Raw genomic sequence first — 144,104 nt, forward strand, 5'->3', positions numbered from 1 at the left:
ATCCAAATATATCAAAATTGTAAAGAATCACTATCCACCCAATTTTCAAAAATTCCCAAAACTTTGTATTACCTTTAAAAATGTCGTTTAAGCGGGACTGCACAACTACTTGTAGCTACTTGCGCCCTCTATATATATAGCAAACACTGCCTAAGCGGTACCCGTTGGTCTCCAATGATCCCCTTTTCTTATGTTAATCGAGAGCTGATTTGATGAGATAACAACATGTCAGTGACCATGCAGGGAGGTCTAATTCCTCCTGGGATTTAATTGCATCTGAATTTCAGATAACCTAAAACATAATTTTTTATCTATCTCTATTTTCCTTTGTTTTCTCTTTATTCATTTTCATTGTTTTTGTGTGTGTTGTTGAGACCGTAGGCTATACCAAATCGCTTAACGTTCGTGCTTGAGTAAATAGACTAACTATCGCCATTTCTGTTTGGATTATAAAAACGTTAAGCAGGGCTCCCATTTAGCCGAGTTGTATTGGCGAGTTAAGGCGAGTTGTGGTAAGTTGCCTCAAAGAGGCACTCGCAATAGGGACTTTTAGATTTGCGCAACGACAACGTGGATTGCTACGATCGACGTCCTTTTAAAGCTTATCTGCCGTAGTTTACAGGAGGGATTAGACTGCCCTGCAAGGTCACTGGACAGGTGGTTATCTCATCAACTCAGCTCTCAGTTAACATCATGGGGGACCAATGGTCACCGATTAGTCATTGTTTGTTATATAGAGGGCGCCAGTAGCTACAAGTAGTGCAGTGGGCCCATTGGTGGGCCCGGTAGTGAGCACATTTTTTTTTTTTTGATCCTCAAAAAAATTTCAATTTGCACCCCCCCCCCCCCTTGAGCGTCAGGGGGGGGGGGGCCAACTCCCAAAAAAGGTAAAAATCACGTGATTTAACATGATTTTTTTTCTCAAGGGGGGGGGGGCCGGGCCCCCGGGCCCCCCCCCCCCCCCCTGGATCCGCCACTGTATTACGACTACGAGTGTAGGCGAGTTCACCTCGAATTACAACGAATCGGCGAAAATTTTAAACATGTTCAAAATTTTGGAACTGCTCGCGACTTCGAGTAGAGTCGTGGAATGTTGTAAAGAGTTACGCTAAGCCATACCGAATTGTTGCGAGTTATCCCGAGTTACAAGAAGAGCTTTCACGAGTTATCACCACAACTCGCCATAACTCGCTAATTCAACTCGTCTAAGTAGGAGCCCTGCTTTACAGAATACCTGTTATTTATCATTACCATTATTATTGACAGTACAAGGCTGGGAAGCTTACTTCGTTTCAAATTCTGTTTTGCCCGTGATATCATATAGCTCCACTTCAATAGGACATTGGACGATATTCGACTGAAATTCGAGGAAGCTTTCGGAATAGGATCAAGGCTTATGTTGGTAATAATCACAGCTGCATTAAACCTGAAAATAGGACACCTTCGATTCGAAATTGACGAAGAGAAGGTTGTTGAATCAGCTATCTCGAAGGTTAAAGATAAAGATGAAACGTCTCTCTTGCTCCCGTTCGAAGTCTATTTCAAGGATAACGTGTCTTTGGGTGTAAATGCTGGTGGCCCCATGAAGGTAAATATGAACACCCTTTCGCACGATCGCAACTACTTTCGAAACATCAACCGAAGGCAATTTCAATAGCTTTGTGCGTCGTCTATCTAAATGTGTAAACATGATGATGACGTATTACGTAATCTGAAAATTATTGATATTGGAAATACAATTGCGTATTGAAATTGACCTTGAATTGACTTTCGGAAATAGTTGCGATCGTGTAAAAAAATAACTTTATTTTCAAAGAAAACATGCAGAAATGCTTAATTTCAATGACTTAGCCAGAGTTTTGACGTCGTATGAACATTTTTTTTGTTCTTCAATCGCTGTGACTGTATAGGCTTTGGAGAAAGAAACAACGCTGAAAATAACTAGATTATTCACTAAACCCGGAAAATATTATAAAATGTGATGGTCAAAAGAATTACAAGCCGCTCTTTAACCGGTTTCCTCGGATTTAATTACACTTAAAACAACTTCTGCCGAACCTCTCTTTGTACTTTCAAATTAGTTATAATGCCTTTTCTATTTTAGATTCGTGATGAAGAACCTGAATATATACATTCGATATTGCAGTCTATACTGGACCGTAATTTTTAAATTAAAGAAAACCAGTATTAATTATTAGCTGTTTCCGATCTTGGATACTTTTTGTAATTTGGGGTTTGGTTTGGTTTTGTTTTGTTTGAAACATGTATTTTCTTTTACATTTCTCGTAAAGGAATTCTTTTCCCGACTGTTCGAAGAGCTGTTCAATGTTGAGAAGCATTCCATCTTCAAGAAACTCAACGATTCTCCTTCGTGTACGACATTGTGGTTTAACAAGGTCATTATCAAATTCATATTTCCATCTCGGAAGTTAGAGTACCCCTTATTACTAATCTCAATCTATTGTAAATGTAAGTTGATTATAGCTATTAAGTAGAGCGTCCGCCTCACAACCGGGAGGTCGTGGGTTCGAACCCGGCCGCGTCATACCAAAAGACGTTAAAAGACGGGAGTTGCTGCTACCTTGTTTGGCGTTCAACAATAAGGGATAATGCAACGTCGATCTGGCGCTGCTCAGTGGCTGCCGGGCACACGATCAATTGGGCAAAAAGAATTTCCATTTTCGGTTTAATAAAATTTGGAGTGGACCTTAAAAGAGTATTATTATTATTATTAGTATTATTATTATAATGTGTGTTGGCCAAGTAAAAATATGCCTTGTCAATTCTGGACATAGTGTGCACCTTCATTCGGATCAAAACACTGTGCAATAAATGTTTGTATTCTTCTGTATTTAAAACTTATCATAGGATTATAAGGACCTGGACAAATTGCGAGCAGTCGGGAAGCTGTTCGCTCTGATGTTCTACAATAAGGTCATCGTCACAATGCCGTTTCCTCTTCTTTTCTACAAGAAACTGCTTGGAAAAAGGTACACACCTAATCAACAATTTTTTATTTTAATCGAAGGAAGGCAAGAAATGTTGTGCGTCTGTAATATTTGGGGGCCATGGGTATAAAGTCCGTCATTCTTTTACAAATCGTGTTGCCAATTCGTACCATTTTCATTTGTATTCTCGAACTCGTATTATCGTATTATCGAGAGCTCATTGATATATTTTCATTTTGTTTAAAACATTTCAAAATAATTGTAAGTCCTCGCGAACTAACACGAGATCGGGCTTTCCCAACTTGTTTCTCCGATTACCTTACCAGTTGTATATCGAGTTTGTTGGACAGATAGCTCGATGTCAAACTCCACAAGCTCTTGGATAGAACATACCATACGCGCCGGAAGTGGGGGGGGGGGGGGGCAGGGGGGGGAGATTGCCCCCCCCCCAGTCAAAAAAGTGGGGGGGGGGGCAAAACGCATTTTTGCCCCCCCCCCAAAAAAAAAAAAAAAAAAAAAAAAAAACGCCCCCCCCCCCTCTAAATAATTTAAAAAAAACAGTAAGGGAGTAAACATGGTTTGTATTTTTAATCCGAAAGAACGTAAAAACAATAAAAACCTGAATTAAATCACATATACAATACCATTAAAAGAAAAAGGAAAGTTCACAGGAATTAAATTTCATAAACATTGCGCATGCCACCTATACGGTATTTATCAATGGAGGTCTCTATAATAGCGATACGCGCATATCGTGGACATATTGAGCGAGAATGGGAAAGCGTGTCCGTTTTTTTGTTATAGGGGTAAGAAGACATGAGCCCCTGAAGGCTGACGTACTGATGGGGGGGGGGGGAGGGTGATGTATTTCTTATTCGAAACAAGTGATTTACAAATATTGATGTTGTGACATGATTTTCCGGCATTTTTTCTCCATTTTTTTTGTAAGTCATACCTTTTTATGCGTTTGTTGGAAAATAAGAAATTCCCAAATTACAGTCAGGCAAAATACGCTTATTTAGAAGCCTTTATGTCATGGTCTGCAAAGTGGCTGGGCTCGAGCCCCCCCCCCCCCCCCTCCTTTTTAAAAAGTATGTTAAAGATAAAAAGAAAGAAAGACGGAGAAAAAAAATAAGTGACCTGCCAATGTCACAAATAAGATATAACAAATGCTCATCTGACCGTAATTAAATGCTTAAAACCCCAGAGCTTACGGGGGCTCCGCCCCCAGACCCAACCAACTGCCCTAAGGCAGGCCCCTGGATGCTTATCTGACCGTAATTAAATACCTAAAACCCTGGGCTTCCGGGGACTCTGCCCCCTGGACCACACCAAGGGCCCTAAGACGGCCCTTGGATGCTCATCTGACCGTAATTAAATATTAAAACCTCTGAGCTTTTTGGGGCTCTCCCCCCCCCCCCCTTGGAACACGTCAATTGCCTTACAGAGGGCCCCCGGATGCTCATCTAACCGTAATTAATGACCTAAAACCCCTGAGCTTCCGGGGGCTCAGCCCCTAGACCCCACGCCAATTTACGCTCTACCTGATCGATAATATTCCACTTTGAAAAAAGTTCCGCGGGACCTGCATGTAACGTGTAAGACTGGTGGTGATGCAGATTTTTCGTCTCCCCCCCTTCCGAACCTTTTTTCTTATTACGTCACTGCTCCTGGAATGTGAGCCCCCTGGAATGTTTGCCCCCCCCCCCCCCCCCCCAATCCCAAACTGCTTCCCGCGCGCCTGAAACATACCAAAGAATTATTACATGCATATAAATAAATGGCTCTGGAATACATTGAATGTAAGAGATAGCTAATGAATAGAGAAAGGGAGAGAGAGGTGGAATAATAATAAATATTGGATTCTTATATAGCACACGTATCGACCTTGCAAGGCCCTCAAGCCGCTCCAACATTACCTGGCCATGCTAGGCTGCCAATTTCGACGCTCACAGCATTTAAGGAATTCCTTCCTACCGGTACCCATTTAAAACCTGGGTGGAGAGTGGCAAGTGTAGATTAATGTCTTGCCAAAGGACATTAGTGCCGCGGCGGGACTCGAAAGAGAGAGAGAGAGAGAGAGAGAGAGAGAGGGGGTGAGGGAGGTACGTGCGCGCGCGAGAGATAGATAGCGAAAAGAATAGAAAGTCAGAGAGAGAAAAGAGAGTTATCCATCTCATATACATTTCAAATCATATTTGAGGATGCAATGTTCATTATAAAGAGTTAACAACTAAATTATTCATACCTCTTTCAAATTTGATGTCCTGGTTCAATTAGGGCCTTTGTTGAATACTTTTAGATGTAAGCTTTGATATCACATTCCGAAGAAACATAAATTGGGAGAAATGTTTTTTCATTTTTTACTTAAACAATTACAAAACTTGGTTTAATTTAGTTATTAACTCTAGCTGTTTGCAACAGGTGACTAGAGAAATAATACGACTCTATTTTAACAATATTCAGCCCATCCAGTTTCAATGATCTGCAACTACTAGATCCCGTGATGGCGAAGAGCATGCAAACATTGCTAAAGGCGAGTGACGATGACCTTTCCGACTACAGATTTACAGTGAACGAACCGGAGATCGAACTCAAACCAGGAGGCAAAGACGAGGTCGTGACCACTGCAAATGTGTAAGTGTAGTACGACTCAGTCAGAAAGATTTATACCGTTGTGTGTTTTTAAATTTTACATTGGACATGTCGATGTGGTCGTGGAAGTAGAGGAATTGTGGTTCACTTTGTCTTTGAATGTAATTAAAAAAACATACCTATATTGTTTATGACACATTATCTACATTAAATTCCTTTCTGAATACTAGTTCTAGAGTTATCAGATTATAGATTTCATACTAACGCAAAACATCATTTCAAAACAAATGTCACATAACATTTGGAGTTTATAGCTTTACAGTTAAAAAGTGCGTTTCTTGTATTAAATTAAGCACTCGATTTCGAGATTTCCACCCCTATATTGATTATGGTATCCTGAGAAGTAATTTTGAACAATAACAGAGATGCTTATTAATAAAGGCTGTGTTATCTTTACTCTCGTTTCCAACCAAATCCTGAAAATGAAGTGAATCCTGAAGTGTTGTTGGCTTTCAATGGAAATATTTCTTTTATTTTTCGAATTCCAGTCGAGAGTACATTAAGCTTTGCGCCAGGCACTACACAGCATCCTCCCAGTTCAAGGTATTCAGTAAGAGTTTTCGGAGCATGTTCGGTCGTTTCGGTCTTCACCAACGTTTCGCACCACAGGAGCTGATGTCATTATTTCAAGGAGGGGAATATGATTGGAAGGCCTTTCAAGAAGTGAGCTCCTCTTCTTCAAAATTCTTCTTCAAAATTCTTCAACACTCTTTTTTCCTATTTTCTCTCATCAACGTACTACAAAAAAAAAAAAAAATCACAAATGTACAAAAAAAATGGATGTACTTCGGACAGCCTGGTTGCACAAAATAAACAAAATATCGTGATTTTTGTTTACATAATGCAAAGTTGGTAGGTGCTTTTAGATTTAATAGAAGAAAATTTATTTCAAGAAGATAAAACAAAGATAATACACGCTGTATACTTTAAATTTGTTTCTTGGGAAATAAATTTGAAATTGTGTTAAATTTCATGGCACAGATCAATTATCTTTTCTTTGTTTTTGCTGTTGTTCATTTTCACTTTCATAATTTGCTCTTCTCTGCACAGAGCTTTGGTTATGAGAAAGGCTACACAGCAAACCATCGCGTGGTCAAGATGTTTTGGTCAGTGTTCCATGGTGATCTCACTGAGGATGATAAAAGAGACTTTCTGAGTAAGTCAAATCTTCACTGGTGATCGTTGACCGACAAAGGCCTAACTGTATATAAATAGACGTACCTATAGCACAGTGCTGCATGAAAAATAGATAATATAAAGACGATCAGTCACTTCGTCGTGTTTGAACGTATGACATTGATAATCCCTTTTAAAACATACTGTGACAAAACAAAATATTGTGCTGCGTTGGCATCTTTTTTGTCATTTTGACATGCATGGTGTTACTTTTAAGACACTGATAGTGTCACTGTGACAAGATGATAATAATTTAGTCATGTCTTTCGATCTGCATGTTTCAGGGCACATTGCTTTCATGATCCACCAACTACCTTTGATTATGTCGGAAGGCACTCTTTTTTCCAAAAGTAATGAAAGGTTTGAAATTCAGAAGAAGAAACAAATTCCCATATCATATAGGGTTCATTCTCCGAAAGTTCATAATTCTTAACAAATTATACAGGGCTCTATGTCATTTTCGGAATTAGAAACGTTTAAATTCATGGAAATTATGAGCCCTATTTCATTTTCCGAAATACGAACTTCTGAATTGTCAACCTTCAGAGTAACAGACTTTTTGATTTATGAACCTTGATATAAGAAGAAAACAAAAATGGACATTAATTTTAACCGATTATTCATCTTCTATGCGAATTGTTTTCAGGAGTCATGACGGGTGCTGACCATGTCCCCATTGGTGGAATCCAGGAGGTTAGACCTAGGATGTGGCCCATGGGAGGAGACAAAGATTGTAGGGGAAAACCCCCAAAGGACATGTGCCCTGAAGTGAATACATGCAGTGGTTTCATCGTGCTCCATCTCCCGAAGTACAGGAAAAGAGAGCATCTAAAAGAACGGCTCATGATGCTAATAAAGATGAAAGGGCATGGATTTCATAAAATACCAGAATAAACCTTGGACTGTCGTAGACAATTTAACAGTCTCGTATACGGACATTGACATATTATAAATCTAATTTCTTAGTCAAAGAAAAGTATTCAAAACTGGTTGATGAATTGTAACGTTGGGTCAGTTGCAAAATAATTTGTATATGATGAATAATTGAATTGTATAAAATAGTATCTGTTATACACGATGGCACTGAATTCGGTCACAACGACAAACCGACCTATTTTGGGCCATTGGGAATACTATGATTGAACATTTTGATTGGTCTGTAGTTGTTTTGGTTTGGTATTGGTTTCGTTGGTGTGACTGAGCTGAGACAACATACGATATAAAGAAAGAATGGAATATATCAAAATGCCTGTCATCTTCTGCATCATACATAAAGAACATGATCCACCACTTTTATAGTTGTCGTTTTAGGCTTTCTATTATTTTGAACATACTCGATTTTGTTTTCTTCCTCAAAATGGTCTATATTGTGTAGTTTTATTCATTTTTAATCATGACATTCAAATAACTATCCATTCAAGTTGTCTGAGGTGGAGGATATGGTAGTTATTTAAAGATTAAGTTTTGTTGTTAGTTTACTCAATCATTTGAGTGCGCTTCGCTATCACAACGTAAATATGTAACGAAGGCAACAAAAAAGGCGACTATGAGGATGATGAGGATAAGAAAAGGATAAAGACAAAGTTAGACACGTTCTGGTTGCCCTTATATACAAGATGCTCATCTGTGGGAATACTTATATTTCTAGTACTTTGGCACAGCAGAGCACACTGGCATAATACATGTATTGAATACAACCAGCTAGTCAATGAAATTGAGGTAAGCAACAAGCAGATGTTAACCAGAAAACAAACAGACTATATTATTGCATTTTCCCAGTAGATCTGGTTATTAGATGGTAGCCAAGGATTTGATTAAATTTGATGTAATAACAAATTGCTCAGATGGTGTCAAACATGTCTTGTCTAGTGGAAAAATTTATCAACACATGGATATGCAATATGTAAAATATAACTAATTTTGATGATTGCGAATAAAATCATAAAATTTCAGACAGATTGTATTGCAGCAATACGCCGATTTGCACATGTATATAAATGAGAAAATAATGTCTGATGTGCACCGTAAGCTTTAATTTTTCCTCTGCGTCGTACAGAGTACTACACTAAACAATTATACACTGATGGCGTACTAAAAGTGTTGTATATTCTCGCAGTTGTGTATATATATATATACTTCATTAAACTGATAATCCATATGAAAATATCTTTCAACAATAGACCAGTTCACGGTTAGCACATTACTGCAATGACCCCGAATATCCACAGATCTTCGAAACATGAAGAGGTCCCACTTTGTACATTTTGAAATAATCACTCCTACAGCGATGGAGGTGCTATATAAATATCCTTTGTTCAAAGAATCCTTTTCGAAGAATACTTCCACCTGTGTATCATGGAGTGCACTGAATGTGCATGAATGAATACTGTTACTGTACATAACTTTCATGAGCACGTATACAGTATTTCGTCTCCGTGTATTTCAAAATTTGTTCTGCAATGACCTTTATCTGCTCATGCTCAGACTGCAACCGTGAACTGGCTTATTATTTTTTATCATCGTGTATTTTTCTCCACAAGGCGCCATGTAGGCCTATTGTCTTGTGAGACATAGGCGCGGTTTCTTCACGATGATTTTTATAATTCAAATATAATTATAATTATGATTGAATGTAAATATCATTTTGAAGAAATTGGCATTGCTTTTATGTGGTTATGGGGGGAATACAACATTTGAATGCCAAATGGTCCACTGAAATTCGATTTTTTTTTTTTTTTTTTTTTTTTTTTTTTTTTTTTTTTTTTTTTTTAAATATTTTTTATAGAAGCATTTAGGTTTTTAACTTACAGATTTACTATATAAATTGTAAACGTTTTTCATGAACTTTGTTTATTATTTTTTCGTAATCATGACAAAAAGTATTGAATATTAAAACTTTGAATTGAATTGAATTAAATCGAATCGAATTGAATTGAATTAAATCGAATCGAATTGAATTGAATTGAATAGAATTGAATTGTAAGATAAATACGATTTAATTGTTTACATTTTAGGGAATCCAGCCTTCTTTCTCGACCCTTAGTGAGCACTCATTTTTTTTTTGTCCCCGAAAATTTGATTTTTTTTTTTTCTTCTTTCTTTTTTGTGCTCAAGAGGGGGGGGGGGGGAGGGTGGGGGTTGTCCCATTTTAAAAAATTTTTTTATTCTCAACGAGGAGGGAACAGGGTAAGTGCCCAGTATTCGTTTGTAACTCAACACCCCCCCCCCCCCTTGAACACAGACAAGAAACAAAAATTGACGTTAACCCAGACGTATGAATCATATTTGATTGATACGCGTCTGTAAAAACACATTTACACACAATGGCAAAGCTTGATAATGCTTTACCAGTACCTTTATTGGACTTCTTCTAGCGACCAATAACGCAGAAATACAACCAAACAAACAAACATCATCTGTCAATCATTATTGAGCTTTTTCTTATAGTTGTTAATGTGTGTTTTTATGTTACCTATATATTCAATCTTTTTTTCCTTTTTCTTATTAATATAATAATATTGAATTATTGCAAATGCCATGTATATTTTTACCTTAGTATGTATGTTTTGAATTCCTTTTTTTTTTAAATTTATTGTACATGTTCTGGGAGAGCAGGTCCAGAAATTGACTTGAAATGAGACCACCCTTTTGAAATAATACTAAAATAAACAAGTCAACGCACAGCGTAGTATCCCCTCGCAGGGTACAAATGGCCTATATACGTCAAAACACGTTACCTCCATTGGACTGTACTATTATATTACTAGGCAAAGAAGTTAACCACATTTTCACATATATAATTAGGTGTTATTGCATATTTAATGAGCTATGACCTTTCACCTTTCACCTACATACTCAGAAATCGAACTTATTTTGATACCATGTACCTTCATATTAGTTTCATTAAAATTCGTCAAACATTACTGAAGTTATCGAATGAAAACCAGATTCGCATATTTAATGAGCGTGAACCTTTGACCTACATACTCCGAAATCGAACTTCGGCTGTGTTTTGATACCATGAACCTTCATATCAAATTTCATTAAAATCCGTCAAACAATACTAAAGTTATGGATCGAAAACCAGATTCGCATATTTAATGAGCTATGACCTTTGACCTTTGACCTACGTTCTCCAAAATCGAACTTGGCCTGTATTTTTATATCATGTACCTTCATATCAAATTTCATTAAAATTTGTCAAACATTACTAAAGTTATCGATCAGAAACCAGAAACCAGATGTGTATTTTTTCGCATAATTAATGAGCTATGACCTTTGACCTTTGACCTATGTACTCCAAAATCGAACTTAGCCTGTATTTTGATATCATTTTGAAACCAAATTTGTTACGGACGCTCGCACGTACGCACGCACGCACGCACGGAAGGACGGACGACAGTGTTACTATAATAAATAAATAAATAAATACATACGAAAAAAGTTTCTTGCGTTCTAACAGTGGATGTTTAGCATTGAATTACATGTACCTGCACTTATTTGATTCTGAAATAATTGGGGGCAAAACCCCCTCCTGCCAAGGATTTAACGCCCCTGAATATATCAAACCATTTTTGTCATATATCAGTTTGTTAAACAATGTCCTTTCATGAAACATAATTTAGATATTAAGATATATATTTATTTCTTCCACAATGTGGAAATATGCTTCAAACTAGCATTACAATAATACAAGAAACATAGTACAATAATATGAAACACACAAAACAATTTAGCAAACAATTTTAAAATAGAAAAAATCTCTTCCACAGAAATGATTTTTACGACATCCCAAATTGTTAAAGCTCTTTTTCGATTAGATGAATATCTCTCCACTGCTTTTAAAGGGATCCGGTAACTTTGTCTCAGATTCTGAAACAAAATTTTGGATTTAGCTCATGCTGCAACGATAATTATAAACCTTTAGGCCAGTCAGGAACCCCAAGACTTTTACAAGCCGATCGCCTGTCTGATTATCAAGATATTTATGATTGGAATTACAAATTTTGAAAACCGTTTGCCGAACGGTTTTCATAACACTACAGTCTATTGGGAAAAACGAGTATGGTAAAACCGGTCACTCAACGATTTTTACTTTTTTGAGGCATTTCTTGATCATTTTGAAGCGCATTTTTTTAGGGCTTCAATATTACACCATATCACAGACACTGATAACACATAGGGCCGCGTATCTCAGATTTAACATTGTTAAACGATCCCTTTAACGGGCTATTCAATATTATATACTTCTCTTTAGAAATATCGCCATCTGATTGGTCGAAATTGCAGTCGTGATTTTAGCCTTTCCCTTATAGAGATGAACAATGCCAATAGTTCATGAGTGATATTCCCGCAAGATTATTGGTACCAGGAAAATATATGTTTTCCCGGCCAATTTCGTCATAGCAGCAATCAATTTCATTAACGTGCATTCATGTACGAGCAAATTTTCTCTACTTGTTGCTACACTGTTTCATTTTTGATGCGTTCAATTTCGTTTCTAGTCACCGAATTTTCTAAACATGCACATTCAAATTAAAGCTTGGTTCAGTCAATTTGGAAATGCTTAAGGGTCATTCAATTTCGCTAAAGTTGAGCGGGAGGAGAATTCTTTGGCGAATTGCGGTTTCATTTTCGTCTATGGGCAACCTCTTTCGCAATCGGGTCATTCAAATTAAAACTAGACCTCATAATCACAGTTAGTATGATGTTCGATGTTTATTAGGATATTCAGTATTTCATGTTCATTTATTTATTCTTTTTCTCTATGGTCTTTTCTGACGTGATTTCACATTATACCATCTTCTTATTTGTCTGATATATTTATATTGCATTTTATGTTTTCTCTTTCTTTTGACATTCTTTATTTTTGTTGAAACATCTCTTTATTCATATTTTCATATTTTTCATTATACATGTCTTTGAAGTTATTTTTTAAATGGTTTGTTTTGATCAATCTTGATTGAGTAGGTGATCTTTCTATCTTTTCATTTAACATCTTTTTCTTTATTCATCATCGTATCTTGTTTCCATCATGTCCATGTTTATTAAAGCTGAACTCTACCTCTGTCCAGGATCTGTTTATATATAGATTGTGCTTAGAAGAGAAGTCACAAATTGTGCACCTTCTCTGGGGACAGTTATACCTGTGTAATGACAGATATCTACAAACGAATACGCATGTCATTCCTCCAAGTAAACTTTGCATAAATTATTCAAACAGAAGTATATGAAGTGACAAGTTAACATCAAATGAAAAGCAATGCAAAAATGTCACATAGTATGCTTAATCACGAACTTGAATGCACGAATACATACCACCGTCTGCCCGGCGCGAATTTGAATGTTCTTTGCACGCTTTTCTAAATTGAATGCTCGTTTTGCACGTCTCCGTGACAAGAGTATGAAATCGCATGCTACTAAATTAAATTGAATGACGCTATTAGCTTTTTGAATGTTGATCTACATAGTCATTCAATTTCATACGAACTTGAATGAAGGTAACGTTAATTCGGATGCTAAGTTTACGAAGTTGGGCGGGAAAACCTATAGTTGCGATCCCCATTGGTTTACATGTTAAAACTTAGTTTGGGCGGAGCGCGGCTACCATACAGTTTTTGTGCGATAAATTTGATGGCTACATTTGCACACAACGCAGATGACCGCCGATCTCGATTGTGGGCCTAGATCTACATGATGCACCTTTCGAAATATGGAGATAAACATGATCTTTCATACGGCACCTCATTTTTTTAGTATCACCTTCAGGATCACAAGCAACAAAGGTTTGAATCTCGATTAGGAAATAATTTACATTCCAGTCAGGTGTTACTTGACGCTCGAAAACTGTTTGACCAACAATGACGGTCGCATCTTACTGGGTACCCATTTACACATGGGTGGAGGGTAGCAAGTGGAGGTTAATATCTTGCCAAAAGATAGTGGCTCCAAATAAAGATCAAGGTTCGATCTTGATCCCGCTTTTGTTTATAATTTACAAAAAAGGACTCGGGCAATATTTCTAAAATGTTGAATTGCATTTGGTATGCAGATGACACCAGCTTGTTCATGTCTCACCATAATTTCGATACTTTACAAAATGTTTTTAATAATGAACTGAAATATGTATTTAAGTGGCTAATTGTCAATAAATTAACTAGGAAATCAAATTTTATGGTTTTTACGAACAAAAATAAAACGTCTTTCAAAATTGATGTCTATTTAAATGACATGGCTGTCATTGAAGTTGAATTTGCTACCTTTCGATATCACTGTTGATAATAGGTTAACATGAAATGAACATGCTGGTGCCGTCTGTAATAAGATTGCCAACACATTGAAATTATATATAAACTTCATAGAGAATTCTTCTTATATTGTATAATATTTTGATTTTACCGTACTTAAATTATTGTAATATAGCCTGGGGTCATACTTTCCAAATACATATTAATAGAATATTTCGTTTATAAAAAAGGCAATGAGAATTATAACTCGCTCACCTTACCTTTCTCACTATGGACACTTATTTTCCTCCTTGAAAACTGTTCAATATTATGGACTTATTAAAACTGAATATAGCCTTGTTTATGTTTTCTTATAAACAAAATCTGTTGCCAAATTCGTTATTGAGATATTTCCGGTTAAATACATCTGTGCATAATTATTTCACAAGAAATTCTCGATATATCCGCAGCCCAAAGTGCAATACCTCCCTTTTTAAAAATAGCTTATTTTACCAGGGTCCAGTGAATTTGGAATTCAGTTCCCTTTAACATTCAAAATAGCTCCTCAGTATATTTTTTTAGAAGTAAATATAAAGCAGTTTTATTATCTAGATATTAGATTCAGTATTGGGCTCTTGTGTTTGTTCATTAGGTTAGTTACTTCATTTCTTATCTTAGTTTGTGTTCCTTTTTGATGTGTTTTATGTTACATATTGTATATCTTGTTTTCTTAAAGGGTTGGCCTCTTACAAGGTTTGTTTCCTTTTTGGCCACTGCCTTCCTCACTTTTTATAATTCCTCTTATGTATTATCATACATTTGTCTGCTTATATATGTTTTTGTATCTGTTGATCTCTTGAGGAGAAATAAATGAAACTGAAAGTAAATATGTAAAATAGAATATGAAAGAAACATGAAACCATGATAAACATGATGAAAAATAAACATGTTGAAAATAAATTACTGATTTTGATTGTATTAAAATTGTAAGCATTTTGTGACTAAGAACTTTCAACGATTTTTATATAATAATAGCATGTAACTGTGATGTAATTACAATATTCGAATAGAAATGTAGCCATAGAGTACCGAAGCTGTGATGTCATAACAAAACTATTTTTTAGAATTTCTCAATTTTTTCTTCATTTTCCGAAAGAGCATAAAAAATATAGGAACTCAGAGCATATACAGTGCGTCCCAGAAAAAACGAAACCGAGAAGTATCGATGTTCTATCATAACTTAATCACAACTATAATTAATGAATGATACATATTTGGAAAGCTTAGAGTCTCCTCTTTCATGTGATGCTACTCAGATAGTGCATATTTTATGCATGAGTGATTGAAAGCAATTTGAAGGAAGGAAACTAAAAAGACATTTGGCGGGCGGTATCTGAATTTCGAAGAAAAATTAACATTTCTAGAAAGTTGAGTTTCTGCCCTTTCATATGATAACTCAATCAGGAAAAATGAGCGAGGAATGACAAAGTTCTGTTTGTTTAAAGTAGTGCTTGCATTTCCATAATTTTATTAAACGAATTCGTTTTCACTGGCTGCCTGCCGTATCAATAAACGAAATTAACAAAAGACTTAACTCCGTTTCGTTGACAATCAGCCGTAGACGAGAGTCTTCATGCATGGCTGATTGTCAACGAAACGGAGTTAAGTCTTTTGTCAAATCTGCTCATATAAAAGAGCAGAAAATGAACTTTCTAGAAATATGAATTTCTCTTTGAAATTCAGATACCGCCCGCCAAATATCTTTTTTGGTTTCTTTCCTTAAAATTGCTTTTAATCACTCATGCGTAAAATATGCATCACGTGAGTAGCATCAACTGAAAGAAGAGACTCTAAGCTTTCCAAATATGTATCATTCATTAAATATGGTTGTGATTAAGTTATGATAAAACATCGATACTTCTCGGTTTCGTTTTTTCTGGGACGCACTGTATGTAACACTGAGTTCCTATAGGAAATATATTTATTAAGATGGTCATATCTCAGCCAATACTTAACATATTTAATTTGTTTTCGACATTTGGACATTATTTTGGATGCTCTTTCGGAAAATGAAGAAAAGATTGAAAAATTCTAAAAATTGAATTTTGATGACGTCACACTTCACCACTCTATTACGCTTGGAGAAATGCTTTGATATTTTATGGAATTCTTTTCTAAATTGTACTGCTAACTGACAAATTAGACAAGTATGAAATATCAATTATATATCAATATATTTTCGGTAAAATAAATTACTTTAACAATTGAGTGTTTTAGGTTATTCATTATGAGTGCACTGTCCATTTGCATTTTACCCTATACCTCTACTATCATCCTACCTCTACTATCATCCTGCCTCTACTACCACCCCACCTCTACTACCATTCTCCCTCTCTACAACTACCCTGCTTATATATAAGCATTCAAAATCTGCCATCCTACTAGTACCTGTATAGGCATTTTGTCGCTTGTACCATTCTTTTGCTACCACTATATAACAAGACGGGGATTCCCCGCATTGCAGGTATGTGGGAATGAACGTACCATACGGCGCTGTGCTTGGTGTTATGAATTATGGTACGAGCGCAATCACGGCGCAATCCAACCAGTCTGTCTGTTTATACACATTTTTGTGTCGTTCATTATCATAATATTCACGTAGCAGTACACTGACTGAGAAGGGTCATATCACGGTACGTATTACGTTCAAACTATAAATTTGAAAGCTAGGAATTAAGGTACTCAATTATCACCGTCATTATGGCAAGTTAAGTTCAAGAACATACATATTACAAGGATTGTATAATCGCCTTACAAGAATAAAACAACAAACAAACGTCTTACTACCGACAAAAGTGTCACCATGCGATCCATGAAAAGACCCGGGTCTAGGTCTATTTTGATGCTTTTCAAAGAGGAAAAGAAAGATAATAACTGACATATAGTTTGTGATCCGCATTCGCTCCTGGATATATTTCTCAGACGTGTACGGTTAAATTTAGGTTTGCAATTTGTTTTTATTTTGTTAGGTTAAGGATAATGGTTATTGTTAAAGTAAACTAGTGTTGGACCTTGATTGAAGCTGGAAATTTGGTTGTGTAGTGACTTTCCTCGGAGGAAATGCCGCCACTCAATCACCCCGGCCCCCCCACTCAGGTTTCAAAATGACCGCATGCGTGTTGCCAAAATGTCCTTTTCGTAACAAAAGAAAAAGGTCGAGCCGTATTGACTTTACACACCGGACTTTTGCTGAAAAGGGGGGGGGGGATGCTGAAAAAGGCTCGTATACAAAAGAAAAAGGTCGAGCCGTATTGACTTTACACACCGGACTTTTGCTGAAAAGGGGGGGGGGGTCGGTTGGAACACGCATATGCGTACCCTAAATAACACTGAGTGAGGGGGCCGGGTCAATCACACAGTAACCGAGCTAGAACTAAGAAAACACATCAATATACATACACCCTACACACAGTCAAATACATTGTCTTGCGAGGTCAGTCTAGATTGCACATGCCGTTTTCGCAATGCAAACCTTTCTGTAAATGAATGACCGAAGAGATTACGCAACTACTATTATTAGCGAGACGGGGATTCCCCGCATTGCATGTACGGTATGTGGGAATGAACGTACCATACGGCGCTGTGCTTAGTGTTATGAATTATGGTACGAGCGCAATTCAGCCCCGTCTATTTGTAAACACTTTTGCTGTCGTTCATTATTATAACATTCACATGAAGTACACTGACTGAGAAGGTTTTTATCACGGTACGTACAATAATTACGTAATACTCATTTGAAAGCTAGGATTTAAGGTACTCATTTGACACCATTTTAATATATTTGTTTGGTGTTATCAATATATTTTCAGATTGTCAATCTCTAGTCTTATTCCCTCCCCCTGTTGTCTTGTGCCCGTTGTGTGCTGTACCTATTGGCGATGTGTTGTAGTCTTCTATTATTTCTCATATTTTCTCTTTTCTCCCGTCTTGTCTAGTCTCGTCTCTCGTTTTTGTTGTTGTTGTTGTTTGTTGTTGTGTGTGTGAACTTCTTGTTTTTTATACCCCCTTTTCCCTATTGTATTCTTAGGTAGTCACAAATATCTACTCATCTTTGTTTATTTGGCTCAGAAGGGAACCCAAAACTTACAAACTCTGCTTTTATCAGGGTCTCCTCGTCTTTCTTTTAGTTAACTTTGTTTTTATCATTGCCATAATTTGTTATTTTGCATTGTTAATGTATAATGATCTAATGTTATGTTCTATGTGTCATTTGAGAGAAAGACGAATATATATCTTATCTTATCTTACCTAATATCAGTGATTGATTTATTGTTCAAATATTCTGTATGGAAAAATGAATAAGGAATGAATATGTTCTTATTTTCGTCTATCTTTGACTATGTCCAGTCTGCAGGAATTCAATCCATCTCCATTGTAGAGACTGATATAGGGTTATTAGAAAGGTGCAGGCGGAGGCGGAGGGGGGCGTTGCATGTTTAAAAACGATGAAATTCCACAACTGCTGGGTAACCTAGCGTTTGTAGACTTTGTAGAGATCGACTTTTCAGTGGGGGTAGCCCCTTCCCTGATAGATCCGTGTATGCATCATTGAAGACTAGATGAAATATTCTGTATTGGATTCAAAAATTAAATTGAATACCACGGAAAACCTCATTTTCGTTGAAAAGATGGCCAAAATATAAATATTTTGCTTTTAATTTCAATTTTAAAACATCTTCAGCTGGATATATTCAGGAACCAATAACCATGGCAACCAATTCCAAGATAGTACTGGAGAGCATCTTCAGATTAAATTCTGGAGCTGATCTAACTCAGAAGCAACGAACCGACCTGTTTAAAGCAATGAAACCAAGATGTCTGGTAGAAGCATTCCGAGATACTGATTTCATTAGGCTCGGGTAAGGTCCGTAAGGATACTTACTAGCCATGTTTCTTTATATTTGTATTACAAAAATATATAGTTTTATTTCTTTTATATCCAACATTAAACCTTTGATTTACACATGATTATGTATCTTGGAATAATAAATTCAGAAGATTTTGTCTTTTATACTGCATCATATATAAATCAGCTAATTTCCAGCTAAATATTCGAGTGATCTTTTACTTCTATTTTGCATAATGATGAACATTTTGTTTCCAAAGCTTTATACTTGTATGAAAGTTCGATTATTTCGAATGATTAAGTACTTTAAATTCTTATCATTAATGCTTTGTTCATTAAATGTTTTGTTTTGTTTAAATCGATGATCCTATTTTATGACCTTTGTACATTGACTGTAAACATTGCGATATTATTCCCTAGACTACTATTTTTTTAAAATAAAATAAACCACATCGAATTGAATGTATTGATAAACAGTGGTGGATCCAGGTTTTTCTGATGGGTGTGAAGAGGGGTTGGTGGCACATGTGACAAAAGGGGGTTTATCTCACTCTTTAAATCTACAGTAGTGGGAGTGCACTCTTTCAGGATTCATGTTAGTGACAATTTTGTTTTGGAGGAGAAATACACACTATTAAAACCATTCTCAGGAGAATAATGCAAACCACTCCTTGGAGTGGATTCCACTTTAATTTGGAATCGGATCGAATCCAAAACGAACTATTTTAGACTCCTCAGTGGATAATGGAACATTTTCAAATGAGTTATTAGTCCTTCTGCCAAAGAAAAAAAAACAGAAGGAAAATGCATCAGTTTTAGACGGGGAGGGGGTTCCCCATGGTCCCCTGGATCCGCCATCACCTTTCATTCACTTGACACTCAATATAAGAGTTGAGGGTTCGAATCTCAGCCAAGTACTTACATCTTTTGACAAGACATTTATCTACATTTGCCACTCTTCACCCAGGTGTAAGTGGGTACCTGTTAATTGAGGGGTTATAATAATTGCAGGGCCTTCAGGAAGAACATCACTGAAGCTGATGACTCCTCCCTTGGTAATATTATTATTATTAATATGATATTTTGCCACGGCAAACAAAGTATTGTGTATAGCCCAGAGAGGATTCATATCGATGACATAAAGGAGTCTTCCATTTGCCATAATTGTGAAACATTTGAAGAGTTTCACCTTGTATGTATGATTCGATACAAACGACATTGAATACTTGTATTGGTTTACAGTTTATACAGATTTGTTTGAATATTGTCTAATTCATTGGAAATTTATCTTAATAATTATAACCATACACAGTATACGTTTAGCTTATAGCCCCCGCATGACTGTTACAAGTCAACATTATTATACCACATCATTATTTTCTGTAGGTCTATCTATATATATTGATAAAAGTATTGTAATCTACATGTTTATTTCATTTGCAGAGACCAATATGCGGCCTTGAAAATTGACTCACTGAAGGAAACCTTTCTCCTGCTCAAAGACAACACCAAACTCATAGAACAGGTACCACAAAACTACAAAACTATATCCATTAGAAGAATGAAAAGTTATAATGTAGATGATTTCAATTTCAATTTCAATTTAATTTCAATTTAAATTTATCTCTAGCCGATTGGTCTAAAATAACAGAATGTAACGAAGTAAATATGGCATGGGCAAATTTTAAAACTATTTTTTTATCAATAGTTAATATGAGTGCACCTCTTAAACAAGTAAGAATCAAGCAAAGAACAGAAAAATGGATGAACAATGAAATTATTGCGATAATTAAAGAGAGAAATGTAGCTTACAAAAATATGAAAAGGGATGTTAGTAATTTGGATCTCGCAAGAAAATACAAAGCATTAAGGAATCTAGTACAAAGAAAGGTTAAATGAGCTAAAGTCGAATATTTTCAAGATCAAATTGAAGAAAATAAACATGACTCCAGGAAGTTATGGAAAAATTTGAAGGGTTTAGGTCTAAAAGGCAAAGGGAAAAGTGCTCAAGAGACAGTTATTAATGTCCAGGGAGAATTATGTCATGATAAATCAAGAATAGCAAATGAGTTCAATAATTATTTTACAACTGTGGCTGACAAGTTAGCGTGTAAATTACCAGTAAACACGAACAAATTCCATGCCGACAGTGAAAGATTTCAAAAGTTTTATGACGAGAAGACATCTCAAAAGATAGTTTTCACTTTTCTCCAGTTATAGAAAAGTTTGTTTTAGATGAGTTAAACAAGTTGAAAGTATCGAAAAGTACTGGACTAGATATGATACCAGCCAGATTTTTAAAAGATGGGGCGAGAAATTTGTATGAACCTTTGAATTATATAATCAATTTATCTCTTATGTCTTCTACCTTTCCTGACGACATGAAAATTGCAAAAGTAACACCGCTACATAAAAAGAAAGACAAAACTGACGTTGGTAATTATAGGCCTATCAGTGTTTTAAGCGTAGTTTCAAAAAATTTGGAAAAATCGGTTCATGCTCAAATAGAGAAATATTTTCAAGAAAAAAAGTTAATATATGAATTTCAGTCCGGCTTTCGTAACGGATATTCCACTGAAACATATTTAATACATTTATCGGATTTTGTCAGGAATGAAGTTTCTCAAGGGCGCTTTGTTGGAATGGTTCTTCTGGACTTACAAAAAGCCTTTGATACTGTCAATCATAACATACTGTTAAAGAAATTGGAAGTGATGGGTTTGGATTCGGCATGTGTTAAATGGTTTAGATCATATTTAACTAATCGCCATCAAGTGGTAACTATGCAGAAGGTAATATCTGATTCCCAGCCTATTAAATGCGGGGTTCCACAAGGGAGCATTTTAGGCCCCATTCTCTTTATGTGTTATATTATTGATATGTGTACTTGTGTTAATGATTCTAAATTACTTTTATATGCTGACGATAGTGTGTTACTATATTCAGATACAAATCCTAAGTCAATTGAAGAAAAACTAAGTGCAGAATTGGCAAAATGCATCGAATGGATGACAGACAACAAGCTTAGTTTACATGTTGGAAAAACAGAAAGTATTTTATTTTGTTCGAAGGGAAAGTTTAAATATACACGTGACTTCAAGGTTACCTATAATAATCAAGTGATTGAGAGTAAAGATTTAGTAAAATATTTAGGAATAAATTTAACTAGTGATCTGTCATGGACAGGTTTGGTAGATTCAATTGCCAAAAAGGCTAATTCTCGCTTAAAATTTTTGTATAGATACCAAACTTGTATGAACATGAAGTCGAGACGTATTTTGTGTTTTGCTTTGATACAATGTTTATTTGATTATGCTAATGCTGCTTGGTACAGTAGTCTGGGCAAGATGGATAAGAAAAAGTTAAGAATAATTCAGAATAAGATGGTAAGATTTATTAATTGCTTAGGCCCAAGAACACACGTCGGGAAAAATGAACTTGAAGAAGCAGGTATACTCTATGTAGGTCAAAGGTCTAAACAACTCGTGTTACACCATGTCCATAAAATATACTACTCAGATGTAGATCATTATATTACTAATAATTTTACTCGTGTCTCAAATATCCATGGATACGATACAAGAAATAGTCATTTTAATTTTGTTTTACCCAAGCGAAAAGGACAAATTGGAAACTCTTTTTATTTTAATGGTATCCAATTTTGGAATTCTCTCCCAAAACATGTCAAAATAGTTAAGAATTTTTTACACTTTAAAAGTGTATTAAAACAATACCTAAAGCATGAATCCCTTCAAGAACAGTAATATCAGTTATCTTAAATCACAGTTCATTATGTGTAGCGCATGTTTTTAAGTTTAATCTTGCATAATATACCGTAGATCATTGTTTGCTATAAGTTCTAGAAATTTTTGTTGTTGTTTATGTTATATTATTTATTCGTAATATTCGTAGTAGTTATTAGTTGTGATATTTTATTCTCATGCCGTACTGTACACGTACTTTATAGGACCCCGTTGGAAATAAGCCTTTTCCGGCTTTCATGGGTTATCCTGTCAATGTATCTTCTCGTTTCATTTTGCTCTATGTAAGCATTCAATGTACTATACTTGACGAATAAAATCAATCAATCAATCAATCAATCAATCAATCAATCGACAACACTTTTAGTTTGTAACATTCATGTATGCAGAACTCTCTTTTTTATTTTATTTTATTTTATGATTGCAAACGTCATCTTCTGGGAATAACATTAATATTATGCATAAAATGACTGTTCTTTATGGAGTCACTCTCTAATTGATTCATTGTGATCGCAGGACATTGTTAAAGTCAAGCATATAGTAATTTTTGTTTGACTGAGTTTAGTCAACATTTCTGAAATAAAAAATCAAAGTGTCAAATATCATATTACAACTCGGCAATTCGGTCATGATTTGTTATGCTAAATATCTGTTCAGTTCGCTGTTAACAAAATATTATTTAAATTTTTATATTTTTTTCCACTTTAATAACAAAACAAAATTTTTCCTTCAAGCATTATCGGTGACCACTTTCATTATGACATTGAGAAAGGGGGGAATTTTAGTGTTGAGGTACGATGGAGATTTCTCAGTTAAAACATAGATATCTAAAACATTCATTCCTTCTTTATTTTTTTCTTATATTTCTGCTTCTATTCACCATGTCCAAGTACGTTTTCAAAACGGAAAAGGGGTGTATTTTTGTATGTAAAAAGGGGCACTTTAGGGGTATTTTAAAAAGTGAGGGGGCACTGTGCCCCTGACCTCCAGGAGCGCTGCCTCTGAGCACAAAGATTTAATGGGCATGTTTTTATTTCCCTATTTGTTTTGTTTTGCTTTTTTTTTTTTTTCTCCATTCGCTTCTTTATGTGTTTGGCAAAAATAATGTCCCCTTTTGTGTATCCTATCTTTCTCCCCCCCCCCCCCCCCCCTCTCTCTCTCTCTCTCTGTCTGTCTCTCTTCCACGTGAACTAATTGGTACCCCTTCGTAAAAAGTTGGCTTTAGTGGAATCAGACAAATACGGGGTCGGGGAGGAGTATATTTGAGATAGGCTATCAAAGATAGAAGAAAGTCATGAAAATTGACATTTGAGATTGATAACTTTCTTTTTGTCAATAAATTTGTTTCTGATGTGTAACACGAAGGCCCCGACAAGGAGAACTGTAAAATATTTCTACACAAAATATAAGAATTTCATTTTCGAATTCATGATGGGATAGCCATAATTATGTTCTTAAGTTGTTATGGGCGATATGCTTTACTTGTTAATAACTATCTGTTCCATTATTTAAAAATCACGAACAAAATCGACACTTCGAGTAATTTTGTGCACGAATCTAATAGGAGTCATCTTTGTATTTTGTGACATGCGTTACGCGTACATGACATCGCACATTATTGCCAGTTGGAGATCCACCACATCTATTTCGCTCTCTCTCTCTCTCTCTCTCTCTCTCTTATCCTTTCATCTCTCTCTTCCTCCCTCACTCTTTCATCGCTCTCTCTTTCTCTCTCTCTCTGATTATCAGTGTCTCTTTCTCTCTTCTTTCCTCACTCCCCTTTTCCCCTCTAACCGCCAAATATCGATTGTAATATTTTGTTAATCGTCATGTTTTACTGATCATTTTTGTACTCGATGATTCTCGGCTGGTCGCCCTCTTTTCATTTAAAAAGATTTAAATAATTATGTGTCTCCTTTCATTTTGCAGTTTAATTATGCCATTCAATCCATGTCTTCATGTAAGTTACTTTCTGTCGTTATAATGTATTAAATGTAGGTCCTGTTGAAACTTTCCTTTTCTCTCTCATTTTTTCATCGCACTCTCTAATATATATATATATATATATATATATATATATATATACAGTGCGTCCCAGAAAAAACGAAACCGAGAATTATCGATGTTTTATCATAACTTAGTCACATGCATAATTACTAAATGACACATATTTGGAAAGCTTAGATCCTCTTCTTTCATTTAATGCAACTCATAATGATGCATATTTCACGCATGAGTGATTAAAATGAACTTGAAGAGAGGAAACCAAAAAGTCATTTGGCGGACGGTATCCGAATTTCAAAGAGAAAATCACATTACTAGAAAGTTGAGGTTCTGCTCTTTCATAATGACACCTCAATCAGGAAAAATGGGTTAGGAATAACAAAGTTCTGTTTGTTTAAAGTAGTGCTTGCATTTCCATAATTTTATCAAACGAATTCGTTTTCACACTGGGTGCCTGCCGTAGCAACAAACACAGTTGACAAAAGACTTAACTCCATTTCGTTGACAATCAGCCGTAAGCGAAAGACTTCATGCATGCCTTTTTTTTTAAAAAGGAGGAGGAGGATCTAAGCTTTCCAAATATTATGTGTCATTTAGTAATTATAAATGTGATTAAGTTATGATAAAACATTGATAATTCTCGGTTTCGTTTTTTCTAGGACGCACTGTATATCTCTCTCTTTCCCTCTTTCTCTTAATGCGCTCATCGTTCTCTCTCTTTCTCTCCATCCTCTCTCTCTCTCTCTCTCTCTCTCTCTCTCTCTTCTCCTTCATTCAGTGTTGCATAACAACACCCCGAGGATGATTCATCTTATAATGTACTGTCTGGAACTATGTTGCTTTTAAATTGTTAAGATTAAGGTATTCTTTTGTAAGTTCAAATTTTACTGCTATTTTATTGTGAATCGATATGCAATTCAGCTTACGGGCTGCTTTGTATGATTTTTAATAAATCATTTTTAATTTAATTTAATACTCTACCATATAGTATACTGATTGAATCAAGCATTCCTAATGCACAAGAGACTCCTTCCTACTCCACCCCCCCCCCCCCCCAGAGCCATCTATGCAGAGAGTTTGCCCAACTCGAATCGGGTTGGCCAAACTCTGTGGCCCGTATTCTGAAGTCGTGTCTAAACTAAACAGTTGTCTAAGTCCTGTCTAAGTCCCGTCTAACTTTAGACACGAAGTCGTGTCTAACTTTTTTCGTATTCTGAAGTCGTGTCTACACCTCTCTGCATATTGTCCATTCTTTTAAAACTATTCATCCCATTCTTGCTTATCGTTTGGCTCATGTTTGATGCAGGTGGCAGAAGTAATCTTCCGGCACATGAGTGACATGCGTTCAGACTTACGCAAGGATGGAATCGAACCCGATCTTCTCCGAGTAGTTCCGATCCTACTCGAGTGTCCAGCCTTTGACAGGCCGGATACAACGGATACAACGGATACAAAGTGGGGTGATCGAATCATCAGAGAAATGGCAGAAACATTGATCTTGATGTATGAAGCAGCAAAGAGGAACTTCGAAGTGCTAGGTAAAAACAAAATCAAAAGTGACTTGAAGCATATAATGTTCCCTGTTATTATCTCAGGCCAGGGCATCGGACCCACTCCTGTCGTTCAAACATCTCGATTTTATAACATTACATTATTACGGTCAATTCAAAATATTAGGTCGTAGAGGTCTACTATTTGCAAGTATATGGGAGTCATTACGTTACGATCAAATACATTTCTCAGTCGTGAATTAAATAAAAACTTATTTAATTATTGACTACAACTGGTTGATTTTAGACTACTTTAAAGCATAGAATGCGTCTTGATAACGTAGACTATTGGACCATATAAACTATATTTTATTTTCGCCTGACAGTTCGTTGGTGGGGTGATGACTCGGATCTTTTAGCCAGAGTGATTAAGGTCTACGTACAGGCATTCAGGAATGAGCTGAAGTGTTGTCTGGACAAAAAGGTGTCGATACCACATAATAACCCATACTTAGCGGTATTGCTACTCTTGAGACAGGTTCGTATGTTTGGGAAATGGAAATGATTTAGTTTTCAATTTAAAACTGATATTGGTCGTTCTGTATTTCTGACTTTTCATGTGACATATTATAGCAATTTGAATATTCATAACTGTGAAACAGTGATGTAGACACTAGACCTATAGCAACAGAACGTAACAAAGTAGCAAAGTGATAATCTGAGGCATACTTTATGTTGGGGATAGGTTGACAAATTTACCTTGAACTGTTCCGGTCAGCAACCTTTACTTTTACCCTCTTGAGATTTATTGTTGCACATCCAGTGCAAAAAAAATTGATTTGTATGTAAGAATAAAGTTAAGATAAATATAATGGCGAAAATTGATATTAATCGGAACAATAATAAGAAAATTATGAATGTTTGAAATATGAGATCACCAAGTCTATGCGTATCTCAGTCAGTGGATTGTGACGTAGTCACGGATACCTCTTCTGTTGGTCGTGTACACAATATAAATTATTCTCCTAGTGCCTTCTCCCTTGGGAAACTATTCAAAATATATTATGGTTAGCATATTATCATAAGTCCTCTAACAGCGTGTCCACACACAAAACAATTTATCCCGAAACTCTATAACGAAACGTCGTATAAAGAATCATCGTATACATTTCAGGGTGTCCACACACAAGAAATGTCGTATAAATAATCATCGTATAAATTCCAGGATGTCCACACACACACGAAAGTAATCCTGAAACTCTACAGCGAAATGTCGTATAGGTGCGCAGTTTGCTATGCTGCGATCATGAAACGGAAGCGGAAATGAGAGGTCAGGTCTCCTTTCGCTCGAGGTCACGTTAAGCCCCGCCCAGTTATACCGTTCTAGTTCGACTAGTTATACAAGTTACGTCCACACACAACATATTCCGTGATTAGGCGTGATTAGGCGTGATTATATATACGTCGTATAACGAAACGCATGTTTGGGCATCGTTTCGTTATACGAAGTTTTGTTATACGACGTATAGTTAGTAAGCGTCCACACAAACAATTTCATCGTATAACTATCGCGAAACAGTATAACTATCCCGAAACGGTATAACTAATCACGCCTATAATCACGGAACATGTTGGGTGTGGACACGGGGTTTGAGGATAGACCCTCCTGAATCATACATTTTTGAAAAATTGAAATTTTAGTAATTTTGTGTGTTTGAACAAAAGGGAAACTTGTCCCACTCCATCCACGAGACATTACAGATTTAGCCAATTTAAAGAGCACATGTCTGTAGTGATTAGAACTTTCAACAATTCATAACTTTCTTATTTTGGTCAGATTTCATTCAAACTTTCACTAGTCATATACTTCTCTATTTTTCGGCTTTCCTCGAGAGTAGTTTGCTATCAAGGTAGGATTTCCCTTTAAATACGTGTCTGTGGACCTGCTCACTGTAATATTGTCTCACTATAATAATGATGCAATGAGATTGAAATAAGTTCATGGATTATTTCACATACAGGTCAACAAATCGCATGGGTACAAGGTTCCAGTGAATCAGTTTTACATCCTTCAACCAGGAGATGAAGAAACAAATAGGAAGATCGAGAATCATCTTCTTGGGAATCATCAACAGCATTTGCAACCCCCTCTCCTGGTATTTATTCAGTCTTCTTATGCTTCATATTTTCTCGAAAACATTACACTGCACTACAAAAAACAATCATGAAATTATACAGAAGGCTTACGGTTGAACCATGTGAGAGGAGGAGGATTAGAAAAGGACTGTTGGTAATCTTTCTCGTGTACGTGTAGTAGTCCTGAAAATATGGTGGCCCTGAAGGGACATCGCGAATAGACTAAATCGTGAAAAATATGCGATAAAATTCACGATATCGTCAATTTTATCGCATATTTTTCACGAAGAAATTCACGAAATTGACGATATCGTGAACTTTATCGTGAACTTTTCACGATGAAATTGACGATATCGTGAATTTTATCGTGAAAAGTTCACGATATAAAGTTCACGATATCGTCAATTTTATCGTGTACTCTATCGTGTACTCTATCGTGTACTCTCCTGACGGGCGCTTCGTAAACAAACCAGCCCTAGCTGGGGGAGACAGAGAGAAGGAAAAAAGGGAAAGGGAAAGAGAAGATAAAAGGAAAGAAAGAAGAGGAAGAAGGAAAAAGGGAAACAGGGGAAGGGCGAAAGGCTCTTACCCCCTCCCCCCGCCAAAAAAATAAATAAGAGAGAGAAGGGAAAGGGAAAGAAAATATAAAAGGAAAGAAAGAAGAGGAATAAGAAGGAAAGAGGGAAACGGGGGAAGGGCGAAGGGCTCTTGCCTCCTCCCTCCCCATCCCCCGCCAAAAAAATAAATAAGAGATAGAGAGAGAAGGGAAAGGGAAAGGGAAAGAGAAGATAAAAGGAAAGAAAGAAGAGGAAGAAGAAGAAGAAAAGAGGGAAACGGGGGCGAAGGGCTCTTGCATCCCCCCGCCCAAAAAATAAATAAGAGAGAGAGAGAGAGAAGGGAAAGGGAAAGAGAATAAAAAAGGAAAGGAAGAAGAATAAGAAGAAAAGAGGGGCTCTTGCCTCCTCCCCCCCCCTCCCGCGCCAACAAATAAATAGGAGAGAGAGAGAGATAGAGAGAAGGGAAAGGGAAAGGGAAAGAAAATATAAAAGGAAAGAAAGAAGAAGAAGACGGAAAGAGGGAAACGGGGGAAGGGCGAAAGGCTCTTACCTCCCCCTCCCCCCTCCCGCCATAAAGGGAAAGAGAAGGGAGAGGGAAAGAAAATATAAAAGGAAAGAAAGAAGAGGAAAAAGAATAAGAAAAGAGGGAAACAGGGGCGAAGGGCTATTGCCTCCTTTCTTTTCTTTCTTTTCCTTTCTTTCCTATTCTCCCTCTTTTTCGTTTTTCTCTTTCTTTCTTCTCTTTCCCTTTTCTTCTCTCTCTCTCTCTCTCTCTTATTTATTTTTTGGCGGGGGGCGGGGGACGAGGCAAAAGCCCTTTGCCCCCGTTTCCCTCTTTTCTTCTTCTTCCTCTTCTTTCTTTCCTTTTATCTTCTCTTTCCCTTTCCCTTTCCCTTCTCTCTCTCTCTCTCTGATTTATTTTTTGGCGGGGGGGGGGGAAGGGGGGGGGCAAGAGTCCTTCGCCCTTCCCCCGTTTTCCTCTTCTCTTCTTCCTCTTCTTTCTTTCCTTTTATCTTCTCTTTCCCTTTCCCTTTCCCTTCTCTCTCTCTCTCTGATTTATTTTTTGGCGGGGAGTGAGGAGGAGGCAAGAGCCCTTCGCCCCCCCCCCCGTTTCCCTCTTTTCTTCTTATTAGTCTTTCTTTCCTTTTATCTTCTCTTTCCCTTTCCCTTTTTTCCTTCTCTCTGTCTCCCCCAGCTAGGGCTGGTTTTGTTTACGAAGCGCCCGTCAGGAGAGTACACGATAGAGTACACGATAGAGTACACGATAAAATTGACGATATCGTGAACTTTATATCGTGAACTTTTCACGATAAAATTCACGATATCGTCAATTTCATCGTGAAAAGTTCACGATAAAGTTCACGATATCGTCAATTTCGTGAATTTCTTCGTGAAAAATATGCGATAAAATTGACGATATCGTGAATTTTATCGCATATTTTTCACGATTTAGTCTATTCGCGATGTCCCTTCAGGGCCACCATATGAAAAGGACTCATGGTAGTCCTGAGAAAGCTTTCTTGAGCTAATATAGTTCTAAAGAGAACTTTAACGCCGGTAGGAGAGGATAGGTGGACAAGGTGGTATAGGAGAGGCTCAACGTTTCCAATAGGTTGACTATCCGTCCTCACTCCTGACGACGGATAGTCAACCTAGTTAAAACTGTTAAGACATACATTTTTATATATGTCGGTAAATTTTCGTTGGATGCCTCCCTCCCATCCCTCCTGAATAGGTACTTATTATGAAAAGAAGGAAACAATTAATGAATTAGTTATTGTTTATATGATGAAGGCACTTGAAGGCAATACAGTATTTAAACTACTCAATATATCTTGATAAACAAAGACCACTATCAACTCTTTTACTTTAAACAAGAAGATAAATACATGTGTTAATAAATGTGGTTACTACTTGATTTAAATATATTATCGTCTGTATCAAGATCTAGTTGAAAATGTAACATTTCATTCTAGATTCTAATAAAGAAACATATAATGATAGGTTTGTGATGATTTTTAACCAAAAACAGGTAATTCCGAATCATCTGATCTCACCCTTGGATTTGAGATTATATTGACTCCCGTCATTGATTTTTTTCTTCTTGTCCGCTTATGTAATTGTAAATATTGTTCTACATTTGTTCTACTTTTATTCAGGGTCTCCTTCCATTAGGTGTCCTGCTTTTTCTACTGGATGTACATCTGAAGTGGAAAACGCTGTGTATGGACTTTGACTATGCATGTCAGGTATGTTTAAGGTTCTCTTCATTGACATGATCAAGTCGAGAAAGCAGTAAATTTCTTCTTGATTTCTCGATAAATGAAAACTAAATTGAGTGAATTTAAGAAATTCCCTACAATGGTCACTATCTGTATATTACGCTACTTCTCATAACCATGAACTAATTTATTTAATATGTCTTTATGAAAAGGCGAATAAAAGAGGAGATTTCAATTTCAGTTAATGAGTCATGCAAATATCATTTTCCAGTTTGTTATTGAGACTATACAATGACTAAAGCATTTGAAATAAAAATCCTTGAGATTTTACTTCTTCACTATCACCGGTTTTAATTTTATTTCTTGATCTGAAGGAACAAAAATGAAACCGGTCATAGTGAAGAAGTGAACTCTCAACGATTTTTATTATTTGTTTTATTAATCAAAACAAAACCAGAACGTAGCTAGAGCTTTAAGTTTTTGAATTGTTTTCATTATTTCTTACTTTGTGGAAAAATAATCCAATATGAACTTACACCACTTAAAGGTAATACAAAGTTTTGGTATTGGGTCATGAATTTGGTTCAAATGAACATATTGGAAGCATAGGCAATCCTACAATATTTACTGAACGTTGTCGCAGTTGAAATCGAGTCTAAAGTTATGAAATTGTAAATAATAAACTCAAAATGTTGTATAGCACCCTCTCAAGGTCAAGATATTAATTAAGCTATACAACGATGTTTCTTGACTAAAATCGACCGATTAGCTATTCCCGTTTGGAAATTATATATCACATCTACTTATTTTGAGATTTTCATGGTCGCAGCTACCATTGTACGGCAGTAGGCGATAATTGAAATTTATCAAAATTTACCGGGAGCACCGGTAAATTTTTATATTCAATATTTCTCGAAAGCAGAAGTATTTCAGGGGCTAATTTTTCTAGTGCTTATAATACATCTATAGGGGCATCCAAATATATCAAAATTGTAAAGAATCACTATCCACCCAATTTTCAAAAATTCCTAAAACTTTGTATTACCTTTAAAAATGTCGTTTAAGCGGGACTGCTACTTGCAGTAGCTACTTGCGCCCTCTATATATAGCAGACACTGCCTAAGCGGTACCCGTTGGTCTCCAATGATCCCCCTTTTCTTATGTTAATCGAGAGCTGATTTGATGAGATAACAACATGTCAGTGACCATGCAGGGAGGTCTAATTCCTCCTGGGATTTAAGTGCATCTGAATTTCAGATAACCTAAAACATAATTTTTTATCTATCTCTATTTTCCTTTGTTTTCTCTTTTATTCATTTTCATTGTTTTTTGTGTGTGTTGTTGAGACACTAGGCTATACTAAATCGCTTAACGTTCGTGCTTGAGTAAATAGACTAACTATCGCCAATTTCTGTTTGGATTATAAAAACGTTAAGCAGGGCTCCCATTTAGCCGAGTTGTATTGGCGAGTTAAGGCGAGTTGTGGTAAGTTGCCTCAAAGAGGCACTCGCAATAGGGACTTTTAGATTTGCACAACGACAACGTGGATTGCTACGATCGACGTCCTTTTAATGCACTGCCTTGAATGGACGTCACACGTATCAGTCAACGCAAAAGTCCCTAATAACTCGCGAAAGCTCTTCTTGTAACTCGGGATAACTCGCGACAACTCGGTATGGCTCGGCGTAACTCTTTACAACATTCCACGACTCTCCTCGAAGTCGCGAGTAGTTCCAAAATTTTGAACATGTTCAAAATTTTCACTGATTCGTTGTAACTCGAGATGAATTCGTTGTTACTCGAGATGAACTCGCTTACACTCGTAATATACTCGCATTACTCGTAACAAGCTCGCGCTGCACTCTTAATAAGGTGGTGAGTTGCTACGAGTTATGAAGAGTGCAGTGCGAGCTTGTTACGAGTAATGCGAGTATATTACGACTACGAGTGTAGGCGAGTTCACCTCGAATTACAACGAATCGGCGAAAATTTTAAACATGTTCAAAATTTTGGAACTGCTCGCGACTTCGAGTAGAGTCGTGGAATGTTGTAAAGAGTTACGCTAAGCCATACCGAATTGTTGCGAGTTATCCCGAGTTACAAGAAGAGCTTTCACGAGTTATCACCACAACTCGCCATAACTCGCTAATTCAACTCGTCTAAGTAGGAGCCCTGCTTTACAGAATACCTGTTATTTATCATTACCATTATTATTGACAGTACAAGGCTGGGAAGCTTACTTCGTTTCAAATTCTGTTTTACCTGTGATATCATATAGCTTCACTTCAATAGGACATTGGACGATATTCGACTGAAATTCGAGGAAGCTTTCGGAATAGGATCAAGGATTATGTTGGTAATAATCACAGCTGCATTAAACCTGAAAATAGGACACCTTCAATTTGAAATTGACGACGACAAAGAGAAGGTTGTTGAATCAGCTATCTCGAAGGTTAAAGGTAAAGATGAAACGTCTCTCTTGCTCCCGTTCGAAGTCTATTTCAAGGATAACGTGTCTTTGGGTGTAAATGCTGGTGGCCCCATGAAGGTAAATATGAACACCATTTCACACGATGGCAGCTACTTTCGAAACATCAACCGAAGGCAATTTCAATAGCCTCGTGCGTCACCTATCTAAATGTGTGAACATGACTATGACGTATTACGTAATCTGAACATTATTGATATTGGACATACAATAGGGTATCGAAATTGACCTAGAGTTAATTTTCGAAAATATTTGCGATCGTGTAAACATAACTTTATCTTCAAAGAGAAAATGCAGACATGCTTAATTTCAATGACTTATGCCAAAGTTTTCGAGGCCGTTGGAGAAGAAAACAACGCTGAAAATGCCTCAATTATTTACTAAAGCCGGATAATATTATACACTATGATGGTCAAAAGAATTACAAGCCGCTCTGTAACCGGTTTCCTCGGAAATGATAAGACTTAACAAGGCTTGATACAACTTCTGCCGAACCCCTCTTGGTAATTTCAAATTAGTTGTACGTGTGTTATATTGCTTTTTCTATATAAGATTCGAAATGGAGAACCTGAATTAACAATAAGATATTTCAATTTCGATATTGTAATCTATACTGGACCGTAAATTTTTAAATTTAAGAAAACCAGTATTGATTATTAGTTGTTTCAGATCTTTGATTCTGTTTGTGCATTTGGGGTTTTGTTTTACTTTGTTTTGTTTCGTTTTGTTTGAAACGTGTATTTTCCTTTATATTTCTCGTAAAGGAATTCTTTTCCCGACTGTTCGAAGAGCTCTTCAATGTCGAGAAGCATTCCATCTTCAAGAAACTCGATGATTCTCCTTCGTGTACGACATTGTGGTTTAACAAGGTCATTATCGAAATCAAATTTCCATCTCAGAAGTTAGATTACCCATTATTACTAATCTCAATATATTGTTAATGTAAGTTGATTATAGCTATTACTGGCGTCAATGGGTGGTTGGCAGGGGAACACAATAGTATTTGCTCCCCCCCCCCCTCCTCCCTCTAAATCTCTCTCTTTAAAGTACGTTTTCTGTATAGAAACTTCCACATGTAAATTAAATGTTTTGCTTGATTTAATCTTCAATGTCAATGCACTAATAGTGCCTTTTTTTTTACCCCCCCCCCCGAATATAAAAGCCCTCCTTGCCCACCCCCAGAGTTACTTTCGAAAATCTATCGACATTGTCGTCTGTTCATGAATTTATTGGTTTCTAATCTGATTACTCGACCATGAGTAATTAAGACCTGTGGCCCAGTTTTCAGTGAGTGGGTTCGAGACTCAGGCAGGCAAGCTAGTGTCCCAACGGGATCAAAGTCTTGACTTTATAACCAGAAAGTTAGAACCTTTATTACCATGAGTACTAACCAATATTTTGCACCCCCCATATACATAATATTTGTTGGCCAAGAAAAAATATGCCTTGTCAATTTGGAAATAGTGTGCACCTTTCATTCGGATCAAAACACCGTGCAATTAAAGTTTGTATTCTTCTGTATTTAAAACTTATCATAGGATTCTAAGGACCTGGACAAATTGCGAGCAGTCGGGAAGCTGTTCGCTCTGATGTTCTACAATAAGGTCATCGTCACAATGCCGTTTCCATTTCTTTTCTACAAGAAACTGCTTGGAAATATTGGAATCGAAGAAAGGCAAGGAAGTTACGTGTCTCTAATATTTGGGGGCCAGGGGGTACAAAGTCCTTCATTCTTTTGCAAATTTTGTTCCCAATTCGTACCATTTTCATTTGTATTTCGAACTCGAGAGCTCATTGATACATTTTCATTTTGTTTAAAACATTTCAAAATAATTGTAAGTCCTCGCGAACTAACGCGAGATCGGGCTTTCCCGACTTGTTTCTCCGATTACCTTACGAGTTGTATACCGAGTTTGTTGGACAGATAGCTCGTTGTCAAATTCCACAAGCTCTTGGATAATAATAATAATAACAATAATAATAATAATAATATTGGATATTTATATAGCGCACATATCCACCCTGCAAGGTGCTCAAAACGCTCCAATATTACCCCGGCTCTGCTAGGCTACCGATTTCGGTGCTCGCAGCATTCAAGGAATTCCTTCCTACAGGTCTCTATTTACTTCACCTGGGTGGAATGTGGCAAATGTAGATCAATGTCTTGCCAAAGGACATTAGTGCCGCGACGGGATTCGAACCGCGGACCTTGTGATCGACAGTCCAAAGAATGATTACATATCTGGAATACATTGAATGTAAGAGCTAGCTAATAAATAGAGAAGGGGGAGAGAGAGAGGTGGACGCGAAAGAGAGATAGAGAGAGAGAAAGAAAGATAGAGAGAAAGAGAGAGAGAGAGAGAGAGAGAAACATAGAGAGAGAGAGAGAGAGAGAGAGAGAGTGTGAAAGAGAGAGAGAGAGTTATCCATCTCGTATGCATTTCAATGTTTTTTTTTTTTTTTCGTAACTCAAGAATGAAAGGTGGACTGGTTCAATTAGGGCCTTTGTTGAATAATTTTAGATATAAGCTTTAATGTCACATTCCTAAGAAACATAAATTGGGAGAAATCAATTGTTTTATTTAAACAATTTAAGAAATTGGTAAGGGTATGAATAATTTAGTTATTAACTGTAGCTGGTTGCAACAGGTGACTAGAGGAATAATACGACTCTATTTTAACAATATTCAGCCCATCCAGTTTGGAAGATCTGAAACTGCTAGATCCCGGGATGGCGAAGGGCATGGAAACATTGCTAGAGGCGAGTGACGATGACCTTTCCGACTACAGATTTACAGTGGATGGACCGGTGAACGAACCGGAGATCGAACTTAAACCAGGAGGGAAAGACGAGGTCGTGACCACTGCAAATGTGTAAGTATAGTACGATCCAGTCAGAAAGATTTATACCGTTGTGTGTTTTAAAACTTCTACATTGGACATGTGGTCGATGTGGTCGAGGAAGTAGATGCATTGTGGTCACTTTGTCTTGGAATGTAATTACGAAAACATCCCTACATTGTTTATGACAAATTATCTACATTAAATTCCTTTCTGAATACTAGTTCTAGAATTATTAGATAATAGATTTCATACTAACGCAAAACATCATTTCAAAACAAATGTCACTTACCATTTGGAGTTTATAGCTTTAATTTTAACAGTTAAAAAGTGCCTTTCTTGTATTAAATTAGGCACTCGATTTCGAGATTTCCACCCCTATATTGTTATGGTATCCCGAGAAGTAATTTTGAAAAATAAAAGAGATGCTTATTAATAAAGAATGCGTTATCTTTACCCTAGTTTCCAACCAAAACCTGAAAATGAAGTGAATCGTGAAGTCTGGTTGGCTTTCAATGAAATTCTTTCTTTTATTTTACGAATTCCAGTCGAGAGTATATTGAACTTTACGCCAGGCACTACACAGCATCCTCCCAGTTCAAGGTATTCAGTAAGAGTTTTCGGAGCATGTTCGGTTGTTTCGGTCTTCACCAACGTTTCACACCACAAGAGCTGATGTCATTATTCCAAGGAGGGGAATATGATTGGAAGGCCTTTCAAAAAGTGAGCTCCTCTTCTTTAACATTAAAGAAAAAAGTTCTCTAATTAACGCACTAACAAGAAAAATCACAAACGTAGAAAATGAATCTACTTCGGACAACATGGTTGCAGAAAATAAACAAAATATCGCGATTTTTTTTTTTACATAATGCAAAGTTAGTAGGTGCTTTTAGATTTAATAGAAGATAATTTATTTAAAGAAGTTAAAACAAAGATAATACACGCTGTATCCTTTAAATTTGTTTCTTGAGAAATAAATTTGATATTGGGTTTATTTTTTGTGGCACAAATCAGTTATCTTTTCTTTGTTTTTGTTGTTGCTGTTGTTCATTTTCATGTTTTAATTTGCTCTTCTCTGCACAGAGCTTTGGTTATGATGAGAAAGGCTACACAGCAAACCATCTCGTGGTCAAGATGTTTTGGTCAGTGTTCCATGGTGATCTCACTGAGGATGACAAAAGAGACTTTCTGAGTAAGTCAAATCTCCACTGGTGATCGTTGACCGTCAAAGGCCTAACTGTATATAAATAGACGTACATATAACACAGTGCTGTATGCAAAATAGATTATAAAGACGATCAGTCACTTCGTCGTGTTTGAACGTATGACGTTGATAATCCCTTTGAAAACATACGTGACAAGACAAATATTGTGCTGCTTTGGCATCTTTTTTGTCATTTTGACATGACATCCTGTTTTGACGTGCATGGTGTTACTTTCAAGACACTGATAGTGTCACTGTGACAAGATGATAATAATCTAGTCATGTCTTTCGCTCTGCATGTTTCATTGAGATTGAAAAGGTTTTATTGATTGCACTTCGCAGCTAGCCAGATGGCTGAATTATGAACAATTTACATTGGCAATGAATTATAATACATACAAATGTGGTTGACATTGTCACAAAGTATAATATACAGTAAAACAAAATTCATAATAAAGTTCATAACTAATATGACTAAGGCAATAACAGGCAAATTAATTCACGTTTAAAATATATTTTGTGAGGTGACACAAGAGTAGGTCAAAGGATGAGCAAGCAGGCCCTTTGCTCTTACACGCTCTCATTCCTATACACGCTCCTATGCTCACTCCTGTACCTTGGACACTCTCATAAACACTCACATCTACACTTTTATACACACTCCCATTCACACTCCCATACACTAGCTAACGGTCTGCTCGCTCATCCTTGGACCTCTCTTGTGTCAAGGAGTGTCGGGTATTTCAAAAAAATAAAAACAACAAGACAAGTAAGCTCCTTCCCGACTTTCGTACATTGGGGATAAATAAGCAAATGAATTAAAAACTTGAACACCATTTGATCAGAATTGCCATGTCATGATTGCTACAAAACCTTATCACTATTCAATGTACATTTTAAAAAGATGTTACAAGTAATTATGAAAGCATAGAATTTAAAATTTAAAATGCGGAATGTAAAATATAAAAATGTAAAAAATGTATGCAGACAATGAGACACCGGACCATTCAACAGGTAGACAATTAAGATTCATTCATGCATTCAACAGGTCTATTAGGTATGGAATTGAGCTATTTCTATAGCGGTTCGTTTTACAATGAAATTGACGATACTTGGTCCTTCTTCGCAGTGAATAATCTACATTATTGTTAACAGGTAACCAATGTTTACAAAGTGGGTTGTTGACAAGAGATGAAGCAAAATTAGTGCATAATTGTTTGCGTCTATCTGATAGGGTCTGCAAAGAACACACTTCAAGAGCTTTGTCATAATTAATATATTGGTCACCTAGTATGGTCCTACATGCTCTTTTCTGGATTCGTTCCAAACTTAAGATATGACTTTGGGTGAGGTTTCCGTTAAAAACAGGTACTCCATAATCCAATATTGGGCGAATATATCCCTTGTAAATTGTTACTAGATCACAGAATGGCAATCTGTATGTTTTGAGAATACGAAGCATGAAAAGTTTTTTATTAGCACGGCATAAAAGGTCTGAGATATGACTGTCCCATTTCAAATCGGACTGCACAGTTATTCCTAAAATTTTTGCTTTTTGTACACTGTTTAAGCACTCATCCCCAATAAACAAAGGTCTCTGATCAGCTATATTCTTAGAAAAAGAGATAAACATACAATGACATTTCGATGGATTAAGAGTCATGTTATTACGAAGAGACCATTGATAAAAATCAGATAAAGTATTTGGTAATTTAGATGGTTGTGATAATGTACGACTTTCAACTAATGTCAGATCGTCTACATTACTTGAAGTATGGTACTTCTGAGTTAAAACAAGCATCATTTATCATTATTAGGAAAATAATTGGTCCTAATTTTGTACCCTGTGCTACACCGGCATGAGACGTTGACCAGTCTGAAAAATGACCAAGATATTTCACACGTTGTTGACGGTGTTCAATAAAATCTAAGATCCATGAAATAATACAAGGCCGAACATGAAGGTGGATTAACTTATTGGCAAGTATATTATGGTCTATACGATCAAAAGCTTTTGAAAAGTCTGTAAGTATAAGTGTAGATATGGACCGAGAATTTTCTGCATTTTTATAAATCTGGTGAAGCAAACGAATTAAGTAATGATTAGTTGACAGACCTTGACGGTTTCCGTATTGATTAATATCAATTTGAATTGAAATGTCTTCGAGTAACCATTTACATATATAAGACTCAGCTATTTTCGCAAAATAACTAGTTAGTGCTATAGGTCTTAAATTCTGAGGTATTACAGGCTTACATTTCGGAATTGGCGTGATCTCACATCGTTTCCACTGATATGGTACCACTGACGACTGGAAAGAAGTGTTTAAGATATCAGTAAGAGGTGTACAAAATTCCAGTGCAAACTCTCTAAGAATTCGCACTGGTAAGTCTCCACTTATAACAGACTTTTGTTGGTTTAACGAACTCAATTGTTTAAAAACTTCATAAGGCCGCACAATCGGACATGTTTCCTGAGCTGGTAAGTAAGCAGGTAAATCATTCCTACTAAGACCTGGAAGATCGGATGCCACCGCTAAAAATGCTCGTTTATATAATTAGCAATATATTTGAATTTGTCGGGGTCATTCGGGTCAATATTTGGTACTACAATTGGAGTATGTTTCTTTTCAGTATTTGTTAAAATCCGAATCTGCTTATACCAAGCTGCAGGGCTGTCACTTTTTAAGTTGCGAACTCTATCAACCGTTTAACCTTGTTTCTTAGATGATGCCACAAACTTTTTGATTTGTTATTAAAAGCTTGCTGTCTTTGGCGGATAACATCTTTAACTTCAGCATTTATCCAAGGCTTATCTCTACAATGCAAACGAATCTCCTTAGTAGGAACATGTATATCCAACTGAGACTGAATTGCATCTAAAAACATTTTACATTTCATAGATGGGTCTTTTACACTGAACATCTCATCCCAAGTATACTGAGTTAACCAACTACCAAATGACCTTTTTCCACTATCCGGAATAGGGAGAACAAGCTTTTTCTTTACTCGGTTACTGCGATTTATCTTATCTTTGGGTAGCCAAAGTATGCAGTTGTGGTCACTCATACCAATAGGCGGCAATATTTCCACTTCTTTATACAATAAAGCAATAGTGGTTACAATCATGTCAAGAATATTAGACCCTCGAGTTGGTTGTGTAACAATTTGTTTAAACTTATTATTTTCAAGTAAAAACTTAATGTCTAAATCATTAAAGTCACCATGTTTCAGGGCACATTGCTTTCATGATCCACCAACTACCTTTGATTATGTCGGAAGGCACCCTTTTTTTCCAAAAGTAATAAAAGGTTTGAAATTCAGCAGAAGAAAAAAATTCCCATACCAAATAGGGTTCATTCTCCGAAAGTTCATAATTCTTAACAAATTATACAAGGTTCTATGTCATTTTCGGAATTAGAAACGTTTAAATTCATGGAAATTATGAGCCCTATTTCATTTTCCGAAATACGAACCTTCCGAATTGTCAACCTTCCGAGTAAGAAACTTTCTGATTTATGAGCCTTAATAAAAAAAAATGGACAATTACCGATTATTCATCTTCTATGCAAATGTTTTTTTTTCAGGAGTCATGACGGGTGCTGACCATGTCCCGATTGGTGGAATCCAGGAGGTTAGACCTAGGATGTGGCCCATGGGAGGAGACAAAGATTGTAAGGGGAAACCCCCAAAGGACATGTGCCCTGAAGTGAATACATGTCATGGTTTCATCGTGCTTCATCTCCCGATGTACAGGAAAAGAGAGCATCTCAAAGAACGACTCATGAAGCTAATAGAGATGAAAGGGCACGGATTTCATAAAATACCAGACTAAACCTTTGACTAGCTGTCGTAGAGAGTTCAACAGTCCCGTATCCGGACATTGACATATTAAAAATCTAGTATCTAATATCGATGTCAAAGAAAAATAATTAAAAACTGATTAATGAATTGTAATGTTGGGTCAATGAATAAAGAAAAAGTCATTAAATTGTATGCAATCGTATCTGTCATACGCGGGGGCACTGAATTCGGTGACACCGACAAACTGACCTTTTTTGGGCCATTGAAAATAATGTAATTGCAAATTTTTATTGATCTGTAGTTGTTTGTGTGACTGAGCTGCGACAACATACGATATAAAGAAAGAATGGAATATAAATTTTTTTAAAAAGCATGTTATCTTCTGCATCGTACATAAAGAACACGATCCACCTCTATAACAGTTGTATATAGTTTTGTACATAATTCGACTTTCTATTATTTAGTACATTCAGTTGATTTTTGTTTTCAAAATGGTGTATATTGTGTAGTTTTATGCATTTTGAATCATGACATTCAAATAACTATCCATTCAAGTAGTCTGAGATTGAGGATATGGTAGTTATTTAAATATTAAGTTTTGTTGTTAGTTTCCTCAATCATTGCTGAGTGCGCTTCGCTATCACAATATAAACATGTAAGGAAGGCAACAAAAAAGGCGACTATGAGGATGATGAGGATAAGAAAAAGATAAAGACAAAGTTAGACACGTTCTGGTTGCCTTTACAATTGAAGATGCTCATTCACTTGGGAATACTTATATTTCTAGTACTTTGGCACAGCATAACACACTGGCATAATACATGTATTGAATACAACCAGCTAGTTCATGACATTGAGGTAAGCAACAAGCAGATGTTAACCAGAAAACAAACAGACTATATTATTGCATTTTCCCAGTAGATCTGGTTATTAGATGGTAGCGAAGGATTTGATTAAATTTGATGTAATAACATCAAATGGTGTCAAACATGTCTTGGCTAGGGAATGGATATGCAATATGTAAAATATAACTAATTTTGATGATTGCGAATAAAATCATAGATTTTAAGACAGATTGTATTGCAGCAATACGTCGATTTGCACATGTATATTTAAGATTGCCAGATGTGCACTGAAAGCTTTAATTTTTTCTCTGCGTCGTACAGAGTACTACACTAAACAATTATGAACTGATGGCGTACTGTTTATTGTTGTATATTCTTGCAGTTATGCATTAATGCATCGTTAAACTAGTAATCAATATGAAAATATCTTTAAATAATCATTTATTTATCACCTTGATTTTTCTCTACAATGCGCTATGGAGTGTTCTGTCAGTCTATGATTATTATCATTGTATAAATATAATTATGATTGAATGCAAAAATCAACAGGATTTTTATGCCTCCGTTACGAAGTAGCCGGAGGCATTATGTTTTCGGGTTGTCCGTCCGTCCGTACGTCTGTACGTACGTCCGTACGTCCCGTTCTCGTGATCGCGTTATCTGAAGAACCGATTGATGGATTCCTGCCAAACTTTGGTCATGTATGTATCTTGCAGAGCCGATGAACTGATTAGATTTTGGGGTCACGAGGTCAAAGGTCAAAGGTCACAGGGCTCATTATGTATGCAAAAACAGCTCGTGATCGCGTTATCTGAAGAACCGATTGATGGATTCCTGCCAAACTTAGGTCATGTATGTATCTTGCAGAGACGATGAACTGATTAGATTTTGGGGTCACGAGGTCAAAGGTCAAAGGTCATAGGGCTCATTATGTATGCAAAAACAGCTCGTGATCGCGTTATCTGAAGAACCGAATGATGGATTCCTGCCAAACTTAGGTCATGTATGTATCTTGCAGACACGATGAACTGATTAGATTTTGGGGTCACGAGGTCAAAGGTCAAAGGTCATAGGGCTCATTATGTATGCTGAAACAGCTCGTGATCGCGTTATCTCAAGAACCGATTGATGGATTCCTGCCAAACTTAAGTCATGTATGTTACTTGCAGAGCCGATGAACTGATTAAATTTTGGGGTCATGAGGTCAAGGTCAAAGGTCATGCGGCTCATTATGCATGCAAACATAGCTTGTGATCGCATTATCATTAGAACAGATTGATGGATTCCTCCCAAACTTAGATCATGTATGTATCTTGCAGAGCCAATGAACTGAGTAGATTCTTGGGTCATGAGGTCAAAGGTCAAAGGTCATGGGCTCATTATGTATGCAAAAATAGCTTGTGAACGCATTCTCATTAGAACTGACAGATGGATTACTATTTAACTCGGGACATCTTGCAGAGCCAATGAATTGAGTAGATGTTAGGGTCATGTGGTCAAAGATCAAAGGGTCATATATGTATATGAGAAATTGCTTGTAATCACGATATTCTGAGAACCTGTTAATGGATTACAATTGAACTTGAATTTGAACAATTTCTTCTGTTTTGGTTTGTAAAATTGCTTTATGCATGACGGAGGCATCATTTCGACTGCGCGCAGTCGAAGTTCCATCTAGTTCATTTTGGGATAAGAAATCGTCATTAGTTTTTATGTGGTTATTGGGGAAAATTATTTTAAAAATTGGAATGCCTCATGGCCAACTGAATTTGATCTGTGTAGAAGCAGGTAGGTTTTAAACATACAGGTTTACTAACTATAATTGTCCTGCCTTTGTTAACGTTTTCCAAGAACTTTTTTTTTTATTTGTAATCATGATGAATATAAATTTGATTTAATTGTGTTGGCCGAAATATTGGGAGAGGAAAACGTTCCGGAAAATACTCTTGCGTTTTGGGGGAATCCAGCCTTCTTTCTCGAGGCTGAAAATGGAAAGTGTGATTTTAGATATTTACATCTTTTACCACGAGAAATGAGAGTTTTCATGAAATTTTATTTCTTCTCAAATGGGAATGTGAACATTGTGTTCCCTTTCTCCTCGATCCACAAGTTGATAAAAAAAAAGATCTGCAAACTTTACATTGCAGTTGAAATGATCATTCTTAAAATGAAGTGTGCAATATACCTAATGAAGATTGTAAACGATTTTTCACTGTCATAAAGAGGGAGTGTTGGTGGGGGGGGGGAAGGAACTTTGTCACGGATTGGAGGGAAAAAAAGGAAATTAGGCCGAGGGGGGGGGGGGGATTCCTCTTACCCCAGGATCTGTGTTTATTTATTCGACCTGTTATAACGTTGGTTTGTAGGTTCTACATAGGCCTACATGTAAAATTATAGTACCGTACTGAAAGTAATGTTCAGTTTGTACATGTGACACGTACAATCGCAACTACTTTCGAAGAAATTCAACCTTTAAGCAATCTACATGGCCTTGTACATGTACGTCACCTTTAAGCAATCTACATGGCGTCATGGCCTTGTACATGTACGTCACCTTTGTGTGCGCGACCATTAACAAAGACGTATTACGTAATGACAAAATGATTTCAGGATATACCATGCATATTGAAAATGAATCTGATCTGATTTTTTCAAAAGTAGTTATGATCGCGTCTTATAGTGATATCATCTAGATTTATAGTTGTGATCAATATTTAAGAAAATTATTTGCTATATAGGTCAGCTAATTCTACTCCCGTTTCTAACATCCATTCATCTGTCTGTCTTGTTTAGTTTTTGTCTGTATTTTATTCCTGTTACTCGTAGTATATTCCTGTTCCAGTTGTTTATAGCCATTATTTAGTACTTAGTAGATTTTATTGTACTTATTTATGTTTAATATTTTATTAGTTGTTTAGTTAGTTTAGTTAGTTTAGTTTTGTAAGCATTTAAATGTACACATTATTCTTATCTGACGAGTTTGTTCTTTTAGGACATACTCATGAACTAGTCATGAGGGACCTTAAATCCACAAGCCTTGCTTTCAACCAAGGTCACCTCATCTTTCTATTGTAACGCCATATTCTGTTCACTCTTTTATATTCATGTCATATTTGTAATGTGTGTTATGAAAGAAAGATAAATAAACTTGAAACTTGAAACTTGAAACTTGAAACTATAGAACTTAAAAGTCAAAGAATGGCTTAGTTTTTTTTTACAAAAAAGAAATGGAAATCCCACAATTAGGCCTCCTTAACTCAAATGTCTTCTTATTGTTTACGTACATCTAGCTATTTCTTCGATGTCCTTGATAAAAATGACATTGTCTTTTCATACGCCATCTTTGTATTTACTTGCCTTTGTTGTGTCGTCGCCATTAGCCTATTTATTACGAGGGCGTATGCCCCCCCCCCCAAAAAAAAGAGAGAGAGAGAGAGAGAGAAAAGGACACCGATGCAAGAGTTGTGTGTGTTTGTCTATGATTAATTTCTCTAAATTTGACCCCCCCCCCCCCACTCTTTCCTTTCAGTTGAAAAAAAAAATCAAGGGTCCGACTCCAAGATTGATTGATTTATTTATTCTAATCTTTTGTCAGGGTAGCCCATTCACCAACAAGTAGTGGTCTTCTATGGGGGCCTGAATCATGACCCCCTATATTTATAGTATACGTAGTAGGCCTATGTATAATTTCAATAAATCCCCCCCCCCCCCACATTGCTTTCATCAAATGTTATTACGATAAATACATACCTAAACTTTTAATGTAAGGCTTTTCATTTGATCGGAATTCATCTACAGTATAACCATATCATAGTGGCTCAAGAATAAATGGACCAAACACGACTTGGAAGAGGCTAACAATATTGACCAATCGCAAAGCTAAATCGGTCCATTTAACTTTGAATTTTACGTGCCCCTCTTTGTGAGACAGACGACGGGTATATTCATTGGTGTCACATCCTTTATATTGCATTGCGATATAAGCTCAACCATGGGAAAACGTGAGAAGAATATTATTACCTTACTTATATGATGAGTGAAACTGTTGATGGTACATTTATATGGAAACTTTGAAGCATTGTTGTTGGCGCTCATGAAGGACTGTGGCCGAGAGCTTTATTTTAGTCCCACACGTTTAGATACATGTAACGTTTTAACTCCAGGGAGCTCCGACGCCGATGCGGAAGGCGTCCGACGCGGACGCCTAGCCTTCGGGGTCGGAGCTCCTTGGAGTTAGTAACGTTTGTGTCACGACTTGGGACATAAATATGAATCATAATTGGACTAGTCTAGGCCTAGACCTAGATCTATTAGATAATGTGTTTCTAATCAGCAGCTAGCAGCTATGAAATAAAGCACGTCGCGTAGACCCTTGAACTTTACTTGGCGCTAGTTCAGAAGCCTATGAATGATGTATGATCCTATCCAAAATTTGACCTGTAACTGCATAAGTAACTCCGGCATGGAGATACCCCACTAAAACATACCCAAAATGAAGTAAATATTCATCAAATGTTTATATAACGATCATGAGTTAAAATTTGTTATGTTTATTACCAGTTTCGTGTCAATTTTCTTGTTATTTTTGGAGTATTTTTCGGAAAAACATTGATAATGATATTAGCAAACACTTTTTCACAGGTTTCACGGCAAACCGCTGCACAATACAAGTGCAAACCGATGGTGGGTTGCGGGCGGGCGCGCGGCGCGTGAAGTTATCTACCGTAATGTCTCAGATCCTCATGATCATTACTGTAGATAACTTCACACAGGGGCGCGCTCGCCTGCAACCCCCCATCATGCCCTTACAATATGTACTAAAATATAGTCTATGAAATATGAAAAGTATGTAAAGAATATATAATTTAACATGTATTATATATATCAAATGTAACAAATTTGCTTCCTTTTGTACTCCTCAAGGTGGAGGTCGTAAGCATCCGGGGAAATCCAAGCGTAATATTGATCCTGTAAGTAAAAAAGCCAACATACAACATACCTCTCCTTCCATAGCAGATCCATGACCATAATAATAAAAACGTTGGTGAAGTACAGTTAACCCTGAGTATACCGACGCAACCGAAACAGAAACATACAAACAGCCAACATACACTGTATGGCAAAATAACGTTCAGCTGTATGTTTTATAGTTAACTGCATTGATGGTTAAAGTTCAAGGTTTAGATTTTGTGTAAAGAATGTGAAAGTCAATCACAAGTTCAACAAGACTTCATTTCTTATTGAATCCATTTTTGTAACGTCTTCATAATCCTATGATCCAATTGACGTTTTGGTCTGTTTACATTGTTATGAAAAACAACAATGTCTGTGGTGGCAAAATGACTTGAAATCTATTCTTTTACACTATTTTTGTGGATCTATCTTTAAAACAAGGATAAGTCTTTGACTTTGCATCGTACATGTACATTCAAATTTTAGTTAATTTATATAGCCTGATTTGTATTACCATCCAACATAGGAAATCAAAATGTGTTACCACGCACAGAGACAACCTCAGAGGATGGTTTTCTTTGCTTGAATGACTTGTAGGCATTCAGTGTGAGAATTGAAATTATTCTACTGAATATTAATGCACTCAAAGTCTCAACCCCCTTCTGATATTTTTGTAGGCATTGAGATGGTCTCATAGTGTAGATTGTTTCTTTGAAATTCTCTCTAATGTAGTTCTTGTTTGAATAACAGTAACTCTGAATAAATGGCAAATGCAGGCAGAAAAGTAAGTTCTCAAAACAAATATCCCTAGGTATACCTCCTTATCCGTGTGTCATAAGAAACAAAAATGTGAAATGCACTTTATGCTAATTCATGTTGCCTGCTTGTTAATTTGAGGTGGATTGCATTGTCATTTATGAACTGGGACCCATTTCACAAACCCTTTTTCAATGACAAAAATCAGTGACAAATCTGTTGATGACCAATCAGAAGCAAGGATTTCAGTAGCTTATAACAAAAACTATCATTTGTCACTGATGACAAGTTTTGTGAAACGCCCCCCAGGTGTAGTAGCAAATTTATAACATTAATGTACTGTTTTTTTATATTGTTATTTGTATGTAGGCGAGTACATCATCACCCCAGCATGGTTCTCAGAAGATCACTAAATATTTGGACTCTGTGCCCAGTCCTCCGGCAGCCAATTCAGGAGCTTCTACTACAATGATTGTACATGAGAAAGCTACATCTTCTTCAACAAAAAATGGTGAGGATTACAATTAAATATTATTATTGTTATGAGACATCAATACATGTACATGTATAGTGTGCCTTCTTGATAAAATGATTCTTTGTTACCATTGATAGGGAACAGAATCCAATATTCATTGGATGGTAATCCTAATAAAAAGTTGCCAGCCATTAAAAAAAAAATCTCAAAATGTCTCCCATTAGATTACATAGCCTGGAAAACAATTTCTCCAGTTTCCAGTCAAGCCTTTTTCCAATGGGAGTCACCTTTATGATTAAAATAGTGATGAACTGATAAATGGATATCATTAAGGTTGGTCCCAGAGAAAATATTGGAAGCCCCAAATTAATAATTGATAAAATGAAAATGTGAATAATGAAAGTTGCTTTATTAAGATTGTGTGTTGAACAGAAGTGGTTACCAGGGACCTGTTTCACAAAGCCTTTTTGCAATGACAAATTACAAAATCAGTGACAAATCTACTGATAAGCAATCAGAAGCAAGGATTTTAGTAGCTTATAACAAAAATTGTCACTTGTCACTGATGACAAGTTTTGTGAAACACCCCGTTATGAAGTGAATTATTTGTAGCTCTCTTTGTTCTTTCTCCTGGTGCTGCAGACCTCCTATCAGGCATCGTCACCCCTGAGAGTACCCCTCCCAAGACACCCAATCGTGTCCCTGGCCGGGAGGAAGACTCCCCGTCTCCAGATGCAACACTTGTCTATCCGCTCGACCCTGATTCCCCTGCAGGAGCCACAGAGGGAGCCATAGAGGGAGCAGCTGGAGGTGGGGATGCCTCCACTCAAGGAGGAGCAGGAGATTCTGTGAGGGTCAAGGTCAAGAAAGAGGGAGATGTGCAATCTGCTGGCAATGCTAGTGCAGTGATCGGTAAGATGATTGCATCTGTGGTACAGGCACAAAAAGTTGTCAACTCCATGTTAATGAATATGAGTTTATTGTCCATATGGGTCCATGCAAACAGACGATTTAAAAGATGCAGATTATCTTGTTCGTTTTTTACTAATAATTTACAGCCTGTTTTATTCAAACAAATTTAATGTACTTTGCAAAGAATGGTGTACTGTGTTTGAGTGTAACACCAACACTAACAGATTGGATCAGCAAAATATTTTGTCGTTTAGATTTCTCTTCGTGAGATTTTAATTAGCCCTTTATATATCATTTGTAAATTGTTAATTTGAAGATGATGAAATCTTATGCCCAAGTTCAGATTATCACCTAAACAATTAATCAATTCTAAATTTCTGAATCACACTGTGTTTAGTTATTTTGGTCTGCTTTGAAGTGGCTGTACCGTGTGAGTCAAAAAAAAGTTTACACCTAGAAAATTGCTAATTATTTTTAAAATCATCAATAAACAGTAAATTATTATACATGTTATGAAAGAGTGTTTTATCCCAAATCATTTAGTACCATTTTTGTGTGGTATGTGTTCACGCTTAAATGAACAGATGGCATTGTTTGCGAGAGTGCAAAAATCGAAATGCGCCAAAGTGATGCCTACAGTATGATGTTGGGATAAGCGGAGTGAGAGAATGGATTGAATGTATCAAATGAAATGCATTACATATGTTTTTTGCAAAGGGCAAAGTCACACACACCCACACACACGCGCACAAATGTTCGTAGATATTTGATATTCGATATTTGATATGTGTGGCATGATTAATTTTGTTAGGGGTGTCATTTGGATCTGCAAAGACCGAATTAATACCCAAACCCCAATTGTTTTATTCAAACATCACATAGGCAACTTTCGCGCAAGTCGATTTTTGCACTCTTGCAAACAATGTCTCCTGTTCATCCAAGCGTGAACACATACCACACAAAAATGGTACCAAATGATTTGGGATAAAACACTCTTTCATAATACATATAAAAGTTTAATGTTCATCAATGATTTTTTAAATAATTAGCAATTTTCTAGGTGTAAACTTTTTTTTGACTCACACTGTATATTGTTTCAAATAGTGGTGGTTATTTTACCTGACAGCTAAGAAAGCAATAAATGCTTGTTAGTAAGCAACCAGAAGACCGATGGCTTTAGGTCCTCTCTTAGGGACCTGGTAATGAGGATTAACGCCTTACCAAAGGATACTAGCGTATTGCCTTACCGGATTACGAGACCACTGCTCTACCGACTGAGCTATCATGCCTCCTATAAGCATCTTTGGTGCCTTGTCCTCGATGACCATTACTGATTTTGCCATTTGATTTTGAGAGGATTTTATGAAATAGTTTCTGATGTTTCTTGCAGACCACAACTCCTTTCCAAAAACAGCTTCCCTCGCTTGAAATCTAACTTCTATTTCCCTTTATACATGTAGATACACCCACCAGACACTCTATGCGGCTAGGCAGAGGCCGTCGAATGGTAAAGACTCCAAAGAGTGCTGGTGACTCACGGTCACTCAATGGTCAGCTTGAGGTTGAAGCAAGTCCAAAGAATACTGGCCGGGGTCGTGGCAGGAAGAAAGGAAATTCATCAGTCAATGCCAACAATAGTGGAAGAAGTGCATCTAAACCAAAGTCAGTTGAGATTGATATATGAATGACTTCATAAATGATTGTTCAAATCGTTTATGAGGGCATGAAGCTTACTTGTATACTGTTAAAACCATATTGTGGTGACAGCACATGTTGATGATTTTGATTTCTATGATTGTTCCAAAGTCTACTTCTCTAAACAATTGTTCACAGCTCACAAGATGCACACATAAGGGTCTCATAATGTTTACTCCTATGAATGTTGTTGCCTCTTGGTCACTCAATGGTCACCTTGAGGTTAAAGCCAGTCCAAAGAATACTGGCTGGGGGTCAGCAGTGGCAGGAAGAATTAATGATAAGAATAATTGTAATAATGTGGAGCAATTGATCAACCTAAAATACGTAAACTAGTCTAAATGAGCTGTAGTAATATCTTGTGTCATTGCTTTTAAACTCACCTACTATGTACCATTATTCTACCATTGTCTTGTCTTCATTTCATCTCTACAAAGAATTAAAAAAGAGCCATCGATGAAGACAATCACTGATTTCTTCCCAGTGAGGAGGAGTGACAGACGATGTAAATCAGTAGTCGATGTAAGTATGTGAAGTGTGTTACGTAAATTAACTTCTATGGTGTCAAAATGAATGACTTTTTCCCGGCCCCCCAACTCCGGGAACGGAGGGACCGCATGCGTGTTCCCAAAATCTCTGGCTCATAATTAACAAAGAAAAAGATCTTTCCGTATTGACTTTACACACCAGACTTATGCTGAAAAGGGGAGGGGGGTGCTGAAAAGGCTTGTATAACAAAAGAAAAAAATCTACCTGTATTATCTTTACACACCGGACTTATTCAGAAAAGGGGGGGGGGGGGTGGTGCTGGGAACAGGCATATGCGTTCCCTAAATAACACTGAGTGAGGGGGGGGGACTTTTTAAGGTTGATTGTCAGTTGTTATGCCTCTGCACACAGAAGGCATGGAATACATAATCTAATCTACATTACAATAAATAATTTGATTCATAAACTCTCATTTGCTCCTTACAGCACTGGTGTACAGAGCTGAAATTAATTGTTCAAAAAGAAAAAGTTGCTATTTATCAACATTAATCCAAGAAATATTAAACATTGTTATTCCGGGCTTCAATGTTGGCTTTGTATTGTTGTCATGATTCTACAGGCTGAAAGGAAATGGGAACTTGAAGAGGCTATCTTATCTAACAGAGAGGAAGGTGTCAAGGTAAGGAAGTCTATCGTCTATATCCAAAGAAAATGTTTGTTTTTTCTTGTTAAGTGTGATGTCACCCCGCACCACCACCACCACTCATAATTGGTTGGCCCCCAGGACATCCATTTTTTTATACACATATATTCTCAGTAAGGTGCTTTTCAGCTCTGTGAGTCCCTGATACCAACAGACTATTTAAAACCTCATTCTTATTACTCTTCGCAGGTTGAAGAGATCATTGGTAAGGGCAGAGGGGTTGTATCTACCAAACCATTCAGAAGAGGTGACTTTGTGGTGGAGTACATCGGAGATCTCATCGACATTCAATTGTCCAAGGAGAGAGAGCAGAAATACAGGGCTGATCCAAAGATTGGCTGCTACATGTACTACTTTGAACACAGGAACAAGAGCTATTGGTTAGTATCGATTTATATTTCAGGCATGCACATGAAGACTTTGCCATTTTAATAATAATAATAATAATAATAATACCATATGAGATTAGTAAGGCCACACGAGTCAAATCCACTTGAAAGCAAATGCTCAATGCACACATTTTGAAAAAAAGAGAAAAGGGATCATGTGATAAAAGCATCTGCATTATAAAGCAAGGAACAGATGGAAGAAAGAACATACACAGATGAAAGAACAAATAATTATATGCAAAATTAAACAGTACTGTTAGGTTTTACAATCATTTTTAAACGTTGATCTACTATGATGAGTCTCTTGAGGAAGAGCTTTCCACAGTGGAGGCCCTGCATGAGCAAAGGTTCTACCTCCCCCCCACTTAGTATTGAGCTTAGGAAGAACAAGAAATCTAGAGTTTTTAGAACGTAAAGATTCCTCATTAACAAATAAACTGAATAGATGTGGGGGTCAAACAAACTAGAGCAAAAAGTCACAATGTTGAAAATTCTTTGAACGTGTACCTTATTAGCTTTAAAAACAATGATGAAAGGATTTCAGCCAACCCCAGGGCAAGCCTCTCTTCAAAGCTAAACTGAATAATATATAGGTCAAACAACCAAAGTCCTAAAGTCACAGGGTTTTGTAAATTCTGTTTACTCGTAATTGATGTAATTGAGAAATGGTTTATGGCTTTTAATCAAGACTTATTTCAGTAAATGCTTTCAAAGATAAACTAATTATGCTTTGGGCTCTATTGGTCCAAATATGAAGTGCAAAATAAGGAACAGCATCTGGGAGACTAAGTTAAATTTATCTTGATTGCTGTCTTGTTTTAACTGAGAACATAGAACAGAGCTACAATTCTTAGACTCTCCTAACATTGATCTTGTATTTCATTGTGCTGTTGATCTCATTGTACACAGTGTGGATGCCACACAGGAATCTGGTCGTGTGGGGAGGCTTCTCAATCACAGTCGCCAAGGAAACTGCTGCACGAAACTAGTGGACATTGGAGGGTGCCCCCACCTCATACTGGTCGCCAAGCGAGACATCGCCGTCAACGAGGAGCTGCTCTATGATTACGGAGACAGGAACAAGGACACTATCCAGTCACATCCCTGGCTGGTGTTATGAGCTTCAGACATTATTATTTCCAAGATGACATTTCAACTCCATCTTTGAACTCTCTGTGTCAACAGACATGGGAGCTCATTGACATTCTATGATGAGTAGAATTATTGCTGCTGAGAAGCAGAGGAAATGGAATACGATAATTCACTTTCAGTATTGCAATAACAGAGTATTCAGAATTGTCTCTGGCAGTGATGTTTCACTTGCCATTGTTTCATGACTGAAGAGGATCCATCAAAGATAGTTTTGTGCTACTGCAGGGAAACATGTGCCTGAATCTCAATCTCCTCTAGAGGAAAGAACGCAAGCTTGGCATAGAAATGAAATGTGTTAGATTTATTTTTTGCCAGTGTTGAAGAATATTTTTTGCTTAAAGTTGATCTCACAGGTGTTTGTCATGATCCGTTCATCACCAATTTATGATTACATGTAGAGGTAATACTTTACTTTTTTTTAAATACATTTTGAAGAATTGAATCAGTCAGTTGGGTGATGTGAAGCAAAATGATTATTGGTGGGAACAGTTTCATAAATAATAATTCCTTTAAAAAAATTAGTACCGGTACTCTGGTTTTGATGATATGATTTCAATTTTCAAGCTCTTCAGGTTTTCTATACCATGGTATGAATCAAATTCCAATTAAATTAAGGTACAATATTTCCCTAAATATAATAATTGTTACAGTTCTTATCCAAATCAATAGACAATTGAAACATTTTCCTGATCTTGTCAGACATATGCTCTGTTTCTACCAGTTTATGAACTTGCCGAATAACAGAATGAAATTGCCAAACAAACTGTTAAACAATAATGTGCTCTTTTTTTCTTCAAGGGAGCTCCTTTTATCTTCCAGCCAGTGTTAAGCATATTGTTCGAAATCAATCTTGGTTGGCTCAGTAATTAACCATGTCTTGCTGTACATAGTGAAGTATGAAGCTCCCTTCACACTTGGCTTGCTAAATCACCTCAAATATTAAACAAACGTTACTGTGTCTGTGTTGTGTGTAAATGAAGAATGGCAGGATGTAATTAAATACATAGAAGGGGCATCAATAGCCTGTTCACATACTCACTCACTGATCAGCGTGTTGTACAGTAGATTTTAAGTGCATTATCCATATTTCATTTCATTTCATTTCATTTTATTTCATTCCTATACCATATTACATGTGGTTAGCCACAATGTTCTTTTTAAAGCGAGTTACTGCTTATATCTGAATGGGCGTTAAATCTTATTATATATGTACCACAACTGCACAAATAAATGTTCAATCACTTCAATGTAAATGTTATGAAAGTAAAGACTTGATTTCTCTGGGTTTCCTGCTATCCTGGAAATCAGGAAAACATGGAAAACAAATCCCCCTTTTTCCTACTTCAGTCAGGAAGAAGTCCCAGAATTAGAAAAAATCTCTCAAGTGAGAGAAAACTTCAAGGAGCTCCATTAGTTTCAAACAAACTTAATCAGTCGGACAGCGTCTGGTGTTTTATCTAGAGGGAGTTTCATTAGCTTCAAACAAACTTAGTCATTCAGCCAGTCTGATATTTTAAGATGAACTACAGGATTGTCTGTCCAATCATCTGAACATCGCGATTCAAGAATGAAAAGTTCATCTTAAAGTCTTGAACTTGTATTTGAAGTTCACCTGTTCACAATTACAAACCTTGATGCACTATTGAATACCCGTGATTTATCCAGTCAATATAATCATCACAAATAGTAGGATGACATAGCTGAAGAATACAATCTGGATCTATCTGCTGCACAAAGCTTGAAATGTGCTATATTGCAAAATAATTACAGAAAGAATGCATGTACTTAATAGTGAATGAATTTCTGGCATGATGATACAGGGCAGATATACTGATTTGACTTGAAAGGAAGTTCAGTAAGATAATGTTGTATTTACTTGTTTTGAAAGCTGATGGAATTGCCATGTACATGTATTTCATAAGATGAACTTAACCTGTTATAATTATTAATTGACAATTCGTTTCTCATAATTATTGGATTTAAAGTGACAAGTTGCAGAGAATAGTGAAACCTTTATTCAGTAATTATTTAGATTTGGGGACCAATGAATTACCTGCTACTTATATTGAAACATGGTAAATTAATGCTAAAAGATAATGAAATACAATACGCAGGACTGGCAAATTTACAAGAATTTGTTATAGCAGTGTTCTGTAAAACAAGGTTCAAATGTTGCATGAAAAGAAAAAGAAACTATTTTAAATGTTATTTGCCTTTGCTTCTACTAGAGTGCTTGTAGTGTATGTATATACCTGGTCCATGGTTTCGCTCCTGTAGAACTCTCTGATTCCAAATAATCACTTACCGTAATCAAAATGTTGTTGCCAATTTTTCTTCTGGATGACAGTTTGTAAACAATTTATACATGTATTTTCCCAATCCTCTCCCTCTAATTTAATTTCATCTACATGTAGTTACAGCTAGGTGTATGCCGCCTCAGCCTTATATGGACAGTAGATGAATGGTTCTTTTGTGTACAGTCTTGTTTGAATTGTAATTGAAAGTTTAATGATGATTTAGTTCAATTTAGATGTACTGTTGTAAATAATCTTTGACGAGTATTTGTTCAGGGTGAATATGTAATATAAAGATAAGTTGCCATCATGCCATGTCCGTCACACTCTGTTTCCTGTCTTGTTTTTCAATTCTACCTTCTGTAACTAGTCAGGGGCCCGTTGCATAAAACTTACTATTGATGGTAACTTTGCCATCGATGGTAACTACTATGGTAACAGGGCTCAACAGCCAATCAAAATCAAGGTTTCCATGGTAGATACCATTGATGGCAAAGTTACCATCAATGGTAAGTTTTGTGCAACAGGGCCCTGGTGTGGTTGAGAGAGAGAGAGAGAGAGAGAGAGAGAGATAGCCCAGATGGCAATATGACGTTGGCCCAACATCTGTGTGGCCGGCGGGCCAATGTTGGCTTGACAGCAACAAATTTAAGTTGGGCCAATTGCGTTTTATGACTGAAACATTAAAAGAGAGAGAGAGAGTGGAGATAAGAAGAGAAAATTAAAGGGCAAGTCCACTCCAAAAATAACTTACTTGCAATAGAAACAGAAAAATCAGACAAACCAATCAAAAAAGGTTTGAGCAAAATCGGACAACTAATAAGAAAGTTAGGAATTTATGAAAAAGTAAGTAAAACCAATGAACAGTGGAAATCACTACACAAATTGCCAATTTTGTTATCAGTTTGTGACGACATGTCCTCACTTTCTAATTAGTTATCCGATTTAGCTCAAACTTTTTTTGATTGGTTTGTCTGATTTTTCTGCTTCTATTGAAAGTAAGTTATTTTTGGGGTGGACTTGCCCTTTTAAGAATGAGGAGAAGTTTTGGAGGAATATACAGGTACCGAATATATATACAGGGGAAGGGAAAATGATGAAGAAGAAGAGAGGAAGGAAAGAAGAATATAAAAAAAGATAAAGAGAGATGAGAATTAGGATAGAGAGAGAGAGACGGGGGAGGGGGGGGGGGACAGAAGAGCCTGTTACATACAGCTATGTAGGGCGGTAAGAGAAATGTGAAATTCATGTGGCTAAACAAGAGCTTCAGCTTCTTTGTTCTTTTTTTTTCTTTCCTATTTTCCTTTTTGACTAATCAAGTCCAGGAAATAAAAAGTAAAGATATTGTAGTATGAAACCAAGGACCTCCTTGATGCTATTCATTGTGTATGCCATTGCAGGCGCGGATCCAGGATTTTCCAATAGGGGGGGCCGAAAATTTGAAAATTGCGCAGACCATTTTTTCAACTCAACATACCAATACTGACAAGGTCATATTAGAAGCACCATACCGGTACAATTTTTGACATTTTCATCGGGAGGGGGGGGGGGGGCTGAAGCCTCCAGCCCAAAAAAGTAAACTCTGGTTTTACAATTCAGCTAGCGAAGCGAGCGAGCACAAATTTGAGCATAATATGTATTTTGTGAAAGTGTTATTTATCACCAACATAAACGAGAAAAGATATCATAAATTGATATTCCGGCAGCTCGCTGTTCCCCCCCCCCCCCCCCATTACGCACGAAGCGCAGAAGCTTTGATGTTTCATGAAATTATTATTCTCGACTCGTAAATAATCCCTATCTTCATTCAGTTCCTCCCCCCCTCCCGCGCTAAGCGCGGAAGCTTTGAAGTTTTCATTAAATTATTGGAGAAAGAAAAGGATTCGTTGTACCATCCTCGACTCTTAATCCTTGTTTGAATTCAGCTTACCCCCTCTTGCGCGAAGCGCGGAAGCTTTGACGCTTTCATTAGATTATTAGAGAAAGAAGAGGATTCGTTGTACCATTCTCGACTCCTAATCCTTGTTTGAATTAAGTTTTCCCCCATCTCGCGCGAAGCGCGGAAGCTTTGACGTTTCATCAAATTATTAGAGAAAGAAAAGGATTCGTTGTACCATCCTCGACTCGTAATCCATGTTTGAATTCAGTTTTCCCCCTCTCGCGCGAAGCGCGGAAGCTTCGACGTTTCATTAAATTACTAGAGAAAGAAGAGGATTCGTTGTACTATTCTCGACTCTTAATCCTTGTTTGAATTCAGCTTACCCCCTCTTGCGCGAAGCGCGGAAGCTTTGACGTTTCATTAAATTATTAGAGAAAGAAAAGGATTCGTTGTACCATCCTCGACTCGTAATCCTTGTTTGCATTCAGCTTTCCCCCTCTCGCGCGAAGCGCGGAAGCTTTGACGTTTCATTAAATTATTAGAGAAAGAAGAGGATTCGTTGTACTATTCTCGACTCTTAATCCTTGTTTGACTTCAGCTTACCCCCTCTTGCGCGAAGCGCGGAAGCTTTGACGTTTTCATTAAATTATTGGAGAAAGAAGATGATTCGTTGTACCATTCTGGACTCCTAATCCTTGTTTGAATTCAGTTTCCCCCCTCCCGCGCGAAGCGCGGAAGCTTTGACTTTTCATTAAATTATTAGAGAAAAAGATGATTCGTTGTACTATTCTCGACTCTTAATCCTTGTTTGAATTCAGCTTACCCCCTCTTGCGCGAAGCGCGGAAGCTTTGACGTTTCATTAAATTATTAGAGAAAGAAGAGGATTCGTTGTACCATCCTCGACTCCTAATCCTTGTTTGAATTCAGCTTACCCCCTCTCGCGTGAAGCGCGGAAGCTTTGACATTTCATTAAATTTTTAGAGAAAGAATATGATTCGTTGTACCATTCTCGACTTGTCAGAATTATCAAAAAGGTTTCTTTGTGTGCTCCTTTTTCGTCCTATGTTTTCTAATTGCCCCTATCGACCCTTGCTACACGCCTGCTTTAAAGGGAAAATGAAACAATCATGATTGTGATAGCACACAGTAATTAGGTAAAAAGAAAAGAAAGAAAACAATCTATTACACCAACTATGGATAAATCAAGGCCGGGAGCGTCATATCATAGTTTTGTGTTATCAGGCGAGGGCCGGGGCGTAGCGACCAAGCGAGATTTTGCAATGTTGAATGCTGAAATTATGCATTCTAGAAAATCCCAATATGTACGTTCTTTCCGCTATATTTCTTTCTAGCTATATTTCTAAATTTCCTGGGGTACGAGTCCCCCCTATTCACATACAAGCACAAGCGAGTTGGTATGAGCTGAATCCAAATGAAGGGCAAAATAAGAGTTGTGAAGCGGCACTACCGTTAATTAAAATTTTTACTGTATATGGCTTCTATTTAAAAGACATCCAACATATTGTGCACTTTTCAAATTTCTCACTAAAGTGATGACTTTTGTAGCGCAGGGGCTCTTTTTAACGTTTAACTTTGAATCCGCAGCTCGAGATTTTATGCGGCCGGCCCGGCCCCCTCTATTCAATAACGTTTCCCAAGCCATCTGGAATGACCCCAAATCTCCCGATTACAGTTTTTCCCTTATTCGTCATTACTGTCACTTAGCGCCATTTCCTTGTCTTTCCCTCTTTCTCACCCGACTTTTCTCCCGCCCCCCCCCCCCCCCCCCCCCCCAGTTGTATGTTCCCTCTCTTTGAAAGCACCCCTGTATCTCCGGTGTGTAAAGTCAGTAAGGGCCGGTGTGACCGCGTAGAATGTAACCCGCACCGATCGTCCGACTATTAGAGATCGATCGAGAGCGGACGATCGGTGCGGATTTTATCCGCGCAGAATGTCCGTGTCGGACATTCCGTGCGCGCCTCAAATGTCTGACGGACAATCTGTGCTGAAGAGGTCTCGCACCAATAGTCCTCCTGCCGCACCGAATGTCCGTACTCTAGTCCACACGTATACATAGTCAAAACAAACAGGGATGTACTCTCATATCCCTGATACAAGTATAATTATACTTAATGAATGAAACGACTAGATAACCCATATTCAGCTTAACCAGCTAGCTAGGGATGAAACTACAGGCAGTGGCGGATCTAGTAGGGGGATGGGGGGGGGGGGGAGGTGCAAATTGTTAAAATTTCGAGGGCCCCAAAAAAAAGGTGCTCAATACCCCCCCCCCCCCCCCCAAGATCGCGGAAAAAGGCCTTTGCCTCTGCCCCCCCCCCCCAGACCAACCCCCCCCCCCCCCCCTTTCTCGCCCAAAAAAAAAAGAGAGAAAGGAAGGGAAAGAGGAGAGCTAAAATGGAACACAAAAGAGGTAGAAAAAAGAAAAGGGTGAAAAGAAGCAGAGATCAGTTGCGATTAATCCCATCAACATCGTGTGGATCGGGGGAGGGGGCGAAAGGCCCCTGCCTCCCTCACCAAACTTAAATGAGAGAGGGTGAGAGAAGTATGGGGGGGGGGGGGAGAGGAAGAAGAAAGGTAGGGGAGATCAGTTACAATTTTTCTTTAAAGCAAAAAAGCCAGATATTAAAAGTTAATCATTTTTTCCAATTTAGGTGTGACAAAATAATTATTGTTGGTGTTGTTGATTGTTGATGTATGGGAAAGGGTTCCAATGGGGTTCCAATGCACAATATGTCAATGTATTTGAAATTATGCTAGCCAAATATTGGTACGTAATGGTGACACCGGCAGTGGCGAAATGAGCAAAAACGTTTGGGGGGGGGGTAGAAAAAAAACCCGCACCACCCACTTTTTATGCAGGCCTCGCTGAACGTTTCTCTAAGTAGGTTGGGGGAGTGGTATTTACGATAAGGCAGAGCGTAGCGTTTATTGGCGTAGGGTCTAGGGCCTTTAACCCTCTGAACTACAACTTGTTGGCGGCAAAACTGATATCCCGCTTCTTTTCTTTTCTTCTTCCGTTTTTACCTCCCTTTATCTCTTCTTTTCCTTTTTCTTTCCCTTTTCATCATTCTCTCTTATTTTGTAATGGGGAGGGGGGGGGGTGAAAGCTGGGATCCTAGACCCTTTCGGCCCTTGATCTGCTTCTTCCCCCCTTTTTTTTTCCCTTCTTCTTCCTCTTCCTCTTCTTTCTTTCCCTTTCTCTCCTCTTTCCCTTTCCCTTCTTTTCCTTCTCTCTCTCTCTTTTTTTTTTGCGGGGGGGGGGGGGGGCAAGGCCCTCCCGGCGCCCTGGATCCGCGTCTGCCTTTAGGGAGTATAGCTGCGCCTGCCGTCAGCTAGCTGAAAGTGTTAACAACTAAAAGCACAGTGTTAAATACTAAAAGTGAACCAGGTAATCGTAGTGAGGCAAAGTGGTCTCGTGGATAAGCAACCGCCTAGTAAGTGGAAGGTATCGGGTTCGATCCCCAGCTAGTGTATTTTGTTTTAAAGCCCAAAAGCCAGATATTAAAAGTTAATCATTTTTCCAATTTTGGTGTGATAAAATAATTATTGTTGGTGTTGTTGATTGTTGATGTATGGGAAAGGGTTCCAATGCACAATATGTCAATGGATTCCTCAAAAAAACTTGAAAAAGGGCCTATGGTGAAGGGGGAGCAGCTGAGTGTAGGAAAAAGCTGTTAGGGAGCCCCTTTGGGGGGTCTTTTTATTTTTTTATTTTTTTGGGGGGGGGTCTTTTTATTTTATTTTTCTTGGAGGTCGTCAGCTAGCTGGCGGTCGTCAGCGTAGCCGGTGGCCGGTAGCGTTAGCCCCAAAGCCATGTCCAATTTTTAAACTACATTCAAGAGTCCCTTATTGCCAGGTTAAACAAGTTTTTTTACATTTTCAGTACTACTTACATCCATTTATTCAATCTGTACACTCCCATGCTATCCTTTTCCAGTCTGTAAACAACTTTACAACATGAATTCAATGATGGGCAAGGTTTTACTCCTCATATGAAAGCGCCCAAACTTCGCGAGGTGAAACAAAGGGTCTTTCAATTCAAGTCTATTCAAGCCCAATATGGGCTAACAACTGGCCTGCATACCCGAGCAGAATCATTTTGTGCTCGACAAAGACACACAGCCTTGGGTAAAGAGGTCCATTATTATTATTTTTTTTAGTTATATTTTTTCATTGACAGTATACTATTAAATATCAGTAATATTGGATGCTCTGTTTCAAATACAGTCCAGATTGCCGAGCAATGAATTATCTCATGCTTCTTGTCCTTAAACCATATCTAACTGGTTTTTAAAACGGTATCATTTTAATTTCCATTTCCCAGCATTATTTTGAACTGTCCCGAAATCGCTTTCCTTTTTTTAAATGAGACTACAGCCCCATTCTATCCTTTTTCTATTGGGATATTTAAAGTGCGTGTCCTCCATGCAGACAAGGAGAAAGACTTTCTCAGTACCTTTATGGACAATACATCAACATAATGCGGTCATTGTTGCAATGTCATGAATGCTATTATTACCTCTTATGTAATCCTCGCAATTGACAAAAATATTCCGTCAATGAAGGGAGGGTCGGGTTTTTTTCTTCAATTCATTAATTGATGCTGCAGGTGCAAGCTATTGAACACAGAATCGAATAGCCAAGCTTCCCTATTCATTTGTGCCCTGTTACAGAATTCGTAGCATATCCTAAATTGAATAGATCCGTGTTCTGTTCATTATGCTATGTCAGGGCAGTGGCCTATTGTCATATCCCTTGAAGTTTAAGTCAGCAGATTGCAAAATAAATGAAAATAACATAAAACCTCACTATTATATCAGAAATATCAGTAACTGAAAGAAAACATTTACGGGCAATCTTGACAACATCGGACTGCAAAAATATGAATAATTATGCATCCCGAAATCGTTAAATCAGTAAATCAACATATTAAAGTCGTTAACATGCAGAAAGTGCTATAAGACCAAGAAGTGAGCCACTTAGTAGCAGTGAGGCAAAGTGGTCTTGCGGATAAGACTGATCGCTTCACAACGCAATGTATGTATGTACTCGGGTTCGACTCCCAGCTTCTTCTTTATACCTCATGTTATTTTTTTTATTTTTTTTCTTTACCCCATGATATTGACGTGTCCATCTCCTTTTTTTAAAGGGGACACCCCCCCCCCCCCCCCACCTCCTCAACAAAGGAGAAAATAACATTTGATACTCTTTCTTTAACAAGCGACTCTCTGAATTAGTTAGAATACGTTTTTTGCTATATCTACAAAAATAAGTATCAATATGAAAAAATACATGAATATTACCAGTGTGACACATTAGTCTAGTGGATAGGCAAACGCCTGCCAACTGGAAGGTATCGGGTTCGACTCCAAGCTAGTGCTTTTTTTATTTTTTTTATAAATCTTTGAAAAAGAAAAACTGATGTTAGAACCCATTTTCATCTCGCTCATAGTTTGGTGTGATAAAATAATTATTGTTGGTGTTGTAGATGTATGGGAGAGGGTTCCAAACCACAATATGTCAATGGATTCCTCAAAAAAGAAACTTGAAAAAGGGCCTATGGTGAGGGGGAGCAGCTGAGTGTAGGAAAAAACTGTAATGGAGCCCCTTTTAGGGGGGGGGGTCTTTTTTTTGGGGGGGGGGGTCTTTTTTTTTGGGAGGGGGGTCTTTTTGGGGGGGTCTTTTTTTTTGGGGGGGGGGGTCTTTTTTTAGCTGGCGGTCGTCAGCTAGCTGGCGGTCGTCAGCTAGCTGGCGGTCGTACTGGCGGTCGTCAGCTAGCTGGCGGTCGTCAGCGTAGCCGGTGGCCGGTAGCGTTAGCCCCAAAGCCATGTCCAATTTTTAAACTACATTCAAGAGTCCCTTATTGCCAGGTTAAACAAGTTTTTTTACATTTTCAGTACTACTTACATCCATTTATTCAATCTGTACACTCCCATGCTATCCTTTTCCAGTCTGTAAACAACTTTACAACATGAATTCAATGATGGGCAAGGTTTTACTCCTCATATGAAAGCGCCCAAACTTCGCGAGGTGAAACAAAGGGTCTTTCAATTCAAGTCTATTCAAGCCCAATATGGGCTAACAACTGGCCTGCATACCCGAGCAGAATCATTTTGTGCTTCTTCTTCTTCTTCTTGATTTGTTTTTGTTTGGCAATCAGTCACAGTTGACTATTTTTGCCACACACTATTTTATGAATTATTTATATATATACATATATGTACAATTTCATGTCATAAATGACTATTTTTAGGATTCTTTCTCCTTCCATCCTCTTTCCTTCCTCTTTTTTTCTTTTTAGACTCTATAACTTTTTTTTGAGAGAAAATTCAATAAATTAATAATTTTGGAAAGAGACGACGGCCTAGCAAGTTTTGAATAAAAAAAAAAAAAAACGCCTATAAACTAAAACTAAACGTACGTACTTGTGTTTACGCGCACGTGCGCGTTCAAATATCACCTCACGTATGCACATGTGTACTTCGCACTTACCCCCACCCTTTTCAAAATGCCATCTTACCAGTCTTTGAGGTATATTTCGCAGACTTTCGGTTTTAACCTAGGTCACTCCGGCATAGGTGAGGGGGTGCCAGCTAGCATGTGATGTTGGAGGTGATCACCGAATTGTTAGAAAAGTAAATGGTCAAATTAGTTACAAGTATTGTGGGCTTTATTGGTGCAAGAAAAAGGAAAAGAGAAGATAAGAAGAAAAAAAAAAAAAAAAAAAAAAAAAAAAAACTCAACAACAATTTAATTGTTTGGATACAGCCGCTTTGTTCTTAAAACGAAGCGAACTATTGCTTTTTGTTTAACTATTTCTGAAAGTTTAAGTAGTGTCATGATTTCCTGTGGATGTGATAAATCAGTTTCTACGAGTAACATAGCTCTTTCTATTATGTACTTTGGGCATTCAGTGAGAAAGTGGTTTACAGTTTCAGTACGTCCTATGCAGTTATTGCAATGGCCTGTCGAGTGTATATTCAATCTGAAGAGATCTAAGTTCAAACCTATCACTCCTATTCTTAATCTATGGAGAATACTTTCTTCAAATCTGTTCAACTTACATTCATATGGTTGATTTACTGTAGGCAGTATATGTCTAAGAGATCTATCAGAATTATTCCATCTGTCTTGCCAGAGTTTTATATACTTGCTGGTAATAATACTCTTTATTTCAGAAAAGGATAATTTATTACAAATTTCAATGTTATTTTGTAAAGCAGATTTTGCATAAAAATCTGCCATTTCATTTCCGTGTACACCACAATGGCTAGGAATCCATTCTAAGTGTATGTGTTTTCCTTGATACGATAATTTTGTACTTAATGTAATAATTTCAGTTACAAATGTAATATCTTTTTCATCCTTTATGGCGAGCAGGGCGCTTACGGAATCACAAAAAATAACAATGCCAACATACACATTAATGTTCTCTAGCCAATTAAGCGCAAGGACAATTGCAGCCAATTCGGCTCTGAAAGATGAGGTGTGATCCGCCAATCGTTTGGCTTGTTGAAAGGAGAATGCTGGTACATAAAAAGAAGCAGAACTTATTCCAAAACTTGGAACCTTTGACCCATCTGTATAGATGTGTAGTTGTATTGGCCATTTGGTACTGATCAATTCTAAACTGCGTTGACGTAAATAAGATGGGTTTTCATGTTTGTTCACTATTTCGCTTAATTCTATCGACACTTTTGGAGCATTAATTTTCCAAGGGGGGAAACTAGGTATAGTGTAAGGTTCGATAGTACAATGTTTCATTAGTTCTGTTCTGCATCCAAATGGCTTGTTATTCTTTTGGAGCTTCAAAAGTTCCATTTGCCAGCTGGGCTTAACGTTTAATATGACAGGGTGATCTCGATGCATTTCAATCTTTTGTCTGAATCTGTCCGCCAGCATCTGTCTTCTTAAGTCTAAGGGCATTTCACCTAGTTCAACTTGTAGTGAATCTAATGATGTAAGAGGAAGAGCTCCCGCACAAATTCTCAAGGCTTGATATTGAATGGAGTCAAGTGATTTCTTTATACTTTGAGCCGCACTGTCATAGGCTTCACAACCAAAATCTAATAACGATCTTATCAATGCTCTATATACCATTAGCAGGGATTTCGAGGAGCTTCCCCATGTAGTCCCAGTAAGGCACCTAAGAATGTTCAGTTTCTTTTTACATCTAAGGACTACGGCATCTATGTGCGTCTTCCATGAAAGTCTTTTGTCAAATATAAGTCCTAGGAAATGCTTCTTTGATTGGAATAAAAGTGCGTCGTTGTTTAATTTCAGTTCTGGGTATTTTGCTTTATTGTTTTTAGTAAATAACACTGGAAAGGATTTACTCTGTGAAAGGCGAAAGCCCCATTTAGTAAACCATTCACTCAATGTGTTCAGATAGCACTGTATTCTGTTTGAAATAATTTCTATGTTATTACCTGACATCCAGATGACACAGTCATCAGCATAAATAGATGTGGTGATTAATTCATCTCGACAAAGACACACAGCCTTGGGTAAAGAGGTCCATTATTATTTTTTTTTTTAGTTATATTTTTTCATTGACAGTATACTATTAAATATCAGTAATATTGGATGCTCTGTTTCAAATACAGTCCAGATTGCCGAGCAATGAATTATCTCATGTTTCTTGTCCTTAAACCATATCTAACTGGTTTTTAAAACGGTATCATTTTAATTTCCATTTCCCAGCAATATTTTGAACCGTCTTGAACTGAAGTTGTTTTCTTTTCTTATATTTCGATACCATTACGTCATCTTTCATACGCCTTCCCGGCATGCACCTCGAACATTGTATACGTTTCTGTAGATCAATGTAATGTGCATAGATAGCAATGTACCATACTTTGAACACAAGCCACCTTCAATCTTATATAGTGTAGTTGACGCAAATTAGGCTCCGTCTCATTTCATCTCTCTCGGAGCTTCTGATACCGATCATGTCGAATTATGATGTTTGGTTATTTTGGCACATCTGCTCCTACTTCTATAATATCAAGTTTTCGTTATATACAAGGCTTATGTTTAGGAATGTCACTAGACGTGAAAAACTAAATGGGACAGAGAGAGAGAGAGAGAGAGGGGAGGGGGCGAGTTAGAGCGCGAGAGAATTATCACAATCTTTATTCCTAGATCGTGTAAGGGATTTCCTGACTACTTGCATATTTTGTAATGTTACTAATTTTTACATAAAGTTTTCACAATCTTTACTCTTTACCAATATATCAGATATAATGTATTATAAAGTACCGAAATGTCATGTCATACTGGCCAAGTTATCAAGGTTGCTGGTTCCAAACAATCTTGTTCTAAACAATCGTGTGATGATCACACAAGCCCCATACCTAGTATGTTTCATTTTGAAGAACTTCAGTTAGTGTTCTCGCTCATTAATTATTAACTCCATAATATCTCCTAGCATGATTTCATTTAAAATTGCCTAGCACCCCCTCCATTGAGCCTTAGAGTTATTAGCTCCATCTATCCCCTAGCATGATTTCATTTAAACTTGCACTAACTACATCCAGCCTAGCACCCTCTCCATCTAGCCCAGCACCCCTTCCATTGAGCCTTAGAAATATTAACTCCATTTCCTAGCTAGTTTGCCATTAATGCTAGTTTTCAAAACTAATTTATGTATAATACACCTACGTGTTACTTTCAAGTTGCCTTTGATACCAGGTAAGGAAGTAATGTTCGATAATGTCAAAGTCTTCTGCAATATTTTATCGTAAGTATTGAGATAAGACTGAGTATATGCAGTGCGTCCCATAAAAAAAGAAACTGAGAATTATCAATGTTTTATCATAACTTAATCACAATTATAAACAAAGAAAATGCAATAATTTTTCAATAATTCATTGCATTTCACCCCGGTCCCCAACAGGAAAAATTCCTCTGTAGGGCTCTGCATTATGGTTCATGGAATGCCCACATAGAGGATACTTTTATGTTGGGGGTCGGGGCAAAATGCAATGAATTATTGATAATTAAATGCCTGAAACCCCTTAGCTTACTGGGAATCTGCCCTTGACCAGTGGCGGATCCAGGGGGAGCCCGGGGAAAAAAAATCATAGAATTAATGATAGATATGATTCTATTGATATATTATAGAGGTAGAAAATCTAATGATAAGCTTGCTCTAAATAATAAAATAAATGTTTTTTTCTACAGCGAGAAAGACATGTACAAAGTTCATTGGTGTATAAACCATTGAAAAGACTGGAGCGACCATGTAAAACACACCGTTACATCAATCTCCAGAAATATTGGCATACTGTATAGAATAAAATGTTTTGTTTTTGATAGAATATTAGTTATGCTATATAATAGTCTAATCTTACCACATATATCCTATTGTAATATTTTGTGGGCAACATCCAAGTGTGTGACTAATAATATTCTTTTGCTGCAAAAGAAATCAGTACGCTATTTTGTACCCGAGTTGGTTATCGTGACCATGCTACCCCACCTGAAATGCTTAAAGGTTGATGATATTTACTTCCTCCAAATTTCCATATTCATGTCCCGGGGGTCTCAGTCATGTAGAAATACTGTAAGCATGCATGACCACAGGTCTTCCAGACACCCCGGAAACGAGGCTCTTTAAAGGTATAGACCAGTTTTGGAAACGCCCCCTCTCGAAAAATGAAATGGAAGCTCTTACTACCAATCATGTGAAAGAATATGTTTTTACTAATACGTGGTCATACAAATTTTGCCAAGAAACCGCCTACTAATTGATATATTTGGTAAATTATTTCATCTATTTGGACCTGATAGATATAGCACACGTGTCGCGCACGTGTGCGTAGTCCCATTAACATCTTTCTGTGTACAGTGCTTATAACATTACCAAGACTGGGCCAATATTTCTTATCATTTGATGATTCCTGAACCTTGGAGGACACACCAATACTTAGCCTATATGCTTGATGATCAACCTTTTCTGATCGATTCCACCACGCCTCTTTCATAATGCAATCGCATGACCATAACTGGTCTTTATCTTTAAGTGATTCGCACGCTTCGGTTACTCACCACCGCCCCCAAAATAAGAATCTAGCTACGTGCCTGCAGTTAAATATATAGCTCAAGCCCGTACAAGCTTTTAAGGAGGGGGGGGGGAGGGGTTCTTATAGGGTTGCCACTTTTGAGCCAGAGGTGAGAGTGAATCATTGCGAGGGGTGTAATGAGCACTTAATTTCTTTTTCGTGAGAAAAAGTATATCCGCGAATTAGCCGGCGAAATGGCGGGGGGGGGGGTGGTGGGGGAGGTGGTGGTGAGCACTAATTTGTACGGGTGTAGCTACGATGTTGACTAAGTTAACGAAATAAATCTTAATATATTTATGTTGTCGAGGAAAATGACCTTGTGCCCATATCGCAAGTAGGCCTACTATACAGTGCGTCCCAGAAAAAACGAAACCGAGAATTAATCACAATTATAATTAATAAATGACACATATTTGTAAAGCATAGATCCTCCTCTTTCATTTGATGTAACTCATATGATGCATATTTCACGCGCGAGTGATTAAAACAAATTGAAGAGAGGGTACCAAAAAGTCATTTGGCGGGCGTTATCTGAATTTCAAAGAGAAAATCACTTTTCTAGAAAGTTTATTTTCTGCCCTTTCATACGACACCTCAATCAGAAATAACAAAGTTCTGTTTGTTTAAATTAATGCTTGCATTTCCATAATTTGATGAAACGAATTGGTTTTTACTGGTTGCCTGCCATAGTAACGAGCAGACTCGACAAAAGACTTAACTACGTTTCGTTGACAATCAGCCATGCACAAAGAGGTCGAAAGAGCCCCCAGAAGCTTAGGGGTTTTGGGCATTAAATTTCCATCAGATTAGCATCCAGTGGACCGCCTTAGGGCCCTAGATAGGGTCCAGGGGGGGGGGGGGGCAAAGCCACCGGATGTTCAGGGGTCTTGTTATGCCGACATGTTTTGATCGAGTTATGAAATAAAATTATTTGAATTTAATTGAATTGAATGACAATACCCATTGGAAGACTCGAATCATATCACTTCCCCAAAACGACAGAACATAACTTTAGAGTCGATTTGATATTCGCAGAGAAATTTATTTTTAATTTTTAAAGATAACCAGATAGAATGATTAAAAAAAAAAATATTGGCTGCCATCAAAGCTGAATCACGAGACACACTGAGCTTAAATGTGCTAAATATTACTTTGATATGTATACAAAAATCATACTTTCCGTGCGCGTCTCAAATGTCAGACGGACAATCTGTGCGGAAGAGGTCTCGCACCAATAGTCCGCCTGCCGCACCGAATGTCCGTACTCTAGTCCACACGTATACATATTCAATACAAGTATAATTATACTTAATGAATGAAACGACTGGATAACCCATATTCAGCTTTGCCAGCTAGCTAGGGATGACACTACAGGTCTTCCCGGCGCGGATCCAGGGGGTGGGGGGGGGGGGGAGAGGGCCTTGACCCCCAACCGCCAACAAAAAATGAAGAGAGAGAGAGAGAGAAGGTAAAGCGGAGAGTAAGGGAAAGGAAGAAGAGGAAGAAGAAAAGAAAAGGGGAAAAGAAGGTGATCGGGGGGCGAAAGGCCTTTGCCTCCCAGGCTGTTCCCCCCCCCCCCCCCAGCAAAAAGAAAAAGAGAAGGAAGAGAAGGTAAAGAAAAAAGGGAAAAGAGGAGATAAAAGGAACGAAAGAAAAAAGAGGGATATCAGTTGCAGTTTTCCCGCGAACAAGTTGGGGATCGGGGGGGCGGCAAATGGCTCTTGCCTCCCCCCTTCTACAGCAAACTTCAAAGAGAGAGAAAGGAAAAGAAGGGAAAGGGAAAGAAGAGAGAAGAGGAAAGGAAGAAGAAAGGAAAAAGGGGAAAAGAAGGAGATCGGTGGGGGGGGGGGTCGAAAGGGCCTTGCCACCCATGCTGTTGCCTCCCCCCGCAAAACAAGAGAGAAGGAAGGAAAGGGAAAGAACCAAAAGAAGAAAAGAAAAGAAGGGATATCAGTTGCAATTTTCATGCACACAAGATGTGGATCGCGGAGAAAGGCCCTTGCCTCTGCCCCCCCCCCCCCCCCCCGACCACCCCCCCCCCCCCCTCCCCGCCAAAAAAAAAAGAGAGAAAGAAGGGAAAGGGAAAGAGGAGAGCTAAAATGGAACACAAAAGAGGAAGAAGTAAAGAAAAGGGTAAAAAGAAGCAGAGATCAGTTGCAATTAATCCCACCAACATCATATGGATCGGGGGAGGGGGCGAAAGGCCCCTGCCTCCCTCATTAAAGTTAAATGAGAGAGAGAGAGAGAGAGAGAGAGAAGTAAGGGAAGGGAAAGGGGAAAAAAGAGGAAGAAGAAAGGTAGGGGAGATCAGTTGCAATTTTTCCCGATGTGTACCCCTCCCCCCCCCCCCCCCCCCCCCAGCAAAGAGAGAGAGAAAAAGAAAGGGAAAGAGGAGAGAAAGGGACAGAAAACAAAGAGGAAGAAAAGAAAAGGGGGAAAAGAATTAGGGAAGATCAGTTGCGATTTTCATTGGTTCTTCTATCATCATTGTACAACTATCGTACAAATCGTATTGTACAAATGTATTTATATATTCATTTATTTATTCCTGTTTGATAACAAAAATATGAATATAAACTCATAACAGCAACAAAATTAAATGCAGAAGGAAACTATCACAAAAATGATCATGCGAAGGCTAAATTGTTATGCGCAAATGGTCATTTTCGTCGACGACATAAATATACAAATTATTTCGTCAACTTAGTTAGCATCATAGCTATATATTTAAACGCAGGTGCGTAGCTAGGATCTTATTTTAGGGAGGGGCGGTATTGAGCAAGCGAATCACTTAAATAGCGCGCGTGGGGGAGGGGATGGGTGAAAGGCCTCCCGCGCGAAGCGCGGTAACTTAGACGTTTCATTAAATTATTATGAAAAGAAGACGATTTGTTGTACCGTTCTCGACTCTTAATCCTTGTCTGAATTCAGTTTCCCCATCGCACGCGCAGCGCGGAAGCTTAGACGTTTCATTAAGTTATTATAGAAAGAAGACGATTTGTTGTGTACCGTTCTCTACTCTTAACCCTAATTGTCTGAATTCAGTTTCTCCCCCTCTCGCGCGAAGTGCGGGAGCTTCAACGTTTCATTAAATTATTAGAAAAAGAAGACTATTCATTGTACTGACTCTAAATCATTGTCTGAATTTTCAAAAATGTTTCTTTGTCCGATAAAAAGTCACAGCTCGAAGGGGAAAAACTTGCTGGCCGACCGACATAACAAAAATCCCACCGACTTCAACCCCACACCCCCCCCCCCCTTTAGCGACGCCCCTGAATGTAGAGTGGCCTGAGCGGGTAGGCACAGGGCTTGGTTCTAAACCTACAGAGACACTTCGATGAAGACATCCTTATTTCATGATTGCGTGTGTTGAACTGCCCTGGACTTTACAACTTTAAACCTCCAGGGTTTATTTTGCATATATAGGTATTTATCAAATATCATAGGTAGCAAATAAAGGATGACTAAAAGAGGAATGAAATCAAACAGATAGGAGAGGATGATCGAGCATAATGATGTGCACCAATCTATAATGATAATGATAACCGAGCCCGGCCAAAATATGGGGGGGGGGGGGCTCAATGATATCCGAGCCTCTCACAAAATATCGGGGGGCTCCGTGATGTTATCCGAGCCCCACACAAATATCGGGGGGCTCCGTGATGTTATCCGAGCCCCACAAAAAAACATTGGGTGATATCTGAGCCCCACAAACATATGGGAGGGGGGGGGGCTCAAAGATATCTGAGCCCCACCAAAATATAGGGGGGGGGGCGCTCAATGATATCAGAGTCCCGCCAAAATATTTGGGGGTTTCAATGATAATTATCTGAGATCCACCAAATATATTTTTGGGGGTCAATGGTATGCGAGATCCGATGTCTGAGCCCCCCCCCCCTCCTCCCCAAATAAATATTTATAAAATGTTTATATTTGAATGGTAAGCCAGTAGATTATAGGTATATATGAGTTTCATGCCTAGAATATAATGATTGGGGAGGAGGGGGGGGGGTTTAATGATATCCGAGCCCCGCAATAAGTATCGGGGGCGGCTCAATGATATCTGAGCACCGCTTAAATATTGGGGGCTCAGTGGTATCTTAGCCCCTAAGGACTCAATGATATCTAAGCCCCACCGACAAATTGGGGGGCTTAATGATATCTATAAGCCCCGCAAAATATTTTGCGGGGCTCAATGATATCTGAGCCCCCCAAGCCCCCCCCCCGGTCCCTAAGCCTTTGTACTTGTCAATGAAGTCTACTTTTTGAAACTTAAAGGGATTGGGTAACTTTGTCTCAGGTTCTGAAACAAAATCCTGGAATGATAGTAAGGGCTAGTTCTGACCGGAAAACGACCCAAATATCGGATTATGCATGGCAAGCTGCCCCAGGGCCTTGTCCTATATACGGATCAGGAAAACAATACTTGTCAGGACCTGTGGAACGGCGGGCTTGGGGGCTCAAGCCCCCCCCCCCCCCCACTCTTTTGAAAAAGTATATTAAAGATAATTAAATAGAAAGAAATAGAAAAGAAAGTATGCTCATGTGACCGTAATTAAATGCCCATACCCCTGAGCTTCCGGGGGCTCTGCCCCCTTGATCCCACCTTGTGCCCTAAGGCTGGCCCCTGGATGCTCATCTGACCGTAATTTTAATGCCTAAAACCCCTGCGCTTCCGGGGGCTCCACCCCTTGGACCATACGCCAATTATTGACCTGCTAGTGTCATGAATAAGGTATGAAAATATGCTCATCTGACCGTAATTAAATGCCCCTACACCCTGAGCATCCGCCAATTTGTGCTACGCTCTACCTTATCTTAAATACTCTAGCCTCCCCCACTCACTTTCAACCACATTTTCAATCACTTTTATTTTCCTGGATCACGAGTATATACTAGTAGTGAGTTGGTTGAAGAACGAAGCCACGTACAAAAGTATAATCGATTACAACAGTTTTGGGGCCGATATTCATAGAATAAAGGTTTTAAATAAAATATTCACTTCTACTTTCAAAAGGACTGGCCCATTTGCTTTAAAAAAATTGTAGAGAGTTATTATTATGTAATATCTAGAAAAAATGTCTACCACATGATTTACCGAGTTGCTTCCTTTTATCAAATATACACGTAAAACAAAATGAGGACAGACTGTGCGGATAGCAAACCGCACGGATCGTCCCTCGGACGATCCGTGCGAGTCACGGACGATCGATGCGAGCAGAAAACCCGCATGTTATGTCCGACGGACAAACGAAACTGGTAGGACAAACGGTGCGGTCACACCGGATTTTTTGTGTATTACGGGCCGGACTTTGTTGCGTGAAAAGTAACCCTTTATCGGAGATTTTGGGAACACAAATTCGGTCCCTCCGACCCCGGAGTGGGAGGGAGGTGGGGGGGGGGGGGTTCTCCCTTTTTTTTCTCCCTTTTTCAATCTCTCTCTCTGTTACTTTTCTCTTCTTTCTTTTCTCTTCTCTTTTCTTTTCTCTTCTCCTTTTTTTTTCCTTCTCTTCTCCTTTCTTTTTTCTCTTCTTTTCTTCCTCTTTTTTCCTTCCTTTTTTTTGCGCCGCCAATAGGGAGGGCCGCGGCCGTTTCGGCCCCCCCCCCTGGATCCGCCACTGTGCAATTGTGCCAATTTATTTTTTAATACCCGTCTCTGGAATCTTTATTGCTTTGCCCTTTAATTTTTGCACATCTAATTGAGCGGCTTTGAAGCAGACTACTAATCTGATCTTGTGAGCCTCACGTGTATTATCAACAACGCAATGTGCGCAGAGCTTTGAGAATCACCATGAGTCGAATAATTGTCAAAAACCTTCCACCTCAGGTTCGTATTTTACTTACATTTTATAACTATTATTTTATTCCTCCGATAGCTGAATGAAACAAAGATAAAACGATTGTAACTATGATGACATAGAACGTAAAATTCTTGCAACATGACAGTACAGTCCCACATGTTCAGTTTTGAGTGGGGAAACCAGATTTTCAATTCGCTTGCAATTGCGTAAAGTATTTCTTGAATTTTCTTCTTCAAAGCCAAATCGCAGTCGACTTCTATAGTGTGCGGTGAGCTTTAAGGTACAATTCAAATGGTGACGTAGTCGTGATAGTCATTGTGTAACTCTAAGGTGGGGCGTAGATAGGCAAATTCATGCAAAAAAATATATTCAAAAAATTGACTTGAAAACACATCAGACAATTAGTCTGAACCGAGTCAGGAGCAGATTTGAAGAAATTATATTTTTAAATATTGTAAAACCAAAGATATAAGAAGAAAACTGACCAAGTATCTGTACTAAAAATCGTACATGTAAAATTGGTCGTACACATTCGACAGCTCTAAATGACGCGCACGGTTGCGTTACGTGCGTTCTCGAATCCAAAATCATACCTCACACACACACTCTCACCATACCGCGAATGGTCCGTCGTGGGGAGCTAGCCGGCTGAGAGTTTGCAGCGATACCAACGCAGCTTCGGAGCTCCGCAGCGCGCCATTTTAGCGGGACTCGGAAAGGTTCGCGGTGGGAAGGCAGCGGTCTAGCTTTTTGCCCAAACAACGCTAGATCGGCTGCTGGCAAAATGAAAATAACTACGATCGAGAACATGGTCGGTTTCTTAACTTTTCAGCGAGATAATTCTGAATTCTAATTGAGACTATATAATAAATTAAATCAACAAAGAAACCTCGGTAGAACTCTTATAACTATACAAAAGCTTGTTTATTTCTTCATTTGACATTTTGTTTTTGACCATTTTTTCGTGCGCGAGTCAGTGCAAACTATATATTACCAAACTTTCAACACGCAAGGAACGGGGAACACTCGCGGACCTCGTATCAAATTCGTTGCAAAAAAAAAAATCAAGGGTGATTTTGAAGCAGTGCAGAATATTGGCGCTGCAATGCGCAGAAATATACTTGAAAGAAACTTAAAAAATCATACCTGAATTTTCAGAAAATCGTATTTGTATTAGTGTACCTAGATGTGAATTGTTTATAACTCAGATTTTATGAAGATTTGTCCGGAAAAAATGTCAATTTTTTCCGTTTGGTGGTCATTTCTAGGCTAATATTTTAAAAGTTAATTCAGTAATGGTCCCGATGTTTCTCTTATCATACTCGCATGTTATTCCTACATAGATTAAACATAGGATGGTTAAGGGTAAGACCGGATAACATTATAAAAAAGATATATCCTTCCAACCTCCCATATCCAAGTTTTGGGCTGATTATTGCCGACCCACCGCAGCAAGGCCATTCAAATTTTCGTACGCGACCGAAGCGCCCTCTAGTGCCCCATGAATGTGCCTAGCGTAGATAAGCCTTGGGCTTTGGCGAGGCCGAGCTGAGCTGAGGAGTGAGGGGGCAAAAATATCGGGTCTGCAATTTCATAGGTCTAGGCCTAGAGTCTATTATCCAACTCCCTAAAACAGAAAAAAAAATGTCTGAAAATTTGGATGTCATCTCCCCCACTTAAAAATAAAATGCTGCATTGATTTTGTTTTCCTTCTCAATACTGCACAGATAAAGGAGGAGAAGCTTCGAAACACATTTGCAAGCAGAGGTGATGTGACGGACATACAGCTCAAGTTCACTAAAGGTGGTGTCTTCAGAAAGTTTGCTTTTATTGGATTCAAGACAGAAGTAGAAGCTCAGAATGCGGTGGACTTCTTTAACAAATCTTACGTTGATTCATCAAGAATTCAGGTAAGAAAAAGGTCACAAAACAGCCCTGAAACTCTTCCTGAAAATCACAAAAAGTTGATGAAATTCAGTTTTCTCATGTTGTTAATAATAATAATAATTTTTTAAAAATAAGTCTCTAAGCGCTATAACACATAAAATAGACTGATATACAATTACATATTAAACAAAACTAAGAAGTTCAAATAAACCTACAAATTACAAAAGGTCTACATATGGAATACACATCAAAGTGAACAGAGTTGATTAATCATCAAACACAATTTTGAATAAATAAAAGAACATACATGTTTTTTGCTTGAATTATCTGACAAATTTTTAAGTATTTCTACTTTCCAGCTGTTATTTTCATCCTGTATTTACATCTAATCGATATTTAACATCCACTTTTCACCAAGGATTTGATACAATGGTTGATGTGCATGCAAGCAAATTTATGATGTGTACTTCGATAGGAAAGAAATGATTCCCTTTGCACTTATCTTTTGTTCTAATTATCTAACAAAGGTTGAACTTGCCAAAAACCTTGGTGATGCGAACCTCGATCGCCCCTGGAGCAAGTATTCTGAGAAGAGCTCAGCTTTTCAAAAGAAACAGAAAGCTAAGGAGGAAAAGGAAAGCACAGATGACAAGAAAACCACAGCTACACAGGTAAGGAAGATGTGTGACTTGATTTTATTCATCATCATTTTTGTAATTAGTGACATTATAAGACATTAATTTGTGGTTTATGAGCATTACGAATATAGTTTTAAATAGCTAAAAATATGAAGAGTCAAAGAATGTGGCCATTTTATTGTGAGCATGTGATTTTTTTTTCAGTGGAACATTATTAATTTAGTACTGTATTGGTAGCAAACGGGGTTATTTCATAGAGGAGAGTTGTATATTGATGTGATAAAATGAAATAACCCTGTTTTCAGATTTGTGTAGTAATTTTTTCATCATTTTCCATCATAATCGCTATTGTGAAAGTCTATCAAATATCAATTTTGTGTTGTTTTCTTTGCAGGACACATTGACCAAGAAGAAGAAAAAGAAGAAAGGCTTAGAAGGTCTAGGGGATGTAAGTATGACTGTAGACTTGTTATTATTATTAGATTAGATACTTGGGTCACCTGTACCTGGGAGGTTAGTGCTGTGCACAACAGTGTAATGAGGTACCCGAGTACACTCCCAGGCTCACAGGCGAATACTCGAATATTTGGACACCATGTTTTTTTATAATTTTTTTTGAATTTTTTTGAATTTTTTTTTCTTTTTTTTTCTTTTTTTTTCTTTTTTTTTCTTTTTTTGATTTTTTGATTTTTTTTTTTTTTTTTTTGCCACTACCATACCACTCGGCAGTTTCTCAGGTCCCTCGCTGAAAACACATGCAACTTTACTTTGAGTTGCAGTTGAAGGCGCCGATTTAATAAGAATAATAACAGTAAACAATGCTGTTTTAAAAACCAAAGATGGCAGAATAATCCATTTTCCTCCAAGTCCAAACAGAAATCTGGACATTTGGTCCCAGTTTCTGAAAGGTGAGTTTGACAGTGCTTGAGTAGGGAAAATTTTTTACCGACGGTACCATGCTAGCGGACGCCGCTCTCCCTGGCACGGGTAAGCGTGGGCCTGGACATTTTTTTTTTTTTTTTTTTGCGGCTGAATATTCGGGTACAAGAAATCGTACCCGAGTAGTTGTCAACCGTGCGGGTACTCGAGCATTCGACTACCCGTCGCAGCCTTATGGGAGGTGTAAAGAGAACCGAATCACTGTAACCATCGGGTCTCTCCTCCCGGTATAACTGATTAGGGGTGTGCAGGTGGACCACTACACCAGGGTTTCTCCCCACCCTTATACGAATAGTGCAATGGATTCTCAATGTGCAAAGGTGATGACACGCCTCAACACGGGTCCTCCATTTAATGTCTTATTCGAGGGACGGAGTGTTTACCTTTTTAACATACATGTTAACACACAACGCAGGCTTCGGTCATCCATCTGGTTTGGATTCGAACCCACTATCTTTGGTTTGACTAAGTCAACTCGCCTCCTCGAATAGGAACATTGACTAATGATTTGTGGTGTATGTAACTTTTGCATGCATAAACAATGCTATTATCATTAGTTGGTATTTGAAAAGAAAACCTATGTATTCAACCAGAGGAAATGTTGCAATTTGAAAGACTTGTCCGAGCTTTGTGATATAGAATGATAATCTACAGGATTTCAAAGTTGTTGTTTTTTACTACACAAATTTGTATTAAGCACTATATAAAAATTAAATATTATTATTATTATTAATTCTTTAGCTTAATATTTGCCATGTTTATGTATTATTGGATCCCCAACATCCCATGTTTAGTATTTGTTGAATTTCATATACCGGTATACTAATTATCCTTGAAAGCTGTTTAAATTATACTTTTAGAGACCAATTAAAAGAAAGTGTATGTTTATTTTTTCTTCCCAATTTCTTACTTCAGTTGGAAGATGATCCCAAGTTCCAGGAGTTTCTAGAAGCTCACAATGTAAAGACAGCAAAAGGAATATGGGATAATGATGCAGGCATATCCAAGAAAGATCAGAGCAAAGGTGACGGAGATAGGATGGATCGGATCCCAATGAAGGCAAAGAAATATTCAGGTAATTGCTCATATCACAGTCTAAATTAATCTTGTGCTTTATGGTAAACTGGTGTTTTAATTCTACTAATCAGGGGGTTGTTTTATGAAACGGTCATACGTACAAGATCAACAACATCTCAATGCTGCAGCTATTTTGATATATGTTGAAACTGTGAGTCATAAATATCATGTTTTCATGATTTTCTTCAGTAGAAATTAAAATCATGGTTGTCTTTTGGTTGGATACAAGTTTCCTCAATTTGATAAATTCTTAGATGTCATTAGTAACAAATATTTTCATGCAAATTGGATGTTTGTATCATTTGTGCTACCTCTCTTTCAGATTTTTTTACTTTTTCAAACAGTTTGAGGGAAATAAAGCCTCATAATCTCTTTGGGTAATTCAGGACAAAATCGGATGGATCGTGACAGAGACTTTTTAGCCGATAGTATAAAAATCATGAATTTTTGGCTTACCATGGTTTTGTGAAAAGGGTTGTCTGCTTCTTAATATCTCTGTAGACCTCGGTCAAAGATATGACTCTCATGGAGTTGGTTCTGTAAAACTCCCTCCTGGGAAATAGAACAGATGTATGATTTGAACATATGCATGTTTGTAATATATCTGAAGGAATTTAAAAGTTGGAAGGATGTTATGAAACAAATGAGATGGCAACATGAAATGCACTTTATAAGTTTAACGTTATTATTGATATCATAAAAAAGGAAAGCGAGTTGATTTCTATACCACTTGTGCCAATTGGAAAATACTTGCTGATGAATTCTTCAAAAAAGTAAGCTTATTATGTATGGACTATGAGATTCTTTGGGTTAAAAAAAAAAAACAGTTGCTTCTTATCACATTTAACTTCCTGCCAGCAGATGGGAAGAACACTATGGATGAAGAGGAAAGTGATGTTGATGAGGATGATGACGAAGAGGAAGAAGAGATGGAGGAGGAGGTCCAGGAAGATCAGACGAAAAAAGAAGCAAACAAAAAAGAGCTTTCAGACATGGATGTAAGGATAATGTTTATTGAAGATTAAGCCCTTGCAGGAACAACTCCATTCTTAGAAGATAATTATAGACCTTACATAGACATTTTACATGACTTAATCATGTGTGCCGTTATCTACAAAGTTCACTACTTCTCTATTTGATGATACAAAATTAATATTACATTTGAACACTGTATTCTTTTTTGACAGCAATGATTGAGTTTAAACATATTTATGGTTGAGGGTCACAGTCAACTAGCCTAATAATAACAATAATAATAATATGTCTTGTTTACCCGGGGTAGCCTCATCAGTATTCATACTGTTCTCCCTGAGGGCCCTGCAATCATATTACTATAGCTGTTAATCTAAAGCCCTTCAGAATTGCAAGGAGAAATTACTACATATGTGCTTTACAAAATAAATGTATTTATATAACATTGAATGGCCTTGAGTGGGATACAGGGGTATATGCCACAAACTGATGAGCATATTTCATGAGTCGGCACGAAGAGTCAAAATATACTCAAAATTAAGTGCGATATGCCCTTGTGTCCCAGGAAAGAAATGCTACATGTATTCAATATTATCATTAATTGTCTGAAACCTAGTATCTCATTTTTCACCATTGCATCGTAATGTTTTTGTATTAACTTGCATATTAAACACAAAGAGAAAAAATACCTATTTTGTCCTTACCAAAGTACATTACCTATGGGCTGCCAAATACATCCATTGTCGTAATAGCCTGAGCATATTTCAATTTGCTTATTCTTCTTTTTATGCGTTCGCACACCTCAAACCAAGAGATATTGAAATTTACTGCACAGTAATCTACTTACTTTTGCTCAAAGCACTAGATCTGGTTGGCTCAAAACCCTTTATACAATACTAACTTATTGCAGAGTACATGATACATGACTTACCGATGTAATATTTTCATCTGAATACAGTACTTGAAATCCAAGAGAGTGAAAGTACAGACAGAGGATGAAGGGATTCAGGATGGGAGCAGTGAAGATGAATCCTCTTCATCTGATGAGGATAGTGAGGAGGAAGAAGAGGAGGAGGAAGAAGAGGGGGAGGAGAACAAGAAAGCTGTACAGACAGAGGTTAAGGAAGTTCCCAACGTTAAGGCATCACCTACTACTGAAAGAGTCCGGAAAAATAAGGTATGTTGCTTCAACATAGATTGCATTAATTTTTTCTATGATTATTTCCTTTGTGGATTAAATGTTTTCTGGAACCATCTTGCTGTAATTGTATTTTAGTCATTTGAGTTCCTCCTGATCTCTGTAAAAAGACTTTATAAATTATGATGGTTATTTACTGTTTGCACTGGGTAGCATAGGCATGTTGTACTATGATGGTCTAGCAGAAAATTCTATATACCTGCCGTTTTGTTGGTATTATCTTGTAATGATTATGATAGATAATGAATCATTGATTCACTGGTTTTGTTTTTACAGGTGAAATTGATGAGAAGTGTCAGAAAAGATGAAAAATACGAGAGAGGAGATTTCACCATTAAAATGAGAGGGGTGCCTTTCAACGTCAAAGAGGTAGGTTTATGCGAGGAGATGTTGGTTAACTTAATAATGAAAATATTTTATACTGATTGATGTACATATAGGTCTCATTCAATAATATACAAATCATGCATGTAAAGAAGTTCACTATGCAATCTATCCACACTCGAGTCGAGGCTGTATGCATTTATCGTATGGAAATAGGTGCATAAACAGACTCAAGGAGAGCAGATGGATCCTGTAATGAACAAATGAAAACATGCATTTACAAAACAACAACAAATTCCTAGATCCTTGTTGTTTGATTAAAAACACAAAAATTCAAAGACTTTTTTGTGTGTCATTGCTGACAAATAAGTCCCTAGTTTAATAGGCCTACTTTAGAATGTCAATTTGTTACCTCATGTTACTATTCACATAATGGGAAGTTAAAATGGCTAGATATTTTCTTTGCAAACTTTTCCCAATGGCTTTTGATAGTTTTGTGATGTCATTTTGGTTTTTTTTCACCTCTATTTTATGTTATTTTTTATTTCAGGAAGATGTGGTGAAGTTCTTTGCTCCACTAAGTATGAAAACCATTAGAGCACCTCTGAATGAGAAAGGGCAGAGAACAGGTAACTAATTCAATGATACAACATGAATTAATTCTCGCTACCCTAAATAGGTACGAAAATCTCGAAATTCGCGAGACGAGGTAATTTTCACTCTCTCGGGTCGTCACTACAACTTCAGGTATAGAGTCCCATCCCGCTGGCGCTAGCGCCTGTGTTCGCTGTGCAGAGTTTTCACGCACGCTAAAATCAGGGTTCTTACGCTTGGAATCATGAGCCCAGCACTGTGCAGCCTCACAAAAGAAAACCATCGTCACTGATGTCAAAAGACGCAAAAAACAACGAATGAAATGTTCAAATAAACGTTGAAATATTTGCAAAAAAAAAACAAGACCGAGCAGACGACATATTCGGTGCATACACGTTGTGTGGCGACGGCGTTTTACGTTTGCGCTATCGCACAGGAAGCTGTAATGTCGAAAAGCTATCCCATAATGCAATGCGCGTTTTCAGGATTTTCCCCGGATCTCGGCAGAATCGCTATTTGGGGTAGCGAGAATTGTTTGCAAATGAAGTTCCATGAAATTACAGTCCAGTTTAGTTTGTTAACAGCTATGTATAAAGTGAAGAGATGAAAAATAATTACAACCAAATCTCAGGAACAGAAACAGGTATTCAGGATATAATTGTATACAATCGCTTTACTATAAACCGTGGAGAGGCACTCTTAACACACAACAATGGCATCCATAACATGTAGTTTTTAAGTTTCTACCAACCTTAAATTTGTTATGCAAGCTTTCATCCACTCCTGTGGCAAACGTGTGACTCAGACTGATCACTTAGCTTTAGAAAGTCTACAGGAGTGGATGAAAGCTTGCATAACAAATTTAATGTTGGTAGGAGCTTAAAAACTACATGTTATTATTATCCCCAACTGATAAAAGTTTTCTGTATCAATGGCATCCATTTTTGTCTTTCGGCATATCCGGGACTGAAATCAATCATGTGATCAATCATGTGATCTCCCCCAAGGCAGATACTTTGGACACTGAGCCATTCATGATGTCTATAGCAGTTGTAGGATTTTTTGGCTACACTAAACTATACCAGTTATTCTCTACTGAACATAGAACCTGTTTTTGTTTAACCATTTTGTTTAATGTCCTTGATTTGTAGGTGTCATATTTGTAGAGTTTGCCAGTGAGGATGATATCACCAAAGCCATGAAGAGAAACAGAGAATACATGGGTAGGTAATACTGATTGATTCAATAAAAAGACCTGATCATGCATTCAATCAAAACATTTATGAAGCTATACAGTAGACTTCAGGTTGCACCATGTGAGGGGGAGGATTAGGGAGTCCGGAAAAGGACTGTCGGTAATCTTTTTTTCTTGAGTGTGTGTGTAGTCCTGAAATGGACTGGTGGTAATATTTCTTGAGGTTATAGTTCTAAAGAGAACTGTAGCGCCGGTTTGGAGAGGATGGTTAGTAGGAGGGGCTCGACTCTGTCGTCGGGAGCGATGAAGTAATTTATGAAGCGGTTGATTCACTGATCAGAAGCTGTAGAAAAGTCACTATGTAGGAGATTTTGGCTGTAAAATTTTGCGCTACATTGGACTTTTAATGGGCTTGTTAGAACATAAAGCTACAATGACCAAAATAAATAAATTATGAATTGTATCTGTTTGAAATTTAGGGTTGAGATTAGTTTTAGAAACTTGTACTGGCTGTATACAGAGAGGGAACCTTACAGGCCAATAATGGAATACATAGGGAGCTTGCTCATGGATATTCAATGAAGAATTATGCAGATGATCTGGGACCTAATGGTCTGCACCATAGATTCCCGTAAACTACTAACTCTAACTCATTTTATATTTCCTTCTGCTCTTATGCCATTCAGGAAGGAGATATGTAGAGTTATTTCGAGAAGAAGCTTGGAATAAGGATGCATACACTAAACATCAGGAAGAGCCTCCATGGGCTAAACAGGTTGGTATATTTCTACATATCTGTTTTAGTATCAATTAGTGTTTGTGGTGAATTGTTGAATGATTTCATGACATTGCCCCTTCTTATTTAAGTGAACTATTATCATTGTATCGGCCTACTCGTACTTTAAGATCACGCTCAAAATCATTATTCATTGTCCCTCCCACCTCAACAAAAACATATGGTGAACGTTCTTTTACCCACGCCTCCTCAGTTTTATGGAATGCCCTTCCAGATTCCATGAGAAATCACAATAATTTAAACAAGTTTAAGATTTCTCTTGAAAGGTATTTATTCAATGTTAAAAGTGAACACCCATGGACTCAGCGTTCAACACTACATGTACTTTTTTGCTTCTAAGTTGATTTTCTAATTTGTATGACTTTTTCTTGTAATTCTTTCCTTTCTTTTTAAAGCGCATAGGGACATGCTATCCTGTAATGTGTTATGCGCTATAAAAGAACTGAATATTGTTCTTTGTGTGTGCTGTGGGATTAAATCTGTGCAGATTGAGTGTGATACATCTCATGCAAGGGGTATAGCTAGTATCTATCTCCACATATGGGCATAGGTAATGAAGATATCAGTTCAGTAATATATTCACAAATTGGTTTCTCCTTTGATTACAGAAAAAAGAAAGATCTGTATTTTTGACATAGTTTCCATGTCCCACTGTTACCGGTATATTAATACATAATATTTGTTCTCAATCTTTTCAAACAGGCTGCCGAACTGGAAAATTCAGAAGACACTATTGCTGAGGTGTGTATATGGTTCTTCTATGTTCAAGTATATGAGTCAAAACTTGAAATGATAATGGTCAATTTAATTTAATGCCTATTTCAGTACTAATCCTACAATATTCAGTCAATAATTTTGTCTTAAATGTGTGAATGGTTGAAGACAACCTTGTAGAAAGTACACATGAATTTGTAATTCCCCTATTAATCTCCTGTTCTTTTTTCTTTTTATTTTGTCTAACTTTCTCTATTTATTATTTCTTCTGATTATTCTTGATTATTAATACAAGTTTGACAAGGTTTCTTTAGATGGTTGAGTGAGATAAAGCCTCATTGTACTGATGCATGAAAAGAAGAGATTGCAGCTCAAGTCAATTAATTCATTCGTCATTTAATCATTTCTTCCCCAGACTGGACGGCTTTTTGTGAGGAATCTTGCTTACATCTGCAAGGAGGAGGACCTAGAATTCTTGTTTAGTAAATACGGTAAGAAGATGAATTAGTCGATCAAGATTTGCTACTTCCAGTATACCAACAAAGAATGAAAACAATGAGAGGAAACTATAGAACCAAACTCAAATCTTTAAGGCCATGTCAATCCAGCTTTGAAATTTGAAATAGATTAATTCGTTGTGATTGTGCCATGGACCAGACATGGGCTTTTGGTGGAGTTTCTTCCTAGAAAGTGGAGATGACAATTCCTCACCAAGCTTTTTGGATGTTCATAGTGAGTTGGGGAGACCAAACATAAATTAAAACTCCTATTTCAAATCATAAAAGTTGAATGAAGATATCCTCAAGTATTGAATGTTAAGTTTATTTTTCCTAGCGAAGTGAAACATACAACATTTTTAGTATCATGCTATTTGTCATCCCTAAACTTTAAACCAATATGAGCCTTCCTATGCATTTGCAATAAGAATTTTCTAGAAGTTACTGTTCTTTAGTATTGGTTACAATCATTGTCCTTGCAAGCTCTACAAATCACTGTGTGTGTGCTTTTTCTTATCCTTTGGCAAGAGCTTTATATCATCCTATTTATTTGATATGTTTCCCCTGCAGGTCCTCTTACAGAAGTGAATCTTCCCATAGACACCTTCACAAAGAAGATAAAAGGTTTTGCTTTCGTCACTTTCATGATGCCTGAGCATGCCGTCAGGGCATACACAGAACTAGATGGGACCAGCTTTCAGGTAGGTCTCTAACCTTAGGACCTTTAGAAGGGTTGTATAGGAGTCATATTATTGATATGATTGGCTGACAGACAGCCTAGGAGAAGGTAATCAGGGAGAACCGTAAAGGGAGCTCAGTGAATAGATTTAAATCAGCTTGATCAAGCATTACATTCCCTCTAGACAGCTACGTTCTCAAAACTACAGTTCCGCCTGCGATCAACGTCACACTGATCGCACGCAATTGATCGCGCTCAAAATGCGCGACTATGAGCGCGATCGCGCGCTCTTGTTATGCGTTATCACTGAATGCGCATACTGTCCTCTACGGCAGAAAAGAGGCGCGATATTCTGTACGGCAGTATTACAAAAGCGCTCGATTCAGTTCAAAACGGCAGTAAAAAGCGGGGGTGTTTTAAAAATATCTCTCCCGTTTCAATTTTGTTTTCCTCATTAATACGTTGATTGTTTTCCCTTTTTGAAGATTATCTAGATCATGCATGCCTGCTTTTTTAAATTTTCTACTTCTAAAAACAATAATTATCAGCAAGGTTTTGTTGCCCCTACGGAGATCTAAAAACGATAATTATCGGCAATACTTTGTTGCCCCTACGGTGATCTAAAAACAATAATTATCGGCAAGGTTTTGTTGCCCCTACGGAGATCTAAAAACAATAATTATCGGCAAGGCTTTGTTGCCCCTACGGATATCTAAAAACAATAATTATCAGCAAGGTTTTGTTGCCCCTACGGATATCTAAAAACAATAATTATCGGCAAGGTTTTGTTGCCCCTACGAAGATCTAAAAACAATAATTATCGGCAAGACTTTGTGGCCCCTACGGAGATCTGAAAACTATAATTATCGGCAAGGTTTTGTTGACCCTCCGGAGATCTAAAAACAATAATTATCAGTAAGACTTTGTTGCCCCTACGGAGATCTAAATACAATAATTATCAGCAAGGTTTTGTTGCCCCTACGGAGATCTAAAAACAATAATTATCGGCAAGGTTTTGTTGCTCCTACGGAGATCTAAAAACAATAATAATCGGCAAGACTTAGGTGCCCCTACGGAGATCTAAAAACAATAATTATCGGCAAGACTTTGTTGCTCCTACGGAGGTCTAAAAACAATAATTATAGGTAAGGTTTTGTTACCCCTCCGGAGATCTAAAAACAAAAATTATCGGCAAGGTTTAGTTGACCCTCCGGAGATCTAAAAACAATAATTATCTGCAACGTTTTGTTGCCCCTATGGAGGTCTAAAAACAATAATTATCGGCAAGGTTTTGTTGCCCCTACGGAGATCTAAAAACAATAATTATCGACAAGACTTTGTTGCCCCTACGGAGACAATTAGTTGTCGCTGATATTACCGGCTTTGTGACAAAAATTAAGCCGACGGAAAGAAAGAAATGAATAAAGAAAATTAATTCAAATATCACTTGCGCTAGAGAAACAAAAAGTGAGAGAGATAGAAGCGAAAACGATTAAATATCGCTGATTTTACCGGCTTTCATGATAAAACTTAAGCCGTCGGAAATAAATAAAGAAAATGAATTGCAATATCACTGGCACTAGAGAAATAAAAAGTGAGAGAAAGAGATTGGTGAAAACAATGAAGTGTCGCTGATATTACCGGCTTTCATGACAAAAATTAAGCCGACGGAAAGAAAGAAACGAATAAAGAAAATATCACTTGCGCTAGAGAAATAAAAAGTGAGATTTTTTTCTTCTTCTCCACCTCACTTTGTCACTATGATTCTATTTTGTACCTAAATTTTTGTAAATAATTATGGGTTCACTTATTAAAACTTGCATATTTGTTTGTAAAGTGTATTTTCATTGTTTTATATTCTGTTCTAACAAAACAATGGATTCTGAGTGGGGCATTCTGGCGACATTCCGAATGCCAATTGTATAAATCCGTGACGTAATTAACTATGAGGCCTAAAAAATAAAAATATATTGTGCCTTAGGTGCTAAAACATGGGTCGGTCGGAAAATAATCATCTTTTTTTTTTTCTTTTTTCTTTTTTTCTCGCCCTTTTTGGGCTGATATTTTTCAGTTTTTAATGTGTTTTTTTCTTCTTTTTTTTCTCGCCCTCTTTGGCCTGCTATTTCTCAGTTTTTAATGCTTTAATACATGTGTTTCAGCGACATCATTCAATTCATATCTTTTCACCTTATACTAATCCATGGTTTACAATGTTGTGTTGAGACAACACTCTCTGCTTCCCAGCTGATGAGGTTTTTCAACTGCCTGTAAAACTTGCTAGCAATGTGAAGATTGTTGACAAATTGTACAGGTAGTCCCGGGCACAAAGTGGTCTCTTTACTAACCAAAGAAGGGACCGAAACTGACACAGGAAAAGACGGCCAGACACTTTTGCATGCAAGAGGTTCAAATCATAGCCTATCACAAAATTTGTATCTAAACTGGCCCGCTTCATAAAATATGCTCTTCATTCCTGTTTCAGTCCTGGGGATTGTTCCAAGTGAATGTTTGTATCCGTTTGTTGAGTCTGAAATGAGTCAAATCTGACCCCAAAAAACGAACAATAATCAAATACATGAATGTTTGAACTCACTGTATCTCCATGTTTTAATCTGAGTTGTACAATTTACAAAGTTACAAACCAACTTACACTTTGTCTTGCTGGAAAACTTTAATAAAGAAACAATATTTGAATAAATAAACACAAATACATGTGTGTTTTCTCGCTCACATGAGTTTCATTGAACAGAGCGCATACGATCCCATTTGATTGCAACTGATCGCAGACAATTACTGCGTGTTCTGGTAACGTAGAGGCTTGTGGATAGTTCTCAATGTTGTAGGGAAAGTTTGAAGGAAAGAAAAAGACAAAACTCTAACGTTTGAGATTCGAGGAAACATAATATGGGGATGTATGAGTAGTTTCTGTCATGGGCGGAGATTCCTTTTCGAAAGGTTTACAAACGTGTATAGTCTCATAGCAACAGCATTCATTTGCGATCAGATGCAATCACGTGAAAAAAAAAAGGTCTTTAGCGGTAAAAGGCACGACAATTATAATTTTGATGTACAAAGCCCGGTCGACAAAGCCAATTCAAATTTTACATGCAGGTAGATGAAACACAAATTATGTTCTTTGTAAAAATTATATTGCCATGGTGTCCTTTGGAAATCAATCAACGGATCATTCTCATGGCTCCTCTTTGAAAAGACATAACGGAAGAATGTGAACTCATCATACCAGGTGTTTCGGGTTAAGTTAAACATTTTATGCATCCTCAAAAGATTCCCTTTTTCTTTCAAACACAATTCTTGTCGTTAAGGAATATCCCTATTTCTGTGAGAGCATTCGCACTCAAGCAGACTATGAATCTTAATTTTGTTATGTCTCTCCAATGTATATAATAGTTTAAATTAAACGACTATCAATCGATCTTTCCGTACTGTAGCTTTATGCTTGAATTTCATTTTAATTATCTACCCCGACCGGCGCCTATATATTAAGTGGACACTGTTCAGCTATCGCATCCAAAACAGTTTAATCCGGCCCAGCAAAGATTAAACAATTATAAACGTGGATGGGAAAGAGATGCGGAAAGCTTGAAAATTTTCTATACAAGGAACAGAGCGCATACGATCCCATTTGATTGCAACTGATCGCAGACAATAACTGTGTGTTCTGGTTACGTAGAGGCTTGTGGATAGTTCTCAATAGTTTGAAGAAAAGAAAAAAAACAGAACCCTAACGTTTGAGATTCGAGGAAACATAATATGGGGATGTATGAGTAGATTCTGTCATGGGCAGAGATTCCTTTTCGAAAGGTTTACACACGTGTATAGTCTCATTGCAATAGCATTCATTTGCGATCAAATGCAATCACGTGAAGAAAAAAGGGTCTAGCGGTAAAAGGCACAACAATTATAATTTTGGTGTAGAAAGCCCGGTCGACAAAGCCTATTCAAATTTTACAAGCAGGTAGATAAAATACAAATTATGTTGTTTGTAAACTTTATTGTGCTATGGGGTACTTTGAAAATCAATCAACGGATCATTCTCATGGCTCCTCTTTGAAAAGACATAACGGAAGAATGTACTCTCACCTTACCAGGTGTTTCGGGGTCGAGTTAAACATTTTATGCATCCTCAAAAGATTCCCTTTTTCTTTCAAACACAATTCTTGACGTTAAGAAATATCCCTATTTCTGTGAGAGCATTCGCACTCAAGCAGACTATGAATCTTAATTTTGTTATGTCTCTCCAATGTATATAATAGTTTAAATAAAACGACTATCAATCGATCTTTCCGTACTGTAGCTTTATGCTTGAATTTCATTTTAATTATCCATCCGACTGGCGCCTTTATATTAAGAGCACACTGTTCAGCTATCCCATCCAAAACAGTTTAATCCGGCCCAGCAAAGATGAAAAATTATAAATGTGGCTGGGGAGAGAGATGCGGAAAGCTTGAAAATCTTCTATACAAGGAACAGAGCGCATACGATCCCATTTGATTGCAACTGATCGCAGCTGATCGCAGACAATAACTGTGTGTTCTGGTTACGTAGAGGCTTGTGGATAGTTCTCAATAGTTTGAAGAAAAGAAAAAAAAACAGAACCCTAACGTTTGAGATTCGAGGAAACATAATATGGGGATGTATGAGTAGATTCTGTCATGGGCAGAGATTCCTTTTCGAAAGGTTTACACACGTGTATAGTCTCATTGCAATAGCATTCATTTGCGATCAAATGCAATCACGTGAAGAAAAAAGGGTCTAGCGGTAAAAGGCACAACAATTATAATTTTGGTGTAGAAAGCCCGGTCGACAAAGCCTATTCAAATTTTACAAGCAGGTAGATGAAACACAAATTATGTTCTTTGTAAACTTTATAGTGTTATGGGGTACTTTGAAAATCAATCGACGGATCATTCTCATGGCTCCTCTTTGAAAAGACATAACGGAAGAATGTACTCTCACCTTACCAGGTGTTTCGGGGTCGAGTTAAACATTTTATGCATCCTCAAAAGATTCCCTTTTTCTTTCAAACACAATTCTTGTCGTTAAGGAATATCCCCATTTCTGTGAGAGCATTCGCACTCAAGCAGACTATGAATCTTAATTTTGTTATGTCTCTCCAATGTATATAATAGTTTAAATAAATGCCTATCAATCGATCTTTCCGTACTGTAGCTTTATGCTTGAATTTCATTTTAATTATCCACCCCGACCGGCGCCTATATATTAAGTGGACACTGTTCAGCTATCGCATCCAAAACAGTTTAATCCGGCCCAGCAAAGATTAAAAAATTATAAACGTGGATGGGAGAGAGATGCGGAAAGCTTGAAAATCTTCTATACAAGGAACAGAGCGCATACGATCCCATTTGATTGCAACTGATCGCAGCTGATCGCAGACAATAACTGTGTGTTCTGGTTACGTAGAGGCTTGTGGATAGTTCTCAATAGTTTGAAGAAAAGAAAAAAAACAGAACCCTAACGTTTGAGATTCGAGGAAACATAATATGGGGATGTATGAGTAGATTCTGTCATGGGCGGAGATTCCTTTTCGAAAGGTTTACAAACGTGTATAGTCTCGTTGCAACAGCATTCATTTGCGATCAGATGCAATCACGTGAAGAAAAAAGGGTCTAGCGGTAAAAGGCACAACAATTATAATTTTGGTGTAGAAAGCCCGGTCGACAAAGCCTATTCAAATTTTACAAGCAGGTAGATAAAACACAAATTATGTTCTTTGTAAACTTTATAGTGCTATGGGGTACTTTGAAAATCAATCAACGGATCATTCTCATGGCTCCTCTTAGAAAAGACATAACGGAAGCATGTACTCTCACCGTACCAGGTGTTTCGGGGTCGAGTTAAACATTTTTATGCATCCTCCAAAGATTCCCTTTTTCTTTCAAACACAATTCTTGACGTTAAGGAATATCCCCATTTCTGTGAGAGCATTCGCACTCAAGCAGACTATGAATCTTAATTTTGTTATGTCTCTCCAATGTATATAATAGTTTAAATAAAACGACTATCAATCGATCTTTCCGTACTGTAGCTTTATGCTTGAATTTCATTTTAATTATCCATCCGACTGGCGCCTTTATATTAAGAGCACACTGTTCAGCTATCCCATCCAAAACAGTTTAATCCGGCCCAGCAAAGATGAAAAATTATAAATGTGGCTGGGGAGAGAGATGCGGAAAGCTTGAAAATCTTCTATACAAGGAACAGAGCGCATACGATCCCATTTGATTGCAACTGATCGCAGCTGATCGCAGACAATAACTGTGTGTTCTGGTTACGTAGAGGCTTGTGGATAGTTCTCAATAGTTTGAAGAAAAGAAAAAAAAACAGAACCCTAACGTTTGAGATTCGAGGAAACATAATATGGGGATGTATGAGTAGATTCTGTCATGGGCAGAGATTCCTTTTCGAAAGGTTTACACACGTGTATAGTCTCATTGCAATAGCATTCATTTGCGATCAAATGCAATCACGTGAAGAAAAAAGGGTCTAGCGGTAAAAGGCACAACAATTATAATTTTGGTGTAGAAAGCCCGGTCGACAAAGCCTATTCAAATTTTACAAGCAGGCAGATGAAACACAAATTATGTTCTTTGTAAACTTTATAGTGTTATGGGGTACTTTGAAAATCAATCGACGGATCATTCTCATGGCTCCTCTTTGAAAAGACATAACGGAAGAATGTACTCTCACCTTACCAGGTGTTTCGGGGTCGAGTTAAACATTTTATGCATCCTCAAAAGATTCCCTTTTTCTTTCAAACACAATTCTTGTCGTTAAGGAATATCCCCATTTCTGTGAGAGCATTCGCACTCAAGCAGACTATGAATCTTAATTTTGTTATGTCTCTCCAATGTATATAATAGTTTAAATAAATGCCTATCAATCGATCTTTCCGTACTGTAGCTTTATGCTTGAATTTCATTTTAATTATCCACCCCGACCGGCGCCTATATATTAAGTGGACACTGTTCAGCTATCGCATCCAAAACAGTTTAATCCGGCCCAGCAAAGATTAAAAAATTATAAACGTGGATGGGAGAGAGATGCGGAAAGCTTGAAAATCTTCTATACAAGGAACAGAGCGCATACGATCCCATTTGATTGCCAGGGCTGTCGTTTAAAGCCGGTAACCGGTAAAACTTGCCGCCTATTCACTCGTTTCTTACCGGCTATAATTCCTATAATAAACCTTGCAAAAATCACAGAAAGTAGATCTAAATCAATGCTAATCCAAAATTTCCTTAATTTCGTCCAAGATATAATTAGTGCCGCACATACACGGCCGCAGTCGACGAAATCCCTTACGATCACGAACGCGACGTCGTCCTTACTTACCTAGACCTATCTATCTAACGTTACATCGCAGTTCTCCCCCCACAGCGCGGCGGCCAAGCCCGCCCGTCCCTACCCCATTGCGATCCCGATGTGCACGCGTGAAGACGATGCACTGCACAAAATATATACACACTGATCATAACAAAACTGAAGCTAGCTCGCTGTAACCAAACTATCCGTTGCCGATTTGATATTTGAAGATCACGGAAACCGGGGCCTATACACGTGCGTGCAATGTCTAGAGACAACGTACTTTAGATTCTGATATGCGCAAATCGGCAACAAGGTTTTGAACTCGGCTGAGTTTAGGCCGGCCACGGCCGTCCCCGGCGGACCCCCGCAGCTAGCTCGCATGATATATGCAGGCTCGCGCTCCGCGAATATTCAAAACTAACTTCCGATCGCAATCGATCTCGATCTTGTCAGGAAAAACAGTGATATAACATTATAAAATGAACAGGAACTGAAGTAAATTCTTAAATGTATTCAATAATTTCATGTCAAAAAAAATTAATTAAATGAGAATTCATATGGGGAGCCAAATAAAAGTCACAAGTAAAAAAAAAATCAAAATCTAGCCTCTGCTGCCCATTATTTAAATACTGTACATGTATTCAACAAATCATGATGTAGAAAGATTGAGTATGGTGCATCATCTCAGTTTAATTAAAAATTACAAAGTAATGGTACAAAGTGATGAATAATTATCAACTTAATAACTTTTCTTATGATTTATGATTGTTCATGTAATATTAAAGGTAAAGACCAGTATTGGAAACGCCCCACTTTAAAAAAAAAATGAAATGGAAGCTCTCATTACCAATCATGTGAAAGAATATGTTTTGACTAATACATGATAAAAAATTTGCCGGGAAACCGCCTACTAATTCATATATTTGGTAAATTTGTTTCTCTCATGGTCTGTGAGAGATATAGGGTAGTCCCATATACATCTTTCTGTGTATAGTGCTTGTAACTTTACGAAGAATGGGCCAAATTTCTTATCATTTTGATGATTCCAGAACCTTGCAGATGCTAGATGCTAGATGATCAACCTTTTCTGATCGATTCCACGTTTCTTTCACAATGCAATCGCATGACCATAACTGGTCTTTACCTTTAAACATGAACAATGTGTGTGTTTATTACAATATATGTGTAATACAAGGTAGGAAAGATAACTACAAATTTTTTTCTTAGGTATGCACCAGATTGCACGATTTCAAGTGGAAAATCCCAATAGGTCCCTACCATAGGAGGGGGGACACCCCCCTCCCACACCCTCCCCCCTCGGTCGCTTCGCTCCCTCGCAGTGATGGTACCTCCTATAAAATTCAAATGACCTCCTTCAAAAATAATTAACAAGACCCCTGGATTGCAACTGATCGCAGCTGATCGCAGACAATAACTGTGTGTTCTGGTTACGTAGAGGCTTGTGGATAGTTCTCAATAGTTTGAAGAAAAGAAAAAAAACAGAACCCTAACGTTTGAGATTCGAGGAAACATAATATGGGGATGTATGAGTAGATTCTGTCATGGGCGGAGATTCCTTTTCGAAAGGTTTACAAACGTGTATAGTCTCATTGCAACAGCATTCATTTGCGATCAGATGCAATCACGTGAAGAAAAAAGGGTCTAGCGGTAAAAGGCACAACAATTATAATTTTGGTGTAGAAAGCCCGGTCGACAAAGCCTATTCAAATTTTACAAGCAGGTAGATAAAACACAAATTATGTTCTTTGTAAACTTTATAGTGCTATGGGGTACTTTGAAAATCAATCGACGGATCATTCTCATGGCTCCTCTTAGAAAAGACATAACGGAAGCATGTACTCTCACCTTACCAGGTGTTTCGGGGTCGAGTTAAACATTTTTATGCATCCTCCAAAGATTCCCTTTTTCTTTCAAACACAATTCTTGACGTTAAGGAATATCCCCATTTCTGTGAGAGCATTCGCACTCAAGCAGACTATGAATCTTAATTTTGTTATGTCTCTCCAATGTATATAATAGTTTAAATAAAACGACTATCAATCGATCTTTCCGTACTGTAGCTTTATGCTTGAATTTCATTTAAATTATCCATCCGACTGGCGCCTTTATATTAAGAGCACACTGTTCAGCTATCGCATCCAAAACAGTTTAATCCGGCCCAGCAAAGATGACAAAATTATAAATGCGGAAAGCTTGAAAATCTTCTATACAAGGAACAGAGCGCATACGATCCCATTTGATTGCAACTGATCGCAGCTGATCGCAGACAATAACTGTGTGTTCTGGTTACGTAGAGGCTTGTGGATAGTTCTCAATAGTTTGAAGAAAAGAAAAAAAACAGAACCCTAACGTTTGAGATTCGAGGAAACATAATATGGGGATGTATGAGTAGATTCTGTCATGGGCAGAGATTCCTTTTCGAAAGGTTTACACACGTGTATAGTCTCATTGCAATAGCATTCATTTGCGATCAAATGCAATCACGTGAAGAAAAAAGGGTCTAGCGGTAAAAGGCACAACAATTATAATTTTGGTGTAGAAAGCCCGGTCGACAAAGCCTATTCAAATGTTACAAGCAGGTAGATGAAACACAAATTATGTTCTTTGTAAACTTTATAGTGTTATGGGGTACTTTGAAAATCAATCGACGGATCATTCTCATGGCTCCTCTTTGAAAAGACATAACGGAAGAATGTACTCTCACCTTACCAGGTGTTTCGGGGTCGAGTTAAACATTTTATGCATCCTCAAAAGATTCCCTTTTTCTTTCAAACACAATTCTTGTCGTTAAGGAATATCCCCATTTCTGTGAGAGCATTCGCACTCAAGCAGACTATGAATCTTAATTTTGTTATGTCTCTCCAATGTATATAATAGTTTAAATAAATGCCTATCAATCGATCTTTCCGTACTGTAGCTTTATGCTTGAATTTCATTTTAATTATCCACCCCGACCGGCGCCTATATATTAAGTGGACACTGTTAAGCTATCGCATCCAAAACAGTTTAATCCGGCCCAGCCAAGATTTAAAAATTATAAACGTGGATGGGAGAGAGATGCGGAAAGCTTGAAAATCTTCTATACAAGGAACAGAGCGCATACGATCCCATTTGATTGCAACTGATCGCAGCTGATCGCAGACAATAACTGTGTGTTCTGGTTACGTAGAGGCTTGTGGATAGTTCTCAATAGTTTGAAGAAAAGAAAAAAACCAGAACCCTAACGTTTGAGATTCGAGGAAACATAATATGGGGATGTATGAGTAGATTCTGTCATGGGCGGAGATTCCTTTTCGAAAGGTTTACAAACGTGTATAGTCTCATTGCAACAGCATTCATTTGCGATCAGATGCAATCACGTGAAGAAAAAAGGGTCTAGCGGTAAAAGGCACAACAATTATAATTTTGGTGTAGAAAGCCCGGTCGACAAAGCCTATTCAAATTTTACAAGCAGGTAGATAAAACACAAATTATGTTCTTTGTAAACTTTATAGTGCTATGGGGTACTTTGAAAATCAATCGACGGATCATTCTCATGGCTCCTCTTAGAAAAGACATAACGGAAGCATGTACTCTCACCGTACCAGGTGTTTCGGGGTCGAGTTAAACATTTTTATGCATCCTCCAAAGATTCCCTTTTTCTTTCAAACACAATTCTTGACGTTAAGGAATATCCCCATTTCTGTGAGAGCATTCGCACTCAAGCAGACTATGAATATACATTTTGTGTAGAAAGCCCGGCCGACAAAGCCTATTCAAATTAATTGCAGTATCGTTTTTTCTGGGAGGCACTGTATAGGCCGATAGCTTATCTGAAATGAGGTGTCATGTCAATCAACACCAAAGTTCAAAATACCGCATATTATACGCGCCTTTGTTCTAAGAGCGCCGACTCAGGACATACTTGTGGTTGGAATGTAATTAATCTGTCATTATTTGTAAGTCGTTGTTGTGACTGGACAACGATATAGAGTGGCATGAGAACAGCATTGTTCAATCGTTAGAGCATACGGACCATTTAGATAGGAAATAAACAAAATTGAGAAAGCAGTGGCGGATCCAGGATTTTCCAATAGAGGAGTGGGGGTGGGGGGCAACGGGGCCGGGCCCCTTCATTTTCTTAATTGATTTCTTTCTTTCCGTTGGCTTACTTTTTGTATAGCCGGTAACATCAGCGATATTTAATAGTTTTCGCTTCGCTCTCTCCCGCGATCTGTCTCTCTTTAAATTGCTCAAACGCTGTATTGTGATATTGGCATTCATTTCTTTCATTTATTTCTTTCTTTCCGTTGGTGTACTTAATGATAATGACTTTATCAAAGTGCTAAAGCCCAAATTAAAAATGAGACAATAATTTCACTGATTTTTCTCTAATGGAGAGTTTTCTACATTATCGATCGTGGTTTGACTGACTTGGAAGTTGCTGATAAAATGCTCAGAAACCAGATGGTTAATATCATATCCAAATTTTAAGTCTATTGCTTTTGTAACTAAAAAGTTATAGCGCTCTAAAGTTGACACTTTGCTGTGAGCCAAAATAGCAAATTTGGTTGCTAAGGGCCTTCTCCTTAGCAACGGTAACATAGTGCCGTGAAAAATAGAATATATCGCGAGAAGATGCTATCACCAAGCAGATGAATATTTTGATAGGAAGTGTGATGTCAGATGATGCATTTTCATCATACTTTAATGATATATATTGCTTAGTTCATGTTGCTATGATAATAATATGCCTAACAACCGATATATAATGTGTTCTCAGAGTCAAATCAGGATATAGGTCAAATACTATATAAAATAAAACCTGTACCAAGTGACAGACATATTAATTTGCCGTCTTAAATAATTATGTTCGTGCATGGTGTGGTTCAGAACTTTCGCCCTACCCCCTCCCTCGCTTGAAATGCCCCCCCCCCCCCACCACCAATAAAATCAAGAATAATTTTGGGATGGGGGCAGTATGTTGTGTAGGACATGATGTGTGATCGGAAATGATGCAGGCTAAGAGTCTGTCAATAACTAAGTGACACATAAATTGAGATGTGGATCCAGGTGATAGTCATGATTTTCAGTCCAAATCATTAAGACAATGAATGGAGGGGTTCAGAATGTGCACCCTCCCCCTTCTGTGACCCCCCCCCCCCCCGAGTATGTATGCAGCTAGGTGCCGGAATACATCTTACCTGGAGTATTTTTCATGAAAAAATGACATTTCTACCATATAAACTAGGTGTACTTTCTAAAAAAAATTACAATTTGGAGTTACGTCATAATGGGGGAGAAGGGGTCTCGTCAAATTATATAAATCTTTAAAAGGGAATATTAATGCCAATGAAATTTAAGCACAAAGCTACAATACGGAAAGATGATCGATAGTCGTTTTATTTAAACTATACATTGGAGAGGCTTAACCTAGCCCCCGACTATACACGTTTGTAAACCTTTCGAAAAGGAATCCCCACCCATAACAGATACTTCTCATACATCCCCATAATGTCTCCCCAAATCTCAAACGTTAGGGTTCTGTTTTTTTTTTCTTCTTCAAACTTACCCTACAACATTGAGAACTATCCACAAGCCTCAATGTTACCAGAACACACAGTCATTGTCTGCGATCAACTGCGATCAGCTGCAATCAGATGGGATCGTATGCGATCTATTCCTTGCATAATTTTGTCAAATAATTATATCCGACGTGAGAAGTAATGCTTAATAAAAAGTTTTTTTTTTAAACATAAAGGAAGAGCCATATAATGAAGAGGGGGGGGGGGAGCACTTTTTTGTTGGGGGGGGGGGGGAGTCCAAGATTTGACTCAGCCAGCCGCTGAATAAGCGGGGGGGGGGGGGGTCACCTTTTTTGGTCACCCTTTAGCACAAGTTTTTTATAATTATTATTATTTCTTTCTTTTATAAAAAGAAAAAGATTGAGGGGGTCCGACCCCCCACCCCCCCCCCCTTGCGTACGCGCCTGATTCAGACATTAGTATAGACAGTAAAAACTAGAATGTGTACAGGAAGACTCATTTCTAAAATTATACATATATACTTCCAGAGATGTTGGTGCTTTCATAAACAAGTACTATTCGGTGTGTAGCAGAAGTGGATGAAATCATGTGTGCAAGAAAACACACATGTATTTGTGTTTATTTATTCAAATATTGTTTCTTTATCAAATTTTTCCAGAAATTGTAAGTTGGTGTGTAACTTTGTATATTGTATAACTCGGATTAAAACATGGAGATACAGTATATGAATGTATATGAATTGTTATATTTTTTGGGGTCACATTTGACTCATTTCAAACTAAAAAAACGGATACAAACATACACTTGGAACAATCCCCAGGACTGAAACAGGAATGAAGAGCATATTTTATGAATTGGGCCAGTTTAGATACAAATTTTGTGATAGGCTATATGAACCTCTTGCATGCAAAACTGTCTGGCTGTCTTTTCCTGTGTCAGTTTCGGTCCCTTCTTTGGTTAGTAAAGAGACCACTTTTTGCCCGGGACCACCTGTACAATTTGTCAACAATCTTCACATTGCTAACAAGTTTTACAGGTAGTTTAAAACAACTTCGTCAGCTTGGGAAGCAGAGAGTGTTGTCTCAACACAACATTGTAAACCATGGATTAGTATAAGGTGATGTCGCTGAAACACATGTTTTCAAGCATTAAAATATTTAAAACTGAAAATTAGCAACCCAAAGAGGGCGAGAACAAAAAAAGAAACAAAAAAAAACAACATACAAAACTGAAAAATATCAGCCCAAAAAGGGCGATAAAAAAAAGGAAAGAAAAAAAAAAAGATTTCCGACCGACCCCTGTTTTAGCACCTAAGGCACAACATCTTTTAATTTTTCAGGCCTAATAGTTAATTACGTCACGGATTTATACAATTGGCATTCGGAATGTCGCCAGAATGCCCCACTCAGAAAAAAAACCAGTAAAACGGCGCGATTTTTGGACTTTTTTTTAATCACCCCCCCCCCCCCCCCCCCCCCCACCTGGCAAAAAGCTAGATCCGCCCCTTGATCGACCCATGTTTTAGATGTTTTAGGCAATACGATATCTTTTAATTGTTTAGACCCAATAGTCAATTACTTTGTCAGGTAACCTTTGACCTGAGGCGTCACGGATTTATGCAATTGGCATTCGGAATGCAGCCAGAATGCCCCACTCAGAATCCATTGTTTTGCGCGAAAGCTTGACGTTTCATTAAATGTATCAGAGAAAAAAGACGATTTGTTCTCGACTCTTAATCCTTGTCTGGATTCAGTCCCCCCCCCCCCCCCTCCCCTCCTGCGCGAAGCGTGGAAGCTTTGACGTTTCATTAAATTAGTAGAGAAAGAAGACGATTCGTTGTACCGTTCTCAACTCTTGTCTTTGTATGCTCCTTTTTCTTCCTACGTCCTCTCCCTTTTTTTTCTCTCTTCTCTCTCTCTCTTTTTTGTTGTGGGGGGGGGGGGGGGGGGGTCGACTGCCCCCACCCGCGGCTATGCGCCTGACTTGTAGTGGTATTTAAAATTGGTGAAGAATGTGAACTTAAAACACAGGAACAAAGCAAATGTTCCCCAGGACCGTACTTGGAATTTATATTTTTTTAAATAACAGTTTGACCAAATGTGCGATAAATATAATTGATATTAAAAGGTCTGGTAACAACTGCAGCAATACAAGTCGTGATTCCTTAGTACAGTTTCGCGACCTCCTCAACTGGGAGACACATTCTGAATTGTCTCAACTCAAACACAACAGAACTACATCTTCTTAAAATTTGTGGGCTATCGTTTTACTTAACATTTTCTAATTTTTGTTTTGAGATCGATTACATATCGATACCATGTACCATTGTTCAATGACTTCATCATGCACTAATAAACCTTACAATGATATTTACTTCTAAAACATAAGCCCCAAAATAACAAAATTTGAGGTCAGTAAAGGATAAAGAAATTGGAAAAATCAAATCAAACATTTAAAACAGCGCAATTTATGTTTATGTTTATGTATGTATATCTTGGAAGTGACATGTTAGAGTGTAGAATTAGAAAGATTTTTCACAAATGTTACTATTAAAAGTACTCTTCTATTATAAAGCTTGTATACGTGGGTTTTTGTTTTTTTGTTGTTAATGTTTGTATTAATATCAATACAAATTACCACAATAAGATAATACTAACAATGTGCATTAATAAGATGTTAATACATGCATGAAGTTATTTAACAAACAGGAAGTACACAAGAATAAAGGGTACGTAAAAAGTTCTACACAAAGAATTTGCAAATAATGAATAGTGAATAATGAAATAGTTGCCTCATTATGAGCTGAAAAGGTGTGACGGGAAACTCGCAATCGACTCGGAGTTTCAGGGGCCTTATTATTTAAGATATTTGTAGGCCTATTTATACTTCGTACATGTAGGCCTATACAGGGCGTATCATAATAAAGGATATTGAAGTTTAATGACGATTTATATGAAAACTACTGATTTCATAATCAAGCATTTTATGTCTGTTGTAAAGGACAGAATGTCCTCTTGTTAATGACACCCCGATCATACTACTACTGTCACAGTTGACTGAATAACAAAGCATTGCTGTCCACCATGTGAAAGGTGCACTGTGACAAGTTAGCATTCACAGATACATTCTAAAGATTAGTGCTTGTGTCAGCCCAGACATATTGAAATGCTGAACAATGAGTGGATTATGTGTCTAAGAAGGAAATGTTATCAAACTTGGCACAGTGCACCTTTCACATGGTGGACAGCAATGCTTTGTTATTCAGTCAACTGTGACAGTAGTAGTATGATCGGGGTGTCATTAACAAGAGGACATTCTGTCCTTTACAACAGACATAAAATGCTTGATTATGAAATCAGAAGTTTTCATATAAATCGTCATTAAACTTCAATATCCTTTATTATGATACGCCCTGTATATCAATTGCTATTATAGTCAATTTGTGATTTGAGTGGCAATACTACCTTGTGATAATACTCTATGTATATAGGCCTAAATAAATTTGGTACCCCAAGTGTGCAGTCAAAATCGTCTCTCTATACTTTGTATAAGAGCTTCCAAAACTAAAGATCTATCGCTATGATCTACAGGCCTAGGCTATAGGCCTACTTGTAGCTTTTGTTGATAGTCTAAAAATACTCATGATTACTTTTCATCGGATTACAAAAAATAATTACGGTCTAGTTTAAATTCATGTATATTATAATAATAGGATCTATATTAAGATTTGAGAAATACGCAACAATATTTCCTTTCCCAAAAAATTATATTCAAATACGAGGATACCAAAGTATTTGTACAGGTCTCGGGTCTATATTTATTTTGTTCTGTATTTTGAGTTTTTGCTGTTACGAGTTTATATTCATAATTGATATCGAATATTATTGTTACCAATCAGGGCCTCATGGAACCACCACTATCAGGGAAATTAGCCACCCTGTCTAGATATCAGAAATATATAGCTCGAACGCGTCATTTAAATAGACTACGACCTGACCTCTCTGAAAAGGCGACCTCATTCTCATAACATTACTCATCGTGCTCTATTTTGTGTGCATAGCGCACTGACGACCGGCGACTATGCATTGACCTCAGTGCGACTATGTACTAATGCGCGTCTAGTATGTGTGCAAGTGTGATTTATACACATACGTATGCTGTATGTGTGTGTATGTAGCGCGTGTGTTATAAGTGTTCTGGGTACTTGTGTGTGTAATTATGTCCGGCATGTGCGCATGATATGCATGCGATACTAGAAAAGCAAACTGTGCATACGTAATTAGGTGTAATCTGCAGTGATAATTGAGATGTGTATATATACGTGTGTTTTACGTAAATGATCCAATTCTGGTTTTAATACACTAGCTACATAAATGCAAGGGAAACCCAACCCGAGTAACGATTGTAATTGTGCGAAAACAGAAAAATCAAAGAAATATATAGTTGAAAGTTTGAACTATTAAATCGGACAAAGGAAATAATAAGAAAACTCCTTGCCCTTAAACATACATCTATGTGAATCTCAAATTAGCATATTGGTCACTCGACTATGATGTAGAAATATCCAGGTACAACAACTCTGTCAGGCGTCACATGTAGGCGGCCTACACTGAATTATCATTAAAGGAGAATTAACCTTTTATAAGGCAGATTGCTTGGACAAATGGAGAAAAATCAAAGAAGCACATTAGTGAAGGTTTGAGAAAAATCGGATAAATAATAAGCTCAGATCGCACAGTGGGCACTAGGCTTTAGAAGTTTTGAATTATTATCAATAAAAAGTGTCAATTAAAAAAACAAAACCTAGTAGGCCTACATGTAGATCATATGAGGAACCTGGGAAATGAAGAGAGCTTGAAAATATCAGTATAGGGGTAAGATACAGATCCGCTACTAGGATTTACGGTGAATGGGGGGGGGGGGGGGGGGGGGGTATAGGCATACACATTTTTGACCCACCTTCAATTCAATCAATAGGCATAAAGTAGGATAACATAGTTTTCACTAAACTGTCGCATTCAATTTTAGCAATGTTTTCATGCATTAAAGTGATTGCGATCGATTGCGTTCGCAAGTGCACGCATATGCGCGCGATCAACTGTGATGTGAATATATTTCACTTTAAAAGTCCCCCCAAAAGACCCGCCGCAACTCTAAATAATTTTTTGAAAAAGAGATAACGTCTAATATATTTTTTCGCCACCTATTAGTTTTTACTTTGAGATTCCCGCCGCAACTTAAATCATCTTTTAAAAAATAGAAAATATTGCGTCATAAAAGATAACAAGTCCGCCAATTTGATTTTGGTTTAGAGAGTTCGAAAAGGATCCACCTTCAATTTAATCAACTAGCCTAAAGAAAGAAAACATAGTTTTCACTAAACTGTCGCATTCAATTTTAGCAATGTTTTCATGCATTAAAGTGATTGCGATCGATTGCGTTCGCAAGTGCACGCATATGCACGCGATCAACTTACTGTGACGTGAATATATATATATTCCACTTTAAAAGTCCCCCCAAAAGACCCGCCGCAACTTAAATCATTTTTTGAAAAAGAGACAAATGTTGCGTCATAAAAGATAATAAGTCCGCCCATTCGATTTTGGTTTTAATTAGAGAGTTCGAAAAGGACCCACCTTCAATTTAATACAAAATAGGGCATAGGTGTCGATCCCGGGGGGGGGGGTGGGGGTGGGGGGATATATCCCCCCCCCCCCCCAATATTTCAGGTGGGCGTGGCCTGTACATTACCATTAAAAAAAAATGAAGAGAAAAATTAATGAGAGCCCGATGAGAGTAGTTAACGGTTATTACTCGCAAGATGACCATCAATATACACATTTTGCTATCTCATTTTCATGATACATACGCAAATGAGACAACCGTATTTGAGACAAGAATAAATTGAATTCTCGCTCATACGGCTTCATCAGGAATTGATGAATTTATTCAATTTATTCAATCTAAAAGCTAAATGTTAAGCGCGAAGCGCAAACGTGCAAAAAAAGAAGTAGAGAGTAGGAATAAGAAACAGAGAGGATACAGGCGCGTAGCCATGGGGGTGTGTGGCGGTGGGGGCGGTCGCCCCCCCCCCCCCCCCCCCCCCCAAAAAAAAAGAGAGAGAGAGAGAGAGAGAGAGAAAGAAGAAAGGAAGAGGACGTAAGAAGAAAAAGGATTAAGAGTCGGGAACGGTACAACGAATCGTCTTCTTTCTCTAATAATTTAATGAAACGTCAAAGCTTCCGCGTTTCGCGCGGGAACGGGGGGGGGGGGGGAGAAACTGAATTCAGTCAAGGATAAAGAGTCGAGAATGGTACAACGAAACGTCTTCTCTCTTTAATAATTTAATGAAACGCCAAAGGAAACTGAATTTAGACAAGGATTAAGAGTCGGGAACGGTACAACGAATCGCCTTCTTTCTCTATTAGTGAAACGTCAAAGCTTTCGCGTTTCGCGCGGGAAGGGGTGGGGGGGGGGGAGGAACTGAATTCATACATTGAGTAAGAGTCGAGGATGGTGCAACTAAACGTCTTCTTTCTTTAATAATTTAATGAAACTTCAGAGTTTCCGCGCTATATGCGCGGAGGAATTGGAACTTGATTCAAACAAGGATTAAGAGTCGAAAACGGTACAACGAATCGCCTTCTTTCTCTTATAATTTAATGAAATATCAAAGCTTCCGCGCTTCGCGCGGGAAGGGGGAGGGGGTGGGGGAACTGAATTCAGACAAGGATTAAGAGTCGAGAGTGGTACAACGAATCGTCTTCTTTCTTTAACAATTTAATGAAACGTCCGAGCTTCCGCGCTACGCGGTAAGATACAGATCCGCTACTAGTATTTCATGTGAATGGGGGGTATAGAAATACAAATTTTTGACCCACCTTCAATTCAATCAATAGGCATAAAGTAGGATAACATAGTTTTTACTTAACTGTCGCATTCAATTTTAGCAATGTTTTCATGCAGTAAAGTGATTACGATCAATTGCGTTCGCAAGTGCACGCATATGCGCGCGATCAACTGTGATGTGAATATATTTCACTTTAAAAGTCCCCCCAAAAGACCCGCCGCAACTTAAATCATTTTTTGAAAAAGAGAAAATATTGCGTCATATAAGATAATAAGTCCGTCAATTTGATTTTGGTTTAGAGAGTTTGAAAAGGATCCACCTTCAATTTAATCAACATGCCTAAAGAAAGATAGCATAGTTTTCACTAAACTGTCGCATTCAATTTTAGCAATGTTTTCATGCATTAAAGTGATTGCGATCGATTGTGTTCGGAAGTGCGCGCAGTCAACTGTGAGGTGAATAGATTTCACTTTAAAAGTTTCCCAAAAGACCTGCCGCAACTTAAATCATTTTTTGAAAAAGAGATAGCGTCTAATATATTTTTTCTCCGCCGATTAGTTATCACTTTGAGGTTCCCCCGCAACTTAAATCGTCTTTTGAAAAATAGATAAATATTGCGTTTTATAAGATAGCAAGTCTACCGATTAATTTGGTTTAGCGAATTCAAAAAGGATCCACTTACAATTTCATCAATATGCCTAAAGAAAGATAACATAGATTTCACTAAACTGTCGCATTCAATTTTAGCAATGTTTTCCATGCATTAAAGTTAGTGATTGCGATCGATTGCGATCGCAAGTGCACGCATATGCGCGCGATCAACTGCCACGTGAATAGTTTTCACTTTAAAATTCCCCAAAAGACCCACCGCAACTTGAATCTTTTTTCCCCCCCAAAAAGAGACAAAATATTGCGTCATAAAAGATAACAAGTCAGCCGATTCAATTTTGGTTTAGAGAGTTCAAAAAGGTTCCGCCTTCAATTTAATAAAAAATAGAGTGATATTGTCTAACATATTTTTTCGTAACCGACTAGTTTTCACTTTCATATTCCCGCCGCAACTTAAATCATCTTATGAAAAATAGAAAGGTATTGCGTCTGATAAGATAACAAGTCCACCAATTTAATTGTGGTTTAGAGAGTTCGAAAACGGGATCCACCTTCAATTTAATCAACTAGCCTAAAGAAAGATAACCTAGTATTTACTGAAGTGCCGCATTCAATTTAGCAATTCCATGCATTAAAGTGATTGCTATCGCAAGTGCACGCATATGCGCGCGATCAACTGTCACGTGAATAGTTTTCACTTTAAAATTCCCCCAAAAGACCCGCCGCAACTTAAATCGTTTTTTTGGAAAAAGAGACAAATATTGCGTCATAAAAGAAAATAAGTTCGCCGATTTCATTTTGGTTTAGATATTTTGAAAAGGATCCGCCTTCAATTTAATAAAAATAGAAAGATAACGTCTAATACATTTTTGTCCGCCGATTAGTTTCCCGCCGAAACTTAAATCGTCTTTTGAAAAATAGTATTGCGTCTGATAAGATAACAAGTCCACCTATTTAATTTTGGTTTAGCGAATTAAAAAAGGAACCGCCTTAAATTCAATCGAAATTGAAAGATAACGTCTAATATATTTTTTCACCGCCGATTAGTTATCACTTTGAGGTTCCCGCCGCAACTTAAATCGTCTTTTGAAAAAATAGATAAATATTGCGTCTCATTAGATAACAAGTCTACCGATTTAATTTTGGTTTAGCGAATTCAAAAGTCATCCGCCTTCAATTTAGTCAAAAAATGAACGTCTAATATATATTTTTCCCCGCCGATTAGATTTCACTTTGAGATTCCCGCCGCAACATTATGCGTAAGTAGCAACAATAACTGACAAAAATAAAAAAGCAAACTATCGCCAACAGAGGGCGACATTTCATACGGAAGGACTGCATTACATTTTAGCAATGTTTTCCACGCACTAAGCTGATCGCGATCAATCGCGTTCGCGCGCAAGTGCACGCGTATGCGCGCGATCCACTGTGACGTTGATCGCAGGCGGAACTGTATGGCATACTTGTTATTCCTAGGGTTAAAACAAAGTGGTGGGGGGGGGGGAGCGAACCTTTGCTAATGCTGGGCCTTCATTATGGAATACTCTCCCTCAATGGATTAAAAATAGTAGTTCTGGTGAAGTGTTAAAAAATGATCTTAAGAAACATCTGTTTAATTTAGCTTATAATTGATTACCATTACCTTTCATGCCTGTACCTTTCCTATTGCACTTTTGTATATATTTATCATGTATTTCACCTTTTGCACAAGCTGCGCCTTGAGCATTTGATTGTCAAGTGGATTTGACGCCTTACAAATCTTATGTATTATTATTATTAATCATCTCAGTATGGTTTATCGATGGAAACACGTTTAAAGAAGCAGCCATAATGTGTATGTGAAACAGTTTTTGTGTTGTCGACATTTATGTCAATTTTGACAATTCTCATCATTCCCCTTCATTCCTTGTTAGTCCGGAGCCGTAGGTGCTCTAGTAGTCAGCTGAGTAGTGTATGCTTTGGCCTGTGGTCTTCAGGTCCTCATTGAGAACTGTTGGTAGGGAGGTGCGAGGGCATCCCTGCCAACTACCCACAGAAGTGAATAGCATTTGAAAACATCTGATAGTGAATGATTGGATTATGTGATTAGACTTTAGTTGATTGTATAGAGTACCGAAGCTGTGACATTATAAAAATCAATTTTTGGAATTCCTTAGATATTTCTTTATTGTCCGAAAGAGCATAACAAATAATGTCCAAATGTCAAAAACCAATTGAATATGTTAAGTATTGGCCGAGATATGACCATCTGATTAAATACATTTCTTATAGGAACTCAGTTTATATTGCTCTGGTTCGTAATGTTATGAAAATGAAGACAAAATGATGAAATCCAAAAAATAGATTTTTGATGACGTCTCACTTCACCACTCAATTGTGATTATTTGCTTGGTTTGTTTGACAGGGTCGGATGCTTCACATCCTACCAGGCAAGGAGAAGAAGGTGGAAGAAGAGACACACAAGGAGGGCTCTTCTTTCAAGAACAAGAAGGCAGCAAAGACCAAAGCTCAGAGTGGAAGGTAACATTCATTGGCCCATTGCATACAACTTACCATTGGTGGTAACTTTGCCATCAATGGCAGCTATCATGGTAACAGGGCTCAACAGCCAATCAAAATCAAGGTTACTATGGTAGTTACTATTGATGGCAAAGTTAACATCAATGGTAAGTGTGTTAACCAGCAGCAAGGTTCTATGACGCATGCTGCAATCACATGGGCTTGCTGGATGATCATCAATTCTAACCAAATTGAATATAAAATAGTAAAGTGTTACAGTAGTGACATAAATCATAGTGGTTTCTTGTGCAGTGATTTACAGTAAACTAATCAGAAGACTGTCGCTGTTTTAGAGCATTTCAGTGGTTGTTTGTGTGTGGGATTTGCAGGAGACTGTAAGGGTGGTGGTGGTGATGATGATGATGATGATGATGATGATGATGATGATGATGATGATGATGATGATGATGATGATGATGATGATGATGATGATGAAAATGATGATGATGATGATGATGAAAATGATGATGATGATGATGATGAAAATGATGGTGTTGATGATGATGATGGTGTTGATGATGATGAGGTTGGTGATGATGATGATGGTGATGATGATGATGATGATGATGGTGATGATGATGATGATAATGATGATGGCGATGATGGCGATGATGATGATGATGATGATGATTATGATGATGATGATGATATCTTTCTTTTTGTTTGTAGTTCACACAACTGGAACACTTTGTTCATCTCAGCAAATGCAGTAGCAGATGTCATGGCAGCCAAATATCAGACTTCAAAGAGTGACATCTTAGATACTGTAAGTTAGGTTTCTTCTTGTTTGGCTTTTTTCTTCAATACAGTAAGGTATACATTGTAGCAGTATCAACAAAACATTGGACAGTGTTAATACAGGGATGCCAGTTTCCAGGCAATAGCCTGAATTCAGGCCCCGGAGAGTTATTTTCAGACCATAGTTTAGGCTTTTTTGTGTACAAAATAGCTCATTCTAGGTGATTTTCAGGCCCTCTGATCAATTCTACCTGGCATCCCTGGATAATAAATACAGAGCGACATTAATATAATAAGTGATTAGAAAAGATAGTGAAAAAGTCACTTAAATGTTCAATTGCCAATTTCAGTTAAGATAAATTCAAGTTCCATTTATACATGTCTCCTCTGATAAATGTAAACTACATGACTTGAAATATAATATAATCAATTGTCAAGATATGAAGCTATCTCTTGAAGATCTTTCTACTTGTCTCTTTTACAGGAATCGAGTAGAAGTCTTGGAGTTCGGATGGCTCTAGGAGAGACACAGATTGTTGCTGAAACAAGGCAGTTCCTCTTGGACAATGGGGTGTTACTAGACTCATTCAGTCAGGTACCATGTTCTTACTAGAGTAATTATGATAGAGTAAACCTCTTTAACAGCACAATTGTCTTCTTTTGCTGTGGTAGATATTGTCAGACAGCTTAAAGCATCATGCATGAGCAAGACTTTGAACAATTATTAGAAGTTGTTTCTGTTGTCTAAAACATTTCCTGAGGAAAGGAGATGTGCTTAATTTCCCATGCTTGCCAAAGAAACAGGTTTAAAGGTCCAAAGAATAATGTGATTCAATCTAAGAATAGAAATATATGCCTTTGTAAAACCCCAAGAGACTATTCAGGCTTTTACTTCAGTTGTACTTGTACTTCTATATGCGAGAAGATTTACTTGCAAATTTCATTTATGATTACTGTCAAAATCGATTGATCTATACTCTCATTGATATAACGATTCTTGCAACATCAACTGAAATAGCAGCTACTTTTCATCACTAGTCCCATAAGTGTTTTTCTTTGTTAGTATTAAACCCTGAATACTGGCCACATTGTTCCTTCCTAGGCTGCTGCAGCGAGAAGTAAATCAGTGTTCCTGGTGAAGAACCTCCCAGCAAGTACTACACCGGAGGAGCTGAGAGAGGTGTTCAGTCAGCACGGCATGCTGGGAAGGGTTCTCATGCCCCCCGCAGGAGTGACATCAATTGTAGAGTTCTTAGAACCAACAGAAGCAAGAGCTGCCTTCTACCAACTAGCTTACACTAAGGTTTGCGATTCACTGGTTTTTAATGAAATACATCTCAAGATGAAATTCCCCAACGGTTTTGTTTACATATACAAGTCATATTCCTGTATTCCCAAATACAAGTTATACTTTATTTATCAATGTACACTTTTGAGTGTTCTGCATAATAGTAAAATAAGAATACAATTATAATGTCTATGTTTTAGAGGGATCATCCATTATAATTTTGTAACACTGAAAATATGAGTTTGTTTAGAAATAAGAAATACTTTATGATATTGTTTCTAAACAGCTTAGGCATATTTTTGGTCCAATTCTTCTCCGTAGTTCAAGCATGTTCCGCTGTACTTGGAATGGGCCCCCATGGATGTCTTTGGTACATCTATAAAGAGCTTAGAGAAGACACCTGCTGTGGAAGAAACTAAAGAAGAGAAGAAAGAAGAATTGGAAGAAGTCAGGAAAGAGGAACCTCAAGAAGAATCAGGTATGATGGAGCTAGTTCAGGGGGGTGTTTCACAAAGCATTTTTTCAATGACAAATAACAAAAATCAGTGACAAATCTGCTGATGGCCAATCAGAAGCAAGGATTTCAGTACCTTATAACAAAAAAGTCATTTGTCATTGATGACAAGCTTTGTGAAACACCCCCCAGATGTTGAGTCTTGACTGGTAATTATGAAATGCACTTATAAAAGCATGAAATGGAAAGATGGAATGTAATCATATTAGGATGCCATCCATAAAATTTCATGCTCAGTGCTACGGTACTTGCCTGCTGAAATGGGTCAAGTGTTTGACATTCATTATATTTCTTCCGATAATTTGGCAAGTATGATACTACTGCCATGGTCACAAATGTGCAACTTATTTGGTGGTAGCACTATGAATGGTATTTACTCATTTTGTTCTTGGGTAAACTCTCTTGATTTTAAGCTTTGAAGTAAATTTTATTTTATGTCTGGAAATTATTCAGCATCACTGTCTTATAGAAAGAGGACAGTACAAAAAGAGAGAAAAACAATTTGAAATAAACTGATTTGAGTAGGTTTCATACTTGAGCAAAGAGAAAATAATGTCATTAGAACCATTCACTTCAGTTTTTTGAAGGAAATTATTATTTTGATACATCTCATGCTACACTTCTATGGGTTTTGAGTTTGAGTTTGATACAGTCTATGCATAGGAAAGCATGAAATAGAAAGAATGTACTAATGACAAGATTGCCGAAAATCCACTACGGTAAGTTTGATATACTTAAAGTGCCACAGGACAGATATAAGGCATCTTTTTTTTATACATGTTGTATACCCTAAGTTTACTCTCAATGATATGATTTCAATCTGTTTATGATTTTTTTTTCTGTTTGTCTATTTTTCAGAATCTGATGATGAGCACCAAGTACAAGAAGGCAGTGTTCTCTTTGTCAAGAATCTTAATTTCAGTACGGATGAAAGTATTCTCAAGAAGGTATGATCAAGGTTGAAATAGAAAGTTTAATGAAGGAAACCAAAAGATTTGCATAGACTGTATCAAACTCAAAGTCAATTCTCAAGTTGAAAGAATGGAGAAACCTGTACGTGTAACTGAAGAGATGATTGGTTCTACAAACTTAAAGAATATCAGTGGAAAAAAGACATGGTGAAGCTTTATTTTGTCTGAGGGTCATTGTGTCTCAGTGGTCAGGGTGCAGATTGCGTGCATTAGTCGTTGCTGGGCAGGACGAACATTAGTGCTTGTCCAGCCTCACAGCGGCTGATGTGTTTGGTACGCGTTCTGGCTTTTGGAGTGCAGTGTCTCTTGGCGAGCGAATGATAAGCTTGTTGGTATTATTGTAATTCATGTCCATTTCAGTTTTTAACTGCCAGACATGAAGATTCTAATAAAATTCATTTATCTATCTATCTATCTATCATTTATTCACTGCTATTCTTTGGAATTAATGTTGTTGTTGTTGTTGTTGTTGTTGTCGTTGTTTTTTTTTTTTGGGGGGGGGGGGGGGGAGAGTGATGCTTCACTGCTTTAAGCAGATGCAGTTTTGTTTTTCAACCTCATTACAAGTATTTAATGTCTAATGTATAATTTATGGTGGCAAATGTATACATTCTATCTGATTAAATTATGAAAATAGTCTTGAAAAAGAGCTGTAAAAGAACATTTCATTAAGAATATTCCAAATTAAAAGACTAGAAACTGAGCAATGGTGATTGTTTGTGGCTGCTATGGATTTGATTGTACAGTTGGCTGCACAAGAGGCGCTTCCAATCCTTATCAATCGTAAGTGTAAACCTTCTGTTTCATCTACCTAAATGCAACGGCCATCTTTGTGTGTTCCCATGCAGGCATTCAAGAAGTGCGGCTCTATTAGGAACGTGACAATTGCTCGGAAGAAGGATACAAAGAACCAAGGTCAGAGAGAGTTATTCTCACAATATCGTCTTTCTTTATCTTAAAATGAAAGGAAATTTTTAATTCTTCAATAACCATACACTTACTGATATTTCGTAATCAAGCCTGAAGACATCTTGGTAAAAATAATCTAAAATCATTTCTTAGAAATTGGCAATTATTTCTAATCATTCAATCATACTTGATTTTCTACCATTTTTTCATTTTTCAACCTGTCCGAGTACTTAGAAAGAAATTTGAAAACAAGGTAATTGTTTCAAATTATACCCATGATAATGTTTTATAAGTACTTGTATTGTTTCGATAAGTTTGATGCCCATATCGTGGAGCACTAGGAGTGTCAAGTCTGACATACATGAAGGCAATACAAGAACCCATTATTATTGTTATATTTGTTCTGAATATTTGACATATATTTGAACAATTGAAAAACCTCTAGTGACTCAAAAATAGATGACTCTACAGTAAATCAACAACATAGTCTAAGCTTTTTTTTTAAAGCTGTTAGTGTTTTTCATATAGGAAGAAGAGTGAATATTTTCATTGCTGTGTTCTATCTTTTTGCAGGTGAGCTATTATCCATGGGTTATGGCTTCATTGAGTTTGAGAAACCAGAATGGGCTCAGAAAGCACTGAAAGAATATCAACATGTCGAGGTCGAAGGTCACAACGTTGAGCTGAAGATTTCCAATAGATCTACTGTTCAGTAAGTAAAGTGCAAATATAGATTTCAAGGATTTAAGCTTAGATAATCATGAATTATCATTTGATAAAATGCACCATTGTCTTAACCTCTAAAAAACATAATGCAATATTGCAATAATGATTAGTTACATGCAGGGAAGGAAAAGCGCACAAAGTTCTATTCAAGATTACATCTTTGCCTAATAGACGTTGAAGGGTATAATGGAAAGGCATATTTTCTTTTAATACACTAGAAGATATTGCTTTGAATTTGCAGTATGTTATAATTCATTCAAGCCAAAAAAGAGCATCCTTTAAACATATACATTGTTTAAATTGTTTAATAAAATAACTGATAGTGACTGCTTCCCTTTAATGAATTCTCTTTTTGTATCTCTGTTTAATATAGAACTCAACAGTCTTCATCCAGGAAGAAACAGAAAGCCAAGAAGCAGATGTCGACAAAGATCCTTGTCCGTAATATTCCATTTGAAGCCTCATCGAGAGAGATCAGAGAACTCTTCATGTGAGTAGGCAATAGAGATATACAGATCCAGGGGGTTGTTTCACAAAGATCCTAAGTCGAACTTAACTCTAAGTCAGAATTAAAAATTATGGAGAGCCATTTGCAGCCTTAAAATAAATATATTCAAAAGCGAAAAATCAAGTTATTTTATACTTTTATAAATTCCACATCAAAAACATGAATTCTCCTAGATAATAAGAAAATATGAATTATTTGAATCAACATTTTATGCCTTTTGAAATAATTTTTGCAAAATATTTTCATAGATGCTAACTGCTTTCCATAATTGTTAAGTCCAACTTAGAGATAAGTTCAACTTAGTATCTTTGTGAAATACCCCCCTGGTTTGTAATGTTCCATTTGAATCATAGAAAGATTTCAGAAAATTCTTTATTTGAGTTGGCAGTATAGATATATAAGACTCTATCTTCTGGGGTTCTGTGAATGTTCAAAATCTTGGTTTGTCACTGAAAAGCAGGGAGGTCGTAGAGCTCTTTGTGAGTGAGAAGTAGAGTTGTAAGAACTTTTTCCTTAGGTTCCCAGAATGTTCAACTAAGCTGAAGTTCTGTCATACAATCATACTGCCAATTATTATTCACGTGTTTGTTTCAGCAACAGAATATACATGTATACAACTTTACTGATATACAGTAACTGTCCCAATTTTCTACATATCAATAAATGTAGAAAACAGAAAGCAAATTATTTGTTTTCATGTACGAAAAGGCTTTTGGGTTTGTTGCAATAACTTGCATACACAGATCTTATGAACTGTTAATATATGAAGGAAGGGGAATAGGGATGCAGGGGATGGGGACCAGTAATGTTGAAAGATATATCATTATTCTTCTTATTGGGTTTGGAAGTAATTCTTTGATGTATTAGTTCTTTGTAGTGACCTCTTTATTCTTTCTCATCTTCAGAACGTTTGGTGAGGTGAAGACGGTTCGTCTCCCTAAGAAGATGAGTGGTACTGGATCTCATAGAGGCTTTGGCTTTGTAGATTTCCTCTCCAAGCAAGATGCAAAGGTAAATCAATAATAGATGATGTGACAGGGGCTATCAAGTTGGCTTAGAGAGTACTGATTTTTCAATATCTTTGTGAAAGAACCTTTCTATAAATCATTTTAAATGAAGAGGAAAGGTTCAGTTGTGTCCTGTGTCATTTTTTACCTGAAATTCGAGCTAATGCCCTTCTGCCAGCCAGGCGATGATATCCAAAAGGATATTATCAAATTTTGAAAGATAATAATACAACTATTTAAAAAATTTAAAGCTCAATGAATAAAGTTGTTTTCTTTTTGCTAACAGAGGGCCTTTGACTCGCTATGTCATAGCAGTCATTTGTACGGGCGACGCCTTGTCTTAGAATGGGCAGAGAGCGAGCAGTCTGTGGAACAGCTCAGGAAGAAAACTGCTGATCACTTCTCTGATGGTATGTAGAGATATTCTCTTTTTTATTGAGAAAATAAGAAGAGTGCGAAACTTAATGTTATTCTGAAAGGTTCTTTGTGCGTCAGGGAGACTTGTTTCACTGTATCTATTTATTGCCTAACAGCATAAAGGACATTAATACATTTACATCATGTGAATTATATAGTGAAATGATAATAATAATAATAATAATAGGCATTTCTATAGCGCCATCTATCTAGATAATTCTATTCCAAAGCACATTTATTATTACCCTGGCTTTAGCCTAGCAGCCGTTTATACAGCGCTCCAGCATTTCAAGGAATGAATTCCTGCCAGGTACCCATTTACATCACCTGGTTAGATACAGTTACATATAATAATAAGTCAGAAAGACTAGCAATGCATCACCAAATGGTTCTTTGTATACTTGAATTTGTGCATATAGTTCGTATTAAACTTGAAAATTAAAAAAAAAGGAGAAGATTTTAAACCTCAAAAGCATGTGAGAGATGAAGTAATTGACCTTTCAAAAAGAGGTGACTAAAAAAATATATTCAATAGCAAGTAATGGCTGGATGTAACATCTTGTAAAGTATTATACAGAAATCATACACCAATCCACATAAATTAATCATGGAAATGATTGATCCAAGATGATCCATGTAGATTAGTGACCCTCTGATGTTTGTATAACTTGTATTTCTTTCTTTTTTTACACTTGTATTATCTTTTATATACATATATGTTTGTTATTGAATGGAATGAATACATCTTGAAATCTTGAAATCTTGATTAAATATTTAATCATTATTCTTTTGTTTTCTTTCGTTGAATTGCCCACAGGTTCCAACAATAAGAAGCTCAAGAAATCCGACCTCACGGATCACCTCACGTTATCATCGGTCACCGAGTAGCAATCCCACAATTCCCTTCCCTTCTTGTATGTAGATTAGGTATAAGGTTCAACCTCAATGTGGACGCATGCTAGAGTTAAGCCTGGATTTAACCCCCCCCCCCCCCCTGATAATAAGGATATCTGGTTTCAGAACTCTGTAATGACTATTTTTCACTAGGAGGCAGGCCACTTTGGTCTGATAGAGGCCTAAACAGATGAGTTAATATGAAGAGGGCATGGCTGTTAAGTTGATTATTACTGTAGGGCAAGTTTAAGCTATTTTACCCCATATTTTACTGACCACATATAAAAGCTGATATTCCTTTGAGAGCTTGAACCAGACAAAAGTCACAAAACATCAATAAAATCATAATTTTTGGTCACTTTATGTTTACAATTCTATACTACAATTCATTATTACTTGGTAAGATATAGGATATACCTTATACTTGCACAGTAACGTCCTGACAAACCAATTTGTGATAATATACTTCCCGCCCCTTTCCCGTGGCTATATCATTTAAAGACGTCATACATGTCCTACTTATTTCATCAGTGGAGTATTGTTATTTCATTTATTTTTTTCATTGTTCCTCTGCCATTAACAAGTTGAGATAGGCATTTTAATTGTGATATCTAGCTGACTTCAAACTAGTCTCTAAAAGTCTCTCTTAGCAATCACCTTAAATCATCTCATCACAACTAACATGGCAATATCGCCCCCTTGTGACCAAATACTGTCATCTATTTTAGAGGTGGTTGGGGGAGGATCCTAAGCTTATTTGGTGTAAATTCTTTCTTTACTTATTTTATATTTAAACTGTCTTTTATCTTTGTTTAGACCTTTTTGTAGATAGTTGTTAGCTCTCAAGTTGGATTTTTTAAATAAATGCATTTGATAGGAAATAGTACAGAGGAGGAACTGCGACAGATGATTTTATTAATGACATTGATATGATATCCATGTGTTAAGATATGCAAGCAAGAAATCCTTTCGGTTTCTTGTAAGCCTCATGATTTTTGGTGGAATGCTGCCCTCTGTTATCTAAAAATGGGAAGTCACAACTGCTTCTAACTCATTGAACTGAAAATCAATTTTTCCTTTCTATTCTTTTAATTGTAAAGAGCTATTTGACATCTTATCATATATTATAAGTATATTAAACTCATTGTCATATATTTGTTTGACAAAATCTTAAATGATGGTCTCAATGTTGTCTTCTTCTCTTTTGTACCAAAATTCCAAGTCTCATCTTTCAAAAATTACATTTTGTCTGTGCTTATATGTGTGAGTGAGAGAGAGAGAGAGAGAGAGAGAGAGAGAGAGAGAGAGATAGAGAGAAGTGAGGTATCTTGCGGGGTCATCTCGAATTTGCTCTGTGCAGAAAATTCCATAAACTTTCAATTTCTTAGTTATTGAGGATAGAATAGATTTGTTCATACAAGGGTTGAATAGAAACATATTTCAACTAATTATATGAAGGCTCCATGTATGATTGGAAATTTTCTTTAGGGAAAATAAAAATTTAGTACAAAGTAAATAAGAGGGGTCCCGCGAGATACCTCATATAGTTGCCAATTTGTGTTTGATTGATCGCAATTCCAAAATATTGGAGTGGACTTCCAGTTTGAATTAATGAATTGGTCGTTTGAAATTCCCATTCTTGCTAGAATGGCAGATATCGGAGATGTTGGCGGGGGGGGGGGGGGGGGGTTGCAATAAACCTCTGAGGTGGGAGAAGATACTAGGCTAGAGAATGTGATCTTAAATTTTCAAAAGTTAATCATGCAGATAAGAAAAAAAAAGATGTGTATATATAACATGAATAATAATGAAAACAACTGAAATAAAAATCCTTGAGAGAGTTTTCTTCTCGCAATGACCGGTTTCAATTTCATTTCTTCAGATAGTTATTTAAAAACAAATGCAACAAAATATTATATAAATAATGTGTATTATTATTTATTATTATATATATATAGAGAGAGAGAGAGAGAGAGAGAGAGAGAGAGAGAGAGGGGGGGGGTGGGGCAGGGAGTAAGAGGGACAGGGAGAGGTACATTATGTATAAGGGGAAAGGGAAAGGAGAGGGGATAGAGGGAGGAATTTAAGACCGATTTCCCCCCCCCCCCCCCCCACACCCGAATTACATTTGTGTCTTGCAAAATAGGGATCTAATACGATAGATAAGAAAATACTTTCCATTTTGTGCAATTATAATATATTTCTCTTAAATAAAAACAGACCACTGACACAGAAATAGAAACATTGAAAAGTACAATGTAGCTCATCATGTAGACCATCAGTATCCATGCAAATTGGTTTATTTCTTTCCCGCGACTCTTCTCAGCTAGGGCGTTTCTCATCACGCAGTATCACCCTCGGTACCAGTGCAATTCGTATTTTGTAATTGAAAGGGCCATATGGTTGGAATGCTTTCAATTGGAAAGAGACAGACCATGTTAATTACATTCAATGGTATTCACTCTTTGTTGAAATAGATGATGTGTGTTTATATGAACTTGTCTCTTCAGTAAGTGAGAGAATTGAGATCAAGCACTTTTATATTAAAGTGGGCATAAAGTAATAAATAATTAGGCCTACAATTCCTCTTGAAATGGTACTCAAGACTACACGAAGATACACCTCCTTATAAGGGAAGCCATAACTTCCTCTTCTGCTGATATTTACTTGAATTAAATACATTATAGGACTTGGATGTATGACATGATAATTTAGGTGCCTATGTTTTTAGCCTACTGATTACATTCAGTATATTGATGACCAGATAGCCCTTCTTTGCTGTTTAAATCTATTTTATTTATACTTATGCTGTTATTATCTGCTACAGCCTGTCTATGAAATGTATATATTGTCGGTGTAGATTGCACTTCGTAAGGCATTAGAAAACTCATTTCTAGCACATTCATTTCTACACATTCATTCACCATTTAAACAACATGTTATCAGATTATTTGTTGTTTGTGATGCCTTTCATTTCTTAGAGGAAGTCGAAGGTATTTTATTTGTTTTTATCCAAGAAATGTAGTTTTATTGGAATAATAACTGAAATTGACATCTAAAGTGTTATTTGACTTTATATTTAGGTTGGTTTATTTTCAGTTGGGCTACTTGGAGAAAAAGATTTTTAGAGCAGGTTATTATTGTGAGTGTGGACGTATTAATCATGCTGCAATCAAGGAAATCTTAGGAAAGAGCATCAAAGAGTATTTACTGACCAACATTGTATATCATCTTCTATGCTCAATGAATTCATTATAATCACTGAATATATAAATAATCAATGTCTCATACACTGATACCAATATGGATTTTCTTTTCAATCAATGATTACATGAATTTAAATTAAATTAAAAAAAGAAATGTAACGTATTTTTCTAGATTTTGATGGTACCATCATGTGTATCATTTTGCGCTTTAATATACAAATATATTTTCATTGTATAGGAATTTTACACATTTTTAATTTGTATACCACAACACAAGGCAAGTAATTATTAGTGAAGGATTACAAAAAATATATGTTAGTAAAAGAAGTATACAGTGCGTCTCAGAAAAAACGAAACCGAGAATTATCGATGTTTTAATCATAACTTAATCACAATTATAATTGATAAATGACACATATTTGTAAAGCTTAGATCCTCCTCTTTCATATGATGCATATTTCACGCATGAGTGATTCAAATCAATTTGAAGAGAGGAAACCAAAAAGTCATTTGGCGGACGGTATCTGAATTTCAAAGAGAAAATCACATTTCTAGAAAGTTGAGTTTCTGCTCTTTCATAATGACACCTCAATCAGGAAAAATGGGTTAGGAATAACAAAGTTCTGTTTGTTTAAAGTAGTGCTTGCATTTCCATAACTTTAATAAACGAATTCGTTTTCACTGGCTGCCTGCCGTAGCAACAAACGGAATTAACAAAAGACTTAACTTCGTTTCGTTGACAATCAGCCGTAGACGAAAGACTTCATATGCATCATATGAGTTACATCAAATGAAAGAGGAGGATCTAAGCTTTCCAAATATGTGTCATTTATTAATTATAAATGTGACTAAGTTATGATAAAACATCGATAATTATCGGTTTCGTTTTTTCTGGGACGCACTGTATATATTCACAAAAAAGTGGTCAGAGACAATGGTTTACATATCAATTTAGGTTATTGCCTATGCAAAATATATAATGATGCTCAGGTAAACATCCTTTCTTTCCCCTATGATAGTGAAAAGACATTTTTAAAGCTTATAAGAGAAGAGTAATTATTGTTTTACCTTCAAATGTCTCTTGTTTCCATCTACTCCTTCTTAAATACATTATGACTGTTATCTCAAAAAGCTTATTAGATGAATTCAAGGAGGGAAAAGAAACAAAAAATGTGCATATGTTTCATGAGATTCATATAAGGTTCATATTTATAGTCCATGTCAGGTGGTGCATGCTGTGTGTTGTGTTACACAAATTATTATTGGCAGTGCGTTGATTATTGTGGTCGAGTTACATTATTTTCCAAGGGTAAAACAACCCTATTTGGGAGTAAGGATTTAAAGTATACAAATTCAGGAAATTAGATTTATCGGATTGTACTTGATTTCTCTTGTCTTTTGAAATTACTGGAACTAACTCTCTATTTTTGTCATCCAAAGAATAATTAAACATTTTATGATGACTTAAAATCCCTTTTTTATAATTCCAGAATTACTTATATTTACTTGAAAGCTTAAAGTGACTCGGTAACATTGTTGGAGGTTGATTAAAAAGTTGCGTAATTTTGGTACGAAATGTTACTTATCATCTTCCTTCTACCAGGCGCGGATCCAGGATTTCTTAGGGGAGGGGGCCCAACTTTTTTTTTTTTTTACTCCCGAAAACTTGAAAATCGCGCCGGCCGAAAAGTCGCTCAGTGGGGGGGGGGGGGGGGGGGGGGGGGGTACAGAGCACAATTTTTTTTTTTTTTTTTTTTTTTTTTTTGCTCCCGAAAATTTGAAAAACGCGCCGGCCAAAAATTCGCTCAGTGGGGGGGGGGGGGGGGGGGGGGGGGGGGGGGGGGGTAGTGAGCACATTTTTTTTTTTTGATCCTCAAAAAAAAAAGAATTTTTGGCCGGCGCGTTTTTCAAATTTTCGGGAGCAAAAAAAAAAAAAAAAAAAGATCCGCCACTGCCTTTTACTGTACTCACCTTCTAACATGCGAAAACTCCTGAAAAAAATTCTCAAACCACAAAGATATTAATGGTTTTCTAAGAAGGCGTCACTGGTCAACACCTTCTTATAGTGATTAACAGTAAATTCTCCCAACCGTTTTGAATTTTCCCAAACGTTTTTCCATGAAAATAAGACAAAAAACAGGCTTTTCATTTTGTTTCGACACTTAAATATCTGGAATGATATACAGAGCCAATTAATTGCTTTGTGACGATCAGGCACGAAGCGGGGGGGGGGGGGGAACTCGGTTGAATTTTTTTAGACCCCTCCCCAGGACGTCGATCAATTACATGTATGTGCCCCCCAAAAAAAACCATCAAACTCTGGTAACGGCCATGGTGACGATTTCCATTCACCTAAAATGTAATTAAATTGTTATAAATATGGTTGGGAGAATTAATGTATCGATCAGATCAGTTTTCCCCAATTTTTGTCGTTAATAATGGTTCGTTTTCACTCAAGCTTTCAGATTATCTTTAATTGTATATCTAGCATCGAAGTCACTACCTTAGCACCATTTTCTTTCATCTTTACAATGTTACCAAGTCCCTATTAATGCTAAAGCATGTGTATAGCTGGCACTGTAATACAAGGGAAAGGAGGAAATACTGGTTGTGTGTGTTTGTTAAAGATTCAGACTCTAGTTATTCAGGAAAATATTTATTTTGTTATAACCAAAGTTATAACTAAAGTTATCAGAGATGAGAAAATCTGAATTTGGCAAGACAATGTTTAAAATATAGACTCTTCAGCCACTATTTATTTTTACCAATCTATCGTGATTAATGACTTACAACTTATTTTGTACAGGAAGTTTCTAAAATTTCATCTCCCCACTTTCTCCGTTCCCTTCTTATCCCACCTTCACTATCTCACATTGCCGTTCAGAAGTTTTTACATGTCATATGTTGTCATCTCTCTAGAATTAAATCACTTTTCAATAATTTTAGATTAATCAGTAATATATAATTATTCAGCCATTCAACTATGTATTTATGCACTATGGGTCTTTCTTAGTAAGTAAGGGTGTTTTTTTTTTTTTTGGGGGGGGGGGGTATGATGTCCACACACATATACGTCAAAAAACCTGTCAAATATTTGTTTTTAATAGAAGCAGAACATTTTGTCAGTATTATTTGTACTTTTCTGCCACATGCATTTTCCATTGCAATAGTTGTGTTGTAAGCATTTGAATGATATTATGAAGGGGTATCTCCTGACTGATAATGTCTATTTACAACATAATCTATAATGATTGAGATCTGAGACAATCAAAGCAGAATTGAACCAATGAAACAATCAATTCTATACACCACCACTGAAAACAGTTATGCATGATCAAAAACATTATCTCACAGGGACGGAGGAAGGCGATCATGGAATACTTCATGGAGCGGAAAGAATGATATATGATTGGGATTATCAGAGCATATACTAGCTGTGTAGGACCCTATCTCATTCAAACTGGGCACCGATGGAGCATGCAATTAATTTATACTGATAAAGGCGTGAGAAGGACACAAATATCTCATCATGACGGACTTCATTGTTTCAGAGCATGAGAATCAAATGTGGCCTTGCAGATTGCAAAGATTCCCATATTATGCAATTTAAAAAAAAGAGGAAATGTACCTTCCATATTTCGTCACCAAAGTTGGGAATAATTGATTTTATTGGTGTATTACTACTTAACCTGATTAAGAAAGCCATCCTCAATTTAATTTATAGAGAAGAAGACTTTTTCTGAAAAGGCCATTTGAGAAGAAATAGATCATGAGAATGAGAGGTGAATAATCAATTGACTCATCCTATTGAATAAATGAAAACAATGTAGTCAGCGATAATACCAGACAGGTGAATCTTTTCACAAGGCACAATGAAATACAACCAATTGAAAAAATTACAAGTTCCAATTACTTGAGGGCCTAAACAAATACCAATTATCTGGTTGGTTGCAATCCGATTCCATTGTAATTTGTATGTGGTGTCTGTGGTCTATAGATGGTATGAATCTATGGTGAATATAAAATGGCGTTTGCTCTTTTTTAAGGGCTTAACCCTTGCAGCACCACAATATTTGAAATTGCTTATCATTCATATGATTTCACGGTACCAGCTTGATTATTCATGCATTTTCATTGTTTGTTTTTAATGCAAATTTTGTTCAGACACTATAACTAGTGAAGTTATTGTCAATACAAATGTATGAATCCCTAAATGTTTTGTTGTTGTTATTGTTGTTTGAGCTTGCAGAAGCTGAGTAAAATTTAAGTTATGTGATGAAAGTTAGAAAATATTTGTCTTTACCTCGGCCTCTGGATTTTGGAAGGAGATTTGAAACAATCTTGAGTAATTAGTCTGCAAAAATTGCAGATGCCCCTAAGTTAATCTGTACATCTGTACAAAAAAAGGGCTAGGGTCTAGTGATATTTAAGTTTAGTCCTCGCCTCCTAGAAGTGATATCAAAATATGTTGTGTATTGATCATAAGATTGGAAAATGATCGAAGAATTTACTGTCCCATCTCTAGGTATGAAGCAAATAAAATAAAAAGGAGTATATCCTTCATTGTTTGTTAAAGTGTATAAAAGGTAATTGATATTGTAATACAATAAAAAAAAAATTGTCTTCTCCATTTAAGGAAAATTATCAGCGAATACCCCCAACAATTTTGTAAAGGCTTTTTAAGAGAGAGAGAGAGAGAGAGAGAGAGAGAGAGAGAGAGACCAGATAGTTTTATAAACGAGAAAGAAATGGATGAGAAAAGGCTAGGTACTCATCAAAAGTAAAATATGAAAAAGCAAGAAAGTAACATAGAGAGTAATGGTATAGAAGTGGATGCATATAAAATAGAAGGAAAATAATGGAGAAAGGAGGATACTTTAGAAGGAAAGAGACTGGGGATTAGGATGAGTTTAACTAGACAGGTATACCCTAAGGCTATCCTCAGAAAATTATCATTAGCAAAGGAGTTTAAATTAATGCCTTTCTCTCTTCTTCAATGTATTTTATGGGGAAAAGATTTGCATTCAAGATCCTGTGGATGACATTTGTATTTATAATATACCATACAGACAGCAAGTTCCGTTACAATAATTCACATAGCTTTGAAAAATCACTTAATAGATCGAGTAAATTGGAATATGTTAAAGCTTTGAATATGTTTGAGATATCATTTAAAAACAAGCATCTAATGAAAAAGTTTCTTAAAGTTAATTAATGGAAAATAAGTTTGACATAGTGTCTAATGACATTTCATATGTGAGATATTCTAGCGCAAAGAGTTCCAAGCAGAGATGGGTAGATAATGTTATCATTTCTCATAAATTTTGGTCAATTTGAACTCAGAATACAATGAAGTACATGTATGAAAGGCCAAGTTTTTCTTTCTTTTGATACACTGTCAAGAATGATTTTTTTTCCTTAATATTTCCATTACCTGTTTAACTTTAAAAATAGATTTGTGAACAGTACCTTTTATACTACAAATGTGAAATAATAGCTCAAAATCAGAGCATGTTTTTATCCTAGAGAATTTATTTGTTCATTCTGCATGACACAGGATATTATCAATAAAGCTCAAATTAAATTCAACTTGTCTCTCAAATCCCAATTTACTTTGCCAGAATGCTGTTCCTGCAATACCTATAGAATATATAACTGACAGTCACACACTGTTTTTGCACCAAGTGTAGCATATTTCTTATAGCTTAGTTTTTTCTTAAATAATTAGTTTAAATCCGAGTATTTTCAGTCTTGGTCACCAGAGAGGTTGCCTCTTTCTCAGAGAACAAATCATGCAAATGATGAGTCTTATATTTCCTTACCCCTTATAGATGTATGATGAGGTATAGCTAGCGATTTGTAATTGAGGCCAAGTTTTGAAGAAAGGCTGTGAACCACGTCATCTCCAGAGCGGCCTTACCTTTTGGGGGGAAGATGAGATTAGAAATGTCACTTTTTTGCATGAAAAAGATACCTGATTGATGGATCAGAGATCGAGTGTTTGTTAAGGTCCCCGTCCTCTTTATCTCGATTTTTCATTCTGTGGATGAAATCTAAGCTTTTCTCTATCCTTCTACACTTTTATATTGCATATAAAATTCTACTCCAGATATAGGCATATATTTTGAACTGGATCCTTCAGTTATTGTGTTACTACAGAGTATTTTAATGATCTTTAATGTCTTCTCTTAGAACTGTTTTAAGGGCAATAGTTGAACGGTTTGTTGACTGCAAGATTCTGTGAGGTGCTAAGAGGTGTGTATTAATAATATTTGATCTTGTTATCTGCATAGACGGCAGTTTCAGCATCTTTTTGCTCGAGTGCATATAGATAGAAGCTGTTTTTAACTGACAGGCCGGAGGTCATCTTTCACTGGAATATTACCATGTGAACAGTAAGGGTCAGTGATACTTGGTCATCTTTTAAAAAAAAAATTAAATCCCTGTTTATGATGTGTGATTTTACAAATATAATCCTGATTAATGTACACTGAAACAGATATGTCAGTTCTTATTCTCCTTCTTTTGTGCGTGTTTTTTCTTCTCTTGTTTAATTTTGTTATTAAATAAATTTAATATGCACAATAGACTTCGCTTATTAGCTAGGAAATGTACGATTTACTAGCCTAACTTTTTACTATTTTCGCTCATATTTTACCACAAATATATTTGTCTAATTTCAATTTAAATACCATGCAATTGTATTTACATCTCAAATGTTATTTTGACCCTAATATTACTATCATGGTTTAATATCATTGTATTTTATAACTGTTTTAAGGATTCTTTTAATTTCTTAGTGTTTACTGTTTATGATTTTTATATAATGATTGTGAATATGAAATACGAAATAAAAACTAAACTGATGAAAACTGATTCAAATTTACAGAATATTGAGTGCAAAGATGGATATTATCTCTGAGAAAATGGATGATTTGAAGTGTTTTCTTGCCAGTGGAGAATGAAAAACTATTGAGAAATCTCATTTACACTTGATAATCTGAAGAACATAAGACAAGTGACCAAGAGTGACCAGAATGATGAGAACATTTGGTCTCTGTCTGTTTTACCTGGGGGTCAATGCTCTTGACCATAAGGTAAGGGGTTGAACGGAATCTTGTTGTTTTTGTGTCACATCTTTAGAGTTAGACTTTTGTCTTATAGTGGAGCTGAGAGTGCTAATGAGAGAACAGAATGAGAACACGGATTACATTTGACTTGTAAGTCAATAGGGCTTCATAGTGTACATCGCCTAAAGGGAGAGTTTTGCAACAAACATATGTTTTTCCATGATGCTAATATGGAGAAAGTTTTCAAATATTGAATAACATCTATTGATTTTCTTTTCCTTTTCATTTGATCCCTGTACGGTTTCTGTTTTTTTTTTTTAATCACTCAACAATTTAGTGAATTAGATGAGAGATTAGTGTATTTTGTAAAAGTTTACAATATGTGTGAACTTTGCCTGATCTTTGTCTTGTAATTCAGTTTTGTTTCAATCAAATGGGTATTTGTTTTCATATAACTTGTATAATTATTTCCTTGGTCTTGACTTGATGCGGTAATCCCTGCTCCCTTTCACTTGTCTGTCTTTCAATCATTCAGACTTTGTTCATTTCTCATACTTCTTGTTGATGAGCTTACTGTTGTTATATTTTCCCAACCCATGAAAGGAAAAATTAATAAATAAATAATGTTCTTATTGATTTATCATAGATACTGCTTATTTATTATTCGGAGTTGTAGTTCTCTTGAATTTTAGTTCAGGTTTTCTGTAATAGCTCCATTATGATTTCAGCAATTGTATATAATTATGTAAATATCAGCAGCGGTATTATGAACCAAAAATTGGGCCATGTAGATGTTGCCTCTGTCTTGTAACCTTTGCTTTATTCCTTAAAAACTGAATTTATTCTTATTTTTTTTGTATTTTCGTTTGATATTTAAAAGAAAGTTAAATCTCCTGAACAGTGAATGTTTTTTTAATTCATTTATTTTAAATACTTTGATAAAAGCTTGGTTGTTCTCTAAGTAAAACGCTGCATTTCCCTTTTGTATTTATGGTATGTATGAGTGTTTAGAAGGGGTTAGGATAGGAGGGAATGGATGGCTTGATGTTGCTTCTCCTCCTGATGTTTGCCCTTTTTATACCCATTTCTATGGAGATGACAATTCAAAATTGTCCAAAGGTAAGAAGAAAAAGAACATTGGAGAATGGATAACTTGTTTCTGTCTTGCAGATTCCTGTCAGATTTCTTACATGGTTAAAAGCCTTGTATAGATGGATCAAGGCCGGCATGCCCTGTGGGCTACACACCGATCACTACTCAACTCATCAGCATAATTGTATTCATAGAATTTTTCCTGGGGTCTAACTTCTTGAAGGCACAGCGCTAATTCCCCCATCGGCCTCCCGCAAGCTCCGAGTCGAGCGAAGATAATTCTCCAAACTTCTCACGGGAGAATCCTTTTGGTTTTCTTTGTGCAATCCGAGAGATGGGCGGAAAGAAGGAATAAAAAATCAGAATGCAAGAGATAGAGAGAGAGAGAAAAAAAAAAGAGAGGGAGAGAGAGAGAGAGATCAGGAAAATAGGCTGTGAAAGGGATAAGCAGTAATAAGAAATGGTGAAAAGAAATTGATGTTGGATAATACTATAGGAAACGATAAAATACTGATCAAAATGAAAGATCAAGGAGGTAGTGATATACTCATAAAAGATGACAAAGATGTATATATTATATACAGGAAAAAAGGTAGATTGGAGTGAGAAGAAAAGCGAAAAGAAGGGAAAGTAAGGAGAGATAGTAAACAAAATTAAAAGAAAAGTTTCAACTTCAATCCCACGTTGAGCTTGTACGGATTTTCTTTTTTTCTTTCAAGAAACTGTTTCTTTTTCTTTTTTATTTTAGCCCCTCATTTGTCAGTTAGAGAAATTAGCACATATCTACCACTTTGTTTTATACTAAATATTTTAATTACATATCTCTTAGCATTATAAATATATTCAATCACAATTTCTTCTGATGAATGCTCTTTGCAAAGATCTATGTGTAAAACAACACTTGTTGACAAAATTGTCATTGGACAAGTACATTTAAACAAATCTAAGCTAACCTGCATCTGAAACGTTTTTTCTTTCTTTTCTGTAGAAGCGGTTTCCTTTTGAGAACCATTAAACACCATAAAAAAAGTTAGGCTGATGATACAAATTCTGTAAAATGAAGTAACTGTGAAGTTTTGGGGAATGGGTTTTGAAAAAAACAGTGAATATAGCTAAAGGTCATCCTATATTATTGTTGATATTATGTAACATGTATAGTGACCGGAGGAAAATTAAAAACACAATTTCTGACTTTGACATTCCAATTATTACTTACATTCCATAGCTTGATATTTGTTGCATTATGAATTAAACAAAACTGTTTATTTACTTGAATACGCAAGCACCCAACTTGTCGATATAATTTAGAAGAGGATTTAATGAGCCTGCTTTGAGAATGGATAGTGTGGGAAAATGGGTGATTTAGAGCAGAAATCAGCTGCTACTACTTAATTTAAACCATTTGTTGTGATCATAGAATATATGCTTGACCATCAAATTGGCTTGCCTCAAGTGATTTGACAAAGGATTAATGTATTCCTTTGAAGAGAGTTACTATTAATGCTGTGCTCAGAATGCATGTCTATTATCTCTGTGAGAAAATTAGTAGTATAATGGAGAGATTTGCTTGCCTACAGCTACCAAGCAACAAGTGGATTTTAAACAAGGATTGGAGACGGCAAGGCTGTTTTGGCAAAGCTTATTAGAACAATCTGAAAATATCAAGAAATGTATTACAAAAGTGTTGTGAACGAATGCCAGTATCATTCTCAAATTATGGACTTGCTCGCAAAGAGCCAATTTGGCAAGTGGGTATTTAGTACAGCATTCGAATGATCTGATTTAAAGAGAATGCAACATTGCAAGATCATTCTTCATCAACATTTGGTCTGAAGCAAGTAGCTATAATTTAGCATCCAGAAGGAATCTTGAAGATGCCTATCAGAAATATCTGAAAAGAGCAAATGAAACATCATGGCACTTATATTTGCAGGCCAAAAAAAAAATTAAAAGGTTAAATTATAACGGTATTTGCAAGATTATACTAATTTAGAACTTCCCCTAAAAAAATGGGGAGGGGGACTTGAAAATGTCTTTAAGTGGGAATATAACGACTATTAGTTGTCAAATCGACTTAAGAATAGTTCTAACCAGTAACAGTCCTATATTGTCTGAAGAAATTTCCAATACCTTAGTATTTATCGATGAAAATGCAATTTTGGCAATTAGATTTCACAATTTGCAATTTGGGAATTCTTCACACAATTGGCAAATATTTATTAATAGCTTTCTTCTCTTAGAAAGTAAGGACAAGTGAGTGGTATTACCGGATATCTGGTGGGGAAAATCATATCAAATGCGTATATAGTTTTACTATATTATAATATACTCGAGGGCCAATCCTTCTAACCGCTAATTTGCATAAGTGCAGGAAGGAGAGGAACTTTTCATACTAGCTTTGAAATGGTTGATGCGATGATATTCATAATTTCTTGTGATCTCCAAGCATAAAAGAGAGAGAAAGATAGAGAGAGAGGGAGAGATTGAGGACTTAGTATACTTTCCAAAGCTTGTCTTTGATGTTGCCTTCGGCACCTGGGAAGTAAGATCAATGGATAAAAACAGGATTTAGATAAAAGCTAGCTTAGAAAATTACCCAGATTGCAGATCTTTGGCAGAACTGATGGAGCTTAAAACCAGGTTACCTAGATGTGGAAAAAGCGGGTCCACACACAGCATTAAAGAAAGGTCCTTTGACTTTGAAAATCTACAAGATCGAGTTTTATTCTGCATGTACATCAAGTCTACTTTTGATCAGTTGAAATGCAGGAAGTACATCAACAGCTTATCTGTTGGAAAAGTTAAAAATGTAGGAAAATCCAAGCTTTTTGTGTACCTATACTAAATCCTGTAAAAATTATTGTTTCTAGTAATGTTAACAAATAAGACAAATATAAACATTTTTTTCTTCAAATTGCAGCCACGTGATTTACTCTGTCATGTAGGAGGAAATTTACATTTTCTTTAAAATTGCGGTGATTAAAGAAAGCACTCTAAGGGATAAATGTTCTGCACCTCAATCTCATGTTCCTCTTACGATTCAATGTAAAGGATTTGAAAGAAAGATGGATGCTGTATCTCTTCATGGAAACCAAGTTAGTTTGAAACATTCAATTAAAGCTCTAGAGAAATAGATATGTGTACCATCCATCGGTAGAATAAGGAAGATCCAAATTAATATGCAGTGGAGCTTACATTTGAAACCCACAAGAGATTACTTCAAAAGGGAAGAAAAAGGCAAATTTCCTTCAATTAAACTTCGAATAAGTTCATTCCTGAAAATGATATTCATCTAGGTTGAGCTTTCATTCCTTTTTGAAATAAAAATAAAATTTGTCAAGAATTTGATTGAAATGAGATGAAATGCTATGTGAGTTTATGCTAACACTATGGTTTGTGTGAGAGTCTGGTGTCAGGGTAATAATATATATATGTGAAGCACTTTACAAACAAAGTATTAAAGCGTTTAATATATAAATCTAGAATATTGTCATATTTTATTCATTATTTCAGTTGAGTTGTTTCCCAAGTATAAATCAGCATATACAATATGTAGAACACTAGAATTGCATGTATTTTATCTTAAAATGATCGATTAACTTACACCTAGACACAGGGTTATAATCATTTATAATTATTTTGACATCACTAAAGCAGTTTGTTATGCTCATTATACTTTACTTTCTGGGGAGAAAATATCATATGTGGATCAAGAATATCCATTTTCCACAAGAGACAAAGATAATCTTATTTTCATTCCCCAGCATCAAGAACATCTCTCTCGGAAAGAACCAGAGGGGTATGATTTCAAAATAGTTGCATCAATTTTTGAGAGTATTATCTTTCCATACAGAGGGGACGCCACAGGTGGGAACACATCTCTTACACGTTGCATGATCTGTGCACAGACTCAAATGGATGCAGGCTGCAATTGGATCAAACTTAGTGTGGATTGGCTGTTGGCGGAAATTTTGTCTCTTGTTTCTCTTGATGGTAAAATAATTGGAGTTAAAAGATTGACACGCATTGGGAGATTGCAAGCATAACAGTTTCGTGTTTCCACAGAATTTTGTAATTACGTTGTAACAGCACCTTGAAGGGAATCTGTGAAAAATCTGACAGAGCTTATTTCGGCCCAGAGGGCCACATCTGTATCGTCTCTGTCCCTTACCCTTCTTGCATGTCAATTCTACCGTGCCTCCAAGAATCACTTGATTCTGATTCAAGTCCTTCTTCTCATGTCAAGTAGGATGCTAAAGGTATTTTTTAATTATATTATGATGACTAAATGCAAGCAAGCAGTCCGGCATAGTGAACATTCAAAAGCATATGACATTTAGGAAAATGTCTAAAAGAGGTATACATCCTTTGATTTTTATTTTATTTTTTATTTGACTTATTTTTCCACTGAAATATCCACAAATTAAAATGACAAATTGAAACCATACAGTATTACAATATATAATATAACAAGTGAATTATACAAGTAACGAAATATTTATGTATGTACGTAATAAATAAGTTTACAGAGTACATTTAACTTTGAGAATAAGTCTATTTGTAACAATACTTGTAACAATAATGAAATACAACACTTTCACAATGGTGGAGGCATAGAGCTCCCTTAGAATTTTAGAAATGAAGATCTAAGAATCCTTTTAAAGCCTCCTGTGTGAAATTTGGCATACAATTAATAGTAAAAAATATTCGAAAGTTTTCAAGTAATGTACTTCTGGTTCTGGTTCTGGATTATACTCCGACAAAGCGGGATCCCGCATCACGTCCTGGGGGTTGACCTGGTGGAGTTATTTCCGATTGGTGTTTGTGAAAAAATCGCAGAGCCTTTTCTTAAAAATGTCTATGTTTCTTGAGTATATTGTGTTAAAAGAGATACAGGTCTGTTTTTCTTATATACCTTGATAGACATGGATAACATAATAACATATGGGCAGACTGTGACTGTTATGCTGAACTGTGCTCCTAACGCTTGTTTAACTATTCGTGATACTTGATTCTGCATTGCATTTAGCAAGTCTGAGATCTTGTCCCATACATTGACGACATCAAACTTTTTAGTTTACCGACGATTTCTATTAGGTTGACAGCCCTCCTAGATCTTACATCATAACATAGCAGGGATAATTGTGAGGTTCTTTATATTTATTTTACTTTATTACATGATTAAATACCTTGGACATTAGATTTTAGACGTATAGTGGTTCCTGTAGAGGGTAGAGAAGAATTGAGACTAGCTGGTAGGTGAATCTATTTAGAACGCACCCCTTCAGGGGTGTTGAAATGACCCCCTAAAGCCCCTCATCTCGATCCCTCTGACCCAAATCTGAATCAACATTCTTCTTCTTCCACCCCTCTTTTGACTCTTAGCCGATACACCTTGCATAAACCAAGACATCTTTCTCACTAGAACACCAATATCTTCTTCAGACTCTGATTCCTGATCATTCTTTCTTATTTGTCAAAATACGTTTTGAAAAACATAATTACTATGAAAATTAAAGATAATACTGCTGCATGCTGCAAACTTTTTAAAGTCGATGTTTTAGTACCTTGTCTTAATATTTGTATACTTTGACATTCTAATCTAATTTTACTTTGAGTGTATTTTGATACATGTTGATTTAGAGTATCGTCATCTCTCAAGCTAGCTTTGTCATGGGATCTGCGTAAAAAAGTTTAAGTGTAAGAATTTCTTCTTGTTGACATTGTTAATAATTTCAGCAATTTTACCTTTCTCCCAATCATGATACTGTATAATCACTGTATATTCAATATCCAATATTCTCATGATTTGTGAGGCACTATGTGTCAACCCTTTATCCCGTGGACTTGAGCGAATCAAGTTTTTTCATCCTTGAAATAATAATTATTATTATTATCTGAAATGAAATAGATAAATTATTTATCTATTTCATTTCAGATTCTTATCTCTTGCATTTATTCATTACGCTGATTTATTTGCAATTTTGAAAAAATGACACTTGTTACTCAGATGCTCTAAGAATCAAAAGGACCAAGTTTTTCCAGATTTAACCCTTTTTCTGGAAGACTGAGGAATGGATGTAGCCTGGATAGTTTGAACTTAAAAGCAGGTGTGTAAACGAGACATGTTTAAATTGCTATTAAAAGGCCTGCTAGTCTGGTAGTTATTGAGAGAGTGTTCAACTCTAGACAGCTTCTGTGGTGTTTTGATATCTATCTCAACTGCCCCATGATGACATCAAAAAGTGCATTAGCACGGGATCTTGGTCAGGTTCAAGGGCATTGAGCGCTCCTTTACAACTGAGACTTCTTGGACCTTAAAGGTGAAATATCGAGAAAATATAAAAATCAGATAATCAGGAATGTCGGTTATTGACTGATTTCAGACCCTGTCGCCTCTCCATTTCAGAGTTTTGCAAGCTTTATGCTGGACACAGCATATGAGGCAGCAATATCTTATTCTCTTATTCAAGTTGTTTGAATACAAAACAACTGGGTATCTTGCGGATAAAGGATTTGACCAAAGTTTAAACATTTTTTAATTCGATATGAGTAATGTCACACAGGATGTTTTGTAAAGATCATTTCAAAAGGCAAGACACTATCTACGTACTCCCAAACTGACATGTTTGTTGATGCTTCTGGAAGTTTGCTATTATATTTACATAATGGTTGTAACATATTATGTAGAAATTTGTGACTATGTTACAAACATATTAAAGTGAAAAGCAAAATAAACAGGTTGGTCAGGTGAAATATATAGAAAATATAGAAATCAGATAATCAGGAAGTTTGCAACAGGTTGGTAAAAGCTTTAAAAAAACTACACGTTATCATTATCCCCAACCGATGCAAGTTTTCTGTATCAGGTTGGTAATGTTTCATCAAATGCATTCCATTACATGTTATTTCTGTATATTAAAAATTTCAGGAAGGATAGACGCTGTTGACTAAACAATGAACCTCCCGGTTATCATCAGAGGGGAACCATGAGCATTGGCATAGCCAGGGGGCTGTTGGTGCCCCCTCCCCGAGGTGCCCCCACAAAAAATGTGCTTTAAAAAACAACTGCATAAGCTTTGCAATGCATACAATGTCAAGTTTGAATGCATCAAAATACAATTTGCAGAATATTAGATGTAAGCATATGATTTGATGTGCTTCACCACACACATAAATAAAGACAGTGCCCCTTGCACGTAATGGTAACCTTAGTGCCAACCCTCCCACTTACTATGAATTAGAAATGAATACCTCACATTATCTGATTTCTAACTAATTAAGGTTCAATAGTCCTCGATCCTTGTCTCTATTGAAATGAAAAGGGGAGTGGCTTATGGCATCCAGTTCTTGATCCTAATGTTTACACCAGGATTCTCCCTCTTTTAAGCATTATTTGAAAGTAGAGTTGATCTACGGTATCTGGTCCCGGATACCGTGAGTGAGACTGATTCATCTATGTGATGCTTAACTCCCATGCCGACCTTAATGGTTGGTGTTCTAGTTCACCCCCCCCCCCCCGTCTAGATCCTCTGGACAGGGTTTCCAGACAGTTTTTAGTTGTCCATGGCAGCGTTGAAATTCAAATTCATCTTAATTTGGGCAAGTAAAGGTTCATTGATATATGAGACATGGCCAAATCACTTAGAAAAGAAAGATAGAAAAAGAAAACAGTCTGAGCTCATGCTGGATTAAACTATTTGAAAATATTTCGAACACAAATTAAATTGTCTCTAACTGATTATTGGTCTTGTGTTGCAATTAAACAGGTAGCATTGCTTTGAAATACTTTGTTTTAAATATGATATTCATAGTAAACTGGGATCTGCTTCGGGGAGAGATGGGTAATATTTTCTGTTGAAAGCAAGAAGGACATTAACTCCGATAGTTCTACACCGAATGGATGCCCGTCTAGCTCTAGAGAGATCCCAGTTCACCCAATACCCTCATCTTCCTACGTTGGACTTCAATATTTAGTATATAGAGCAATCATTGAAAAGTCATTCTTTGCATATTTGCAGCTTAGACAGAATTCATCCTTTAAATTTGTGAGGATCATAAGATATGATTCCATCTATCATAAAGTAGTCCAGTGCTTCTCCTCTCAGGTTTCAGACATACCAGTGTCAACATGGAGACTAGTGACAGGGAGGATAACCCCTGCAAGAGGGTCTTAAACGTTTGGGCTTAACTCCCTCCCACTCTCGGCTCTCTGAAGCAACACAAGATATACTTTTGGATAGTTTGTGTTTGGCGCTGGGCAAAAGCATGTCGTGTTTATGTTGGACCGGGCGGGAAGCTTTTGCAAAGGCACTTGAAAGCGTGTTGGGGTAATGCGAAGAGGCGGCTCTGAGCACGGGTGATAACTGCTCAAGGTTGGTGCGGGTGTAGGAAGTAAATAAAGAAAGTGGAGTATTAATTGGTCTCGTTGACATCTGGGTGAGGAGCAACTGTATCAATGGAAGATGGGTGTTAACTGCACTTTGTGAGCCACCAGCCAAGAACTTGATCACTGATGACTGGTAGACTTCCAAACAACATGAAGTAAGGCGGTCAGGAGAGCCTTGTTTGTGAGGGGGCGGCATGGTGGAGGGCGGGGTGGGGGTAGACGGTATGGTGAAGAGGAGGATCCCATTCTCCCAGATGACTGGTAGGTTTCTAAATAACATGAAGTAGGACTTAAAGGGGAAATCTACCCTGATATTAAGTTGGTTTCAACAAAAGCAGAATGATACGACAAACAAATAAGTGAAAGTTTGAGCAATATCCAATTAAACAAAATCGGACAGTTATGACTGTCTTATTGAGGTTGTCATCAGTGATGCACAATTTGGCAGCACTGTGACATATCTTGCGAGCTCCTCTCCAATACCCCCTGTACAGAAAATTCCATGATTTTCTTGGTTATTGATGACGACGTAGATTAGTTTCATACAAGGGTTATATAAAAAAAAAATTGCAATATTTAGGGGGACTGTATGATTGAACATTTCTTAAAGGGATCCGGTAACTTTGTCTCAGATTCTGAAACAAAATCCTGGATTTATAGCTCATGCTGCAATGATAGTTATAAACCTTTAGGTCAGTCAGGAACTCCATGACTTTTACAAGCCGATCGCCTGCCTGATTATCAAGATAATTATGATTGGAAATCTATACCAAATTTTGCGTTTGTCAAACGGTTTTCATAACACTACAGTCTATTGGGGAAAACGAGTATAGTAAAACCGGTCACTCAAAGATATTTACTTTTTGAGGCACTTCTTGATCATTTTTGAAGCACGATTTTTGTAGGGCTTCAATATTACACCATATCACAGACACTGGTAGCACGTAGGGCCGTGCATCTCAGATTCAACATTGTTAAACAATCCCTTTAAGGGAAAGTATAAATTTGTGAACAGGGCAATATGAGGGGAGCTCGCAAGAAACGTCACATAGTTGCCAATATGTGTTTGATTCATTGCACTTTCAATCGGTTTTTGCTCAAACTTTCATTGAACTGTTTCATTTTTCTGCTTCTATTAAAACCAACTTGATATTAATTCCCCTTTAGGTCTGCCAGGAGAGCCTTGTTTGTGAGAGGGGAGGGGGGGGGTGGTAAAGGTGGGTGGGTAGACTGTACGGTGGAAGGGTTTAGACATCCTACTGGGTAACTTTCTTTTGTTTATATTTTGAAGAAAGAAATGAGAGAAGAAATACAACACTTATGTTTTGTTTTTCCAGTATAGTATCAATCGGTCAGTTGCTTGGATATACTTCCGACTGAAATATTCAGGAGTTCCAGCCATTATAGCGGTTACACTTAATGTTCCTTTCTCATAGTTGCATTCTTTATTTGCTAAATCCAATCAAAGAAATCTACCATTTCACTATCTGTATTTGTTACAACACTGTAGTAGCTTCATTGCCTTTTTTGCTTTTAAGTTGAACTCTACGTGTCTGCTATTTCAGCGATTAAATTAATAGTCATATCATTTTTTTCCCAATCCCTCTTTACCTCTTACCTCTGTTTTCTTGTCTTTTGTCCACATTCATCTGTATTGATCCCTCTTCCTCGTCTTGCCTCATGTCAACATAGCATTTACTGTCTCTGTCTTTGTATCTCTCTCTGTCTCTGTCTATCTCTCTGTATGTCTCTCTCTGTCTCTCTCTGACTATCTCTCTCTCTCTCCCTCTATTATTTTACCAACTTTATATTAAAAGTTTGTTCTCACCTGTCTTTCATCTCTCTCCCTCTCTCCCTCTCTCTTTCTCTTTCTTTCTCTTTCTTTCTTCTCTCTCTCCCTCTCATTCTGTCTCTCTCGTTCTCCCTCCCTCTCTCTCTCTCTTTCTCTCTCTCTCTCTCTCTCTCTCTCTCTCTCCCTCTCTTTCTCTCTTTTTCTCTCCTCTCTCCCTCATTCTCCCCTTCTCTCTCTCTCTCTCTCTCTCTCTCTCCGCCCTCTCTCCCCTCTCTCTTTCTCTCTCTCTCTCTCTCTCTCACTCTCTCTCTCTCTCCCTCTCTCTCTCATTCTCCATCTCCCTCTCTCTCTCCCTCTCTCTCTCTCTCTCTCTATCTCCATCTCCCTCTAACCCCTCATCCTCTCTCTCTCTCTCTCTCTCCCCCCCTCTCTCTCTCTCTCTGTATATCTTCATTTCTCCTGTTCTCTTAGGAATGACCTATATCCATATTTGATAGTTGTGGTATCTGTGCTCTTCCTCATTAGAGGTTAATCATTAGCAGGTCACTACTCATCATCTCCAGAAGAAATGAATGATTTGAGAATCTTTGGCAACGCCTTCCCGAGGGGTGGTAAGACAAAAGAGCAGACACATCTCTCCCCTCTCCCCATTTCCTTTGGGCTTCACACCTTTTGCCCTCCATCTTTATTCCAGATATTTGCACTTTTCTTTCGCTGTGCATCTCTGCTGCGAGATGGCAAAGACAGTGTCATCTGCTGATGCTATTTTGTTTCCTGCATTTAATATTCATCGACCTGGGGAAAAGAAATTATGAATTGTCATGGAGCTAAAAAGTGCACGTACACTTTGCTAGAGTTATTAAGAGGTAAGTTTTTTTTTATTGAGGTTTGGTTTATATCAATGAATTTGACATTGGGATATTATCCTTGTTTCGATTGTTCCAGGGTTAATTTAATCAATAATATACTGTAAGGTTAGGAATAGGGTTTTAGATTAGCTGTCGCTAAGGTTAGGGTTAGGTCTATTTTTTCCAGGGTTGAATGTAGGACTTTGGGGGTGTAGGATAATAGTCACTGGAGCATGCGTCACACATTGTAGAAGTGTTGTGGTCCAGTGGATTGGTCTCCATATTGTCAACCACACAAGTATAGGGTTAGAATCCTTGTTGCAGCATTAATGTCCTTTGGCAAGAAATTAATCTCTTCTTGCCACACTCCACCCAGGTGATGTAAACGGGTACCTGGCAGGAATTAGTTCCGTAAAATGCTCAAGTGTTGTAATGGCAGCCGTGCTAAAACCAACTGAGGGTCATAATAAGGGAGCGCCATGCAGGAGTGGCAATGTGCCAGATGTGAGCACTATACAAGACGCCACTATTATTATTATTATACAGGTACAACATTACAAATATTCAGCCACCTGTGTACATAATTTAGTATCTGTGAAACAAACTGAAGAATACTTTCAGATGACAGAGCTAGGACATACATCAGCATAATAAGCACACTGTATACAGACCACAATGAGTGGAATACTTGCATACTTGCAAAGAATGTAAATTACACTTTATGTTAACTATACAATTCCTTGTCCGTTTATGTCTGAGAGCTCCACATTAATTGTTATCCATTTGGTGGTACAGTAGCATGACATCAAGCAAAATAGCAACAGTCAACCCTTTATATTTGTTCTTGTAACAATAATGATATATGTCTTCCACATACTATATAATTGGTCCACAGTTTCTCATTACATGAAATATATGCATTGGCCTGTCCAGGATCTCGTTTTATAATTTGTGACTGGCAATACCCTTTAATCATGTAGGTTGTGCAAATTGTTTCATATAAGGCCCTTGCAGAAACAAATTACTGGAGATAATACAATGTTAGTATTCTACGAGTCTTGCTGGTTTATATTGGTTTTGTTACTGCGAGGTGATGTTCATTTCTCTCCGTTGGGCTATAGACTTGGAATCACTCATGGTGGACTGGTCATAAATTCCCGTCAACTCATCTATTTTTTATTTTGAGTAAAAAACTCTTGGCAAGAAAAATGAATCTTGGCTTGGAAGGCTCATTCTCACTGGTGTGCTTTTCAACAGCAACATTGTTTTTTGCACTGCAAGGTTTGGAGGCCTGGCAATGTTGACATCCCAGCATAAATACGTGAACACAACCAGCAGCAAACACATTATTAATGATCAGTTCAACATTACAGCCAACATATATAATTTTTAACCCTCTGAATTATCCTGTTGATGTCATATTTTCATATCTGAATATATGTAATTTCTGAAATATGTGCATAAAGCGAGTATGTTTATTAGATTGTCAAAATCATACAGCTGATTTTTCTTGGATGAAATATATGTTTATAAATGTTTATAAGAATTTGAACACACTTAAACAAAGAACCAGTATTACATGGGAGTAATATGTCCACACATCTATATTTGTTATCCAATTGCAAGTACAATAATTGTAAATGCACACAGTCCTTTTGTGATAAACTAACAAAATTTACATTGGTATATTTATTATATTTTTTAAATCCACTATATGTATATCTTCTAAGAATTCTTTACATAGTGATAAATTAAGGTAGATAAAGTCGCATTACTGTAAAATGTACTATGATGTCATTAAAGGATGAATTATTTTGCATCATGAAACCAAACCTTATAACTGCTTTTTGAGAGCAATGTGAATGAACTAGAGAGGAGAGAAAATCACGTCTCGTTCCTCCCACAGTGAATTATGAAAGAGTTCTCTCAACATCCATTCTGCATCCCGATGGGTAACCATTACTGGTTCATTGACAACAAGAATGCTGAATGCTGTCATAAGATTCATTAATGATTTAACATTATGATAAGATAAAGAACAGTATATATATCAAGGAATATTTGAAGATGCAGTTGATAACTTATGACATGTGCTAATGAGTAAGCCATTTGATGCCATAGATACAGCAAAACCTTAAAAAAGTAAACACTTTTTGTGTAGAGAAGAGAGATATTTCTTTCTTTGCTCATTAAAATAGCATTTGTAAGATTTACCATTTCCATGTACATTCAGCTTAGTGTTCAATCTTGCAGCCATCTTTTAGAAACATCCTGCATGCCTACATGTATATAAAGTGGAAGTTATAAAGTATTTCCTTCCGAGAATAGACTGGCTATCTTAGTAAGATGTTGATGTGTTTTCATTTAAGTTGCTTTGGAAATTTACATATATTAAATTATTGCCTATATTAAAGGATTAACAGTTTCCAAAGTTTACAATTATAGTATGATCCAATGAAAAGCCTGTTTGCTTCTAAGTTTCTTGACTATGGAAGATATTTTTAAACGTTTGATTCATGTACGTAGTTTTTTAAGAAAGTACGTTTAAATTAATACTTCAATACTCAGGGGATGTTTCTACCTTGTAGCTGTCAGGACAAAGACTAGTCTTCCATCAAATGTGCATTATAATAATGGGTAGAATTGCAGCTGTATTTCAGAATTGAAAATATTCATTAAAAGTCATTTTACCTATCAAATAGCCCAAAATACTTATTGAAACGAAAATAACTTTAACCCTTTGAGGTATTCAGGGCATCTAGAATGGTAAAGAAGGTATTGTATTGTCTTTCTGTTTAGAACTAAACTGGACAAGTTTTCAAAGAAAAATCAAAGTGAGCAGAAATTTGAATACAGCAAGAGGGTATTGTTGCCGAAAATGAATATAAAGGGAACTTCCCACAATCAAGCAGTGAAAGGGATACCAAATTTGATTCCAAAAATGGTCTATAAAATTCCCAGCTATCATCAGCTCGCCCCTGCATGACCACCGCCCCACTCTCATTAGCTTATCATCGAAGCCGCGCTTGACCGGTCTTACGCGACTCTCTCGCCCCTCGTATGTCAACCACCACTGCGTCTTAGCCATCGTATTGCCACCAAAACGTAAACAGACTCCTCTCTCTTTATATCAGATATCAATTATTGTTCCCGTGGTGCTCGTCTTGATAGTTTTAGTTATTAAATGATTAAACAGAGAGCAGTGGTGCGTACCTCCTTTGCGCCGTGATTGATTTTCATGACTGTGTACTCTGTTAAAAGATTTATGCAGGGTAGGGTACTACGTCTAGCCACCGTTATTCCTTCTCTTCCATGAAAGCAGGAAGCTGTGATGAAAGTATCAGTTTTATTCAAGTGCACGTGTTATGAGACCTCTCATATGTGGGTAATTTTGAAGATTTTCAAAAGTTTGATATACTATATGTCATTCTCTTTCTTCAATTCAAGTTCATTTACTGGACTTCACCCACGGACTTAACGAAATGATGTTACTTGTATAAAACCTAGGGAATGGGCGAATTTACTAATTAAGGGTTAATTACCTTTAACAAAAAATCTCTTGTCCCATCTAACTTCCTCATTTCTTGGTGTTTCTCTCTTTCATATCAATGCATATCTGTCCATCTCTCTCTCTCTCTCTCTCTCTCTTTGTATGTCTGTCTATCTGTCTGTCTCTCACTCTGTCTATATGTATGTCTGTATGTCTGTCGCTCTGTCTCTCTCTCTGTCTTTTTGTCTTTCTGTCTCGCTCTGTCTCTCTGTTTCTCTGTCTGTCGCTCTCTCTCTCTCTCTATCTTTTTGTCTCTCTGTCTCTCTCTTTCTGTCTGTCCCTGTCTGTCTCTCTATTCCTCTTTCTCTCCCATCTCTCATCCCACCTGCCTTCCTGTATCATCGTGTTACCAGGCCGGTCTGCTGATGTCATTGGTGTGTACGCTCTAGCTGTATCCTAATAATTGTCATCAGTTGTTTATAATGGGCAGCCTGATGTGTATTTTAGTTCAGATTTATAGACCGTGATGACAGTTATTTTACCAGCTTGTTTAGAGCAGACTACGAGTACCGCAAAGTGATTGTTGGATACTAATTATTATGCTGGATATATACCATTAAAGTGCCCTTAGTCATCCCCATTCACATTTCTTCATTGGTTAAATGGAAATGCTATAAAACATCAGAATGTGTGATATCTACTCCATTTTGGTAATCCCTGTATTTAGCTGTCATGATTGTAATGAAACTTTTATATCATTAACCCTTGTCATTAGGTTTTTTTTTAAATCATTGTTATTCTTAATTTTAAATAATTAAGGTTCAGTTAGAAATCATGGAACAATTTGCATCTCAATAAGCGATAAGGAAGGAACAATAGTTTAGATCTTGTCTAAGACATGGAATTTGTTTTTACACAATCTGCAGTATAAATCATTAGCATGCTAACATACCAGTCAATGTTGCAAGTGTTTGG

The 144,104-nt window shown here is 37.0% G+C and overlaps 5 protein-coding genes and 1 long non-coding RNA gene across 6 annotated transcripts; all 6 read left to right on the top strand.

The window, feature by feature from the left end:
* The first annotated feature begins 1,310 nt into the window (after positions 1–1,310).
* On the top strand, positions 1,311–7,673 carry LOC105443677 (probable E3 ubiquitin-protein ligase HERC4). Its single transcript, XM_030992507.1, has 7 exons — positions 1,311–1,588; positions 2,292–2,396; positions 2,869–2,990; positions 5,415–5,585; positions 6,092–6,266; positions 6,654–6,759; positions 7,426–7,673. Exons 1-7 carry the CDS (start codon positions 1,397–1,399, stop codon positions 7,671–7,673), a joined length of 1,119 nt encoding a protein of 372 aa, XP_030848367.1. The 5' UTR covers positions 1,311–1,396.
* Positions 7,674–26,566: 18,893 nt separating this feature from the next.
* Positions 26,567–31,102, top strand: LOC115926366. The gene is made up of 3 exons (XR_004065047.1): positions 26,567–26,704; positions 28,188–28,322; positions 31,019–31,102. It is a non-coding gene; the product is annotated as an uncharacterized LOC115926366 (long non-coding RNA).
* A 2,261-nt stretch (positions 31,103–33,363) lies between these two features.
* Positions 33,364–35,509, top strand: LOC115926367. The gene is made up of 3 exons (XM_030991026.1): positions 33,364–33,629; positions 34,334–34,438; positions 35,108–35,509. The coding sequence occupies exons 1-3, from the start codon at positions 33,432–33,434 to the stop codon at positions 35,495–35,497; spliced, it is 693 nt and encodes a 230-aa protein (XP_030846886.1). The 5' UTR covers positions 33,364–33,431; the 3' UTR covers positions 35,498–35,509.
* Positions 35,510–36,240: 731 nt separating this feature from the next.
* Positions 36,241–41,669, top strand: LOC115918806 (ubiquitin-protein ligase E3A-like). The gene is made up of 4 exons (XM_030991364.1): positions 36,241–36,443; positions 36,959–37,133; positions 37,494–37,602; positions 41,202–41,669. Exons 1-4 carry the CDS (start codon positions 36,301–36,303, stop codon positions 41,447–41,449), a joined length of 675 nt encoding a protein of 224 aa, XP_030847224.1. The 5' UTR covers positions 36,241–36,300; the 3' UTR covers positions 41,450–41,669.
* A 4,467-nt stretch (positions 41,670–46,136) lies between these two features.
* LOC592467 (N-lysine methyltransferase KMT5A) lies at positions 46,137–56,405 on the top strand. The gene is made up of 9 exons (XM_791987.5): positions 46,137–46,264; positions 47,187–47,233; positions 48,342–48,483; positions 49,090–49,359; positions 50,820–51,021; positions 51,492–51,576; positions 52,163–52,222; positions 52,436–52,626; positions 53,545–56,405. The coding sequence occupies exons 1-9, from the start codon at positions 46,255–46,257 to the stop codon at positions 53,753–53,755; spliced, it is 1,218 nt and encodes a 405-aa protein (XP_797080.2). The 5' UTR covers positions 46,137–46,254; the 3' UTR covers positions 53,756–56,405.
* An 18,350-nt stretch (positions 56,406–74,755) lies between these two features.
* Positions 74,756–117,338, top strand: LOC115918807 (probable RNA-binding protein 19). The gene is made up of 26 exons (XM_030991365.1): positions 74,756–74,875; positions 76,577–76,759; positions 77,264–77,407; positions 77,769–77,822; positions 79,229–79,388; positions 80,252–80,388; positions 81,321–81,539; positions 81,837–81,929; positions 82,435–82,513; positions 83,630–83,701; positions 84,360–84,448; positions 85,172–85,210; positions 85,599–85,674; positions 86,251–86,381; positions 109,116–109,231; positions 109,940–110,036; positions 110,493–110,603; positions 111,111–111,311; positions 111,618–111,774; positions 112,669–112,757; positions 113,630–113,696; positions 114,264–114,402; positions 114,790–114,906; positions 115,830–115,935; positions 116,218–116,341; positions 117,166–117,338. The coding sequence occupies exons 1-26, from the start codon at positions 74,840–74,842 to the stop codon at positions 117,234–117,236; spliced, it is 2,907 nt and encodes a 968-aa protein (XP_030847225.1). The 5' UTR covers positions 74,756–74,839; the 3' UTR covers positions 117,237–117,338.
* The last annotated feature ends 26,766 nt before the right edge of the window (positions 117,339–144,104 follow it).

The sequence above is a fragment of the Strongylocentrotus purpuratus genome, unplaced genomic scaffold (genome assembly GCF_000002235.5).
Source record: "Strongylocentrotus purpuratus isolate Spur 01 unplaced genomic scaffold, Spur_5.0 spur5_scaffold_2, whole genome shotgun sequence".
NCBI lineage: Eukaryota > Metazoa > Echinodermata > Echinoidea > Camarodonta > Strongylocentrotidae > Strongylocentrotus > Strongylocentrotus purpuratus.

Coding starts and splice junctions, on each gene's coding strand:
- LOC105443677 (XM_030992507.1), top strand. CDS start 1,397: ATGTTGGTAATAATCACAGCTGCATTAAACCTGAAAATAGGACACCTT. Junction 2,991..5,414: donor AAGAAACTGCTTGGAAAAAG/GTACACACCTAA, acceptor AACAATATTCAG/CCCATCCAGTTTCAATGATC. Junction 6,267..6,653: donor ATTGGAAGGCCTTTCAAGAA/GTGAGCTCCTCT, acceptor TTCTCTGCACAG/AGCTTTGGTTATGAGAAAGG.
- LOC115926367 (XM_030991026.1), top strand. CDS start 33,432: ATGTTGGTAATAATCACAGCTGCATTAAACCTGAAAATAGGACACCTT. Junction 33,630..34,333: donor ATGCTGGTGGCCCCATGAAG/GTAAATATGAAC, acceptor TTTCTCGTAAAG/GAATTCTTTTCCCGACTGTT. Junction 34,439..35,107: donor CGACATTGTGGTTTAACAAG/GTCATTATCGAA, acceptor AACTTATCATAG/GATTCTAAGGACCTGGACAA.
- LOC115918806 (XM_030991364.1), top strand. CDS start 36,301: ATGGCGAAGGGCATGGAAACATTGCTAGAGGCGAGTGACGATGACCTT. Junction 36,444..36,958: donor GTCGTGACCACTGCAAATGT/GTAAGTATAGTA, acceptor TACGAATTCCAG/TCGAGAGTATATTGAACTTT. Junction 37,603..41,201: donor TGACAAAAGAGACTTTCTGA/GTAAGTCAAATC, acceptor TTTTTTTTTCAG/GAGTCATGACGGGTGCTGAC.
- LOC592467 (XM_791987.5), top strand. Junction 47,234..48,341: donor CCAAGCGTAATATTGATCCT/GTAAGTAAAAAA, acceptor ATTTGTATGTAG/GCGAGTACATCATCACCCCA. Junction 52,223..52,435: donor ACAGAGAGGAAGGTGTCAAG/GTAAGGAAGTCT, acceptor TACTCTTCGCAG/GTTGAAGAGATCATTGGTAA.
- LOC115918807 (XM_030991365.1), top strand. CDS start 74,840: ATGAGTCGAATAATTGTCAAAAACCTTCCACCTCAG. Junction 77,408..77,768: donor AGAAAACCACAGCTACACAG/GTAAGGAAGATG, acceptor TTTTCTTTGCAG/GACACATTGACCAAGAAGAA. Junction 115,936..116,217: donor TCTCCAAGCAAGATGCAAAG/GTAAATCAATAA, acceptor TTTTGCTAACAG/AGGGCCTTTGACTCGCTATG.